Consider the following 144,179-nt stretch of genomic DNA (forward strand, 5'->3'; position numbering starts at 1 on the left):
GCAGGGATGGCCAACCTGAGCCTCTCCAGCTGTTGCAAAACTACACCGCCCAAACTGCCTACAGGTATCAGCCTACAGCAAAGCAAGGTGGGAGTTGTAGTTTTACAACAGCTGGAGAGCCACAGGTTGGCCAGCCCTGGACTAGTGTATTCGATCTGGCCTCCAAATTTAGTGGACTAAGCCTTGATCCCTCACCCTACTGGGCCCTCATGTTCATGGATATGCATCTCATTCCTAAGTCTCACAGGATTCCAATAGCTCACCTATTCATTGCCACTAAGCTTAATATCACGAGATATTGGAAATCAACAGATACCCCGTCCTTGTCAGAGACTATCGCCCGGGTGCAACAAAACTGTATCTGATAAAATGATGGCCTATAAAGGACCATAACCCTGGAAGATTCATCTCCCACTGGACATGCTTGTTACATCCTCAACATGTATTGCACTAAACTAAAACACCCCACGTGACGAGTAGTAATGTTATGACTGTTCAATGTTATGTTTATTATCTTTTATTTGAATATTCAGAATTCTTTATTGACAAAAAATAAGGTACACAGCTGCAATGCTCAGATACATTTCTCTTGCAATTCTAATGCATATGTCGATTAGGACGCCATACACCCTTGTCTTCTTCCATTGCTGGATTATTTGCAACTGTGTTCTGTACTTGTTTCTATGCATGATTTATTTACATAATGTCAAAAATGATTGAAATAAAAAAAATTTAAAAAAAACTTGGCAACGAGGAGGCGTTTTCTTTCTATGTGACAGTTATGACCCCAATCACATGTTCCTCTTGTGGCCGGAACCCGAAAAAGTGCTAAATGACAGCAGTTGTGAGTCACCGGGGTTCTAAGAGAGTGCACAGCCCCTGATATCTCCTCCGCTCATTGTGTGGCTCCTTCCATTAAGAGTTACAACAAATTTAAAGGGATTGTGTAGAATTTGGAAAACATGGCTGTGTTCTTCCATTAACAGAGCCGTACCTGTCTACAGGGTGGATTATGGGGTTGCAGCTCAGCTCCATGGAATTGAATGAGGCTGAGCTGCGGTAGCTCACACAACCCGCAGACAGACAGGTGTGCAGTTTATGTTTTCCTATAGACAACCCCTGAGAGGGGGGCTGGCAGTGGAAGCAGGAGGAGCACGGGTGCACAGATCGTCTTGGGCCCACCCTCAGTGCACTTAATGGCTCATTTGAATATGCATTAAAAGTACTTCTGCACCAGAATGAAGCAACAGACCACTAAGTGAAAGATATTGTTACCTTCGGCTGAGTTAGCTCTACAAGGCATTGGGGATTATTTATTATGGCCCAGTATGCCAGTTTTTCTCATGATAAAAAAGTTGCACAACCCCGTTTTATGTTTGTTTTTTTTAAATGCCGATTCTCCTAAATTTAGCAGCATGCAACAATTTCACGCCATCTCTTCTGCACCACTGCCGAATGGCAGGGCGGAGACTGAAATCCACTCCTGTCAGGGGCTGACTTACATTTCATTTCTGGCACACAGACTGCAGGATGCGCCTTGTAAAAAAGTGCAACTTCATTGTGAGGGATATCAAAGCTCAGATAAACGACCCCCGTTGTGCCTGGTCTAACAGCGAATTTCCGGGTACAGAATCCCTTTAACATCTTCCTGGCTGCACGGGTTGAAACAAACATTTGGATTGGCTCCGGTTTCCTGCTACAGTACTTGCAGGTAGGTTTATAGTCATTAGTATTTTCTACCATATAAACCAGGGACACCTGATCATTATCCACAGTTGCATGGCTGGAAATGAGGTTTGAGAACAGTTGAAAAAAATCTGCAGCACTCTTCCAGTGTAGAAAATTCTGTATTTATTCAACCAGCAACAAATATTGCGACGTTTCGACGAAAAAGTCTTCATCAGGCAGGCTGAATATTTTTCTACTATTCTGCTTCTACAAGAGACCCCCAGCCTGGATCCCTATCTGAAGGCACCACCCTAAACTGGACCTTCTTATCAAGTACCTGGACTACTGGCATGATACTTACCCTACTATGGACTTGTAGTGCTGCTTATCTTCTATAGGAAATTAGGTTTGCACACGTGGACAACATTTTTTGGTACCTTTCCATTAAGCAAAGAAAACCCACAATGGTCACTGAAATAATCGGAAACCGACAAAAGTAATAAATAAAAAATTTACTGTAAATCAAGTAATGAAAATCAGACTTTGCTTTTGAATTGTGGTTCAACAGAATAATTTATAAAACAAACAAATGAAACTGGCCTGGAAACGATGGTTCCCTAAACGTAGAAATAGTTTTCCAAGATTTTTATACCGATCATATCATCTGGAGAGATCATCAGTACCTGATCAGAGGGGGTCTGACACCCAGGACCCCCACCAATCAGCTGTTAGAGACGGTTTTGTCCCACCGAGCACAGACGTACATTGTATAGCTGCCCCCCTGGAGGCTGGTTTTAAAGTCAGTATAAAACTGAGTCTGCTTATACAGCACCTACCAGTAGCCATTAGGCTCCAGGAGAAGTATATAGTGGGCTCAGCATGCATGTTGGTACTTGCATCCCTGGATCCGATGAAAGCTGCAATGGCACCGGACGGGGTTAAAAGCAGAGTGTGCTTGGCGTGCATGCTGTACCTGCGCTCCCTGGACTTTATGTGGCTGTCATGGCCCATAAAAGGTAGGAACTAGTGTTAGGGACCACTCATGAAGGCGACCTTGACGTGGTGAGTGGCTTATTACGCTTTGGCCAAAATGTACACCAATGCCTTATTCAACATCCAGCATAAAGGCAGGGCAGAGTGCTGGTTGCAGTGTGCGATTGCATTTTGTGTTTGTACATTGTATAACGGCTGTGCTTCGTTTCACACTCGGACCCATTCACCTCTATTAGGCTGAGCTGCTCTTAGGCGATGTGAACGATGAACGTGACGTCACTGGTCTAGGAAAAGATGAGAGAAGGCCGCCTTATAAAATGCCGATTGGAGGGGGTCCCGGATGGTGGAGTCCCAACAATCAGATACTGATGGCTTCTCTCAAAGAACCCGTTTAATATTTTGTTGCACAACCTTTCTTTGAGGCAATCACTACAATCAAGCGATTTCTGTAACTCTCAATGCGACTTCTGCACCTGCCCACAGGTATTTTGGCCACTCCTTGTGAGCAAGGGGCTTCAGTTGTCTCAGGTTTGAAGGGTGCCTTCTCCAGGTTGCATGTATCAGGTCCTTCCACTGATGTTCAATAGGATTTAGATCAGGACTCATAGAGGCCACTTCAGAACAGTCCGATGCTTTGCTCTTAGCCATTCTTGGAAGTTTTTAACTGTGTGTTTTGAGTCATTATCCTGTTGGAGGACCTATGACCTGCGACTGAGACCAAGCCTTCTGACATTGGGCAGCACATATCGCTCCAGAATGCCTTGATAGTCTTGAAAATTAATTGTACCCTGCACAGATTCAAGACCCAGCAGCCCCAAAACATAACCGAGCCTCCTCATGATTCACAGGTGGTATAAAGGTTCTTCGCTTTGCACGCTTCATTTTTGCATCTGTGAACATAGAGCTAATGTGACTTGCCAAAAAGCTTTAGTTTTGTCTCATCTGTCCAAAAGACCTTCTTCCCAGAAGCGTTGTCTTGTCAATATGCATTTTGGCAAATTCCGGGCTTGTTTTTTTTAAGGTTTGCTTTCAACAGTGGTTTCCTCCTTAGTTGTCTTCCATTCAGCCAACTCTGTAAGCAACGGATGGTGCAATCTGACACTGATGTACCTTGACCTTTGGAAGTTGTTCTGGGCTCTTAGTTTACTGTTCATATTATCCATCTCTTCAATTTGTCATCAATTTTCCTCTTGCGCCCAAGTCCAGGGACTTTGGCTACAGTCCCATAGACCTTAAACACCTGAATAATATGTGCAGCTGTAGTAACAGGAGCATCAAGCTGTCTGGAGATGGTCTTCTAGCCTTTACCTTTAACAGGTTTGTCAATTTTCTTTCTGATCTTTTGAGACAACTCTCTCCTTAGCTTTCCTTGGTCCATGTTCAGTGTAGTACACACCATGATAAATAGCACAGTGACTACTTTTTACCTTCTAAATAGGCAGACTGACTGATTACAAGTTTGAAGACACCTGTGATGCTATTTACAGGACACACCTTAGTTTAATATGTCCCTGTGGTCAAACTTTCAATCTTTCAAGTTACTTAAGTGACCAATGTGGGTTTTTCTTTCTTTAACGGAAGGGTAAATACAATTTTGTCCACGTGTGTATATCCCTTGCAGTGGTACACTGTAGCAATGAGAGAGTTTATTTTTATTTTTCCAGAAACACATCTAATTCTATCCCAAAATTTTTGTCTTCATAGGCCAGGGATGGCCAACCTGCAGCTCTCCAGCTGTTGTAAAACTACAACTCCCATCATGCCCTGCTGTAGGCTGAAAGCTGTAAGCAGTGTGGGCATGCAGGGAGTTGTAGTTTTGCAACAGCTGGAGAGCCTCAGGTTGGCCATTCCTGCCATAGGCTTTAGCCATTGAAATGAACAAACTCTAAAAAAGAAAGTATTTCCATCACTATCTTTAAAAGGGGTTTTCCATTTTGTATCCACATCCTTTAAAATAATGATTTATGAAGGTCGCTGTAAATTTGTAATGCATTATTTTTACCTTTATTGCTCCTATCTTCCAGTCTCGGCTGCGGTCACATGACCATGTCCATGCAGCTCCTTCCCACTTCCTGTGATGTTATGTCTATAGGCGGGGCATTGATAGGGGCATGTTTATGTAACTAGCTGGGTGGGAATAGCTATATAGTAGCGGGGCGTTCTTAGGGGTGGGGCTGGAACTGTGACAGAGAAAGAAGAAGTGCATCATGGGTTTGGTTGGACACAGGAGCAGGAAGCGCTACATACAGGAAGGAAACAAACCAGAGGGATTTGTTTACATGGTGAAAATGGGTCAGGAAAGTCCAAATTTGAAAAAAAAAAAAAAAAAGGACATGAGGTAAGAAACTACATGAGTGTATCTGTCAAAAACCATAGTAAACCTGGAAAGCTTTATGTTGGCATTCCGCCTTACTTAAAGGGGATGTGTGACTTCAGCAAATAGCATTCATCATGTAGAGAAAGTTAATACAAGGCACTTACTAATGTATTGTGATTCTCCATATTGTCTCCTTTGCTGGCTTGATTCTTTTTTTCTCATCTGAGCCAATACATACTAATACTGTACAGAGCGCTCGCTGCGTACAGTATTCCAACAAAGTTTTACGCAAATCGACTTTGGAGGTTTCATCCGAATTCGATTCGCTCATCCCTAGTTACGACCAACCTGCAATCCAACAGTGGTGGTTGTGTTTGCACACTATAGAAAAAAAGTACCAGCCCATGTGCGCTCCCACATTCCTGGCCACCAGAGAGGAAACAAGCAGAGTATAATATGATGGGAAAATGAATCCAGCCAGCAAAGGAGACAATATGGACAATCACAATACATTAGTAAGTGCCTTGTATTAACTTTCTCTACATGATAAATGTGGGTGAGGTGAGAAGAATGGACTTTTCCTAATGCCTTATGTTACTTTCACACTGGCGTTTCAGGGCTCTCACAAGCGGTCCAAAACGGATCAGTTTTGCCCTAATGGATTCTGAATGGATAAGGATCCATTCAGAATGCATCAGTTTGCCTGCGTTCCGCTCTAGAGGCGGAACACCAAAACGGTGCGGATCTGTCTGTGCAGATCCATGACGGATCCGCACCAAACGCGAGTGTGAAAGTAGCCTTACATGATGGTGTGGATAGGTGATGTGTCTTAATTGGTGGGGGTCTGATCATTGGGACCCTCATCCACAACAAGAGCAGTCCCACACTGGAGTGCTGACCCTGGGAAGGGGGGGGGGGGGCATAAACAAAGAGGGACAAATCCAGAGAATGTATATACTGTAGTTGTAGGCGGGTGACCAAAATAGTTCGCCAAAATGTCTGCCGATGACTGTCCTGCATCCAGTAACCAAAGATCTGAAGACTGACGAATAATCCTCGTTCACATGGTACTCAGGCGATAGTTTGCCCCTCACAATATAACCGGATCCCAAAAAATAGAACCACAATTAAAGAAAAATGACTTTTGTGAGAAACCATTTATTTACAATGAACTTTCACAAAGTCTTAATGTATATAACTTATGAAGGGCACAGTGAAGAGGGTCGGTTGTTTTACCAATATCCCCCCCCCCCCCCCCCCCTTGGAAGACCAGAGGGGAAGGACAAGACTTCTCTTCGAAACAGTAATAGGTCTATTATTATAATATATATCTATGTATATAAGTTTTTCTTTAAGTGCAGCAATAATTTCCCCACCCCCTTCTATTAAAGTGGACGTCAAAGTGCTGGCTTTGGGGAAAAAAATAAAAAAAAAAAGTAGAAAACAGACCTTTAGTTTTTGATTTTCTTCATCTTTTTTTTTTTTTGGGGGCATTCATTATGAACAACATATCTTATTTTTTTTCTGTACAAGAGAACTTTGGGTCCGATACAGAAATATAAATATAAAACAAACAGGCTATAAAAGGGGAGGGTAGAGGAGGGCAGTCCTACTGACGGGTGACTTTCTGCCGGCGCTGTAGGGAGTTCTGCAGCTCCCAGATCGTGGTGGTGATACTCCGACTCTCGGCGTAGACAGAAACCCCTCCAAAGGCCAATCCTTATCAGGTGGTAGAGGCAGGCAATGCAGGACGCCCCCCTCCCCTCCCAGTTTCTTCTACTGTGAGCTCGCTCTTTCAAGGATGTGAAGGTCGTAGGGTTTTCTGCTCGTTCTCAGTCTAAACTTGTTCATTAAATTATTGTGTTCTTTCAGTGCAAACTTAGCAGCTGAGACGGTGGGGAACGTCGCCACGATGGTGTAGGTGGAGGCCAAGTCTGAAGAGGGGCTGGCTTGTTCAGTACTCGTGTGGCTCTCCCCGCTGCCGCAGTAGTGTTGATGGTGTTGATGTGGGGTCTGCTGTGATCGGGGGTCCCGGAGCCACCGAATTTTAGCACCTGCTTTAAAAAGTTCACCAAAAAGCATTTCGGCGTCTTTGCGGCTGATCCCGTCGGGAAGTTCTGTGATTTCTAGGACTTTCCCAACAACTGCAGATAGGGAGACATAAGAGCACTTGGGTTAGACCAGGAATGGGCAAACGGCGGCTCTCCAGATGTCGTAAAACTACAAATCCCATCATGCCCTTCTGTAGGCATACTGGGAGGAGTTGTAGTTTTACAACAGCTGGAGAGCCGCAGTTTGCCCATCCCTGGGTTAGACCATTCATAGCGCGGGTCTTGAGGTACCAGAAGTTTAAGGGTCTGTTCACATTTCCATTGGGAAACTACATCATATTTAATAGGAAGAATAGCGCAACATGCCGCGGTATTCTTCCTGCGGAGATGACAGACACCATGACTAGAACCAGACGGATCCACTCAAGTCAATGGAGTCGGCCGGGTGCGGTTGGCGTCTGTCATAGGACAGATCCAGGACTATGTTATTTTTGTTTTCATGCACCTATGACAGAAAAATGGAAACTTTAACAGTAGTGTTAACTGAGCCTAATCTAGATATATACAGATGTAGCAAACATGAAGTTGACCCTTAAAATGGTATTCCGGTTATATCGAGTTATCTCCTATACAAAGAATAGGGGGCAACTATTAAACTGGTGGGGGTCCAACCACTGGGGCCCCAATGATCATGAGAACAATATTAAAAGAGTTATTCCCAAATGGTTAGGTGTGATATTTTATTTTATTTTATTTCTTAAAGACTAACGATGGGGTTTATTTTTTTCTGGAGGGTGCTGGTGCATTAGATCAATAACAAATGAGACTTGAAAGGAAATTAAAGGGTATGTGCATAAAACATACCAGGTTCACCCGCAGAGAGGTCTGTGGAAGCAGCTTTCTTGGTGTTTTTTTTGCCTCTATTTCCATGTCTGTGTCCAGACTGACCCTGGAACATGCACAAATGAGATTTTTTATTTTTGTTACCTGGCATATTATTAATATTACTGAGTCAGTGACACATTGTCTACATCTGTATCTACAGCTATGTGCCCATGTGATTGCATTTTATCTGGCTTATAAGAAATATGAAAACATTCATTCTTTTACCCCCAGTGACTTGGATCCCTGGAGAAAAGCCTATGTATCTACATTAAAGAGAACGTTATCCCCTGAGACGTCTTCATTATATCCTAGATGTGAAATGTAGGATCAAGAACACGATTATAAACCTGTTGACTTGTTATATGTCCATGTACTAATTGAGGAGCATTGTATTGTAATGGCTGACCAAGTAACGGATATCTTGTATCACCTGCCGGGGAGAAAGGAGAGAAAGAGAGAGAGGAAGAGGAAGAGAAAGAGAGAGAAAGAAATAAGATGGTGATGACCCGTATCCTGAGAATGAGAAATGCTGCCTAAATTACTAAAATTATTAAATACCAAATCCAGAGATATAAACTGGGCCACCCTTGCTCCTTTAAAAATCTACAAACTGTATTTTTCAGACTATAAGGAACCCCCCCCCCCCCCCCCCCAAAAAAAAATAAAAAAAAATAAAAATGGCGGTGCATCTTATAGTGTGAACGCTAATGACCGCTTCTATTATGGAAGCAGTCAGCTAACTGCACTGTGGCCCGACTGCCTACAGCAGTGATGGGCAAACTGCAGCTCTCCAGCTGTTGTAAAACTACAACTCCCAGTATGCCCAGACTGCCTACAGCTATCAGCCTACAGCAGGGCATGATGGGATTTGTAGTTTTACAACAGCTGGAGAGCTGCAGGTTGCCCATCACTGGCCTACAGCATCAGGACACTGTGCACATAGGAGTGCACTATGACCTGACACTGTGCGTCATCAGGTCATAGTGCAGCATAGGGCGCAGAAGATGGACAGGGAGCAGTGAATGCAGGAAGAGCGCATGTTCCAGAGCAGGATCTGGAGCAGGGTCTGATCTGAGGATGAATGGGGGTCTAATACAGTGGGCTGATGGGGGTCTGTAAATACATCACGTTACTTATTCTGTACAGATATAAAGTTCATAATGATCCTGAGTTAAATCCTGTATTATACTCCAGAGCTGCACTCACTATTCTGCTGGTGGAGTCACTGTGTACATACATTACATTATTCCTGTACTAATCCTGAGATACTTCCTGTATTATACTCCAGAGCTGCACTCACCATTATGTTGGGAGGAGTCACTGTGTACACACTTCATATTACTTATTTACTGATCCAGATTCAAAGGGTACTGTATTATACTTCACAGCCGCATTCACAATTCTGCATTCAAATCCTAGTATTTGTCTGGTTCAAATATCTGTATAGAGCTTGATCTAGTGAATTGAATTCTGGGAAGTGTCATCTTTACTGTTCAGTCACGTAATGCATGAAAATCAACTAGCGTTACAGAAGCTCGGAAACGCTGTTAGGGGTGTGTCCGTTGCAGAATAAGTAATGTAACGTATTTACCAAGTTATTTTTTTATTTAGATTCTATTTACATTTAAGTTTTAAAATGGTACTCAAAAAGGTAGACATGCCCTTTAAGGAGGACCTTTCACCTGGAAAAACATTGTGAACTAAGTATCATGACATATACAGCGGCGCCCAGGGATCTCACTGCACTTACCATTATCCCTGGGTGCCACTCCGTTCGGCCGCGATGTCCTAGGCGGAGACTTAGGGGACTTGGTTAAAGAAGGCGGAGTCTGCCCTTGTCCTGCTTGGCGTCTCCTCCTCCTCCTCCTAGGTTGTAGCGCTGGCCAATCGCAGCGCAGAGCTCACAGCCTGGGAGGTTTTTTTCTCCCAGGCTGTGAGCTCTGCGCTGCTATTGGCCAGCGCTACAGCCTAGGAGGAGGAGACGCCCAGCAGAACAAGGGCAGACTCCGCCTACTATAACCAAGTCCCCTAAGTATCCGCCTACTATAACCAAGAGAGCGAAGATACAGGAGGGCACAGCGGCCGAACCGAGCGGCGCCCAGGGAGATCCCTGGGCGCCGCTGTATATGTCAAGATACTTAGTTCACAATGTTTTTCCAGGTGAAAGGTCCTCTTTAAACAGTCTCCAATTGCCAAAAGTTTTTACTTGTCAACTGGCGGCACGATCAGCAGGATTCTTTTTCCTTTTGCCTCTATAAACATAAGATCAGTCAGACCTGACGAAAATCGGTGAGTTCGGTCAATTTTGCTCTTATGTGTATAGTCTCTTGAATCCCCCTAGTGTCTAGGAGGTGCAGTGCAATATTTCCAAAGACAAATATATGACCACTTACCTTGTCCTGGAGCAAACGGTCTAGAAAAATGTGGAACTAGAGGGAGAGGTGATAAACCAGGGCGGATATTTTTCATGTTGGTTAATTGGACAGGAACCGGTGACTGAGTGGGCGATGTGATGGGGCTGCTTAGATGTGAATTATGCTGCAAAAGGGGCCAAAAAACAAAGACAAGATTCTTTTATTTAAAACACATCTATCTGTATGAAAAAGCAGCACATATCTACAGCCGGTCCCTTCACCTATTTTATATTTATGCCAATACTCTGGCAAGGGTAGGAGGGGTAAGCCCTAGTGTTGATCGAGCACCACAGTGCTCGGGTGCTCGAGTAGAACACCTCGGGATGCTTTGGGGCTCTACTGAGCACCCGAGCACAATGGAAGTCAATGGGAGAACCCGAGCATTAAACCAGGCACCCCCTGCTCTGAAGAGGGGAGGGTGTCTGGTTTATAGGAAAAGGTCAGGAATTGATGTAAACACCACCAAAATGGTTCGAGAACAGCATGGGGAGGATGTCTGGATGCATCTTGGACTCCCAGGTCGCTGCTGGGAACGATGTTGTCCGAGTAGTACACCACTTTTACAGACTGACAATAATACGCACCAAACCGAAGATAAAATCGATTTTAGAGGAAAAATTGTTAGGAAACATTCTTTCCTGTATATTTACTTGTATATAAAGTGCAATTGCTGCCAAAAATTACAAAGAAGAGGCACTCCGATACAACCTGTATCTCACATAAAGGAGGGCCTCATTCACATTGTGGTACAATTGTTCAGGTAGTGGGACTCCTACACTCATAAAGCTTATGCACTAAGTGAAAGGGCTGCCAAAAATTACAAGGAACTGGCACTCCAATACACCCTTTATTACACATAAAGGAAGGCATCATACACCCTTAAATTATGATTGATGGCCTGCTGGTGACACTCTAAAAAAAAATTAGGGGCGAGGGCCTGCTGCTGAGGGCAGCCTAATAAGCATGTTGATATGATGGAGGAGGACGAGAAAAGGAAGATTGAACCATATGCCCTTTTTTGTGGTGGAAGGGGTGCATGGGAATACAGTGTACTTAATACACCATAAAAACAACATTTAAAGTGCCTTTATGTTCAGCCACTTTCCTCTGGTGGAGTAGAGAGGTCAGGGGCAATCCAGGCCTTGTTCATTTTTATAAGAGTCAACCTGTCAGCATTTTCAGTTGACAGGCGGATGCGCTTATCAGTTATTATGCCCCCAGCAGCACTAAATACCTGCATAAAACACCGGCGGCAAGGCAGGCCACACCTCCAAGGCGTAGAGGGCCAGTTCGTGCCACGTGTCCAGCTTGGACACCCAGTAGTTGTAAGGCACAGAGGGATCACTGAGACGCTAACACAGTCTGCTACATACTCCTTCACCATCTTCCAAAACTTTGCCCTCCTTGCGACACTAGGACCTTCCGGTATTGCACCATTCTGCTCGTCCCCTCCACCACAGAAATTTGAGATCAGAAGTTCTCTTTGTAGCGGGTCGAGAAGGGTGAATAAACAGTAAATCTGTGTTGGCCAAAATGCGTACAACGCAAGGGTCACGGGAAAGGCAGCATAACAAAGTCAGCCATGTGTGCCAGAGTCCCCACAGACAAGACTTCGCTGTCCTCATCAGACTCAATCTCCTCATCCTCTTTAGCCCATCCACGCTGAAGAGATGGAATAAACCTGCTATGGGTACTACCCTCTGTAGGGGAGGCAACAGTCTCCTGCTTCTTCTCATCATCCAATTCGTGTTGAGAAGACGAACAGATGTTCACCCAGTGTGCTGTCAGGAGAATGTAGCGTCCCTGGCCAAAACACTTTGTCCATGTCTCAGTCGTTAAGTGGACCTTCCCAATACCTGCGTTGGTCAGGGCACGGGAGATGTTACGGGACACATGCTGGTGTAAGGCGGTGATGGCACACCGGGAAAAATAGTGGCAGCTGGGGACTGAGTAGCGAGGGACGGCCACAGCCATCAGGCTGAGGAGAGCCTCAGTGTCCACAAGCCTAAATGGCAACATTTCCAGGGCCAGCAATTTGGAAAGGTGCCCTTTTAGTGCTATGGTCTGTGGGTGGCTGAGTATTTGCGCTCTCGTTCAGAGACCTGGGGTATGGACATCTGTACGCTGCGCTGGGATACAGAAGTGAATGTGCTAGCTGATTGTGCTTGCGAAGGTCCAGGGTGGGAGGCATCCGGGCCTGCGTCTTGAACAGGGGATTGGCCAGCACGTAAAAGAGGGGAAGAGGAGCCAGTGGTGTGACCCGCAGACACAGATTGTGGACCCAGGCGTTTGGCCCACCTAATAGGGCGCTTTGATGTCATGTGGCGGATCATGCTGGTGAGGTTGCTAGTGTTCACAGCCCCCCCCCCCCCCTCCCCGCTCCTTTTGGTATGGCACAGGTGGCAAATGACAATTCTTCCTCAAAAAAGCGCCAGACTGCGGAACACCTTCCCCTTGGCAAGGGAGGTTGCTGCAAGGGGTTGCTCCGGGGAACAGTTGCGGGCCTGTTTGGTGTGGCCCGCCTTCTCCCTTTTGCCACCCCACTGACTCTTCCAGCCTGTTGCGGATCCCTCCCCCTCTGTACTGCTGTCCTCGCTGGGATTACCACCTTCCCAGGTCGGGTCAGCAATTTTATCGTCCACCACCTCCTCTTCCTCCCTCTGGTCATCCTCCTGACTTATTGACCTAACAAGAACCTCAATTATTGACAACTGTCTCATCCTCAACCTCTTGAGACACTAATTGCCGTTGACTTATTGGCAACCGTGTCTCATCATCATCCACCTCATGAAACACTAATTGCCGCTCCCACCGTCATCTTCTTGTGACTGTGGATGCTCAAGAGTTTGGGAATCGGGGCACAAGATTTCCTCATGTCCCTCTTCAAGCGGACTTGTCGAGAGGCCCAAATGAAGGAATGGCGCTGAAAAGAGCTCCTCGGAATATCCGAGTGTGGGATCACTTGTTTGGCAAGACTCTCCATGGTGGGAGGAAGGAGGATCAGGGTGAGGATTCTGTTGACCAGACTCCTGGCTACTGAGACTGGACTTGGTGGAAGACAGGGTAGTGCTTAACCGACTGGAAAAATTATCTGCTGCAATCCAACCGAACACCTGGTCGCACTGGTCTGACGTCGAGAGTCCTGCGCAACCTGCAAACTGGGACATGAAGCTAGGTATCATGGATGAGTGTGTTTCTTGTGCTCTGGCAGCAGGCACAGTTTCACCGCACATAGGGCCGCGGTCTCTGCGTGCAGCAACAGCAGTGCTGCTCGCTTTCAGCATATTAAATGGTATATATGCTTGCAAGTATGTCACACGTATCGTAGCACAGGGTTTGGAAGTGTATGTGCAAATAAAGTACACAGAATGTTACAGATATTTTGGATGGGCAAACGTTATACAGGAGATGTAGTGCAGGTAATGTCGCTGTCACCAGCGGCCAAACAATTGCGCTGAATTTCACAGCACAAATGTAACAGATGTAGCAGAGGTTGTGTCACTGTCAGCAGCGGCTAAACAATTGCTCGCAATTTAGCGCAGATCACGCTAATAATATATATGGCAGCCAGATAAAACAATAGTCCTTAAAAGGACTTTTGGGGGTCTAACACCTTTCACCAGTAAACCCGGCCTAAAAAAATAAAAATAAAAAATAAAATATTCCTGTCCCTACACTATCTGTCCCTTCTGCTGCAGCTCTCCCTGACTAAGGTCTCATGCATACGACCGTTGTTTTGGTTCGCATCCGAGCTGCAGTTTTTGCGTCTTAGATGTGGACCCATTCACTTCAATGGGGCCGCAAAAGATGCTACATGGCTACGGCATTACAGTGAGTGCCAGTACCTCCGCACACGTTTATTGGCTGGAGGAGACTCGAGCATTGAAGTTAATGGGTGTGCACCTCGCATGTGCGGCCACCGCTCCGATTCATTTCTATGGGGCAGACACAAAATAGCCGAGCCAGCGCGCCCTCCTCAACTTCCTCTGCTCCGCTTTCCTTGTAGGTGCAGGTCCCAGAGGTGGGACCCGCACTTATCAGTCAATGGGATAACCCCTTTAAACTACTCATTCATCCTATTGATAGGAGGTTTAACTAAAAGGGGTTTTCCAGGAGTTCAATACTGAATGCTGGTCCCCAGGATAGGTCATCAATATCCGACTCTTGGCGGACCGATGCCTTCTCAAACAGCTGATCAGGGGGGGGTCCCGGGTGTCATACCTCCACCCATCAGATACTCTGGATAGGTCATCAGTAGTAAAGTCTTGGAAAATCCTTGAAGGACTGTAAAGCGACCCATAATACTAGTGAATCAAGATGGACGACTTTAATCATTTGCTGCCAACTGCTACTGCCTCGTCAGGACACAATACAGCAAAACAGACATCAAATGTTGGGATCATGGGGGTCCCAGAGGTGGGCACATCGCTGATCATAAAGTGATGGCACATAAGAGGAGAATAACCCTTTTATATTAATTGTATAGCACATGTATAAAGCTGTTCACTGTATGCTGGTATTATATGAGCACTGTATGGCGGTATATCTGACACTGTATAATAGATTTTGTAGTGTATGGTGGTGGAGACACTTTATAGCATTGCCATTTAGGCAACTGTATGTATGGGTCATATGGCGAATGCATGGTACGGTTATTTGGGCACTGTATGGACGGGTTATTTGTAAACAGTAAGACATCATATGGGTAAAGCACAGTACATCATCTAACGTAAGGTCGGCTCTGGTCAGAAGTGCAAAAAACTGCAATTCACACTTTGCTGGCGGTCAGATGCAACACAAAAACAACAATTTTTATTTATTTTTTAAACATGCATCTGTGAGGAACCAAACCGTAAAAACCCAGGCCAACCAGGAAAGCTTTAAATTATTAAATGATGCAGACTCTATAGAGTCACAATAAATAAAAAGAACCCATTGAAAACCACCAGAACTCTATGGACACAAGAGCGCCCCCTTCATTTACCTGTGCAGACAGATCCAAGCCTCCATACTCCGTTTTATGAGCCCTCTGGTGGTCACAATAATATTTATTTGGCTTCCACTGAGGTGGTGAATGTGTTTGAGGTGGTGGGTTGTGAGGAACATTCAGCTGCATCATTACCATTCCACCAGGAGGGGGCGGCGCTGGTACTGCTAAAAACAGGGAGAAAAATAAATACGGTACTCTACTAAAAGCTCAGCGCATTTATCAAATCTAACAGACTGATTATTACGTTAAAGGGATGGTCCAAGAGCAGAAGAGAGCTGCTTTTTGTTCAGAAACAGCACCGTGTCCGTCCGTGGGCCGTCTCTGGTGTCGCAGCTGAATGCACTCAAGTGAAGTGCAATACCAGAGGCGATACAAGGAAAGACGCGACGCCGTGTGCGTCATCTATTCCACATATATCAATATTTTCTGCATACGTACGCTGTATACCTGCACACTGAGGACCTGGCAGTGGCTGAGAGCTACAAGGAGAGGTTGCCCTTGGAAAATGCATCTGGTCGGATCCTGGATGCTGCATATACCCCACTGAGGAGCTGTGAAGCACAAGGAGTATTTGCTGTCAGTCTATTATAGTACAATACGCCGGGCGGTAGATATTTTACATAGTGTCCCTACCTCAGGTTATTCTGCTGTCCCGGTGAGATGACGCTGTAGAAAACCGGCATCCCCGTGGTTGGTAACTGGCCCTGGTGGGACTGGTTAGGAATGAGCACCTGTTGGTGATATGGCTGTTGTAGCACAGACTGGGAGCCTTGCCGAACAGGAACCTAAGAAAACAAGCCCATCCGTTTTTACTACATATTATAAGGCATCTCTTCAGCTAAAGCGACTACAACACTAGTACGAAATGCTTTATCACAGCCTTACTGGCACTACCTGGTATGAGGGCACTGAGGAGTACTGCACCATAACACCTTGGATGGGATTGGCAATGTTGCCAAGCTGCCCGCTGACCAACGTCTGACTCTGAGGCTGCTGCACATTGACCATGCCTTGGTGGTGGTAGGTCGGCTGCTGGCTGGGCATAACTGCAGGATAAGCTGCAATGTACAAAGAGAAACTATGGAAGAAAATGCATCACCTGTACATGGCCGGGTACAGTCCAGGGGTCAAGGACCAAATCACGAACATGGTTCAAACATTAGGCCCTTGTAAGGGCTTAGAAAACGTGGTTGCTTTCATCTAAAAAACAGCACCACGCCTCTCCACTGGTTGTGGGTGGTATTGCAGATCAGCCTCATTTACTTCTATGAAGCTGAGCTGCAATCCCAGAGAGAAGCCATGGACGGGTGTGAGGCTGTTCTGGGAAGAAAGCAGCCATGTCCTTCTAAACCCCGACAACCCCTTAAGAACTTTTTTCAACATAAATCCACATTTTTTTTCATTATTAGCAGCGCCTCTGTATTGAAAACCCATACAGTAAAAAATAATTAAAGGTACACTATACATCAGGTCACGGGGGTCCTATGCTTGAAGATTTCCCAGAGACAAACTCAAACGTGTTGAAATTCAATGCGACCAGTGCCCGAAATCCTAAAATATGTCCTAACGGCCACAAATACTAAGCACCTTTAAGGCCTGTGTTGGGCTCTAGGCTGCCAGCTGTTGTAATGCCAGGTCTTCCAGGAAGATGGAGGGGTGAGGCCCTCACTCTGTCATCAGTGCAGCTTTCAGCACTTAAATGGTTAAACAGCAAGGATCTTAATTTGCATATTACAGCACTTTAATGGTTAAACTGCCAAGATCTGTAGGACCTCCGTTTGCACATTGCAGCACTTCAATTGTTAAACCGCCAGGATCTGAGTTCATCTGATCCTAGCTGTTAGGGTCCGTTCACACGGATCCGCAAAACACGGACACCGGCAATGTGCGTTGCGCATTTTGCGGACTGCACATCGCCGGCACTGTAATAGAAAATGCCTAATCTTGTCCGCAATCGCGAAAAAGAATAGGGCAAGTTCTATTTTTTTCGGGAACAGAATTGCAGACCCGAAAGTGCGGATCCGGACAGCACATCGTGTGGCCCCATAGAAATGTATGGGTCTGCAAAATGCAGAACAGAATTGCGGATGTGTGAATGGAGCCTTAGTGCGGGACTGTCAATCACAGGCACCAGGGATGGCGGGGTCACAGCTGCTCCCACGTTATACCCTTTAAGCGCCAGTTTGTATAACCTTCCTACAATGGTCTAGATGCACATGAATTTGGGTTAAGGGGTTAATATCGGGAGCGTATGCATCTTAGACTGCACCACCACTACAGTAGCTATACATCTGTGGGGTATTGAGGACACGACACAACGGTTGGCGGTGTAGACCGGTCTGCAGGGGGTCTATAGACTCCATGCACAAGTCTAACCTCCCCCTGTACAATTCTCTGTGTGAGGTGAAATAACAGATCAGCAGAAGTCTCCTGTTAAGTTTTAAGCCCTTTCAAAGGACAAACGGTCCCCCGCCGCGCATCAACAGCGACGCTTGCTTCGAGTAGCACTCCGCGTACAGCGGCACATGACACGAGAGCTGGCCCGCGCTTTCAACTACACAATGCATGAGCTTTTCATTTGCATTTCAATTCCAGCACAAAGGAGATCTGGAATAAAAGGGCCGCTCCGGCCTCCACAATGGGCCATACAGGGACGGCGGACTTCAAGGCTGATCTGGACATGTAGCCAAAAAGGCAGAAATAACACACATTTACATTTGGAGGGGGTGATCGGCGTGTAGGGTGAAGGTGCAATAAAAGCAGGATCAGACTGACACTGTCACGTGACCCTCCCCCCTGTTGGGACTAGTGACGTCACTTTAATAAATATATATATATATATATATAAAAAACACAATCAGTGAATTGGTAAGGGCCCACTGCTCAGAAGCGGGCCGGCCAAAAGTGCAAACCTGTCCAGCTGCACAGGTACTCATTGGGTAATGGGGCCCATGTCACCACTAGATCCAGAATGCATGTAATGAACTCACGATTACTGGTAACAGGATGAGTTACTGGATAACCGGGGCCCATATGCTGTTCCTGCACATGGGCCCCTAGCCATCTGTGTCTGCCTCTGCCACCAGCATGCATCTTTGATTTCAGACGCTTAGTACAGAGGAGATCCAGCAAGTCTGTGTAATCCTAAAATTAGTCTGTACCATACGTCGGAATCAGTCCCTGTTCCCATCTCATCCACTGGGACCAATTTCTAATAAGCCAATCAGCGTTTTTCCAGTGTGGGAGGGATCCAGCATACCCGAAGGAAACTCACACTGACACTGGGAGAAATACAAGCGCTATGCAGGCGGCAGCGCCCCGCATCGGATTCATAATCAGGACCCCATATTGCATTCTTCATGAGCTAACAGCATGGGCTGGAGTGTATTCATATACATCAAAAAATGGAGGGACAGGTTCGGGGGGGGGGGGGATCTATAATCCAGATGAGCCACTTGCTATACAATATGGCTGAAATATTTGAAGATCTGGCTTGTCACCATTTAGTCAACAGACGGCTTTTCTATAACAAAGGTGTAATAAATGCATATCCGACTGTGGCGTTAAAACTAGGGTGAAGCCAACTTGTGTTTTTCAAGTTCGGGTACCTGTGCAATTCCGTCATCACAGAATATAATAGGAATGCTATGGTGGAATGCACCACGGAAGACTTTAAGAGGCATCCTGTCGTAATAGAAGTCAATGGGCAGCATAACGCATCCGTGGTGCATTCCGTGATAACGGAATTGACCATATATCCGAACGCCAAACTTGAAAAACACAAGTTCGCTCATCCCTAGTTAGAACCACTGATCCATTATTTTACTGGTTCAGCCCGTTTTCACTTGTATGCTGTAAATAAGACAACATAACAATGAATGTGGCGGAAAAACAGAAAATGTTGTACGATTTCCTGTAGCACGAACTGTAAAGGAAGCAACAAACACAGCCGTAAAGCAATGATCCCCAACTGTGGCAAAACTACAGCTCCCATCGTGTCCTGACAACCTGTAGGGCATGATGGAGGGGGGGAGTGTAGTTTTGCAACAGGGATCAGCAACCTCCGGCACTCCAGCTGTGGTGAAACTACGACTCCCAGCATGCTCCATTCAATTCTCTGGGAGTTCTGAAAACAGCCAAGGAGGTGTGCATGCTGGGAGTTGTAGTTTGGCCACAGCTGGAGTGCCGAAGGTTGCTGATCCCTGCTGTAGGAGATCACTGCTGTATAGTGTCATCCCACACCACCCAATAAGGACGCCATTGTACAATATTGGGGGGGGGGGGGGGGGGGGGGGGATTTAGGAAATCTCAAAATCTTGTCGCTGCAGCCAGGAGAAGACATTGCTACAGAAGCAGCTAAACCGAAGAAGAGAAAGTGGCTGGAAAAGAGACCGGTTCACTGTGAGAAACTTAAACCCTCTCATACAGCGCCCCGGGCCCGCATCCCGCCGCTCCATGTCTAACCCACAGCGCAGGAATGGGGGGAGGGTTACAGGTAGAGAAACATACAAACCTGTTTGGTGGGGGGCAGCTTGTGGCAGTGTTTGGTTTGGTTGAGAACTAAACTGGACAGATGATACGGGTCGGTATTGTTGGTTCACGTGAGGATACTGGTTTGGAGCACAGTAGCAGGTTGGCATCTAGACATAGTGAGAAAAAGTAAAATAAACAAATAAAAATTGGTTTACCCCACCCCCCAAAAAAAAATTATAATTTTTAATTCTACATTTTTCAGAGCAGCACCTGGATCTGAATACTTTTGTAACTGCATGTAATTAAAAATTTAGAACAGCCACCAATTGTCAAGGTGATTGCACATGATCAGTTCTATCTTTCAATTGCCACCAGCTTACAATCTTTGACAGGTTCAGGGAGAGAAGGACACCCCCTTCTGTCGTGGGAAACCTCCTTAAGCAAAAATATAATAAATATTGACAATATTTAAAAAAATATATATAACATTTTTTTCTCAAAATTGTATATCTTAACGAGTTAATATAAAAATATAACAATGTCAGTAAAGCTGCCGCCAGTGAGACTTCATGGCTGCAAAATGTTAACCTATGCAAAATTAGGCAAAAAAACCCCCCATTAATAATTCTCATCTCCACACAGTATATTCCACCCATAAAGTACAGACATTTGCAAATTAGTCTGTTGTCACCTAATAAACCTTCAAGCCCAAAGCTGGATTCCACTAATGACTACGGCTTCACCATTAGCCGCCGCTAGAAGCTCTCGGTGTCCTTTACTGACATCTTCCTCATTAGCACCTGAGCTGGTCTCGGGGGAGCCGCGTACCTGCTGGAGAGAGGGGGGCTGGATGTATCCCTGCGGCTGCAGCACTGTGGGATTGACAGGCTGGCTGGAGGCAGAATAGTTGGGGGGTGGTAAAGGTTGTCCAAGTGGCGGTGGAGGAGGGGGAGGAGGGAGTGCCATGATGTAGCCAGACTGAGCAGAAGGTTGAAGCACCACGGTGGACTGGAACATGGTCGAATGGTCTGAAGACTCTGCCGAAGGCTGTCTGGCAAGACTCATATGGCTAAACTGGGAGCCCAGGTTGTCTGGCTATATAATAAATAAAAGAAAATATAAAAAACTAAAAATATTTTAAATATATTAAAAATAGCAATACATAAAAAAATTAATACTGTAATCTTTATTAACTCTAATTCCAAAAATTTACATGTACAACCTATTTTCTTATTTCTATATATAAATCTCCCCAAAAATCATAAGCATAGTAAAAATAAAAAAATACATTAATGACATCTCTAGAACAAGGCAGCAGCATAAAAAGTAAAAATCTCTAAACTGTAAAAAAAAAAAAAAAAAAAAAAAAATGTGACTATATAGAAATTCTCAGTCATCATCACAAGCAAAGCATCAGAAAATAACTCAAGAAAAAAAAAAAAGGCAAAAGGAAAAAAAAAGCCTGTTCCTCCTCTTAACTTAATTAACACCTTGACAATTAAAGTAATGTTGATTCATCTTAATTTTTTCTCATCAGCCATCCCTGAGGAGAGCAAAAAAAAATAAAAAATTGCTTAGAGCAGCAATGTTCATACTATATCCTGGAACACTACAGAACACGTCTCCCGAGTAAAAAAAATAATTAAGAAAATAGATAGCGCTGCCAGCGAGGCTTTGGACTGCGTTTGCAAAATCTCGGACAACCTATAAAAATGACAATCCAAAAAACGGTGATTAGGGGAGTCGGGGGGGGGGGGGGGGTCATTATGGTGATATTAGGATAATTGGAGTTACCATGATGTTAAATTAACATCAAGACTATAAAAACAAAAAAATAAAAAAAATTCAACTGGTTATATAAAGGGTATTACGGAACGTGGCGCTTCACCTTCTTCCCAATTTCACCTCATCGGCTTAGGTTACAGCAGACTCTTGAAATTAATTGGGAATTAGAAAGTCACCAGATATTACAATCAATCTGGAAAGTGGATGCCATCGGGAATGAGCAGAGGCTGTGGCTCATGATGCAGGTATCTTATTAAAACTGGCCTTAAAAAAAAAAAAAAAAAAGTGCTATTTGGGAATATTAAAACCCAAAATATTAGGTTTAAAATAATCTATTTGTTGGATGTAAAACTTTCATAAAAAAAAAAATATATATATAATAAAATTACTTCATATGGGAAAAGGGTGATTATTAAGGTGTAATCTATCTGTATTAGTCCACAGCTGAGAACTTAACTTTAATATAATTTTTATATTAGTCGTTATATACATCTATTTTTATATCATTTTTATATTTTCATGACTTTTTATATTTTATATAATTGTATATCTTTATACACATTTTACATTTTATTTAATATTGTGTAATTTTAATATTAAGACTTTCCATTTTTATGTTTATTTTCTTATATAATTTTCTATTTTTTTTATACTGTATTTTATATTGTTTTTTTATCTACCCAGGAATTTCAATAAAAAAAAAAAAAAACATCCCCTTGCCAAATTAATCTACTCAAACTTTTTTTTTTTTCATTAAACATTTGCACTTGAGGTGATGCATCTTCAAACACTAAAGTTGCTTCACCTTTTATTTTGTCCTTCAGGATTTTTTTAATGCATTTTAAAAATGAAGATGCAAAAAGTCTAAACAAAAAGAAATCACAGGAATCCTTAACACATAAAATAAAGAACAATCTCAGTGCAGCTGAACAATTTCACTTAATTAAAAACACTGAAAAGAAGGTTTATCCGTGAAAGGTGGATGCAACCCCCTCCACCCGCCCGAGCTCATGGTTGATGCCCTGGGTAATGAATCAATTATCTTGTATATTATTATACATCATATCTACAATTACATTGTGTACATCCCAACGGCACCGGGTCCAAACAGATAGTTGTATAGCTATTCAGGTTAATATAGCTATTCAGGTTAGGAATCACATGCAGCTGTAAATGGTTTGCACCCCCGAGTGGGGTCCAAAGACCAAGATTTTTTTGTCAACTATCTCTTAAAAAGAAATTGGGGGGATGGGGCAACTATCTGCATGAAAATAAACAAACTTTTTTATTTTATTTTTTTTAAAGATATCTACCAACATAAAACTTCCACTTTAGACACAAACACATTACATGTACAGAGATACAAGCAGCACAGAGACAAGAGAGCAGAAGATAGTACCACAGTGTACTGCTGAGTGGGTGAGACCTGCAGGAGCGGGGGTGGATAAGAGACGGCTGGGTACTGAACAGGTTGCGAGGAGGACGGCAGAGACCGGATAGGCTGAAGGAGTAACAGTTGAACAAACTTTGTTAATAAAAGACAAGAAAAAACAGAGATGAAAACACTCAGAACAAGACTGAACGGTAAGGCCTCTTTCAGACGGGCGTTGCGGGAAAAGGTGCGGGTGCGTTACGGGAACATGCACGATTTTTCCGCGCAAGTGCAAAACATTGTAAATGCGTTTTGCACGCGCGTGAGAAAAATCGGCATGTTTGGTACCCAAACCCGAACGTCTTCACAGAAGTTCGGGCTTGGGATCGGTGTTCTGTAGATTGTATTATTTTCCCTTATAACATGGTTATAAGGGAAAATAATAGCATTCTGAATACAGACTGCATAGTACAATAGGGCTGAAGGGGTAAATATTTTTTTTTTTTAACTCACCTTAATCTACTTGCTCGCGCAGCCCAGCATCTCTTCCGTCTGTCTTCTGTGTTGTGTGCAGGAAAAGGACATGTGGTGACATCACTCCGGTCATCACATGGTCCATCACATGATCTTTTACCATGGTGATGGATCATGTGATGACCGGAGTGATGTCACCACAGGTCCTTTTCCTGCACACAGCACAGAAGACAGACAGAAGAGATGCCGGGCTGCGCGAGCAAGTGAATTAAGGAGAGTTAAATTATTTTTACATTTTGTTTTAACCCTTTCAGCGCTATTGTACTATGCATTCTGTCTTCAGAATGCTATTATTTTCCCTTATAACCATGTTATAAGGGAAAATAATAATGATCGGGTCTCCATCCCGATAGTCTCCTAGCAACCGTGTGTGAAAATCGTACCGCATCCGCACTTGCTTGCGGATGCTTGCGATTTTCACGCAGCCCCATTCACTTCTATGGGGCCTGCATTGCGTGGAAAACAATATAGAGCATGCTGCGATTTTCACGCAACGCACAAGTGATGCGTGAAAATCAGCGCTCATGTGCACAGCCCCATAGAAATGAATGGGTCCTGATTCAGTGAGGGTGCAATGCGTTCAACTCACGCATTGCATCTGCGCGGAATACTCGCCCCTGTGAAAGAGGCCTAAGAGAGAAGACATGTCGCTCACAGCCTCTTTAGCTACATGCTGGCGCGGATTTGCACTACAATTTACACTAATCTCTGGCATAAATTATAGTAACTCTGTTGAGCTCTGCTACCTTTATTGTGACTTTTAAACAAGAAAAAGGTGGGGAAAAAAAAATAAAAAAATTCCCCCCCCCCCCCACACCTGAAAACTGGTGCAAAGCCAAGATCAATTCCCAGAGACCCAGTCACAATGAATGGCACCCAGTAACAAAGAGTTATAAGATAGACATGTCGTGGAGGAGTATTAAATGGGGATCAGTTGAAAGTGGTCAACCTCTATCCACAGAATTGGCGGAGAACTGTTAGACTGGTGGTGGCCGATCACAACACAAAGGTCCTATGCCCCTGTTTGAATGGAGCGGCGCTGATCTGTTCAAACTGTATGGGACTGACTGAGATAGCCGAGCCTTGTAGTCCGCCATCTCCGGCAGACCCGCAGTCACGCACATGCTCTACCATTACTCCATTCAAATGGGAGGGGCATGAAACCCCTAATTTTGTGATCAGTCCCCCACCAACCCAACAGTTATCCCCTCCCCTGAGGACAACTGGAATACTCTTTAATACAAGCAGCAGCCTTTTTGCTACTGGAATTCCCTTTTAATAAAATAATTCATACAGAAAAACACATTTAGCCACGTATCATACAAAAAGAAAAAAAAATATAAAACAGAACTGCTGATATTTTTTATTTTTTTTTTCTGTTCATTTTTGGGTCTTTTCAAGTGTCCCGGGTAATCACCTCACCACCACTGGCCTCGTATAAACAACCCGTACGGCGGTAAAGAAAGACATTCATGGCATCCTCCAGCTTACCCTTGTCCAAGGACAATGTGCTCTTCACAATTCCCCACATGTATTGGGTGACACGTGGAATTAATAAAGCATTCAAATATGGAAGCTGCTGAGTGCGGCGAATTCCTTCCGTCGATGCTACAATATGTCTGTATCCACCCTGATGCTTAATTCATTTTCCATATGCTGTCACTCCGCGGAGACCGCATTCCACGCCTGCCTGAGCCGTCCACATAACATTACACGGATGGTGGTTTCCAGCCAAAGCAGAGTTACGGGGCCTAAAATAAGCTTTTCACTCGCCTCATATTTATATGACACCTGCTTACATGATTTTATGCAAACCGATAGCTGTATCGCATTCGCTATATTGCGACGGCATTTGGCGGGTTGCATAACAAGAACGACGACTGCCCAAACAGTGAAAAATAAGTGGAGCGGTGTAGATGTGGGATTTTTTTTTTTACCCCCAGAGCTATAATATCTAAAATAAATAAAATTTGCGTTTTGACCATAATAAACATTAGCTACAATAGAGTGGTAAGAGGTGAAGTAAAACAACTGCTGCCAACAGTGGCGGAAAGCGGTACTGCAGGTAACCATTCTAACTGAACTACAAGAAGTCAAAAAGTTTTCTAAATTGGAAGCGCTCTGCCATCTATTTACATTACTATTATCACAGTAGCGTTCTTAAGAGTTCACGTTGAAGGAGCACCCAGCAGCAGGATGAACCCTATTCAATCAGCTAGGGATGATCCTGCCGATTAGAACGATAGCTGTCTTGTGAAAAATCGCTTGCGGTGATCCCAAGAAGGAAAAAAACAAAACAAAAAAAAAAAAAAAAAAAAACGCACACAAAAAAATACACACTTGTTCTGTATGCAAATTAGGGGTTAGGAGCAATGAGGGGTGTGGCCAGCACTGAAAATCTGAGGGCCTTTCGGTGCACTGAAGCCCTCATTTGCAGAAAGACTACAAGTCTTATCGTCACAACCGATTTTCACAAGGCAGGTATAGTTTTAATCTGCAGGATCAACCCCATCTGGTTAAATAGCTTCGATCATGCTGCCGGATGCTCTTTAAGGAGGTCCAAAAATATAATCATGTTCTAAAATTTTTTTTAACATTTCCGTTGCAAAAATGAATTCTTTACGAGTGCCAAAAAAGGTAATTTGAAACGTTAAGACACAAAAGTTTGACAGCTGTGTCACACTCCATTCATACTCTGGCCCCGCGTCCGGAATTTATTATTTTTTTTTAATGCCGAGGATGGTCATTTGATACTCGGTGCCTCGCTTGGTCAACGCTCATTCATTTTCGCTTACTCATATCTCTCCGCTACTAATATGACACAAGACAAATCCTGTTCCTCTACGGGGGGAGGAGGGGGTACTGTGCTGTGGAGGTCACCGTCCAAAACACAGAAGAGGATTATCATAGCACCAATGTGTCAAACCAGGGCCAGCGACATCCTCAAGTTTGGGCAAGTTCAACGTAAATTATTTCATTTCTTAAAAAGGGTATTGTCCCAGAAGGACTATCCCCCCCCCCCCCCCAAAATAACTAAAAAATCCTGTGACCAGTGTCTGTTCATACCTGGGTGATTAGGTGGCTGGAAGATTGCTGTGGTGGAGGTGGTGGAGGAGGAGGGGGCGCTGGGGCAGGCACTTGGGTCCTAACTGGTTGCTGAGTCACAGGGGGATTATACACGACTGGAGTGCCGTCTGGGTTTATAAATGGCTGACCTGTGGAAACATAAGAGTCACCCCTGTGATTTCATCTTCATCATAAACAGGAAGTCAATAAGACGTCAACTTAAAAACAAAAAATAATTACCGTAACTCAAACTTGTTCTAAGCTGCTCTAGGCTATGTTCACACTAGGGCACTCTGTTTTAGGACATGCAGAAGTTGCCACCAGTTTAGGCACTTTGCAGCGCTATTCTTACCATTAAAAAAAACTGAAAATATTTTAATAAAATTTTTTAAAAAAAATGTACGGTATGCACTTATATAGCGCTACTATATTTCACAGCGCTTTACAGACATCAGCATCCAACTGTCCCCAATGGGGCTCACAATCTAGCCGGACCCGGTTATAAGCCAACAGGACCCATCAGAATTAGCTGGGATCTGTTATAAAAAAATAAAATAAAAATGGACCCACCATAGCTCCGTTATGGCCATGACCCTAGTGTGAACAGGGCCGTGGATTTTCGATCACCAAGGAAAATTACATTCACAGAAATGTTAAAATAGACAGCAAAAACATGAAATATTAATAAAACTGGTACGTCGCCTAAATCTGTTCATTACAGGGGTATTCCGGTAGGAAAAAGTTATCAGTTCGGTGGGGGTCCTACCATTGGAAGCGATGTACTCAGACATCTCTGAAACTCCCATAGAAATTAATGGAACGGTAGCGCGCATATGTGACTGGTCATTTCAGGGGAGCAGCATGGGGCCTACAGGGGGTACGGGTGTTCTCGCGATCGTTGCTGGTCCCAACGGTAGGACCCCCGCCGATCTGATAACTTTTACCTTCAGGAATACCCCATTATTCATGGGAAACCCAGGTCTAATGGATGAAACAGGCCGCTTAGTGAACTTTTCTAACAACTTTCGAGACTCAAAACTATACGACCACCTCGGGCCAATTCACTTCCATTAGAGAGGGTTTACTGGGCGACTATCCAAAGATGCGCCAAACTTGCAGTCAAATATTGAATGGGCCTAATTTATCTGACAGAAAAATGCCCACAGCAGATTATACCACTACATAAAAATCACCTGAACAATGATGAAGCCAACCAACACTGTACACTACCGCTGGTGTAGTCACAATTTATCAAAAAACAGATTGGCCTAAAGAATCAAATTGGTCCAGATTTTTTTTCTTTTTAATTAATCCGAGAGAAAAAAAAATTCTACGATTAACTATGAGCTGCTCAAATAAGCACGCTTCTCACCCCAAACTTTCCCATGCATTGGAATAGAGAAGGATGACCCAGCAGTTGGGCCAGAACTCTTATTATTATAAGGCCGGTGGAAAGAAGAGCCATCTTTTTACTGGGAAGACTGTTGGGGCCAACATTAAAGGCCATCTGTCACCAGACTTGTACCTATAAAAACTGACTGACCGGTTGCATGTGTGCTTGGCATCTGTGCAGCTAGGAGCAACGGGGGCGTTGTCGTTACTCCTAGAGGCTCTGCTCTCTCTGCAACTGCTGCATGTTCTCCACTTTGACAGGACCAGGCGTGATGATGATGTTTCATTGCCGGATCCTCTGCTCAGCTGCAGAGAGAGCAGAGCCTCTAGGTGTAACGGCAACGCCCCTGTTGCTCCTAGAGTCTCATTTGCAGATACTGTATTAAAAAAATTCTCACCAATGCGGGAACATATGAACATGGGACTAACACAGATGCCTTAAGCTGCCAAGCGCACATGTAACATGTCATAAAACTGCTGACAGATTCCCTTGTGCATCATGAACAAGGAATTTTAACCCTTAATGTACAGAGCATGTTTGCAATACACTTATATAATTGAGTGTTGTACCTAAGGGACACTGTTTGTGCATACTAAATTGTTATGTATAAATGAATGGTATATAGACTGTACGATGCACACTATCGATTTGTTTTATAGATCATGTATAAGGGAATTATTGTTTTGACATTAACATGTTGTATACACAGAATGTCATGTGATGATGTGGTGTTTGATGATCATGTGACCCTATTGTTAACATGTGTTTTCACTGATTGCACTGAGTTTGTAATGAATTGTGGGTATATATACCCAATAGTAAGCACTGTTGTATAGCTTGACAAAGGCCTCATTGAGCAGGCCGAAACGTTGCTGGGAATAAAGTTTTAGGGTCGTCACCCTGTCACCAATAGCTGGAAGTGCTGCCTCGTCATTTGTTGAGTACATATCGTGGAGGAGAGGCCGGCCTCTGTGAGGAATTGCACCCAGTGCACGTGGTCTGACTGTGCTGCTGCAATATATGTGGTAATAAATATAATATATATATACATACACACACAGAGTAATATATTATTACAATATGCACTATTGATTTGAATGGTGCTTAAAATGGGGGTATTTTTTTATTTTATTAAATTACACACACATACACTTATACATACTAAAAGATTTTTAACTGACTTTTGGGGGTCATTTTATTGTGATGATAAATTATCTGGTAAAACATATTAGGTTCTCTCAATATTTAAGTCCTGAAAATCCCCTTTGAGAAAAATTGTATTGGATCCAGTCGGCTGCATCATGGATGTCGGAGACTACTGAGACTTCCTCGTGGTTTATACGATGACATTTATTAGTTTCACAGGTGCAATATGACAGATCTTAGGCTCCTTTCACACTAGCGTTCGCTGGTCCGCTCGTGAGCTCCGTTTGAAGGGGCTCACGAGCGGACCCGAACGCAGCCGTCCAGCCCTGATGCAGTCTGAATGGAGCGGATCCGCTCAGACTGCATCAGTCTGGCGGCGTTCAGCCTCCGCTCCGCTCGCCTCCGCACGGACAGGCGGACAGCTGAACGCTGCTTGCAGCGTTCGGGTGTCCGCCTGGCCGTGCGGAGGCGTGCGGATCCGTCCAGACTTACAATGTAAGTCAATGGGGACGGATCCGTTTGAAGATGCCACAATATGGCTCAATCTTCAAGCGGATCCGTCCCCCATTGACTTTACATTGAAAGTCTGGACGGATCCATCCCAGGCTATTTTCACACTTAGCTTTTTTTAGCTAATATAATGCAGACGGATCCGTACTGAACGGATCCAATCGAACGCTAGTGTGAAAGTAGCCTTACACTGCATCAGGCTTAACATCTAGAAATGTCATACAATCTAAAACCAAAACCATTATATAATCTATAACAAAATAAGAAATAAATTAGAACACTAAAAAAGGCATAATACAAACTAGATGAAACATTATAGACTCTACAACAAACTATACAACCTAGAACAAATATTATATTATATCTAAAACAGGCTGTCAAAAGAAAAGACAGAAGCGCTCGGCACAGTCATGTCCTTGAGATATACAGAGCGGTTTTCGCCAAGTACAAACCTGTTTGTGGGTTGATCAGTATGCTGCCGGGTGGAATGCCAGTGGCTTCCAAGGGAAGCAAAAAGAAGCTAGTACTAGATGGAGCCACTTGCCCACTTAAGCCACCATCAAAGGGAAGAGAATTACTAGTGCTGACAGGTGGATAGACGGCGGCTGAGTCATGGGAAGGCTGGCTTACAGCGGGCACTGGAAGAGGCTGCTGGGAGTGTGACAGAGAACCTCTGGACGACCCTACACTACTAGAAGACTCTGAACCTATGGGAAAGGAGTAATGGAAAAAAAAAAAAAAAAAAAAACTGTATTTTTACCTAAAAGATCAAAATACAACAGGACATTGACATATGCAAAAAGGTTAACCCCCATCCCCTCAGCTGCCAAGACAGCAGAAGCACCAATGGGCGGCTCATGCTCGCAACAACCAAAGGAGGCAAGAAGTAGCTAAAGCACGTCAAGTCAAGCATGCAAGTAGCAAAGGCTTAAAAGGTGGACCCCATACACCCCCCATTCTTTACATGCACAGAGTAACTTGTGGTAGTCTAAAGCTGGCTGGAAGTAAGCAATATCCACTGATTAATGTGCATATTTTTTTCTTCAAGAGATAAGAGGCCGCCAGGCACCACTCATCCCAGGGAAATCAATAGGATCACCTTGTCAATTTATTACTTGCCTTGACAGGTTTACACGATCACCAACCTACAGCTTAAGGACAGCTAAAATGTGTGTTTTCACTGATTAAAACCGGGTTATTTAAAATCGGTCCAACATTCTGTGAGGACTACTATCCAATTTTCTAGTGCTGAACGGCAACATTCCCTGCGAGTTTGTAGGATTGAAATAATAATCTGGATTCCTGCAGTCACCACTAGGGGGAGCTTACTGCATTGTATTTTATTACACAGGTCAATGTATAACACAGTGTTTCCCAACCAGTGTGCCTCCAGCTGTTGCAAAACTACAACTCCCAGCATGCTCGCACAGCCAAAGGCTGTCCAGGCATGCTGGGAGTCGTAGTTTTGCAACAGCTGGAGGCACACTGGTTGGGAAACACTGGTATAACATATACGCAGTGAGCTCCCCCTAGTGGTGGATTCAGGAGCAAGAATTTTACTCATTTATGTAGGGCAGGGATTAGCAACCTGCGGCACTCCAGAGGTTCTGAAACTACAACTCCCAGAATGCTCTAACTTCTATGGGAGTTGTCAGAACAGCCAACCATGTTTGCATGCTGGGAGTTGTAGTTTCACAGCAGCTGGAGTGCTGAAGGATGCTGATCCCTGATGTAGGGGAATTGGAGCTCTCCATCAGGAAAACAGAGCTCCACCCACGATAAAAAGATACATGAAATTAATTAGCAGCAAAGGCTGAATTTATATGAAAACCCAATATAGTTTTTAATGCTAAGCAATGCCTTTAAGGGTCCATTCACACATCCGCAAAATGGATCCGCATCTGTTCCGCAATTTTGCGGAACAGGTGTAGAACCATTCATTTTCAATGGGGCCGTAAGGTGCTGTCCGCATCCGCACTTCCGTTCCTCCAAAAAATTGAACATGTCCTATTCTTGTCCGCAATTGCGGACAAGAAAAGGCATTTTCTATGAGAGTGCCAGCGATGTGCGGTTCGCAAAATGTGGAACGCACATTGCCGGTGTATGTGTTTTGCGCAAAACACCTAGGGACGTGTGAATGGACCCCAAGTCAATACACAACTGGTGACTTTGAAACTGGTATGTAATATCTATGTGGTCAACTATCCCCAAGAAAATCCCTCAATAGGAGGTTCAGAGGTCCCCTTTAACCAAGGACAGAGCAGCAATGCAAGTGGGTACATCATGCAAAGTTAAGCCATTCTGTAAGCGGCATGACCAAGCGTGGCACTTATGCCTAGGGTGCCCCAAGTCTACCTATAGCCTTGCATGAAAAGAAGAGGCTCTATGCAAGGGAGAGTACTCCTTTCTGTACAATAAGACCCTATGCATGTAAAGTCTAATGGGCCCCATATTACATGTGTGGATTCCTGCAGCCATGCACGGTTTACAGTTACCAGTATATTAGTGGTTTGTCTATTGTAAATTGACCTAAAAACAGGCAGTGGAAAAAATGCAAAGGCTTAGAATAAACCAGCGGAGAAGAGGCATAAAGGGAAAAGAAAAAGGGATGTAAGTGGCTGCTTGCCCGACCAGTGCTCCATTCACTTCTAGTACAGTACTCTGCTATCTGCAGTAGTCACATAGGAGTGAAAGGAACAGGGGTCACCAGTGTTGTATGCACACAGGGGACTCAGGCACCCCATTTTCGTCATTGGTGGGACTCCCAGCAATTGTATATTTATTACCTATCCAGTGGATAGGTGACATTGTTGGCAGGGACAAACCCATTAACTTTCCAGGGTCAGGGTGTCATTAGAGGGAGCCTAAGTAATAGATGTTCTAAACGGTGTGAGCTAGTCGGATGCACGCAATGCCATTATAAAGAGGTGGGCCAAGTCTAGCATGTACTGCATGGAAAAAGAGCCTCCAATTATTACATGGATCCTCTGCTTCTGAATGGCCAGAAAGTCACCTGCTACTGACCCCAAGATGCATGGGTCTGCTCAAGCAAAGGACACTCACAGCTATTCCAATTCACAAGGGTTGGTTTATTAAAGGGACTGGTAAAAGAAAACAAAAAACAAAAGGGTCTGCATTTTTCTTTCTAAAAACAGCGCTACTCTTTGCTACGGCCTGTGTTAGGTATTGCAATGTATCCACATTCAAGTGAGTGGGGCTGAGCTGCAATACCAGACAGAGCCTGTGAAGGATGGTGGCACTGCTTCTGGGGAAAAAAAGAAAAACTAAATGAGGTTCACTTATGGCATGAACTAGATTGGAGTGGTGTAATCTTCCCTTTTCCTAAGATTACATGCTAACTGCGCAAAACAAGCTGATGGCAGCAGGATTGGTTGGGCGTCTTACCGACGGGCACTTGGAAAGACATCCTCAAGGGCAAATGGTGACTAGACAATCACTATTGCTTCCCCCGAGATAATCTGATGCCGGCATCTTCAGCCTCTCTCCCCCCGGGTGGCTACATGCATGCTGTGGTCACGAGGTCTGACCACTATTTTTTATGTCCACCTTAGGCTACTTTCACACTTGCGTTTTAAGCGGATCCGTTACGGATCTGCAAAAACGGACCCGTTACAATAATGCAGGGATGGCCAACCTGCGACTCTGCAGCTGTTGCAAAACTACAGCTCCCAACATGCCCAGACTGCCTACAGCTATCAACCTACAGCAAGGCATGGTGGGAGTTGTAGTTCTACAACAGCTGGAGAGGCACAGGTTGGCCATCCCTGCAATAATACAACCGCATGCATCCGTCATGAACGGATCCGTTTGTATTATCTGTAACATAGCCGAGACGGATCCGTCATGAACACCACTGAAAGTCAACGGGAGACGGATCCGTTTTCTATTGTGCCAGAGAAAACGGATCCGTCTCCCATTGACTTACATTGTGTGCCAGGACGGATCCGTTACAATAATGCAGGGATGGCCAACCTGCGAGCTCCCAACTTGCCCAGACTGCCTACAGCCATCAACCTACAGCAAGTCATGGTGGGAGTTGTAGTTCTACAACAGCTGGAGAGCCACAGGTTGGCCATCCCTGCAATAATACAACGTCATGAACGGATACGTTTGTATTATCTGTAACATAGCCGAGGCGGATCCGTCATGAACACCACTGGAAGTCAATGGGAGACTGATCGTTTTTTTTATTGTGCCAGAGAAAACGGATACGTCTCCCATTGACTTACATTGTGTGCCAGGACGGATCTGTTTGGCTCCGTTTCGTCAAGCAGACACAAAAACGCTGCGGGCAGCAGAATGGAGACTGATCGGAGGCAAACTGATGCATTCTGAGCAGATCCTTTTCCATTCAGAATGCATTAGGGCAAAACTGATCCATTTTGGAGCGCTTGTGAGAGCCCATGACGGATCTCACAAACGGTGTGTGAAAGTAGCCTTAAGAAGTTAGAACCTGCAACAAATCCACAAACGTTGGCGTGTCGAACACAAGCACACAGAAAAAACTCAAGCGTGTAAAAAAGATAAAATAAAATGAAGACATGAGAAAACGCCTTGGCAGCCGGCTCTCTGGTGCACACCGCTGATACCTGTTTTGGAAAGCCTGCCTGTGCTTTTGTTGCTTCCAGAGCTATCCCCTCGTGTCAAAACCGAAATCCCACTGAAGCTGCTAGCTTTGGTGACAGCGGGCTTCAGGTTTCGGATGGAGCTGTCGGAGTCCGTACTGCTCCACGGGCGAGGCTCATTATACTTGACATCATTCTCAGTACTGCTGAAGAGGCTGTTTCCTGATCTACCTGAAGCGTCTTTATTGATCCTGAAAATTTATACAACTGGACTGTAAAGATATATGGAAAGAAAGGAAAAAAAAGAAGGAACAAGAAAAGCGGAAGACACATGCAGACGGAACGGGCACGGGGCTAAATACCTAAATATCTGGCGCCTTTGCTGGGTAAGATTACACTCTTCCTCCTGAATTCTGTGGGTATTTGAACAGAACAGTTAATGGGATGGAGGCGATGGTCTTCACACTGGTATGTACAGAGAGGGAGGGGAACCCCGTCTTACCTCTTATCCGTGAGAAAATTCTCCTGAGAACACAGGGACTGATGGAAAGATAAGACAAAGGAGAATGACTTGCAACAGACTGCTTAACGTTAACACATTTTCAGCCAAGTCAAAAATTCTAATAAGAGTAGACGTGATAAAATGAGTGCTTTTCTCAGTTGGCGCTGCTTACCCCCAGGGAACACAAAAGATCAAACTGGTTAAAATCATGGAATGATTCCATAGGGGTAGAAGGCTCATTAAGTGCACTGCCCAATCAAAGACAGGGATGCACAACAGTTTACAGCTGCATCATTCTCTCCTTCTCTGCCTAGTAATGATCTGTATGATCACGGCAGAGAACGCAGGGTAGCGGGAGGCTGGAGGTGTTTCCAGGACACAATACTGGAGCCGGGAGAGGCGAGTAAATCAATAGAGCACCCAAGGTGTTCACCCCAGCTCATCTACTCTAGACCGCCATGGAAGGCGGAATTACCCTAGACCACCAGGGAATCATACAGTAAACCTGCATGCTGTGAAAGAGAATATTAAACCCTCCACTACCTTGTGCCACCAGAGATGACAACATTAAGCTCCTAGACTTTAAGGGAACCAATATTAAACTCCTCCACTAACCTATACCAGCAGAGCAGACAATATTAACCCCTTTAATACCCTAGACCACCAAGGAATCTAGACAATCAGAGCTGACTGATTCTTTTGATGGTTGGTCATGGGTACTGACGGGTTTAATACTTTCTCCTCTGGTGGTCAAGGGTAGTAAAGGGGTTATTATTGTCTCCTATGGTGGTCTGTGGTAGTGGAAGTATATATATATATATATATATATATATATATATATATATATATAAAAAATCCCTGGTCTAGTGTAGAGTAGGCGTTCATGTGCTCTGGTGGTCTAGGGTAACTGAATGGGTTACTTTTAACAGCTGCTCTACACTTGGCCATCAGGAATCAAATATTAAAATCGCCACTACCCTAGACCACTACAGCAGAAGTCAACCGCTCCACTAGCCTAGACCACTAGGGATTTCTAAACTATATGAATTTTTTTTTTTCTTGTCCAACCTGGAATGCATCTTATAGTCCCCCAAAAAAACAAAAAAAACCCCAAAAAACACAACACTCCACCAAATAAACAGCAACGCCTGCAGTGCTACTGACATACCGGACGCACACATGCTTTCTTGGGAGACCAGAGTATGCAAGTTTGGGTTCCTGACATGTGCCAAACCATTCCATCCAACAAAACAAAAGACAAAACATTTCACCAACCTCTTGTGCAAATATCCGCTCTCTAGCCCTCTGGTATTCCTCTTCCCGCTCTTCAATGGACTTGCTTCTCCTGTCATCCTTCAACCTCATCCTCATCTGTGTAGAGAAAGGGATTAGCTGCGGGACTGGAGCATAATCTATAATCTATAATCCAGGGTACCTATCGAGCTAAGAGTCCCCGGCAGCACCCACCTGATTATCGTCCTTGTCTAGGCTGGAGTTATCCCTTTTGAGAATGTACCGCTTTTGGAAGTCCATGCTCTTCTCATCCTTGATATGTTCTTCAAATTTTTGATCAGGGCTGAAATGAAACGCGGGAAATGATTAATATTCATTGTAATATGCGGCTTCTAATGCTTGCTGATGCGGAAGCTGCTGCACAGAGAACTAAAGGAACCAAAAGCAAGGACGTACCTGACACATGAACATCTCAAACCCTTCATTAACAATCTAATTTCTCAGAGCGGGCAGCGAACATGGCAAGCAATAAACACACGTCAACTTTTATTACGCTAATAATTTGACAGCAGTGAAGCCTTTTTTATGCAACAAGGTAGAGGCGCCGAACAATGAAAGACACCATCACCCGGGTAGGTACCGAGATTAAGATTTTGGTATTTCTAAGCTATTCCATCACCTTAAGGGTCCATTCAGACGGAACAGGTGCGGACCCATTCATTTTCAAAGGGGTCGGAATGTGCTGTCCGCATGCTTACTTACGGATCCACACTTTCGTGCCGCAAAAAAATAAAACATGTCCTATTCTTGTCCACAATTGCAGACAAGAAAAAGCATTTTATATGAGTGCCGGCGAATGTAAATACACGCCCCATTTTTATTTATTTATTTATTTCTCCAGTGCATTAAACATAGGAATCAACTTTACAAAAGAGTCTTCATTAAAAAATACCCACTGATTTATGCCTACAGCTCCAAAGCAAACCCATGTGACTCCAGGGTTCCAGCCGACGCAGTCTGATCTTGAAGGAATGCTCCCAATCTGCCTCCTACTTCTTGCTTTCATACATTCAGTATGTTAGAAAGTAGTAAGGGTTGGATAGAAGGGAAATGACTGCAGGATGTGACTACCTGGTGATCACCAGTGGCATCATTACACCAGCACCCCACCTAGAAGCCCAGCTACTAAGCAGCTCAACGGCTTCCAACCTGCGGCTCTCCAGCAGACTTAAAACTACAATCCCCAACGTGCTCGTATATCAAAGTGATATTGTTACAGAGCACGTACATTAATTTGCATAGGAAGTATATTCATATTTTTGTATAAACAAAAAGTAATAGAAATAAAAAGAAGAAAGTTATAAACAAACAAAAAGAAGATACCATAATTGTTACAGCACTATCAACATCTAGTCTTCCGGTTGTTGTAGTTTTAAAATAAGTCGAAAACACAAACTAGTCTCTGCTATTAACCTCGCAGAGGTGTGCTCCGAAGGAGAGACAAATGGACAGAGCACAAAGGCTGCCCCGACCAAAAACTATTGATCCATCAGTACCACGAGACGTCATAGCACGAATGCATTTCTTCAACACAAAAGAGAAAATATTACAAGAAATGAGAAAATCCTCATAACCTACCTAAAAAATTCAAAATCATCACAGTATTTGAGAGAAAACAATGTAACCTACAGATGGGGATTCCCAGTAAAATTACTTATACCAGATGAAGGCAACACGAGAGTTGTAACAGTGGAGCAAGGGATGAGCCTCTTAAAAAAGTGGAACCTACCTATCTCATCTACTCCTGGACCTTTTGACAGAGCCAAGAAGAGAGCTGGTCGGAGAAACACAGTTCATCAACCACCCAGCGTGCTCATAAAGCATGTTGTATCTAGCAGTTGGTTAGTAAGGGGTTGTAGTTGCACTCAGAGGTGTCTGCATGTGGCCATTTTCAGTTACCACGCTACTGGCATCTAAATGGTTAAACTGTTTAGACAGGAGCTACCTAGCGTCGACCCCAACGGTTGCACCAGGGTGCCCGACATGCATGAGAGCTGACAGTTTATTTCCTCATTAATATTCTGTCACTCAGAACCATGCTACAATTTGATTGGACAGTCCCCCCCAATCACACAACTAAAACTCCACCCCTTCATTGATCAGCCATATTGCTACTCTCTTCTAACTTCCTTCTGCTCTTTGTTCCACCCACAGCGGTGGACTGGCCATAGACCATACAGAGAATTTTCCAGGTGGTGCCGATGCCAAGGGGGCTGCCCAATCTCTCCCCATGTCTGCAGGCCGGGTTACATAATTATCTGATGGTTTCAGCATTAATTAATTTAGGAGCTTTGGGTACTTATGCACCTGACTAGTGGTTCTGCTAGGGCGGTATTTTATGCTGCACACTATGGCATTGTAGGCCTTACCTACTTTTGCAATCCTTGCCTATTTTTGTTGGCCTGCCTACAATGATGGGGCCACTTTTAAGCTTTTTTTTTATTTTCACAAGGCACCCTAAAGTTTACAGTCCGCCCCTGGCGGTTGTACCTTTGCAACTCTTGGAAAGACAGGTTGGAAACCACTGTTTTAGGTATTACAACATTACAGGCTAGTCCTCTATAGGTGGCAATAGAGAGACAGCTGTGGAGGGCTACTTTGCATGTTTAGGTTTTTTTTTCCCAGGGAGCATTGCACCAAGGATTCCTGTATTAGCTGGATCTCCACAAGGAGAATCAGTACCTTTCATGTAGGTATCAAAGAAACCTTAGACTATGGGTCACTAGCTATAGGCCCCTGACCACCTCCTCAGCACACACCTCTAACTGCCTAAGCCACTACTGCGAGATGTACAAGGCATAATACCAAGGACTTTTTCAGGGTGCCGTGCAATTATGGGATGGTCCCGCTTGGAAGTCTTAAGGGGGTTTACAGTGTGTGTGGCCATCAGACTGCTCACCAAGCTAGGCCCTAATCTTTCTATGGGAGCAAACCCGCAACCTGAGTGCCAATACCCTGGTGTGGCAGCCAAGGTTGAAGCCAGGCTCCCCCTAAGCTATGATCGTCTGGTGCAGAAGGTTGGGGAAAGTTTGTGGGGACTTCTCCTTTCAGAGTGAACTTCAGGTAGGCAAGATACTTGAACTTTTTTTTGTGTGGAGAAGTGGCACTGGGTTGGAGAAAGCACATATTCGCCCAATTTAAAAAAAATATATATTTTTTTTATAAAATCTGAAATCCAGTGCCTGGTCTTGAATGCATTCATTATACCCTTGGCAGCAGGCACCACCAGTCCTTCTATTCCATGAGTGCCAATGCTGGATCTCCACAAAAGCGTGGAGATCCATAGTGGTCACGCATGAGATGCATCTTCAGTTGCTAAGCAACAGCCCAGATGTATTCCAGATGCTGCTCTCGGAGAGATTTGTACCATAGATTTATATATTTTCGGCATTGTCTTACAATTATCAGTACTGACAGTTGCTTTTAGGAGATCTGGGGACTCAAAGCTGCCCGGCTCTTTACACTTGATACTTTCTTAAACCAACTTTGAAGATTTAAGAGCAAAGCTTGCCTATTGACAAGACCAACCTATTTATAAATCAATAGGTCCAGCCGTAATACCAGACACAACCATTGACAAGATGGGGCACGGTTTTGCTAAACAATTACAGTCCCCTTAAAAGGGTTGTCTGGGTTTAGAGCTGAACCCGGGCATAACCATATTTTCACCCAGGCAGCCCCCCTGACTTGAGCATTGGAGCAGTTCATGCTCCGATGCTCTCCTTTGCCCTGCGCTGGATCGCGCAGGGCAAGGGCTCTTTTGTTTACAATCACACTGCCGGGTGGAAGCTTCCGCCCAGCAGTGTGTTCGGTGACGTCACCGGCTCTGATGGGCGGGCTTTAGCGCTGCCCTAGCCGTTTTACTGGCTAGGGCAGCGCTAAAGCCCGCCCATCACTGGCGGTGACGTCACCGGGCTTCCTGGCAGCCCCATGGAGAGCCCGGTACGTCACCGGATCTCCAAAAAATGCCTTTGCCCTGCGCGATTTAGCACTAAGGATTCCTTAAGAACTGCATGAACTGCTCCGATGCTCAAGTCAGGGGGCTGCCGGGGTGAAAATGGGGGTATGTCCGGGTCAACCCCTTTAAGATGAGAAATTTGCTTGGAAACAAGACTCACATTCTTGTATTGCTCGTTTTGTTCACAATTACAGATTTGCCACTCTGGTCCACATTGTGATCGAGGCCAAAGTATGCAGCGACTCTGTGCAGGAGCATCCTGTGATAGGAGGTCATCGGAGGGAATTTCTTTCGCTGAATTCTACAAATAAGCAGACAAGACAGAGCATCAAAATGTGACAATATACACACAGCCTGAATGCTTCACTTCATAATCTGGTATCTATAAGGTCTGCATTTTACAGTGTAAGGACATGTTCATACTGCAGATTTCCACTGGAAACCTCCACAGCACAAATCTAAGGCTGACTTCTGGATTTCTTCTGTAGACTTTTGAGTTGTACATTGAATGAGGCTGTGTGAACATAACCTAAAGGTGCATATCTCTCAATACTGCTATATCAACACATGACAGGCTATCAGTGATCACTGGGATCCCCGCCATAACTATAGTGTTCCCGTGCCTCCCGCATGAATGGGATGTATCAGCGCCACTCCACTTAAAGATGGCGGAGTTCTGCTTTCTGCTATCCCACAAAGACTGAATGAAGGCACAGGTTGCTCCAGTCCTACGGAGGCATGGGACCAACCCCCCCCACACACACACACACTCCTGCCCCCCCCCCCCCCGCCCCCTCCAATATTTATTGTCTTTGTGGGTCTTAGAAGTAGGACTCCCAGCTATGAGACGCTTATCAGAGATCGAATGTTTGTGGATAAGTTGCAAATATGGCTGCATTCTGGCTGTCTATAGCCGCCACAAGGGGGAGCTAAAGGCATATTAATGTATATAGCTAGTGAGACACTCAATGCACACACTTCAGAGACTGAGTTCTCTCTTTACTTACTCGTTGGTAGAAATAAAATCTAATATATCCTGTTCCAATTTGAGCAGCATCATTCTGTCCCTAAAACACAAATAAAAATATCTGATTAATGGCCAACAGATAAGAAAAGTCCCATTATTTATCCACTTTTTACTAATAGTTTTAAGAGCTTCCCTTTTACTCTGACAACGCAGCCACTGTGAAGCCTCCTAATCCTCAGCTTACTTTCGCCATCACTAATTCAATACTAATCACCATTTAAATTAATATTAATTAGTTTGGTTAATGGCGGAGCAAGAACATCAATTATGAAAACTATTTGAAGGGCCGCTGCCTGTACTGTTCAGACATCCAAGTCCCTGCCCCCTGCTTGTGCTTTATCCACAAGCACACAGACTGATGCGTGGGCATAAATCCGGGATCCATATGGTAAAAGCATGCACCAATCTTTGAATCAAGCCTGATGCTATTATTGTATTTTTGCATTGAGACTGTTCCTGCTACTGGATCTATGCACTTATCTCTCTTTACTATACTTCTGTACTAAGCTTGGATCTGAATATGAATCTGTTACCAGATCTAGGCAGCAAGCTCAGTTCCGTTGCCAGATCTAGGCAGCAAGCTCAGTTCCGTTGCCAGATCTAGGCAGCAAGCTCAGTTCCGTTGCCAGATCTAGGCAGCAAGCTCAGTTCCTGTTACCAGATCTAGGCAGCAAGCTCAGTTCTGTTACCAGATCTAGGCAGCAAGCTCCGTTCTGTTACCAGATCTAGGCAGCAAGCTCCGTTCTGTTACCAGATCTAGGCAGCAAGCTCCGTTCTGTTACCAGATCTAGGCAGCAAGCTCCGTTCTGTTACCAGATCTAGGCAGCAAGCTCCGTTCTGTTACCAGATCTAGGCAGCAAGCTCCGTTCTGTTACCAGATCTAGGCAGCAAGCTCCGTTCTGTTACCAGATCTAGGCAGCAAGCTCCGTTCTGTTACCAGATCTAGGCAGCAAGCTCCGTTCTGTTACCAGATCTAGGCAGCAAGCTCCGTTCTGTTACCAGATCTAGGCAGCAAGCTCCGTTCTGTTACCAGATCTAGGCAGCAAGCTCCGTTCTGTTACCAGATCTAGGCAGCAAGCTCCGTTCTGTTACCAGATCTAGGCAGCAAGCTCCGTTCTGTTACCAGATCTAGGCAGCAAGCTCCGTTCTGTTACCAGATCTAGGCAGCAAGCTCCGTTCTGTTACCAGATCTAGGCAGCAAGTTCCGTTCTGTTACCAGATCTAGGCAGCAAGCTCCGTTCTGTTACCAGATCTAGGCAGCAAGCTCCGTTCTGTTACCAGATCTAGGCAGCAAGCTCCGTTCTGTTACCAGATCTAGGCAGCAAGCTCAGTTTTGTTACCAGATCTAGGCAGCAAGCTCAGTTTTGTTATCAGATCTAGGCAGCAAGCTTAGTCTGTCCCCATATTTTTGGACATATAAAGCCATCTCAGCAGCTGTATTCCAGCAATGCAATTTGTCTCACCCCAGCTGCGTAATGTGTTCCCCAGTCTGACCACCAGATCAGAACTTGCTGACAGTCTCCCCTGTGTGACGTAATCCTGTACTTCACAGGAATTCAATCATTGCCTATCAAGTCCCTCTAGTAGATCTCAGACGCATCCCCTCTAAGCGCCATCCTCCTCGTTCCTCTGCAAGCCCACCAAGCATACAATACTACTTAAGATACCATTTCTGCTCTGCATCATGAACCAGTAGTTCAGGGATACAATAGGCAAGTTCATACAACTATTAGCTACTGAGTTATAGAACTACCCTGACTCATGCTAACGACATGCCTGGACCATCTGTGAGTGCTGTGTGCAGAGTCTCCAGTGTGTTCTATGAGATGCAGCCTCACACTGCTCTCCCCTGCCTCCTACTCACACGCAGTAAGCAATGGAGAGCAGTGTGAAGCTGCATCACAAAGGATACACTGCAGTTTGAGCGATGGGAAAGAAGTTCGATGAGAAGAGTGAAAAGCCAGTCCATGAAAAGCCAGAGGAGTCATGGGAAACCTAGGGGCTATTACAGGAACCAAATCAGAAGGGGAAGGAGGAAGCAAGATGACAACATATACGGTAAATGGTACATCAAAATAAAACCGGTATACACAAGCCTCTACAATATTCCTTAATAAAAGCCTATGCTGCACTAGATGCTAGAGTGCTTCTTTAACCTATGCATCCAGACCACAGCATGCAATTAGTTTTCCTAGAAAAATAAACAAACATTATTGATATGGCAGAGTCTGCATTAAAGGGGTTTTCTGGGATTTTAATATTGAGGGTATATCCTCAATATCAGATCGGCAGGGGTACGACTCAAGGCACCCCCACCAATCAGCTTTATAAAGAGACTGTAGCGCTACATGAACGCTAAGACCTCTTCCTAGGCAATGTGATGTCACGTTCATCAATCACGTGTCCCTGGTGCGGTTCAGCCCCATTCAAGTGAGCAATACCAAGCACAGCCGCTAGCCAATGGACTGCTCCAGTGACCATCGCGGCTTCCTCAAAACAGATTAACGGCGGAGGTTACAGGAGTCGAATCCCCGCCAATCTCATAATCCCAAAGAACCCCCTTAAAGCCGAAAGCATTTGACGCAGCTACTACTTGAATCCCCTTTTTCACAGATCCATCTCCCCCCCCCCCCACCCAGTCCATACCAGTTACTGGATGCTTTTTAGACCGTGGTATTCAGCATTTAATTCTAGAATTTACTTTTACAGCAAGTTGAAAGGTCCGCACACTGCAAAACAGCTTGATCCCCCTCTCCAAATATATAAACCCCCCACTGCACATTTGTCTGCTGCGGTTTCACCAGAAGAGGAGCTCGACTGCTCGCACAGAGCGTAATGTATCAGGGGGCGAGAAAATAGCGACAGCGAGCGGCTGAGCGAGCACAGCAGGTGCCGAATTGTACTTGTAACAAAGGATTAAGACATCGAGCCCCTAAGAGCACTGGAAATAGATCACACAGCATTGATGTCTGGAATTCTGCTGCACGTTGGGGTTTAGACCACTCTTACATGGTGGAGAGACCACAAATGGTCAGCAAGCCCAAATGTCCCGAATGTATGCAGATATTTGGGGAATAAAATCCAATCTCCCATTAACATCTGCTTGCTGGAAAGTTGGGCGACAATCAATATGAACAGGGGTCGTCACCCAGCTTTTCCAAATCCCACAGCCCAGATTATACAATGACAATGCCCTGCACTCCATAGGTCACAAATAAAAGGGCTTGATATTACGGAAACAGCGCCACTCCTGTTCATCAGCTCCAGGACAAGATTCTTTTCATTTCACGAACAATCCCTTTAAGGAAAACTAAATGACAACTCACATGGAAGTTGGAATTGCAACCATGTTGTATGTCACCCAACTTTCACACAGGCAGATATAAATTTGACAGAAGGATGCAATTTAAAGGGGTATTCTAGTTTAATTAGGCTACATGATCACTATCTGTATATTTTTAGGCTGCTCTACAGTCCGGAATATCGTGACTCCTGCAAAGGGCGAACGGGGTCGGGTGCCTGGAGTAGGACCATCACCGATCACTAAGGGTACTTTCACACTAGCGTTATCCTTTTCCGGCATTGAGTTCAGTCACAGGGGCTCAATACCGGGGGAAAAAAAACATCAGTTTTATCCTAATGCATTCTGAATGGAGAGCAATCCGTTCAGGATGTTCAGTCCCTCTTACGTTTTTTGGCCAGAGAAAATACCGCAGCATGCTGCAGTTTTCTCTCCGGCCAAAACACTTGCCGGAATTTCCATTGAACTGTATTAATGCCGGATCCGGTACTAAGTGTTCCAGAAAACCGGATCCAGTTTCCCGATCTGCGCATGCGCAGCCCTTTGAAAATGAGAAAATAAATGAATATCGGATCCGTTTTTCCAGATGACAACCAAAAAGACGGATCCGGTATTGCAATGCATTTGCCAGATGGATCCGTATCAGTCTCACAAATGCATCTGGATTGCCGGAAGGCAGTTCCGGCGACATTAAAGTTCTGGAATAACCCTTTAAAGGGTTACATTATCCCCTAGCTACAGTATAGGGCAGGCATGTCCAAACTGCGGCCCTCCAGCTGTTGCAAAACTACAACTCCCAGCATGCCCTAATAGCTGTAAGCTATCCAGGCATGCTGGGAGTTGGTTTAGCAACAGCTGGAGGGCCGCAGTTTGGACATGCCTGGTATAGGGGATAACTATTAGATTTAAGGTTGTCCTACCGCTGGATCAGAACGTGGACCTGTACCCCGTGGAACCTACAGAAATGAACAGGGTGGCCGATTGGGCATGTGCACAGCCACTGCATTCATTTCTATGGGAGTTCCAGAGATAGGCGAGTACAGTGCTCACCTACTTCCAGAACTCCTGTAGGAATGAATGGAGCGGCAGCACACATGCCTAACCGGCCACTACATTTCAGGGGGCTCCACGTTCTCCAGAGGATCCCCTCTGAGCTAAGTTATTCCCTATCCTGTGGATAGGGGATCATTTTACATAACCGGAATAACCCTTAAAGTATTTTTTCGATTATATCAGCTTGAAAATGTAACATCCCTGCTGCAGTATAGTAAATAGGGGACAGTTTTGCATTCAGCTATGTTCACAATGCATGCTTGGGAATGCATACCTCCATATATGTACACCTCACCCAAGACCTAACTTGGCAAGGGTGTCGGGAGAAAGCTGGATGACAACCCCTGTGGGGGCTATACCGGCAGGGAAGACTCACTGCCACCAAGAATGTGATACAAGTCAAATCGGTGCTCCTTCAAAAAGGACCTTTTTAGAGTGGTCGATGCAAACTGAAAGGGGGAGGAATGATCGTTTGTACGATCATTCATACCCATACAGTTTACATATTGGGAGCAGCGTGTCTCATTTATGAAGGGAAATGTTCTGCTGCCCAGCTTACATAAATGACAGTATCACCCAAAAAGATTGTTGCCCTGTTTCATGTAAAAGGGCCCTAAAGCTCTGTTCACATCACGTTTAGTGGATGCATTTACACCAGGAACATCTACTGGTGTATGCGCCAGACATAAACCCCCAACATACGTCGCTGGAGGGCATGCTTCTTTTGCCATTCGTCATCTCTATAGGGGTTCGTTGGACTGTGGTGGGGGAGGGTTAGTTAATTTGTCTCGTAACCTCAATCTGATTCTAGACAACCTAAGCCCAAGAGGAAAAACTACAAAAAAATTAAATTGTGCGCTCCCGAGTCCATAAATCAGGATGGGATAATAACGTCCCTGAAACTCAGCCGTGTTCCCGAGCACTCGGCAGCTAATCTCTGATAATATAAGCAGCAGACACCACCGCGAGCAGATGGGAGAGGAGAAGACGCAGGGGCTTTATTGACGCTTCTTTAAATACCAAGAGCCAACAGGTTGGTTGCCGAGCAACAATAATTGAGAGATAAATATCTGGAAGAAAACGAGGATTTTAAAGACTTAAAAATATGTTGTTTTGTTAAAAAAAAACTTTTTTTTAAAAAAAACCAGCAGAATGTAAGAAAGCAATCGATGATCGAATAAACTTTAAAAACAGATCATAATTTTTAATTTAGCTGCAGGTCCCAAAGCCGCGGTCGTGGGGGATGCGCTGAACATAAAATTCTTGGGAGGACTACAAACTGCTTACACAAAAATTGGCGATCGTTATAGCTGTGCCCTAAAATGGGTCTGGTCCTAATAGAACGGAATACTCTGGCTCTGAACTGGTAGAATAGTGACAGATAAGCTGATCGGTCACATGTCTGACAGCGGGGTGAAGGTAAGCTTCTGTCTGTTCCCAAGGGCAACTAGAAGAATTGTATTCAAAAATAGCACCACTCCTACCCACGGGTTGCTTGTGGTACTGCAGCTCAGCACCATTGACTTCAATTAAGTTAGGCTGCAATACTGCACACAACCTGTGGACAAAGGTGGCGCTGTGCTTTGGAAGAAAGTAGCCATGTTCTTCTAGTCTTCAAAATCCCTTTTCTGTAATCCTTGAAATGCAATCAGAAGCAAAATGACTAAATCTTGTCAGGAATGGTCTTGCTTCTTCAATAAAGTGTCCATCAAGTGGACATCTTTCTAATAACCTGAATGACCTTGAAATTAGCTTTCCATCTTGGGTAACCCATCTTTGGCACTTAATGTGGGTGGTTCTGAGGCAATCCTTTGCTCCATTTGAATAGTCCCTTTTCGATAAGAAGCGTCCCTTAAAGGGGTTTTACCATCACACACAATGGGGGCATATCGTTAGGATATGCCCCCATTGTCTGATAGGTGCGGCTCCCAGAGGTGGCACCTGCACCTACAATGAGAACGGAGCGGGGAAAATGAACAGAGGGCGTACTGCGCATGCACAGCCGCCCCCAATTCATTTCCGTGGGGTCGCCGAAAATAGCCGAGCGCTGGCTCGGCTATTTCGGTCTACTCCATAGAAATGAATGGGAGCAGGGGCCGTGCGTGCACAGTGCGCTCCCATTCACTTCTATGGGAGCAGCGCTTGGTGGTGGATGGACCCCAGGAAATCTGGGGTCCTCCAGCAACAGCTCTCCCCGCTCCGTTCTGCTTGTAGGTGCGGATTCCAGAGGTGGAACCTGCACCTATCAGACAATGGAGGCATATTGTATGTGATGGGAATACCCCTTTAAGATGATCCCAGTATGTCCTGCTGCTGTGACCTCCAGCAATCAGCTGCAATCTGTGGAAGGACCTGGCAGAAAGTGTGTCACTTCCCAGCAACAGCACAGGTGAAATGAAATATTACACATATTTAATTGAAATCAACATCTGGCTGTAGTATCCGTGGATGAGCTGGGTCCCCCCCCCCCCCCAAAATAAAATATATATTTTTTTTTTCCCTGCCTAACAGATAAGGGCCCTCACTTTCCTCACCTTCGATTACCCTCTTCTCCACCAAACAGAACTCCGTTGGAGACACGTGGCCTTCAAGACCTCATACCAGAGGGAACCAGAAGATATCTCTATGGAAACATCCATTACACAGCTACATAAAAGGTTAATTGGATGCACCATTTTTTAATATTTGTTCTTTAACTGTCCTTCCTACTCCCTCGAGCTCTGTGGAACATCTCAATGACATGCAGGACCAGATTCACCTTGCAAGTACCTTGATCATTACTATGACTCCAGCCAACGATAAAAACCTCAACAGACAGAGACCAGCAACAGAAAAAAAAAAAAAAAGTTATGCATAAAAGAACGAAGCCCTCACAGGAGAGGTCTATCCTCTACGTCCCCATAAGCAGATGTTTCCTGCCGGTTCTTGATGACTAGCGGTAATATCAGTGTCACAGGCTCGAGATCTTTAAATGAGTTTAGATGGCAGAAGTAATAAAGCGCAGTCTGCGAGACACTGAAGGTTATTTAATGTGTCACTTGTAGAAACAATTTATTTCCCTAAAGAGATTTGGCTCAATATTTATTTAATTTACACAAGTGCAGAAGTCACCGGCGTCATAAGACTGTCATATATCCGCCGCAATAACACGGGATCAACTTCACCTACCTGGGGTTACTTTTCAGAGTGTTCACCAAAAATTCGTGGAGGTCTATGCCGGTGGAATCCGTGTATTCTTGACTGGAATCTGTAAGAAGAGGAGAGATACATTATGGAATAGAAATGTTATGGGGGCAAGGGCCCAGCTTTCAATTTCCAACCTAGCTTTCGGATATGAGGAATCTGAGGGTTTGCTATTGGCAATACGACTGCTTTCATCTGTACTCTATTTTTGTGGATTAAAGACGTATTTCCATCAGAAAACGGTGTTATTTAAATGCGACTAATAGAAATCAAGTGTTTTTAGAATTTTGGGCTTTTTTTTTTTTAGTTAGTCAGGACAATATGATAGAATAAATATAAAATATTGTCCTCTCTGTAGAACTAATCTGTGATTGGGGAAACAAGTCATCTCCATTTACAACTCTGCTGCACAGGGAAAGGTTTATCCATGCAAGAGGAGAAATAGTACTCTACTTGAGTCACCACCCCTTACTCCTCTCTGGTCTGACTGATGGTCTGACAAAGTGTGAAGGGAGACTCTCTCTCTGTCTCTCTCAAAAGGAGGTTAAAGACAGGTGGTTAAACAGGAATACATGGGTCGACAAATATCAAGAAAAACAAGTCTACCCACCATACAGATCTCCCAAGAAAACGGCAACCTTGGCAATCCATAATTAGGTCACTCTTGCCAGTTATGACAACTATCAGGCGCCTATTAACCACCATAGTCTGCGGCACATAGGACTATTACCCATGGAAAAAGTGTATGCCCCTTTATAGTTGTCATGGTTAATACAAGTCATGCTTCTTAACAGGTCTATCTTGGACTTGGGCATTCCCATAAACGAAGACCCGTGTCCCGAGCAATTTATCAGCGAGTTTATGCAAATGGTGGCACCACTTTCTAAGGAGAGCATTTTCAAAGTTACTAAGTTTAGGCAATAATTTAATGGTTTTTCTATTTAAAGAGTGACTTTGAATTTGCTACTACTCTCCAATATGACTACCACCTACCATAGGAGGAGCGACCATACAATAAGATTCCACCAGTCATACTTTCAGGTAGAGGTTACCCATCAAGACCATTGTCAGGTCAATTAAACTCAAGACTTTCACAGACTGATTTTAAAGGGAAGAAATTATGAAATGTCAAGAGGTAGAATGCCTCTCCCCTAAGCAGAAATTGTGTGGTGGGGGGAGCTATTCTGTAAGCCACAGACCTCGAGAAAGCATTTTGCGAGTGGATTTTTCATTCCCTTTTTCCTTTTCAGCTTCATCTTTAGAAGGTTTATCCTCTTTTCCAGGGGATGGTGCAAGCTGAATCGATATTGGCTCCTGGAGATCTGGAAGGGGCTCCTTAAAAATAAAACACATTTCCAGATCGAGCTATATATTGGAAGCCTGGGTATAAGTCTTATCAGGATAGCAATCGAAATGCATAAAATAAAAATGGCGCCGAACTGGAGGTGCATTCCAGTGCTGAGGTCCTAGGTTTGAATCCAACAAAGGACATCAGCATGGAGGTCTTAAGTTCTCCCTGTGTTTACATGTTTTTTTTTTTTTCCCTCACTCCAAAGACATACCAATAGGAAACGTATATGGTCTCCATTAGAGACAGCAAGTGATAAGGTTTATAAAACACTGAGGAATATGTCAACGCTATATAAGTGAGTAAAATAATAAAATATGGTTATTCAGTCAATTTTTGCAAAAATTTTGCAGAAACACAAAAACAATCGAAATGGAACCAGCTTTAACCACACTGGTTACTATTTCTGACAACATACACATTTTCCATATGTTGGGGCCCAAGTCTAAATTTGGATAGCCGATTCTTTGCATTCCATTTTAGCATGTAAATTAACTGGGTTGCACAGTATCTGCTGCAAGTTGGTCAACCCAAGAGTCACAGCTTGTGAAGAAAAATACTGAACAAACGCAAAGGATTTCCACTGGTTTGGTGCAGTCAAATGAAAACAGGAGGCTAAAGTTGCCTCGGCCTATCATGGTAGCTGCCTACATGTTTGGGAGATACCTACACTACAGGGCCTACATACACCAATGCTATACAGATAATAATTGGCTGTCTGTTTCAAGTCTTTGAGGTCACAACTTTCGTTGCTCAATGCATGCCTACATTAATAGGTAGAGAAAAGAGTCTATTAAATCTTCCAATGACTCTTGTATCCTAAAAAAAACACAAGATAATCAGATGGGTCAAAGCCCAACTCTTCCAACTCCTACCAAAGGGTAGTTGGGCTATCCTCAAACACATTAGATAAATCCAAGCAAAAAAAGATTGGGATCCACCAAATTTCTATACCTCATAGTCTTCCGATTCGGGAAAGTCTTCAATTTACCACCTGAAAGGACCCACAAAGCTCACAGACATTTGTAAAGCCATAAAAAGAATGTCGACAACAAACCACCTTCAATGGAGAAGATAACGCCGTGGTTTTAGACAATAAAAGAGTCACAATAACACTCAGAAAACCAAGGATAAGTGCAGTTCAGGCTCTTTCTTCATCCAAAAGTAGACATCCATTAACCTGCCCGTAAACCTAGATGACATATTAAAAGCATATCTTGCCTAAAAGCCTGGGCATTACCAGGGGGATGGTTGTGGAAGCAGAAGTTAAAATTTTAACACTGTAAAAAAAACAACTAAAAACTACTGCTTGAAAGAACCGCTGGGCACACAAAATGCCGCAACGTAACAGGACAAGATACTTCCTAAAAAAATTCAATGCACAGGGTGAAATTAGGGCTTAATTCACCCGTTTACAGCCGTTGATTTCTTTAATAAAATTGTCATATATTTATTTTATTTTTTTCACAGCACAGCAAGTGCGGGTCTTTTCCGTCCCCGACGCCCACGATTAATAGCACGGCCTGCTGAGACTAAAGAGCCCTGCAAATGCTGTGCCGATACAGCGCTCCAGATCACAGCAGAAGCTCAACACTGACTGTAGCTGGGCTCCCCCTGTAACAGGCGGCATCGCAGTTAACTCCAATACCGCAGTCTATAGCAACTGCGGCATCTAGGCAGTTACAGAGGCTTCCAATCAGCATCGAACCCCATAAACACAATTGCAGGGTGTCAATGCATTGTCATGGCAATAGGCCTGTCATGACTGTATGGGAATTTGGCTGTGTCACAGACATAGACTAATAGCCTGCCTGACACTGTTGCAGTGATAAGCTTTAATGCAGTGATAGACCAGGTACTGTATACCACTGCATTATAAAAGCCATGTCTGCTATCAAGCGTTAAAAAAAAAAAAGTAAAGTTTATATAATAAAAAATAAATTTAATAAAAAAATCTGCACACATCTATGGTGTTGTGTCGTTGTGTCGTTTTTACCCCTCCCCACGAACAATGTAAAAAAAATGAAAATGCAAATCATAAATGGAATTGTCCCCTCCCTCCCCCCAAAAAAAATTATATATTTTTTTATCAAATCAAGTCCGATGCATCCTAAAATGGTACCAAAGAAACCACGTCTCATCTCGCAAAAAATAAGCCTATATATGGCTATGTTGGTGGAAAAAAATTTATAAGACTACTTTCACACTAGCGTTTTTACTGGATCCGGCAGGGTTCAGCAAAAACGCTTCTGTTACTGATAATACAATCGTCTGCATCCGTTATGAACAGATCCGGTTGGATTATCTTTAACATAGCCATGACTGATCCGTCAGGAACTCCATTGAAAGTCAATGGGGGACGGATCAGTTTTCTATTGTGGCAGAGAAAATGAAACCATCCCCATTGACTTGCATTGGGGTGGTCATGCCGGATCAGTCTTGCTCCGCATCCCAGGACAGAAAGCAAACTACAACATGTTGCGGTTTGCTCTCCGGTCTGGGAACGCAACTAAACGGAACGGAATGCAATGCATTTTGGAGCATTCCGTTCTGTTCAGTTTTGCCCCCATTGACAATGAATAGGGACAAAACGGAAGCGTTTTTCCCCCGGTATTGAGCCCCTATGACGGATCTCAATACCGGAAAATAGAAATGCTAGTGTGAAAGTAGCCTAAGTTCTGACACTTAGAACGCAATGACATAATAAACTATTGTGTTTGCAATAGCAGGCATTCTATTTACGGTGCACCGTGAATGTGGTAAATTTTAAGTGGCAAAAAAACAGCAAAAGAGCTTTTTAGATGTACAGAAAATTGTATCCCTAAAAGCTACAATTTGACAGAAAAAAAATAAATAAAGAGCAGAGCCTCTAGTTGTAAAAATCGGCCACATATGAACATGGGACTACCACAGATGCCTTCAGCTGCAGGTCAGCCAGTTTCACAGGTACAAACCTGCTGACAGATGCCCTTTAAAAAGGAGCTGTCATTTCTAAATAGCAGGGAAGGGATTAAAATAATAAACACAAGTTCAAACCCCCTCCGTTCCAGTGCCGCCGTTCTGGTTAACACAGCTGCAAGGGGGATATCCCCATATACAGCATGTGACTGCTGCAGTCAACCACTGGCCTCAGTGGTCTCTTGCTGTATATCACTGAGGCCAGTGCTTTGGCTGCAGCTGTCACATGCCGTATAGGGGCACATCATCGATATAGCGGATATATCCAAGCCCAGTAAGTACAGGTCGGTTTATTATGTTAACCCTTTCCCTGCCATGTAGCAATTTTTAAGTGGTAGATCTGATCTTGTAAAGATAAAGGAGATTGTACTCCGGAGTCAGAGAAAGCCAACTGACAACCACCTAAGACCTGTAATGGTGCCCACGCAGGGATGTCACATTTATCATCCATGTTATTTTACACCAATTTGAGAGAAGAAAATGAGTTCGCTTTAATTAAGATGGCAAGAAAAAGAAATGTGCCGATACTATTTTAACCACCCAGGCACCAGAAATGATGAAATACTTCATCACTGAAATTTAAAGAAGTTACAGCTCAGAATAAGATCCCGAGGCAGAGAGTCATTGAGTCCTCAACATGTCAATAAAATACATACGCAGTAGGACGACTCAAGCGCTTCTCATTTTGTGTCCCATTTAGTCCCTCTCCCAAGCGCTACCTCCATGTATTGCTCATAGCCACCACAGTCATTTCAGTAGGTCAGCCAACAAGGTCAGCCTTATATTAACTTTAAGTCATGCTGCAATATTGCAAAATACATTAGGAATCCCAATAGCTTGACAGCGTTTAATAGATTTACAAGCCCGAGCCCTGTGGTAGGCGGCTGGATACATTATTACAGTAGGATGGGGTAAAATATAAAACGCAACTAGGATGGCAATGAAAAAATATAATGTAGAGCACACAGGTTAAGAGTCAAAAACTGCATAAATATATACATTCTCTCATTGTTAAGGATTAAAAGGAAAGGTTGCCAAATATAAAAAGAAATAATAATAATTTCCAAAAATAATTCACAAACGTTGAAGATTAATGGAAACCTATACATTACCTGAAACTCCAAGGGGGAATCAGCTGTGGAAGGAGGAGGCGATTCTTCACACACAGCCAGACTCCGCACTAGCTTTAACTTTGAACTTGACTAAAGAAAGTGATTTACAAAATAATCACATATGAAGAGACTTGCTTCAGAAAACTTTAAAAAAAATATTAATATAGATTATTTCTTTTTTATTTTATTTTCCATTCACAATGCATTGGGCAGCACTCAGTAAGTCCACAAGCATGTTCTTAGTACATTTTGCAAAAGGAGCAAACAAAAAGTTCACGCAAAATAAAAATACAAAAAAACAAAACATACACACAAAAAAGCTGCAAGTACAAAGTAAAAAAAAAAAAAAAAACACGTGTAAGAGCACAAATAAAAAACCAAAACAAAAAGCCCACTAAACATGCCCCAAACAGTCCTGTTACTATACCTTAGACCTTTTTCCGGTTTGCCCCAAAGGCTGAACCGCGCGCTAAAAAGATTAGGTACAACATCTAATTAACATAGAGGAAGAACTTCAAGATCTAAAACTACTATTAGGAGATGTAAACGAAGCAGGAATTATTTCTAAGACAACTTATAGAGGAGACCTGATACCATGTTTAGACCACTGGGAAAAGTCAGGATCATCAACCTAAGGCCTATTGCACACGACCGTTTTTTTTCCCCCGTTTACTGGCTGTTTTTTGCGTTCCGTATACGGTCCGTATACGGAACCATTCATTTCAATAGTTCCGCAAAAAAAAACTGAATGTACTCCGTATGCATTCCGTTTCCGTATTTCCGTTCCGTTTTAACATAGAACATGTCCTATTATTGCCCGCAAATCACGGTCCGTGGCTCCATTCAAGTCAATGGATCCGCCAAAAAAACGGAACACATACGGAAATGCATCCGTATGTCTTCCGTTTCCGTTCTGTTTTTTCCTGAACCATCTATCGAAAATGTTATGGCCAGCCCAATTTTATCTATGTAATTACTGTATACTGTATATGCCATACGGAAAAACGGAACAGAAACACAACGGAAACAAAAAACGGAACAGCGGATCCATGAAAAACGGACCGCAAAACACTGAAAAAGCCATACGGTCGTGTGCAATAGGCCTAATTATGAAGACTGGCAAAATGAAATCGGGTTTCTTTTTGGGAAATGCGCTATAACTACATTTAAAAAAATATATATAAATAAAAAAAATAAAAAAAAAATCTGCCTAGCCTTGATGGGCCGTAAAACAATTTCACCTTGACTCATCAATTTATAAAACAGGCACGCCCACGACACATGAGCTAATGTTGACACCCCCCCCCCCCCCAACTTTTTAATAAGTCATGATGTGAGTCTGTAATCGCATTTTCTAGTAGTAATTAATAAGACAAAAGCCTAATAACATTCTAATGCTTTTATTATTTTGTCCTACACTCATTTTTGCTAAACACAAATTATGATCCCAATTATGTTTTGCAATTAAAAATATATATCATAAAAATTTAGCCACAAAAAAAAAAAAAGTCTGATTTGCGGCTTACTGCTTATGTGTATTCCACTGATCGAGTTAATGCGAAAATAAACCCAACCGATTTCGAATGACATTTTAATAAAAAATACATCAACTTAGATGAATTCTTGGATATTGACTCCGTTCCCCCTCCAATCCCCCGAGATCCGGCTGGCAGACAAATAATTCACTTAGTTTCCGTATTCGTTTCCCTACATTATACTGATCACGCTACATGTAAATACAAAAACAAATTATATCAGCCTCTAGTTGGCGCCTTGTTTTATTTTTCATTTTTATTTTTTTTACATTTATTTGGTTTGTCTCTCTATCAACATCATGCATCAAGATTGAAGGTTAGTGTGATAAATCTCCCTGATCATCCGATGCACGCTCTCCAACTTAAACCAATTCCAGAAGCTTGATGTGTCAATTCTGAAGCCGGTGTTGAAGAACTGTATAGCCTAGCCTCTATTACACTGAAAAATGGAAAGCCGGAAAAAAAAGATGTCTTCAGACACGTTACTTGAGGCCGAGCAACGCAAACTGCTTATAGTAGTAATCTACTCTGTAGGATTCAAGTGACTTTACCGTAAATTATTTTTGGGGCTAAAAATATATACTTTAACATTAGGTTCTAAAATACAATTTAAATAAAATAAGACAAAAAAGTAATAACATACAGGAATTAAAAAACAAAACAAATGCAAACCTACTGAGCAAGGGTAAAGTGAAAAATTTTGAAAAAAATTTAAGAGACCCATATATGACAGATCAGACGGACAGTCTGCGCACAGAAGAGCGGGAGTCCAAGGATTCCGCTTAAATCCTCTCTTGATTGAATCTGTCCCTGTGAAGCTAAGTGGATACTAAAAGTCTGTAACTTGTTTCAGGTGTGGGTATGAAGTCAATCTGGGGCAAAATGTTCAAAGCAGAACCATAGTAAGGGTTGCATATGATCCTCAGGCTTAACCTCTTTACTATTATTAGGTACATTTAGATGGAAGACTATAGATTTATTGTATGGAGCTGGTAAGGATAATATGTGGTGCCGGATACATCAGACACCAAGGGAAACAATATGATAGCACAAATAGGTTGGATTTTATCAGTTTAATGATACTGTTTCCCTTGGTCTAAGGTGGTGCCTGATACCTCTGGTAAGGACAAGGCGGTGCAGATACCTGTGACACCAAGGGAAACAATACGATAGAAGAAATAGCTTGGATCTCATCAGTTCAAACATATTGTTTCCCTTAGGCTACATGCACACGAACTTAATGGCTCTGTGCCCGTGCTGTGGACCGCAAGTTGCCATGGGACAGCCGCATGTGGATCGCGGACCCATTCACTTGAATGGGGTCCACGATCCGCATGGCAAAATAGTAGTGCATGCGCTACTTTTTAGCGGTGCGGAGGCACGGCCACAAACACCACAGAAGTACTCCATAGTGCTTCCGTAGGGTTCCGATCAGTGCCTCTGTTCCGCATCTCTGTGTTTGCAATCTGGAATGCAGACGGCCGATAGCCGCTGTATGCGGGCCGCAATACGACCACGGGGGGGGGGGGCACACAGTCGTGTGCATGTAGCCTCAGTGTCACAGGTATCTGGCACCACCGATTGTCCTTACCAGCTGCATACAGCATATCTAAACATTTTTTCTGATTGCTCACAATAATGGTACAATTAATTTGGATTTTGTGAGTTCAATTGTATTGCTTCCCTTGGTGTCACAGGTATCCGGCACCACCTGACACTAAGGGAAACAGTAGGATTGAATGGTTAAAATCTATTCTGTTTGTGCTATAATATTGCTTCCCTTGGTGTCGGATGTATCTGGACAAGCCCATTCCCAATTACCGGCTCTATACAATAAAACCTCACATGATAATTGCACAATTAGATTGGATATTATCAGTTTAATCACCCAAAACGGTTTGGAACAAAAAACAAACTACTAAACGTACACAAGTAATGTAAACTGGCCATGCACACAGACAATATCACCTGAATCCTTTGACCATGTTTTTGGTCATCTGGGTTCTACAACCAATGGCTCAGGAGTGGAGTTCTACATTTCACTGCCTAGCTGTTGAAAGCTGCAGATACGCAGTATGTACTTGGCACCAGTTATGTTATTGTACGCAGCTGTAATCAAACAACTATATTTTATATTACCATCAAATTTTAAAGTATAATACAAGTCTTATGGAAACTTCATACCAGGGCAGGGCTTCAACCAACCATATCACTGGGAGTTGAAATCAGATAGGGACCATATCATTGGCATTTGGCTCAGGATCATATAACTGGTATGTGACGCTACAGAAATGTTCGAGAATCTAAGTGGATTGTTTTATTCATTTGCTTTTTAGCCCATCACTTCCTATTTGGTTGTTTTCACTTGCTCCCAGGTTTAAAGGGAACCTGTCACCAGGATTTTGTGTATAGAGCTGAGGACATGGGTTGCTAGATGGCCGCTAGCACATCCGCAATACGCAGTCCCCATAGCTCTGTGTGCTTTTATTGTGTAAAAAAAACCGATTTGATACATATGCAAATTAACCTGAGATGAGTCCTGTCCCTGACTCATCTCACATACAGGACTCATCTCAGGTTAATTTGCATATGTATCAAATCGGTTTTTTGACAAAATAAAAGCACACAGAGCTATGGGGACTGCGTATTGCGGATGTGCTAGCGGCCATCTAGCAACCCATGTCCTCAGCTCTATACTCAAAATCCCGGTGACAGGTTCCCTTTAAAGCAAAGAGGAGATTCTGAGGATGCGGGGCGGTGCTGGACTCCTCTCCGGGACAGGACTCATCTCAGGTTAATTTGCATATGTATCAAATCGTTTTTTTTACACAATAAAAGCACACAGAGCTATGGGGACTGGGTATTGCGGATGTGCTATCGGCCATCTAGCAACCCATGTCCTCAGCTCTATACACAAAATCCCAGTGACCGGTTCCCTTTAAGGCTGGGTTCACACGTGACTGAACAGCTGCAGTACGTCTGCGCCCATAAATACTCCGTGGACAGAGCCTTCCATCCACTGTACAGCTTCCGGCACCCGCACGACAGAGCTGATAGGTGGAGGTGCTGGCCGTCGGACCGCCAGCCATCGGATATAGATGACCTTGTCGCAGAGTATAGGTCATCAATAACTAATCCCCTTTAAGGCTAAATGCACACGATCAGGATTGCGTGCGGAAAATCCGCACTGTAGGTCATGTACAATGTTCTATGAGAATTTCAAATTCTCAATACACACGATGCAGATTTTTTTCCGCGCAGATTTTGACCTACGTTGCAGACTTTAAAATCCGCAGCATGTCAATTTATTTTATTTTTACTGACCGGATTTTCTTCATTCACTTAGTAAAACCCGCGTGCGGAAAATCCACACCAATTGATGCAGATTGACCGCACAGATTTGCCTGCGAACACCTGCGGGTTTCAGTGCAGATTCTCTGCACATGAATCCTGAATGTGTGCATGTACCCTCAAAAGTGCCAAAACCAGTGCAGGCCAATGTATCAGCACCTATCTACACTATAAAGACAATCAAGGCAAGGCCCAGTTTATCGGCCTGACCCAATATCTCTGGACAGCGTTACTGTTCGGAAGGGCGGCCAATCAGGAACTAAAACTAAATTCTGTGTCTCACTGCTGAAACCCTCAGTGCTCAAATATAATCCATGAGGGAACCCTACAGCGCCACCACAGGGGAAATGAAGCATTACACAATTCCCATTCAAATCAATGAGCTGCCCATGTGATGTATGAATGTGCTGGGACCTCTAGAGCAAGAGATCCTCTTTGTGAACATTCGGGCAAATAGATGAAGACCCCGAATGACCTAATAGGGTACTTAAAGAGTTTTTCTAACCTTCACAACTAGTTGGGCTCAATGTCACAAGTGACCTTGTCAAGGTCACGGAAATTTCCCTCGTCTATAGAGAAAGTTGCATTCACCATACTACTACTATATTCAGCGTGGATGGTCAAATTTAATTTCTGCAAATTTTTTTAAAAAATTTGCAAGTTAACAAAAAGGTGTCAAAATTAAAATCGGGGAACCAATCACAAGTGTCAAATCTGCTCAGGGTCGTGATAGAAGTAGTCAATTCTTAAAGGAGCCAGCAACCCCAGTAAGAACGTTACTAAGCTTATCCTTAAAATTCCATGCTCCACTAAAGCCAACCCCCTAACGCCCGCCGGTGGAAACGGGGGAACTAGTTTCGGGCTGCGAGTTCTCATGGAGTAATGAAGTGGAAAGGGTTCTGTGTCAATCAAACCCAGCTCTGCAGTGCAGTTGAACGCTTTTGTAATTACGCGGAAAATTGTAGCGACGAAGTGAGGGTTTGAGTGTGTCACTGTCACCATTCATGGCACATTGCTTGGGAACATTCCTAGCGAAATTGAAAAACAGCAAAATTTTTCTCTACTCTCTTCTCCATATTCGATAGGAAGAAGGGTAAATGAATCAAATGCGATTAAAAGGGATCACCAGGATTACATGAAGGGAGTTCCAACAACTAATTTTCTCACTTGCAAAAAGGTTTTCTTCAAGGTTTGGTCCTGAAATGCAGATCCTCTGAAGCACAGAAACAGAATTTTTTTTTTTTATCTCCCATGTTCCGGATTGATTAGTTACGTCTGTCTGCACAGGACATATGAAAACAGACACAGCTAAGTACTGCACTGAACAGACCTGTCTAATCAATCCTGCCCACCCGCAGCCATGATCGACAAGGTACTCAGGAGGAATATATTTACACTTACATAATCCCAGAGATCCCCTTTAAGTGAAGTTATCATTGACTAGGCCAGTGATAGGCAAACTGCGGCTCTCCAGCTGTTGAAGAACTACAACTCCCAGCATGCAAAGACTGCCTACAGCTTTCAGCCTACAGCAGGGCATGGTAGGAGTTGTAGTTTTGCAACGGCTGGAGAGCCGCAGTTTGCCTATCACTGGACTAGGCTACTTACAGGGTGTCTTTATCAGGGTTTCTACACAAACAAATCAGTTTAAAAATACGCTATAGAAACCATTTACATATTTATCTTTTTTTTTTTTTTTGTCCTAAGCAGATATTTTGGGTTTCTAGCATTTTTCCCCCCTACAGAGGAGATGTCAAAATGCCAGAAAAACACCAAAAGATGCCACCTAAATAACAAAAATGGTTGTAGAAAAAAAAAAAAAAAAATTTTGTGTCCTAGGTTTTATATTTCCCATAGACTTTCAACTAACATCTGGAGAATGTGCGCACCCATCCTAATTCCAGCAGGGGTGCTGTGTGCTCTAACCTACACCTGCATCAGGAGTGTCCTCAATGGGAGGTAACCCCAACTGGTAACCTTTAGACTGTAAGCTCATACGGCCATACTAGTCAAGCTATTTGTATTAGAATTTACATAATCGGTTGCCAGTGTCCTGTATGTGGTTCAGAGTCTGCGGGAAATATTGATTTAATACAGATCATTAATATTAAGTTTTAGTCTTATTAGCATAGAAATATAAAAAATATATATATATATATATTTTTTTTTTTTTTTTTTTTTTTATTAAATCTAAGCAACTAAAAATGCTAATCCACTGTTAATGGAACAACCAGGCCTTCTGATGAAATTGGCCAAAGTATAGACTTATTTTCACACATTGCATTAATTATGGATAAGACTATCCGCTCCCCTCGCTTAGAAGCTTGGGGGGCAATATAAGATCACAAAAGTAAAATAAATAGTTGTGGGTTGGCAAAGATTTTAAAGCAAGGGTGGCATCTCAAATGCTGTGCCTTCCATCCTCACTTCGGCATACACGGTTATGTAACGCACCCAAAAAAATTCTATATACAGAAAAAAATAAGAAATATCTGAGTACGCACTACGCACGCTTGTAGAGGTTAAAATATATATGTAAAGCTCCATGATATTCATACATACAAAACTTCTCATTGTGAAAGGGGGTGGTGAATGTAGAGGAATCTGCCAAAAACGGTACAAAAGTATCACAAAACAAAAAACTGCAACATTCAATAATTTAAAAACATTTTTGACCGCCTGGCCTAAAACAATACTGGCGGTGTAACGGAACAGCAACCAATGTTTTTGACTCCGTTATACTTTTACTACTTCTTTGTGTCTGTTTTTTTACTGCTATTTTATATGACATACAGGTTACAGAAGCAATCCTTTAAGACCATGACTTCGCTGTGACCTGAGGAATCCGAGTCGATGCCAAGATTTAGATGGCAGAAGGAAAATGGGACCTGGCGATATTTGCAACTTCTCATGCAATTATATCTTGTGAGAAGCTATAATTTTATTCCTTTTTTTAAGCATTCATCACAGGGAAAGGCGAGAACAATATTGGTAAAATATATTCACAAGCAATGAAGCGATCTATGCTGCATGTGTACATATAGATTTTATGTTAAGCGTAATTTTTTTCCCCACACAATGACAAACTCATGCAGTGCACGCATTTTTAAGAATCCTAACGCTGTAAGGGATGATCATTGATAATACAGGTTACATTGGCCCTTGGTGACTCGGCCTTACCGTAGGATCCTGCTGGTTATCGCAACCACCGTCATCCCTTTCTGCCGGCGACTTCTCAAGCCCTGCGGTCTGGAGGAGGTTCTCGATGGAGCTGGAGTGGCTCAGGTCGTTCTCGGATCCCTTCATTGCATCGGGGTCGTCTTTTACAGCAACAATACCAGACATCCTCATTGGAAAAGGTCACTTTAAAACTTTAAAGGATATACAAAACCTGAAGATGCCGGGGAAAAAAAAAAAATTTTTTTTTTTTTAAAATTCATATCTAGCTGGTGCTGGTCTTTTATGGACAGATGTAGCAGAGCCGAGTTCACCATTTCACTCTCGGGACTGCGTTATAATAAAATATACCCCATAACCAATGGCTTTACCAGCTGCATAGCCTCCAAAAAGGTGAACTTGGCTCTGCTACATGATATTATGCAGATTACGACTCCATACATGAGACACGGCAGGTGTGTAGACGTTCACCATGAATATTTCATGGCGACAAATAGTGGCAATTCATAGTTAATAACCAGAAAACTGTGGCTGCCATAACTAATTGTCTCTACTGCTGGAGGATGTGTATCGAGTCATGAGCACAATACACACCCGCAAGGTATCCCATAGCGCGTTACCCTGGACATACAGCAGTCTTATTAACTATCAAGTCAACCATGTATAGCACAGAAGGGGTTAAAACAATCTGGTAAAATAGGCACAATTTGCCGATCCTCAAATTCTTAGCCCAGTGCCCTTTCTCAGACTGCAACAGCTTAACCAGTGAGGTCTATTGACTGTGCGGTTCCAATTTAACCCCTGAGGTGTCACATTCCACCACAATTAAATCCATTAACTGTACCCATGGTGATTATAACTCCCCTTCCCTTTCCCTTCTACCCATGAATAGTCAGGAAATAGTCAAGCCCCATGATCCAATCCTCAGGCTCTTCATCTATTTCCAGATATGGCCAATTCTATGCATTCCCAGTGGTCTACAGAGTGTGGCTTTCCCATTTAAACCTTGCACACCGGCACAATCGCTTGCAAAGCGGACACGTGCCTCAAGGGCAGGTTATTAGACAGACCTCAATAAGCCCCGTTAAAAATGAAAAATTGCAAGACAATCAATTTGAGACTTTTTTTAGAACTGAGAACTGACACAGATTTTTATATTGCTCGGCAACTTATGGGAATTTTATTTAAAAAAATTAAATTATATATATATATATATATATATATATATATATATATATATATATATATATATATATATATATATATATATATTTTTTTTTTTTATTTTATTAATATTATGAATTTTTTTGCATTTTTATAAAACCATTTTTTATTTTTCTTGCGCTTCATGTCCATACAATTATGTACCCCATCCATGCCATACATTATGTAGAGTTTCACCCACCAACCTATGACAATAATGGCTTTCACTGCAGTCATTTGATTGTTTGCTTACTGTAAACCAGTCTAGGGTACCAATACTTCTGCAATGACACCAAATGAGTTCTCCAACCACCACCACCACCACCACCCCCCCCCTCCATCCCAATTTTTAGGGGCTATAATTCTGTAAAATAGGGGGTTGGCTTTAATTGTTTTCCTGAAGTGTCAGCCAGGATTCTAAACATAGACTTTAACAATAGAGCGGTTCCTGTTACCATGGGAACAAGAGAGGAGAAGTATTAGCTGCAGCTTCAAAAAAAAAAAAATAGTGCCGTACAGGTAGCAAGAACAAAAGAGCAGATTCCGGGCATAGATATAAATACATTATCACAGCAATGTGCCCCTAAAAAATCCAGACAAAGGGAAGGGCAGATTTATCATCGTTTGTTTAGTTCTATGCTAAATAATCCAAGCGCCGCGCAGAGCGAAACGTTGTAACCAGCAGGGACCTTTCTGAGTTTCCAAAGGTTCCCAGATGCTGGGTCACCTAACATACATCACTATTACCCCCAGCATGTGAATTCATACTCCCATATGTATGGGAGGGAGGCGACAGATTCCATGTACATAGGTTTAGCGCTATGTAAAGTAAAAGAACATTGGGTTTTAAGCTGCACGCTACGGCGCAATACATGTACAGATGGGCAGGAAGGCAAGGTCTCGGCGTGTGGGCTCATTATCAGTGTGTTGGTTGAGGACCTCATCTATGTGGGTGTTAATGGTTTACATTTTCTTCCATTATTATGGTTTCATGAGCATTGTAAAAAATATATATATATATATATATATATATATATATATATATATATATATATATATATGTAAAAATACTGATCTGCAAAGAAATATTTTACCCCAATAATATAACCGGAATAAAACAATAATTGGAAGCCAATTTTGGAAGTTTCCGTTGCGATTCACTACCGACAGGAGCCTAATGCCTTGCCCTTATCAAATCTGCTCTCCAATTAGTAAGCCCTTCTGAGGTGACCTCATCGAGAGGTGGGCAATTATTGGCCACTTCTCCCCTCTCCATCCAGAATGATCCATAGGAGGACTGGAAGGTCAAGACACCAGCGGGGGCACTCGGCCATTGTTCTTCCAGTTTTTGAAACCTAGCATGGCAATTACTGTCAAGTTCCAAGAGATATTTCCAAGGCAGTTAACTACCATCTGGTGCAGATGTGAAACTCTCAGTATGCCCCATAGGCCTCGGGCTGTAGGGACATGCTGAGACTTTTAGTCCTACACCACCAAAAAAAGATTGTTGCAGCATATTGTAGACAAAAGGCAAGACAACATACATCCAACCCCCATCCAAGAACTAAGATCTGGAGGAACAGGAAGATCGAGACGTCACAAGACCAGTTGTTTTTTAATCAAATTCCTAACCTTGTTTCACATTTTTTCTTCTAGATTTTAATGTACATACCTGGGGGACGGGGGAGTTTGATGGGAAATTTACCTGATGAATCCTACTGCTATGAGTATGTGATGTCCCAGAGTAACAAAGAGAAATATTTTCAGGCTCCTTCCCACCGAGATTAAGCAGGATGTCAGTTGTAATGAACCATCTGGAAGGTGACAGAAGCCGTCCCATGTCCCTGTCACCAGTGGAAGGTCCTGGGCTGGGTGATGTGGCTGGAGGTCAAGTGCAGCATCTCTCGCACCAACCTAAAGACAACACACAAAAATATAGAGGGGTACAGATACAGATGCAAAAAATTTTACAATCACTTGCCCCAAAAATATCTGCACGGACAAGACTCCGGAAAGGAACCTTCCTCTCATCTGCAACCATGAATAATGCAAATAAAAAATGTATGCAATAAAAAAAAAAAAAACTTCACTGCAAAGAGATTTGGAAACCTAAATGGGAAAACAAGCCTAGGATTTGGCAATTTGCACAGATTTATCATTCAAAACATCGGGACACTGGACTGGAATATAAAAGAAGCAAAAAAACAAAAACAAAAGAAGATTTAAAAAAAAAAAAGAATTGGTTTTTCTTCTCAAAATACATAAAAAGCATAAAGAAAGACAGCCTTTGTTAATAGGATTCTGGCTTTGCAGATCTGAAATACCTCTACATATAACGCAGCCCGCATCATCATCTGCTCTCATTATCACTGGTGGGAACGTTGTGCTTAGAAGGACACGGTAATAAGCGCCTCCTTAAATATTATGCAGAATGTTACACTTCAAAAAAAAAAAAAAAAAAAAAAGTGGAAAGACGATGAGAGATTCACAGCACATCAACGGGGCCGGCCGTGTCATTTTATCCTATTAAAATGAAATCAATCGCAGTCACCTGGTTACACGCCAAGGTGATCTCTAGAGGAGGAAGAAAAAAAAGCCTGCAGCGCTGGGGAAGAAAAGTGCAATAACGTGCAGTACGGTCCATCAGGGGACCACGCGAGGCGAGGGGTGGGGGCTTCAAAGTTCACACCACTGAGCATGCAATATATTTACAGCTCTGACAGCACAACAGACCAGGAACATTACATGATAATTATGTGTTACTGGACCCTCCATCTCTCGCCAACACAGTTTTAACTCCTCCAGTAACTGTTACTAAATCACCAGCGAACAGCGACGACCAATTGTAATGTCCTGCAAACAGTAACACTCGGCTAGATAAGGTCATTTTACCGACAGGCAGACTTTACACACGAGAAAAACTGCATATGACAAAAAATGGCCAAAAATAATCAAAAACTAAAATAACTGCAGGAGACGGTGGCACCTAAGGATTGACGTTGGAGAACAGACATATAGAGAGCAATGGCAGTTTTTCACAAAACACATGGGAGGGCTCTGGACTTGGGTCCAGTCCGGCTCTCCAGAAGTATTAAAACTCTCACCAAGTGACCTATGACATATATGCCTGGCACGCTCCGATAATGAACAAAGCGAACTCATCACATACAACTATATATGTATATATTATATAGAATAATAAAAATAATGAATGAATTGTTTTTACTAAGATGTCACAAATCTAAAAAATAAAAAGTGATATATATATATATATATATATATATACACACACACACACACACCTATATATCACAAGAAATGAGAATATATATTACAGATAAATATAACAAATCATTTCTTGTTATAGATAAATATAAAACACTACACAAGTTTTTGGGTTTTCTGGAAGATTCGGAGATATTCTCTCACAAGGAACAATACACATCAATATCTACTAGATTCTAGAGACATAACTCTGATCCCATATCATTTAAAACTTACACAAAAATATCGCAGCCAATTCATACAGTGCACCTTCCAAAAAAAAATTTGATAAAATATTGCACTAGTAACAAGAGCAGAAAAACTGCACAATATATAAAAAAAAAAAAAAAAAAAAAAATAGAAAAAAAAAAAAAAAAAGCACAGTAGCTAACAAGTCGAGGACTTGCTCTGCAGTCACATACCTGAACCATCCCGGCTTCTAGTTTCATTGCAACAAATTACAGAAGATATGCTTTCCATAGCATCTACACAATTACTCTGAATTGCTCTTTGAGAGAGCGATTACTGCCACCCTGCACTCAGACGATGCTTCGTGCACCTGGCAAACAGTCTGTTAAGGCAAATACAGGAGGCTGAGAGTAAGCACACAGCCAACAGCTGCCCATGATGTGATGTCAGTGGCAGCCCAGCCAGTAACAGAGCAGAACAACTCCAACACGTCCCAGGCTAAATTCAGATCTTCATTAGCAATTCAGTAGCAGATGATGTAAAAAAAAAATTATATATGTATAATAAAATGTGTGAACGTGTGAAAATGCCAAGTGAGGGGGATGGTAGGATTGATCATTAAAGCTATATTTTACACAGCAGTAAAAAATAAAATAATAAATAAGCACGTTAAAGTAAAATATATAAAATGTGAAAAAATAAAATACGCGTTTTAAACCGTAAAAAGAAATACCATAAATAATACAATAAAAATTCGCTCTCTAACCAACGTTTTAGGGGCGCTGCATTGTATTCGTATTATAATGGTTGGGTATAAAAAAAAAAATATATATATATTATTTTTTGTTCTATCAATATTCACGAGTAAAATTACAGAAATCATTTTCATATCAGACATAGCAATTAATAGAAACGCCCCAAGAGAGGGGCAAAAAATGTAATAAATATATTTTTGGAGGTTCTAGGTAGAAGTTCTTACCATAATACTAATGTAATAGGTTTTTGTTTAATTTACAATGATTTTTTTTTTGTATTTTTATATGGTAAAATAAAATGATTCTAATATTTTTAAATATCTGTAGAGGAATGCCGAGTGTTACGAACTGCAGCATATTGCAGCCACGACAATGTGTGTGCAAGGAGCGGTGTGAATGGGAGAATCTGGAGCGATTTTATTCTGCAAAGCAAATGATACTGTATATAAAAAATAAAATATCATATGTGCTGAGCACTGACATCACCTCTAGCTCACTGGTAATTGGCTGATATTGGTGCACATCACACAGCAGAGAGGAGCGCCTGTCACTTTGAGCATCAATGTGTCCTCACTACACAGAAAAGCCAGCTCCTAGGATGCTCCACCTGCATCATGTAGCAGGTCTCCTCTCCAGTCTACAAATAACCAGGACTACCTTTACTTATCTTGGAATGGATCTCGAGTTACACAGAAGTCTTCTCCCATCCAGAGCTGCATTCACAATTCTGTTGGTTGCTTGTTAGCCCTCAGGTTGCTAGAGATCTCACTGCAAACCCTTGCTGGTTCACGGGTCTGTACAGAGCATGCTCTGTTATGGAGCATTGTGGGAGGTGTAGTTCTTAGACCAGGCAGTGTCCTATAGTCTGACGTGGATATGAACTACGTCTCCCACAATGTACTGCACTGGAGTGTGGTGCATTGTGGGAGCCGAGAAGACAATTCTGTATCTCGGCTAAGCTGTCAGGGGTGTGCCTGTCTGCACAGCGTCCTCAATGTGAATGAAGGAAATGATACAATGTAACCAGATCAGTCAGGAGACCCCTCAATGTGATCAGGATGTATCCATGTGTATCGCTTGTAGGACCTCCTCCTGCTGATGAGCCGATTGTGGGGGAACGGAGATAACAGGAGACCCTACAATTACCCCTTAGTGTGTACAGGTCAATATATAACTAAACGGTCAACGTTGTGAGCTCCTCCAGTGATGAATTTGAGAATCTCTGCTTTGCCAAATACAATGGGGGAGGGCAAACACCCCAGATAGACATGGCTACTAAATACCAAAGATCAGGATTCAGTCTCCATATCCAATGAGACCAAAGAAGAGCAATCCGGTTTTAATTAAATACGGCATCAAAATGACTCCCTAAGGTAATCTATTAACATGGTAGACGCTCATCCCTCCGCACAGAACAATCTGGAAGTTGTGAGGGTTCATGCGGTATATGCAAAGCCATTCGTGTTGAGACAAGAACATTTCAGAATTTGCAGTTATGGTTTTCCAAACGATATAGGAAATCATGACTGATCGATAGTATTAAAATCGCTGATGAATTGAGTGACTGCAAACAAAAATGTAACCATCTAAAGGTGCAGCAGAGTGATCCGGCAGTCAGTTCTGCCGCCGGAAGGCCTGGAACTGCCCGCCGTATCCGTCAAAACATATGCCAACTGATGGCATTTGTAAGAGTGATCAGGATCCTGATCCGTCTTACAAATGCATTGAAATGCGGGATCCGTCTTTCCGGTATCATCCAGAAAAATGGATCCGGCATTTATTTTTTTCAAATTTTTTCCAGTCTGCGGATGCGCAGATGGGAAGGACTGATTCAGCATTTTGAATGCCGGATCCAGCACTAATACATTCCTATGGAAAAAAACTAATTCAGGCAAGTGTTCAGTTTTTGGGGCCAGATATAAACCGTAGCATGCCACGGTTTTATCTTTTGCCTGATCAGTCAAAAAGACTGAACTGAAGACATCCTGATGCAACCTGAACGGATTGCTCTCCATTCAGAATGCATGGGGATAATCCTGATCAGTTATTTTCCGGTATTGAGCCCCCTAGGACGGAACTCAATGCTGGAAAAGAAAAACGCTAGTGTGAAAGTACCTTAAGTATTATGTTACTGTAAGGTTAGATAGATAAAAATGGTTAAAGGGCATCTGTCAGCAGTTTTGTACCCATGACACTAACTGACCTGTTACATGTGCACTTGGTAGCTGAAGGCATCTGTGTTGGTCCCATGTTCATATGTGCCCACATTGCTGGGAAAAATTATGTTTTAGTATATGCAATGAGCCTCTAGGAGCAACGGGGGCGTTACAATTACACCTAGAGGCTCTGCTCTTTCTGCACTTTGATTGATAGGACCTGGTGTGATCATGTTTATACAGCCTGGCCCTAGGATAGCTCATCAGTATCTGATCGGTGGAGGTCTGACTGCTGGCACCCCCTATGATCAGCTGGTGCTGCGGTGAGTGCTGCAGCTTTCTCACAGCGCCGTACGCTGTATAGTGGCCGTTTTTGGTACTGCATCCCAGGCCCATTCACTTGAATAAGACTAAGCTGCAAACAGGGCATGTGACCGATGAAGTTAAGTCACTGGCCAAGGATGAGGCTGTGGCGCTCCTCTTCAAACAGCTGCTCGGTGGGGGTCGAATATACATCAATATTGCACTTCAGGGAAAGCCCTCGACTCCCAATTAGCACAGATAAAGGAATATATTGGGTCAATATAAAATACAATACAGGGGGGGGGGGGGGCTTCCCCATTCACACCCTTCCTCTGCCAACTACAGCAGAGACCAGCTAACAAGTGCATATTTTCCTCTGGAGGACCCAGCATCACATGAACAGCCCAATGATTTCAATGAGAAGCATGTAGTGCTTCATTTTACCCGTGGTGGCGCTGCAGGGAAACTGAACACTCACTCCAATGTTCTTTCAGATTTCAGTTTAGCAGGAGGTGCAATAGGCACACCACCACATGGTTGGTTTAAAGTCAGTGTACCCCTCTAAGAAAAAATATATATATCAAAAGCGGTAAGCCCCTTTAAATAAGTAAGGCTGTAAACAGCCTTTAAATACTTTTGTTGAACTAAAGACCCTTGAAAAATGAAGACTGTCATGTTTCTGCGCCAAGTCATTGGTGACCGACCTACTATCCTGTAGGAGAGGAGTCCCTATGACAACAGTTCCTGCTCTGCTCCATTAACCTTGCGTTTTCATAGCAACTAGTATTCACCTTTCAATTTTCTAGCACAGGTAAGCAAATTAACTGCAAAAAACTAATTAGATGCAATGTGACCCAGTGTTCCCATGAGAAAACATTGAGCTGCCTGCCAGTGTTGTCATGGGTACACGCGCCAGTGTTAAACACTTGTGTGCCAACCTCACCGCTATCATGGGGCTACTCTCTGCGCCACCCAGAGGGTCCCCCTTCCTCATTCTTAAACCTTGGCATCACATTCATCATGGAATCCTTAAAGGGCATCTGTCAGCAGTTTTGTACTTATGACACTGGCTGACCTGTTACATGTGCGCTTGGTAGCTAAAGGAATCGGTGTTGGTCCCATGTTCATATGTGCCTGCATTACTGAGAAAAATTAGGTGTTATCATATGGAAACGAGCCTCTAGGAGCAACGGGGGCGTTACCATTACACCTAGAGGATCTGTTCTCTCTAACTGCAGCGCCCCCTGCATTTTAACAGGACCAGACAGTGAAAACGTGATAGCGCCTGGCCTTATCGATCAAAGTGCAGAGAGAGCAGAGCCTCTAGGTGTAAAGGTAACGCCCCTGCTGCTCCTAGAGGCTCATTTGCATATACTAAAACATCACTTTTCTCAGCAATGCGGGCACATATGAACATGGGACCAACACGGATGCCTTCAGCTGCCAAGTGCACATGTAACAGGTCAGCCAGTGTCATAGGTGCAAATCTGCTGATGCCCTTTAATTCCAAAATGTCGCATGCAGCATTTTTTTGTCTGGCTGAATACTAGCCTATTTGACGGTGTGCGGCCGGATCCAATTATAGTCAATAGGGACCAGTGGGCAGAACTGGAGAACTCTGGCAGACTATTCTCTGCTGGAACAGCCTGTCGGAAAGCTGTGCTGCAAATGTGAAACTAGCGAAACAGGGTCAGAAAAATATGACCGCTTTCTTCCAAAAACAGCACACTTGTCCACAGGTTGGGTGTGGTATTGCAGCTTAGGCCTCTTTCACACTTGCGTTGTCCGGATCCGGCGTGTACTCCACTTGCCGGAATTACGCGCCGGATCCGGAAAAACGCAAGTGTACTGAAAGCATTTGAAGACGGATCCATCTTCAAAATGCTTTCAGTGTTACTATGGCACCCAGGACGCTATTAAAGTCCTGGTTGCCATAATAGTAGTGGGGAGCGGGGGAGCAGTATACTTACCGTCCGTGCGGCTCCCGGGGCGCTCCAGAGTGACGTCAGAGCGCCCCAGGCCCATGGATCATGTGATCCATGCGATCACGTCATCCATGCGCTTGGGGCGCCCTGACGTCACTCTGGAGCGCCCCGGGAGCCGCACGGACGGTAAGTATACTGCTCCCCCGCTCCCCACTACACTTTACCATGGCTGCCAGGACTTTAGCGTCCCGGCAGCCATGGTAACCATTGAGAAAAAGCTAAACATCGCATCCGGCAATGCGCCGAAACGACGTTTAGCTTAAGGTCGGATCCGGATCAATGCCTTTCAATGGGCATTCATTCCGGATCCGGCCTTGCGGCAAGTGTTCCGGATTTTTGGCCGGAGCAAAAAGCGCAGCATGCTGCGCTATTTGCTGCGGCCAAAAAACGTTCCATTCCGGAACAGAAGACATCCTGATGCATCCTGAAGGACGGACTGTCCATTCAGAATGCATTAGGATAATCCTGATCAGTATTCTTCCGGCATAGAGCCCCGACGACGGAACTCTATGCCGGAAGAAAAGAAGGCAGGTGTGAAAGAGCCCTAAGCCCTTCAATGTAGTAGAGTCTGCAATACCAGACGCAACCTATGGGCAGCTGTGGTGCTGTTTCCTGTAGAAAGCAGCCATGTTTTTCTATTCCGATGCAACCCTTTTAAAGGTGTTGCCCAACCCACAAAACAATTTTTCTTATGCCGGCTAAGGTGTGCACCATAAAAAAAGAAAAGAAAAAAAAAAAAAAAAAAAAAAGGCATTTGTCTATTAATCGGACCTCCATTCCAGAGCAGAGGGACCAGTCTCCACTGTTTCTGGTCAACTGTAGCCCAGAAATGGAAGGACCCTCAATTGCTCCCCTTCAATTCCTGTTCTGACACTCACACAGGAAATAGATCACCAATGAGAAAGGATTTCCTGTTCATCGAGAGGCACCAGGAAGTAGAGACGAGAAGAGACGAGACCTGGGCGATCGGTGCCGGGTATCTTCCTATACACTCATTGTTGTACATTGCTTATTGTAACTGGGAATATTTAGGTTGTGCCCTGCCATGACCTTTCTTCTCTGCGACATCAGGTTTTAGCTACAATTACCTGTCCTTCCGGCATAGTGCAGGCACTCTCATCTCCCTCTGGGTGTGTATACAAATTGCACTTGTCTCACTGCACCCAGGAGGGGCACACTGAATATGAAGAAGTACTTAAATGGAATTAATGCAGTCTGAGGAGGAGTCAGGGAGACCAGACATACTAGTTCCGAATAAACATTCGTAACGCTGGACCTTAAAAGAGAATCTGTCAGCAGTTTTGACCATGCTGAACTGCTGACAGCACTAGGTAGGGGCTGTCAAGAGCAGTGCGAATATGATCTTTTATTCTTCCAGGTTTGGTCCTGACATTGCCCAAGAGGCGGATCTTTTCTCACTGAACTACTTCATAGCCCCATCCCTCTTTTTTGAGTGACAGTTGTAGCATCCAATCAGGAGCAGAATCCAGCATAATAAAAATTCATATTCGCACTACTCCTGATAATAAAAAGTTCCATAAAAGGCGAGTTTGTACTGCCCTTCCCAGCTCCTACCTACAGCTGTCCTCTGTTTAGCATGGTCAAAACTGATGATAGACACCCTTTAAGTGCACTGGAGGCGGAAATTCAGTTGTGTGTTCAAGGCCTCTCCCCTCTGGTCTGTGACAGCTGTACTGCTATTCTGGATGGATGATACAGCTGTCACTCAGAGCAGAGAGGGGGGGCTGTAAAGCAGCTCAATCCAAAGAGCACTTTACTGTGAAGCTCCGCCTCCAGTGCACTTGTAAGAGCAGGACCTGGCAGAATAAAAGTTCAAATTCATACTACTCCTGATAAAGGTTTACAGCACCAAACTAACAAAACCCCACATATAGCTGCCCATGTGCATCACTACCCCATTAATGTATGTAAGGGGATTCAGTTTTTGGGCTTGCACAGACCTAGCGTCTGGTTGGGGCACCACTTTACATAGCGCTCATCTGCACTGCAATTTGTAATTGATTTTATCTAATCACTGTATGTCTAACTTTGATATAATACAATAAAGTATACATTTCAACTATATGTGTGGTTTTGTTAGTTTGGTGCGGTATACATTGTTACCACACATTATTATTTGTACTACTGTTTGGTGGTCTAATCTACTGTTAAAAGTTCCACAAAAGACATGTGTGTCACACTCTCCCCCGGCCCCTAGCTATTGCTGTCATTAGTCTCGCCCCATAGGTTTCATTTAGCATGGTCAAAACTGCTGACAGATTCCTTTAAAGACCTAATTTTTTTTCTACATGTCTGGATTCGGCAACAAAAACGAATTAAAGCAAATATTTTGTATGATTTTCAGCTATTTAGTCTTCCATTAGACCATATTTTAATCATTTTACGCAGAAAAAAATAAAAGGGTCTAAATTTGTCCAAACAGACATGGACCAAACCATAGTGGGACACTAACTAAATACAGTTATACAGCATACTATGCTAAAATAATAGTGCCACACAGTGCTCATATTATACCACCATACAATGGCAAAATGTTCTCACAACGACTTCTTTGAACCATATTGCAGTATCACATATTGTCTAATTCTAGTAAAATCAAAAAAAAAAAAAAAAAAAAAAAAATTATATATATATATATATATATATATATATATATATATATATATATATATATATATATATATATAATTATGAACGAAACTCAAAACCACATTATAACAACTGATCCTACCTATATGACAATATACTATATTTATACAATGTGCAAAAAAAAAAAAAAAGCAGACACTATGCTAAGAATCCGCACTTACAGGGGTCGCTGTCTTCCTTCTTTGGTCACCTTTTACACTACAGGGAAGAACTCAAGGCTGACGTAAAATGTTCTTCAGCGTCCAAGACGGTGTCATTCACCTATGTAACGAAGGAAGAGAACAGTTAACTACAGGTTGTTGCAAAATTTAAGCAACAGATGAATTCATGAGTTTTATGAAACACAGAAAATGTTACAATATACAACAAAGTCCAATACACTGACAGATTTTCTGTAATGTACAGGTTAATTGCTCCGACATGCAGTTCTGACAGCACAGCACAGACAGACACAGGTCACTGCCCCAGTAAAATAAGCACACCCCTAAAGTGCTGCATACTGTACTATTTACCCTACTATAGGGCGCTTTCACTTGGCTCCATACACCTCCGCACATCATAAAACTGCCCCAGGGTGGCAGGACGGGTCACTGCCCCCACAAGATCAGAACGCTCATCCTCTGCTGCTGTCCTCATTCTCATTCCATATGACCTGATGGACCCGTTTCTATTTAACCTTGTCAACTATAACCATGAAGTAAAGAAAAATATACCACATTTAATCCTGTTCACAAACAGTCCAAACACGGACATCTTCACAGAGGCATCACTGACCACCTTTTCACAGGTCTGAGCACGGACATGATAGTGTGAATGACACTTTACGCATAATAACTAGAGCTCCTGCCCTTCACGATGCAGCGTCCGGCGCTAGATATTGGGTGGCGCAGAAAAAGAAGGGGCGCAGCACTGGTTTTTCACACCACAAGAGTCTCCTACAGTCAGGTCCATAAATATTGGGACATCGACAAAGTTCTAACATTTTTAGCTCTATACACCACCACAATGGATTTGAAATGAAACGGACAAGATGTGCTTTACCTGCAGACTGTCAGCTTTAATTTGAGGGGATTTACATCCAAATCAGGTGAACGGTGCAGGAATTACAATAGTCTGCATATGTGCCTCCCACTTGTTAAGGGACCAAAAGTAATGGGACAGAATAATCATAAATCAAACTTTCACTTTTTAATACTTAGTTGCAAATCCTTTGCAGTCAATTACAGCCTGAAGTCTGGAACGCATAGACATCACCAGACGCTGGTCTCATCCCTGGTGACGCTCTGCCAGGCCTCTACTGCCACTGTCTGCAGTTCCTGCTTGTTCTTGGGGAATTTTCCCTTCAGTTTTGTCTTCAGCAAGTGAAATGCTCAATCGGATTCAGGTCCGGTGATTGACTTGGCCATTGCATAACATTCCACTTCGTTCCCTTAAAAAACTCTTTGGTTGCTTTTGCAGTATGCTTTGGGTCATTGTCCATCTGCACTGTGAAGCGCCGTCTAATGAGTTCTGAAGCATTTGGCTGAATATGAGCAGATAATATTGCCCGAAAACACTTCAGAATTCATCCTGCTGCTTCTGTCAGCAGTCACATCATCAATAGATACAAGAGAACCAGTTCCATTGGCAGCCATACATGCCCACGCCATGACACTACCACCACCATGCTTCACTGATGAGGTGGTATGCTTAGGATCATGAGCAGTTCCTTTCCTTCTCCATACTCTTCTCTTTCCATCACTCTGGTACAAGTTGATCTTGGTCTCATCTGTCCATAGGATGTTGTTCCAGAACTGTGAAGGCTTTTTTAGATGTCGTTTGGCAAACTCTGACCTGGCCTTCCTGTTTTTGAGGCTCACCAATGGTTTACATCTTGTGGTGAACCCTCTGTATTCACTCTGGTGAAGTCTTCTCTTGACTGTTGACACACATACACCTACCTCCTGGAGAGTGTTCTTGACCTGGCCAACTGTTGTGAAGGGTGTTTTCTTCACCAGGGAAAGAATTCTTCGGTCATCCACCACAGTTGTTTTCCGTGGTCTCCCAAGTATTTTGGTGTTGCTGAGCTCACCGGTGCGTTCCTTCTTTTTAAGAATGTTCCAAACAGTTGTTTTGGTCACACCTAATGTTTTTGCTATCTCTCTGATGGGTTTGTTGTGTTTTTTCAGCCTAATGATGGCTTGCTTCACTGATAGTGACAGCTCTTTGGATCTCATCTTGAGAGTTGACAGCAACAGATTCCAGATGCAAATAGCAGACGTGAAATGACCTCTGGACCTTTTATCTGCTCATTGTAATTGGGATAATGAGGGAATAACACACACCGGCCATGGAACCCCTGAGAAGCCAATTGTCCCATTACTTCTGGTCCCTTAACAAGGTGGGAGGCACATATGCAAACTGTTGTAATTCCTGCACCGTTCACCTGATTTGGATGTAAATACCCTCTAAATAAATCTGACAGTCTGCAGGTAAAGCACATCTTGTTTGTTTCATTTCAAATCCATTGTGGTGGTGCATAGAGCCAGAAATGTTTGAATTGTGTCAATGTCCCAATATTTATGGACCCGATTGTATGTGAAGTCAAAGCAACTTAAATTTTACCCTACAGAGAAAAAGCAGCAGGACTTGAAAACTGTAGAAAAACATCAACCTATTTCCATGTCGAAAGAAAAACACAACTTTAAAAATAAAAAAGCAGCAAGACCACGTGAAATCCGGCACATTGACAGCCTCACTCCGCAGTCTACTGCTTTATTGCCAATCCTTGTATGATGATGTCAGATTAGGATATAATCTGACATCAGACAAGGATTTATAGAGAGCTGTCCTTGCGTATACACTGCCCGATTACCCGGAGGACGGCATTTTTACCGGCTAAGGCTACTTTCACACTAGCGTTCGAGCGGATCCGTTCTGAACGGATCCGCTCCTATAATGCAGACGGTGGCTCTGTTCAGAACGGATCCGTCTGCATTATAACTTAGAAAAATTTCTAAGTGTGAAAGTAGCCTGAGCGGATCCGTTCCGACTTCACATTGAAAGTCAGTGGGGGACGGATCCGCTTGAAGATTGAGCCATATGGTGTCATCTTCAAGCGGATCCGTCCCCATTGACTTCCATTATAAGTCGGAACGGATCCGCTCGCCTCCGCACGGCCAGGCGGACACCCGAACGCTGCTTGCAGCGTTCAGGTGTCCGCTCACTGAGCGGAGCGGAGGCTGAGCGCTGGCAGACGGATGCATTCTGAGCGGATCCGCCTCCACTGAGAATGCATTAGGGCCAGACGACTGCGTTCAGGGCCGCTTGTGAGCCCCTTCAAACGGAGCTCACGAGCGGACACCTGAACGCAGGTGTGAAAGTAGCCTAAACATGTCGTTAGTTAGGTTTTTATTTTAACAGTGAGAGCATAGTTAGGTAGAAAAGAGGTATTTATTTATCTACAGGGGAAATAAACTTGAGACAAGCAGTGCTGGTGTGTGCGCGTAAACACCAGCACAACTAATAAAGAGCGATCTCGTATTGCTACTGAGACACTAAGTAGCAGATACAAGTATTTATGTATAAGCCGTATTACGATGCTTCTTACTGAGCGTTTTAAGAATTACCTCTACAAGTAATGGATGATTTTAAGAAATAAAGCAGAACAAAGGTTGAGGGTCCATTCACACGTCCGTTAGTGTTTTGCGGATCCGCAAAAAAACGGACACCTGCAATGTTTGATCCGCAATTTGCGGACCGCACATCACAGATGCTATAATAGAAAATGCCTTTTCTGGTCCGCAAGAATAGGACATGTTCTATTTTTTTCAGGAACGGAATTGTGGACCCTGAAATAACGGATTCGCATCCGTTCCAGCCCCATTGAAAGTGAATGGGTCCGCAAATTGTGGAACGAATGCCGACCCAAATTACAGACGTGTGAATGGACCCTTAGTCTTATACGTAGTAGAGAGTAAAAAAAATTAAGAAATAGGGCTAAATCTAGTCTGCTATAGCGCTAACATCAGCACCATCCGTACTGCTCTAATTCACTGCACTTATTTTGTACCAACATATCAAATATTACGGGATCAAAAAAAAAAAAAAAAAAAAAAAAAAAAAAAAAACACACTAGGGGTGCCGGGTTCCAACTCTAGGATTCACATCTGAGAAAATGGGATCCTCAAACCTAGCCACCTGAACGAGGATGGGAATGAAGAGGTGGCAGTGCATCATGGAGCAACCTATTCTCTCAATAGGTGGGGGTACAGAGGCAGGAGACCCCACCTCTCAAACATAAAATTGTTGGCCATTTTTCCTTTTCACACAAGTTTCCTAATTTGATTTTCAGAAAGTGTAAAACAATATTAGTAAAAATAAAAAAACAAATTCATGAAGTCATCTCCTCCAAAAAAAGTAGTGGAGATTGTGGTATCGGCAAACCATCAGCAATCCCAGCGATCACCACTTGCACACATCCAGGACATCGACGTTCTTCCAGTTTAATTTCAGATTAAGCAGTACAGCGGACCTGACGGCATAGAGCCAGCCTCCAGAAAGAAAACACAACCGTCTTCCATCTTCAAGGGTTGGAAGTCTGTCACATGCCGGATACACAACAGGTCCCAGGTGGGTTCGGAGTGGCCTCATTCACTTATAATAGATTACCTAGAGCTTTGCTGCAGATGATGAGGACGAAAACAGCGGCTAATGACTGAACTAAGTCAGAATAAAAAGACGAATTCTCAGAGGAAAGATGCTGCTGGCGGGAATAAAATCCCCCCATAGCCTGCACCCAGACCCTGCTTACATGATAGTGTATACAGAGAGGCCTAGGCCCAAAATCAATGGGTGTGCATATGCACTACTCTGCGGCCAAAAATATTTTATTAAAGGGGTTCTCTGGGCTTTTAATATTGATGACCTATCCTCAGGTAATCAATATCAGATCGGCGGGGTTCCGACAGCCGGCACCCCCGCTGGTCAGCTATATGAAGGGAAGGCATGCGAAGGCTGTCTCCCTTCTCTCTTCCTGCTGCTATGTCTATGACGAGCAGCAAGAGAGAATGGAGACGACACGCGCACCTTCCTTTCATACAATTGATCAGCAGGAGTGCCAGGAGTCAGACCTTCATCGATCTGAGGATATAGGTCATCAATATTAAAAGTCCGGAGAACCCCTTTTATTTGAGATAACCCCCATTAAACATGGTTTCTAAAAGAACTAATGTGAAAAGGTGGAGTCCAACAGACTGGAGTGGAGGCAGCTGCTAGTTGCTACAATGTGGAAACCATACTATGACTACAAAAGAACAAAAAGACTTTACAATGAGCAGATAGAAAAATATATATATATATATATATATATATATATATATATATATATATATATATATATATATATATATATATATATATATATATATTTTTTTTTTTTAAAGAACTCTGTAGGGCACAGACACACTATGCCATGCACAGTGCAGGCACCGTGGGGGAGGTCCATGGATTCAAAGAGCACCAATTAGAAAATTCCTGTATCATGCTCCACCCCTTGGGTCTTACACTAAGTATAAGGCCTCTTGCAGGTGCCCATATTGCGGGCCGCATACGGCAGTTCCGCAATACGCAGGGCACTGACCGTGTGCATTCCTCATCACGGATGCGGACCCATTCAAGTGGGTCCGCAAATCCGGAGACACGGTGCGGAACGGAAGCACGGAACGGAACCCTACAGAAGCACTACGGAGTGCTTCCGTGGGGTTCCAATCTGCAAATAAAAAATAGAACTTGTTCTATCTTTTTGTGAAACAGATGGATCACAGACCCATTCAAGTTGAACGGGTCTGAGAACCGTCCCGGCCGCGGTCAAATTGCGGTCCCCAATGCACGGAACTGAACGAATAAAACGCAGGATGTGACAAAAGTCTGAGATGGGAATACCCCATTCAAAGCGGGTTTCCGATTACCAACATGGTGGATGATAAATTTATGATTGACCCGGTGATAGAGAACCCAGCAATCATGAAAACGCAAGTTCCAGGGGACCCCTGCCCCCCAGGACCTCCAGTGGATGGAGAGGTGCAGCGGTGCAGAGTGTCAGACCCCTGCCAATAAGATATTGATGGTTGGGATTCTCTACTTGCCCTTGAAGGCAAATTTTGTGGGTGCATTAGGCAGTAGGATATCAACATGCCTGATCCTTTTCTTCATAAATTAGATGAGCTACCAGCGGTTGTGTCTACTGAGGGGTCGGAAGGAAAAGTTATCGGGCAAAAGAGCCGCACGGCAGATTATCTACACGAATACAAGTGACCTTGGCAGATTTGAAATCAATCACTGGATGTGGCGGCACCAGGTGCGGTGTGCACTACGGGGTGTGATCACACTCGTTTCTGCAGTCGAAGAGAAAGGTGTCAAAGCAAGTGTAAAATGATTAACCCCTTCACAGTCACAATGCAAAGTCAATTTAAAGGGGTCATATAGTTTTTATGTATAAAATCAAACATGTTTAACACTCCAACAAAAATGTATGCAGTGGAACATATATAAAAAGGGTATGAAAGCTGGTGTCAAAATGTATACCAACTATCACACCATTTTCCACCTCCTGCGCCTGACGTCTCCTACGTCAGTCCCGTTTCCCTGTGCGCTGGAGTGAGATGTGCACATCTATAGCCCAATGTGCTCCGGAAAGTCACATCTACACTAGACAGGAGCTGGAATAGACTTCAGCTATAGGAATCGGGCTTTGTGTCATGTTATTTTATTTTTTAATAGATTGTCTAATAAATAATGATTTTTATTAGTTCAGCTTGGGTGGCAGAATTTTTTTTTGCCTTATTTTGAGAAGTGTTGGACCTGTTGCCAAATCAGTGTTTCCTGGACACCAAGAATGGACACGGTTTATGGAGATGCTATTACAACATAATGCGGTGAGCAGAGTTTTTTATCTTCGGTACGCTATAATAGTTAAACCAGTTTCATAAACTATACTAAATTTGCCAGGCCATGAGAGGTCACGCCACCTCCCGCTAAGCTGCACCCGTGCACCATCCCTTTATCAGTCACAATTGGTGGGAGAACGACTAAAGGCGGGTTTACATAGGCCGAGGAGCAACGTTCCTTCCCAACAGTCAACTGCTCCTTCAGTGAAGGAGACATTTACATGCAGGCTGCAGCGATCTCCTTCACAGTATGAGGACGGGGTATCGCAATTGCGAACACTCGTCCTCATACATTTGCATTTTTCTGGGCAGCAGATCGCCATTTAGACCACATGATCTGCTGCCCAGAAACCATCGGTGGTGCCTGCATGAACAACAGGATCACCTGATGAATGAGCAATTCCACCCTCTTATCTCTTTTCTTGGGTCCACCGCATTTCCTTCCCTGTCTCCACCTTATCTCTCTTCACTCCCTCTACCCCCACCCCTTCCTAGTCTTCACCCTCTCTCACCACCCGCTCTCTATCCTTGGCTCTACCCTCTATCTCTCCACACCTTCTCCTTCCATGCCTTAACCTCCCCCTTTTGCTAGCCATGCCCTCTCTCCCCAATCCTCCTTCCCAGGCTCCACCCTCTCCTACTTGGCCTCCATCCACTGTCCCTCCTCACTCACTCTTTCTCCAAGCCGTCCCTCCCTGGCCCTCTCTCCACTTCCTTCTACTTCTCTACCTCCACCCACCTCCTTTCCTGACCATGCTCTCTCCCTATTCTCCCTCCCTAGCTCCACCCTCTCACACACTCCACCCTCTGCTCCTACCCTTGCTCCATCCTCTCTCCCTCTGCTCCTACCCTTGCTCCACCCTCTCTCCCTCTGCTCCTACTCTGGCTCCACCCTCTCATCTCCTTTCTTGGCTCCACCACGCTCCCTCTTAACTCTCTCCACCCCATCGACCTCCCTGGCTTCACACTCCCTCTCTTCACAGCACCTCCTTGCCTGGCTCCACCTCTCCCTTTCCTGGCCATATCCTCTCTCCCATTCTCCCTCCCTGGCTCCACCCTTTCCCTCTGTCCCTGGCTCCACCCTCTCCCTCCCTGGCTCTCAGTAGTGATTTTTCAGCTCTGAGGCTCAACGATCGGCAATGATCAGGAGAGAACGGTGCTGTCCCAATCACTGCCTTGTGCATCGGTCTGTGATAAAGGGTCTTAACTCACTGTGTACCACCTTCTCTTTTAACCTCCCTCCAACACAATTTCATACAAAACACCTACTCACACAATTTCTTAGTTCCACTGTGGTACCCCAACTCCTTAAAGGAGCGGGAAATGTTTTTAATAAAAATAAATAAATAAAAAAGGCCAAACCATCCACCCCTATGTATGTAGACATCTCTGGAGGTTCTTAAATCCTAGGACTTGTGACAGTTGTTGTGGGGGGAGTCAATATCTCACCCACTGAAATACACTGCCTGAAACAGCTCATACCACAATAGCTGACAATCCTATGCGGATTCCATTGTAGCGTGCGTGTAGTCTCCCCTTTATATGCCTATGGCATGAGGACACAGGAGGAAGAAGAACGGATCTGCACCAGGTGTGCAGCATCAAGCAGGACAATTCCATTATACTTTGCGGATTACTTTTCTGCCTTGAAACTGATTCTATTATTACAAGGCAGTGCCTCGAACCAGCCCAGCTGTGGCACCACACCAGGGGGTCTCATCACCGTCTCCTTAACATCGGTTTTAGGCACTCCGCTCGGTGCCGCATTAATTTCATCACTCAAGAGCTTGCAGGAAAACTAATCGTGTTAACCTTTTCCAGTCTAGGATTTGTTGTAGTCTCCCCCCCCCCCCCTTCATTTCACGGTAATGTGCCCCCCCCCCCCATCCCGCCCAAAAAAAAGAAAACCCCACCCGGATTAATGCGGAATGTCGCTGCAACATTTTAATTGAATTAATTATAGCATTATCCTTTACAAGAACCATTAGGAGATATTGATTTGCATGCATCACAACAACAGCTCCATTACATATCACTTACACCTCATTATTTCACATAACCTGCAAGCAAATGAAGTGCCCACAATAGAGCGAGAGACCGAAATAAAAAATAAAATAAATCAGCGCAAAATCCAAGGCAAAAATAGAAGTTTGAGCTCCACACGGCAAGAACTTAAAAATTGGAATGATACTCGAGAGGTGTTACTGAGCAAGCTCGCCCATAACTACTTCTTTCATGACTCCAGCAGCAATTATCTATTATTAAAGCTTGGTAATTTTAAAGGGGTAGCTGCGGTACCCTCTGCAGCCACCAGGGGGTGAGGAGAGTCACCGGGGAAAAAAGCCCTTTGTTTCAAAATAAAAAAATAAATATTTCCTTTAATAATTGCCAGCAGCTTCCTGCTTGGTAATATGCTCGTCCAAGAGGCAGTAATTAATTTTCATTAAAACGTGCTCATTAGCAGCGGTACATCAGAAACCTCGCTCTTTCAGATGTATACAATTGTAGCAGATATTCAGATACAGCACAAGACTGAGTGATACAGTGTAACCGAGATGTATTCTTTGTAACTGTTTGGAGTAAACTGCAGCGTTGGCACATTGCAGGTCTCCAGGGTCCGCTGCACAATGACAGATCTAGATTGCAAGCTCTTCTAGGCAGCAAATTCTTGTACTCTGCATATTTAAAGGGCAAGTCAGGGAAAGGTATAGATTCACACATGAAAAAATAAAAATAAAAAATCTGCAATTTTGGGGGATGTAGAATGTTAGCGACAATGGTTAACCCATCCGCCTCCACTGTCATTCAACCCTAAACTCTACTTCCCAGTTATAGCACCACCCTCTTTCGAACTCTGGATAATTCACTGCATTTCCACAATTGGCCACTTCTCATCCCGATCGGGGCTGGAGCTGTGGGTTTCTGCAAAGGGGCGAAGTCTGCACAAAATTTGCAGCATTTTCACTATGAATTCTGAATCGAAATTTGCAACACCTGAGGAAGGCTTTGCTGCAGAAAACCGGTACTTACCATGTGGATTCTCCACTGCAAGATTCCACATTGAACTCATAAAAAGGAGGACAACACACGGAAGACAAAAAAAAACAAAAAACGAACAAGCGTGACAGAGAAGGCCATTGAGAGCAAGCACACACTCAAGACACCACAGAAGCAGATGGTCAGAGGAGGCAAGAGTAAACATGTGACACACCAAAAAGGTTGAGTGCAAGTCAGAGGGAGCTCCCAAGAAACCAAAAAGGTTGTGAGAGTGCAAGTCAGAGGGAGCTCGTGAGAAACCAAAAAGGTTGTGAGTGCAAGTCAGAGGGAGCTCACAAGACACCAAAAAATAGACAGAGTGAGTGTCAGAGGGAGCTTGCAAGACAACAAATAAAAGATTGAGAGAGTGCAAGTCTGAGAACTCACAAACAAAAAAAAAACTAAAAAAAACACCTTGTGATGGCATGAGTTAGAGAACTCTCAGGAAAAAAAATATTGTAAGTGAAAGAACTTGCAAAACACCAAAGAAGTTGACTGCAAAAGAGTTCTCAAAAGACAAAAGAGAAAAAGTGTTAACAAGAATGCTCGCAAGTATCAAAAAGACGGTGCTTGCAAGTAACCAAAAGAGAAAAAGTGGGAGAGAGTGTGACAACAAATGAGAGGGAGGGCAAAAACAAGCGCTCGGCAAGATATCGAAGAAAATAGACACTAACAGACGGTCAAAGATAGAAAGAGTAAGCAAGGGAGATACAGCGAATACAAGAGAGGAAACTAAAGCGAGCAAAATTCTCATAAGAGACCGAAATAAGAGAGTACTTGCAAGACACCAAAAAGGCACAGAGCGAACGCTCACAAGATAGAAAGGACTACAAATACACAGTCAGACATGCCACCATACACACACACAGGACAGGCCCCAGGAAGATGTGCTCTGCTATTCTAAGGCTGCAGTAGTTATCAGACTTTCTTTTTGGCAAATTAAACCCGTAATATTGCTATAATGTGGCAAATTCAATTTGGCTGAGCTCCCAGCCTGTTACTATAGAAACCGCAGTCATTATGTGACTTACTGCATTAATTCAGCAGCGAACACACAGGCAGCACAGAGGAGAACAGGGTGTGGTACAGAGAGGGCAGTATTAAACTAGTTATATTCTTGTACATAGAAGGCAGCATTATAGTAGCTATATTCTTGTACATAGGAGGCGGTATTATAGTAGTTATATTCTTGTACATAGGAGCAGTATTATAGTAGTTATATTCTTGTACATAGGAGCAGTATTATAGTAGGTATATTCTTGTACATAGGAGGCAGTATTATAGTAATTATATTCTTGTACATAGGAGGCAGTATTATAGTAGTTATATTCTTGTACATAGGAGGCAGTATTATAGTAATTATATTCTTGTACATAGGAGGCAGTATTATAGTAGTTATATTCTTGTACATAGGAGGCAGTATTATAGTAGTTATATTCTTGTACATAGGAGGCAGTATTATAGTAGTTATATTCTTGTACATAGGAGCAGTATTATAGTAGTTATATTCTTGTACATTGGAGCAGTATTATAGTAGTTGTTCTTATATACTAGTGCAGTAGTACAGTAGTTGTTCTGTATGTAGGTGGCAGTATTATAGTAGCTATGGTTATTATAGTATTTTCTTATGTAAGTGCAGTAAATAGTAAGTGCTGGTGAATATTTTTTCATTATCTGTTAGGACAATGGCTAAATGGGCTTGGAATGTGACAACTTCTGCTGGTCACAAATTCAGAGCAGTTGTGACATCTATTGGCAGCTCATACCATGTACTGTAGCCATAATTGCTGCATCATCGGTGTGAATATTACTAGTGACTCCAATTACTCTTTCAACTCCACAAGGCCGGGTTCTCATGTTGCAGCCATGTGGTGGCTGAACCACACCGACATTCAGATCTGCATGATTTCCAAATTTACAGCAGCTAAAATCTGAACTATTAGGCTACATTCACATGTCCTTATGTATTTTGCGGTCCGTAAAAAATAAAAAAATTAATAAATGATGTCCATATGGTATCTGTTTTTTCCTTTTTCCGGATCCTTTGTAACAATGCCTATCCTTGTCCGCAAAACTGACAAGGATAGAACATGTTTTAGCTTTTTTGCGGGGCTACGGAACAGAGACACAGATGCAGATAGCACATGGTGTGCTGTAGCCATTTTTTTGCGGACCCGTTTAAATAAATAAGTCTGCATCCTATCTGCAAAAAAAATGCAACGGACACAGAAACAAAATGCGTTCGTGTGAATGTCGCCTTAATCGTCACTCTGTTTTGCAGCCAAATAGCAACTCCTGCAAGGTGAGAAGCCAGTCTAAAGCCACGTTCACGTGGTCAGTATTCTTCACCAGTATTTGTAAGGCAAAACCAAGAGAAACAGTTTTCAAAGAAATTATCAGTGAATTCTGAGTAAATAGAAAGATGGTCTTCCATTCAGTGGGATTGGTATATCTTTGCATTAGTCACCGTGTAATGCTTAATTCCTCCTGTGGTGGCGCTGCTGGGATATTGTACATTTACTGCAGAGTTCCCCTAATATAGCTCTAATTTTTTTTCCCCTGGGACTAAAGATGGTAGGAAGTACATCATTCAGTTATTTAAGGCTCTCATGCGAGTATGTACACCATGCAGCATGCATTATGGTTTTTGTTTTTGGTTGAAAGATGTCGCTCAATGGCATTCGTTTTAGGAGTCTGTTTAAAGGGTTGTCCAAGATTTTAATATTGATGGCCCATTCTCAGGAAAGGTCATCGATATCTGCTCAGTGGGGCCGTTCTAAGAGGCCGCGGCAGCCTCCTTACGGATCATCAAGCACAACACCGTACACTGTATAGTGGCTGTGCTTGGTACTGCAGCCCAGGCCTATTCACTTGGATGGGACTGAGCTGCACATAGGCCATGTGACCGAAAAAATGTGACACCACTGGCCTAAGAAGAGGCCGCGGCACTCACAGGAGCAATGCAGCCTCTTCAAACAGACGATCGTCTGGGGTGCTGGAAGTCAGACCCGCTGCAATCAGCTATTGATGACCTATTCTGAAAATAGGCCATCAATATCAAAATCTCAGACAACCCCTGTAACGCACGTGCCAGACGACAGCTTCACCAACGCATACGGTAAACAGACGCTGCATACACAGCGCAAAATGGCACACAAAGCCCCAACCCCTAAAGCCTTGAACCCCAAATTCCATCTACTCACAGCCAGCACTAGGGGGAGCTCACGGCACATGAATATATTCTTACAGGCACACGGACAGCTCACATAGCTTTCCAGCAAAAAAGGTGCAACAAGAGCAAAACTTACTGGATTCCTTTGAGAAGGACTTGAAATTGAAAAAGTCTGCACTCAAGCCTTAGGGCTCATTCAGACGACCATATGTGTTTCGCGGTCCAGCAAAACACTGATACAGGCCACGTGCTTCACGCATTTTGTGGAACGCACACGGCCAGCCTTATGACTGCAAAGCCTATTCTTGTCTGCAATTGCAGACAAGAATAGGACATGCTCTACCTTTTTTGCCCATTGAAATGAATGGGTCCGCATCCGTTCTGCAAATTTAAATATGGTCGTCTGAACGAGCCCTTAAAGGGAACACCATTCAGTTTATTTATAAATGCAGTAGACGTTCTATGTCTATTAAATTAATAATATTCGTTTTTAAAGTTGGACGGCAAAACCCACATAGACAGAAGATAAAATTCTAGCTACCTGCAGCCACCACCAGGGGGAGCGTACTGCATACTGTATCGACTGAACTAAACAGTACCACCGTATGCTGTAAGCACCCTCTAGTGCTCACTGTAGGCAGTCTATAAGCAGCTTAAAGGGGTTTTCCATGACTTTTAAACTGCTGATCTATCCTCTGGATAAGTCTTCAGGAGGGAGGTTACAATACCTGGTACCCCCGCTGAAGCAACTATATGAGAGGGCACCGGCGCTTGCAGTAGCGCCACAGACTTCTCTCAGCTCTTTACATCACTGACCAATGAAAGTGACGTCACAAGGCCTAGGAAAAGCTGAGCGAAGGCTGCTGTGCTACTGCCTTATCAAGCAACTGAGGGTCGGACTGATCAGATACCAGTGACCTATCCAGAAGATAGGTCATCAGTATAAGTAACTCTGAAAACCCCTTTAAAGGGTGCTTGCCGTTTTATACACATTTTGTGACAACTATGATTGGTGGACGTCTAAATGTTGGGGCCCCAAAGATCTCCTGAACTAAGGGGCCAAAGCAAGCACATACGGTATGTTGTCAAGAAAGAGCCCAACAACCCAGATCTGTGATAAGCTCCTTCAACCTGCGAGTCAAGGCACCAAGGTCACAGCATCAGCTTCAGGCAATCAATGGGGATCCTGGTTACGAGTCCAGGATACGCCATAAATGTCTAATCCTAGAGGTGGGGCTCCCAGACCCCCCATTCAGGTGAAGGAAGAGGTGGCTGTCCAAATTCATTTATATAGTAGTCAGGTCTCGGGGGCACTTGTCTCCATCTCTCCATTCACTTTCTTTTGGATGCAAGGACCAGTGAAGGTCTTAACAGATAGGGGCCCTGTTCTGGAGACAGGTGGGCAGTGTCAGACTGGGGTGTCTAGGGCCCACCAGTAAAATCTGGGGGCCCACCGTACAGATATACTTAAATATTACCCGCTCACACAGAAGTAAGATGCTACCAGATGAGTGAATATGGGGGTCCCCGCAGTGACTTTGAGAAGGTAGGTCCTGGGTAGAAGAGGACACTGGTGGCTTTCCTCTACACCTAGAAGTCACCTCAGCTCTGATCGTGTCTAGAATAATAAACTGGGGAGTTTCTTTAAGAGTTTTCTATATAAACACAGGCTGGTTGAGGTGCTGTAAATGGAATATATGTATGTAGTGCAGGAAGTCTACTGTGTTCTGTGCCACTTGTGCAGGGGGTAGGAGACTAGGGGCCCACCGTGCTCAGGGGCCCACCAGGGGAATCACCTATACCCCTGTGGGCCAGTCCGAGCCTGCAGGTGGGTATAACATAGCTGAGACCCCCATCTATCAGAAATGTATGGCCCATCCTGTAGATGTTGAAGGCTAGTTCCACACCTGCTGGAGTTCACCCTATCTGGTCTAGTCAGATGCTGCCGTTCACCGGCAGACCCTTTTGACTATAATGGGAACCAAAAAGCTTTCCGGCATGAGCCCCAAAAAATGGTGCACGCACTGTTTTTTTGTCCGGCCAAAACCTGGAGATCATGCCGGAAACGGTCTGAACCCCCAACGGATCCCCTTATAGTCTCCAGGGGTGCACGGCCCTATCTGGCTAGACCGGACATTGCAAATTCCGGCAGTCTGTAGATTAACCAGCCCAAGATGGGAATGCCCCTTTAAACTGAGCCCACGGAAGATGCCAGATTATCCTTCCGAGTATAGGTCATTCAAACTCTACGACAGACATAGTGGGTTAATTTATTATGCATCTTGCGACAGTTTTCTGCCACAAAAAGGTGGAAATTTGGCACACACCAGTTTTACAAACAAACAAAAAGTTGACGATTTTTATTTTTTCAATTTTGCGCCACTGTTGCCCATTTTCAAGAAATTGGGCGGGGCCTCCCAGGGCCACACAGATTTACTATATACTTTTTTTTACCAGAAAAGGCATAAAATATAGCCCAAAAGTACCCTCTGTGAAATGCATAATAAAATTTTAAAAAATTATCCTTTAAATCTTCCGCACCGCCGCTCAGGTCACATTGATCACGTTACCGCTGCAGCCAATCACTGTCCTCGGTGGTCATGAACGGAATTGGACCACTGAGGAGAGCGACTGGTTGCAGGGCTTATGTGACGGATGAACGGCAGTAATACAAGATCGGCAGGACGTTTAAAAAGTAAAATTTTTATTTTCTTCATATTCCTTTCATACTGTGCCCACTGTTTAAAAATCTCGGAAAACCCTTTACTAACCCCCCACCCCAATATCCGACAGCTATTATTCCGCATGTATATGCCTACTCGAATAGTCTGAGTGGACACTGTATTTCAATGGAAGTGATGTCCCCGATGCCGCTTATCTCTGGAAGAACAATAGAGTTGGATGGTTTTTGCAGAGATAAGCGGCCCCAGTGACATTCCATCCATCGAGATGCAATGACTTCTTATCAATACAGAGAGTGCCCGACTGTGCCCATGAGACAGGTGGCGTGAGGACAAGCGGGCACAAGGGATAAAGTTATAATATAGAATTATAAGACAAAATTTAGTATTACCCCTTTAAAATTTCCTGGCATTTCGGGAGCCGGGACGGATCCTGACAACTACACGCAGCTTAGTGCCGATTACCATGAGTCATTTAAGGTCACACGGTAGAACTCGTCGGGTTACACCGGCCTCATCCCGGCCGTGTAGGACCAGGCACACACACGGTGGTACAGCGTGTGCCCAAGGAAAACCACCCAAACAATACCAACCGCCACAAAAAAAAACAGCCCCTCATCCAGCACATTGTACCTGAGTGTGAAGACCGCGCCGGGCTCAGGCATTAACCCCTTCAGGAGGCAGGGAGGAATTCGGATTTTACTAGGAAACGCGTCCAGCTGTTCCTTTGTTGGCTCCGATACAGAACGGCGAGAATGAATTAAACTGACCGAGCAGAAGACAAAAAACAACGGGCATCTCCTCACGCAGCGGTCGCCACCCGTCTCATAATAGGCCGGCAGGGCTTATATATTACAATTTCCAGATTTAGAACACAGCTGCTCCATTTTCACCCCACCCCCCCTCCTCCCCAAATCATCTCGGACAGAAAATATTGCGTATAAGCGACGGATAAAATCGCCCGGAGAAGTCATTGAATATCTAAAAAGCGTAAACTGCTAAAATGATTAATGAGGACAGAGCCCAAACAATAAGACGTGTCTATAGGCAACCAGCGGCCCCGGAACGAAGGAAAGGGGGGGGGGGGGCGCACAAAAACGATCCGGTCCATCGAAATGTTTAATTGGATCCTTTAGCTAGAATTAAACATCCTTACCTAACCCCCGCCATCGCGTTCACAGCGGTAAGATATACGGTACCGTGCACGTGTCCTATAGGTATTGTATAGACCCCTATACACACCGTGCAGTTTATTAGCACTCGGCAAACCCTACGGTGGCTAACCGATCGTTCCGGCCACAGGGGGCACCATTCCGTTTCAGCACAGCATGCCCCCCCCTCCCCCTCCCATAGGTTTCAATGGATTCACACTTACATTTGCAAGCTATACATCTAAATGCACACACACACACACAAAAGGAAGAAAAACGCAGAGGTGACTCACAGAAGGTTCTAGATAACGCCGGGTCCGTCCAATACCACGGGATTTAACCCCTTACAGGCTGCAGGGACATTTAACAGCCATACCCAGCAGGAGAACAAATCGCATGTCAGTCAGTAGTACACCCCCATAATCAGAAGCAATGGAACATTCTTGCCGTTCATGATAACAGACGGGGGACCAGCGCAAGCAGGTTTGTAGGGGGGTACTATAGGTATGTCTCTATAGGCGACAAGGCAGACAGACAGACAGACGAGACGAGCATGCAGGCAGGCAGGGAACACAGCCACTCATAGGTCCTATCAACACCTACAAACACAGAGGGGGAGGGGAGGTCGCTGCTAGAGCTCCACTGGTGCTCCTCATTTTGCAGTATGGGTCACTTGGGCAAACACTTTGCTTTACTTATCTTGTTACTAATCTTGAGTTACATTATGTCCTCTTCCCCCAGTCACATCCAAGGCTGCAAATTCTGCTGTTCGGCACTTGGAACCTGTGTACACTGTGCAGACAAGGCACGCCCCTAGCCGCTCTAAGCCCCAGCTACATAATGGGTTCCTCGGCTCCCACAATGCAGCGCGCCGCGGCGCAGGGCACGGCGGGGATGGTAGTTTCGTTTTACCTCAGAGCGGAGGACAGCGGCGGGTGTAAAAAACTACATTTCCCACAAGGCAGCGCGGGCAGGGCATGCTCTATGCGGACGATGAGCCAGCAGGGGGCTGCAGTGAGAGAGAGATGTCAGATCTTGGTGGCTGACAGATAAGATGATAGTGAATGCACAATGTGAATGGGGGGCAAGTGGGAGCGCCCCCTGCCAGAGGTGGTTTACTGCTTCTGTTCACAATACAGGTTGTTTTCAATGGGAAAATCGGTGCATAAGGTGCGTTTATTTTTTCTCATCATCTGCGCAAATCGCAAAACTGTAGGAGAAATCTGAGGGTTAGGCTACTTTCACACTGGCGTTTTGGTTTCCGTTTGTGAGGTCCGTTCAGGGCTCTCACAAGCGCTCCAAAACTGGATCAGTTTTGCCCTAATGCACTCTGAATAGATAAGGATCCGCTCGGAATGCCTCAGTTTGCCTCCGTTCAGCCTCCATTCCGCTCTGGAGGCTGCCTGCTGCGTTTTGGTGTCCGCCTGACGATGCAGAGGCAAACGGATCCGTCCTGGCACACAATGTAAGTCAATGGGGACGGATCCATTTTCACTGACACAATATGGCACAATAGAAAACGGATCCGCCCGCCATTGACTTTCAACTGTGTTTAAGATGGATCCGTTTTGGCTATGTTAAAGATAATACAAACGGATCCGTTTTGAACGGATGCATGCGGTTGTATTATCGGTGCGGATCTGTCTGTGCAGATCCATGACGGATCCGCACCAGACACGAGTGTGAACGTAGCCTTAGCCGTTACACTTAGATTTTTTTTTATGTATTTCAGCTGTGTGAACACGGTCTAAAGCTGTGTCAATTGAGTTTTAAAAAAAATCCATGATTTACCGGTATATTGACGCAGCGCAGATTTTCTTTCCAGCAGTGCGTGAATCAGAATCATGTTCTCTGCATGTGAACATACCCGAAGCGTCTCTGACATACAATTCTCCGCGTTTCCGGGACCAACCGCAACTTGACTGACCTGAACTCATAGCATCAGGACAGTACGCCACGGCCAGGCTGGAAACCACAGCATCATGATCCGTGAGTCAGACGAGCCGGTCACATGGACCGCACTACGCCATCTGGAACCGGTCTGTGGTGACATTTGACCACAGTCTGCTCCACCAGTAGATGTAACACAGTCTGCTCCACCAGTAGATGTAACACAGTCTGCTCCACCAGTAGATGTAACACAGTCTGCTCCACCAGTAGATGTAACACAGTCTCCTCCACCAGTAGATGTAACACAGTCTGCTCCACCAGTAGATGTAACACAGTCTCCTCCACCAGTAGATGTAACACAGTCTCCTCCACCAGTAGATGTAACACAGTCTGCTCCACCAGTAGATGTAACACAGTCTGCTCCACCAGTAGATATAACACAGTCTGCTCCACCAGTAGATGCAACACAGTCTGCTCCACCAGTAGATGCAACACAGTCTGCTCCACCAGTAGATGTAACACAATCTGCTCCACCAGTAGATGTAACACAGTCTGCTCCACCAGTAGATATAACACAGTCTGCTCCACCAGTAGATGCAACACAGTCTGCTCCACCAGTAGATGTAACACAATCTGCTCCACCAGTAGATGTAACACAGTCTGCTCCACCAGTAGATGTAACACAGTCTGCTCCACCAGTAGATATAACACAGTCTGCTCCACCAGTAGATGTAACACAGTCTGCTCCACCAGTAGATGTAACACAGTCTGCTCCACCAGTAGATGTAACACAGTCTGCTCCACCAGTAGATGCAACACAGTCTGCTCCACCAGTAGATGCAACACAGTCTGCTCCACCAGTAGATGTAACACAATCTGCTCCACCAGTAGATGTAACACAGTCTGCTCCACCAGTAGATGTAACACAGTCTGCTCCACCAGTAGATATAACACAGTCTGCTCCACCAGTAGATGCAACACAGTCTGCTCCACCAGTAGATATAACACAGTCTGCTCCACCAGTAGATGTAACACAGTCTGCTCCACCAGTAGATGTAACACAGTCTGCTCCACCAGTAGATGTAACACAGTCTGCTCCACCAGTAGTTATAACACAGTCTCCTCCACCAGTAGATGTAACACAGTCTGCTCCACCAGTAGATGTAACACAATCTGCTCCACCAGTAGATGTAACACAGTCTGCTCCACCAGTAGATGTAACACAGTCTGCTCCACCAGTAGATGTAACACAGTCTGCTCCACCAGTAGATATAACACAGTCTGCTTCACCAGTAGATATAACACAGTCTGCTCCACCAGTAGATGTAACACAGTCTGCTCCACCAGTAGATGTAACACAATCTGCTCCACCAGTAGATGTAACACAATCTGCTCCACCAGTAGATGTAACACAGTCTGCTCCACCAGTAGATATAACACAGTCTGCTCCACCAGTAGATGTAACACAGTCTGCTTCACCAGTACATACACCTCATGCTGTACTAAAGTCCTCTCATGATGTATACAAGGTGTAACACTGTGTGTGGTAAAGTACTAGAGGGGCTGTATATCTCACCCAAATTGCTCAGAGGGGTGAGGTTAAAATAATCCTGGAGTGCTGGGTGGTTTCAGAAAAGTGTAGTTTGCTGAGAAACTTTTCATTAAAGTGTATTATGGGACTGGACTTTATGGAATGATGGGTCGGTTGGTAGAGGGACCTGCCATTCCTTCCCACTCCAGTACAATTGTTTCCCCTAGTCTGAGGCAAACCAAGGTGCAGCCACTGGGATCATTATTGGGAGACTACACACAGGGCTGAGAGGCTCCTTCAGTGTCAGAGCTTGGAGCTGCACTGACCTGCTGGTTGAGGAGAGTCTGATCGTGTGTTTACCAAGTACTTAGGTGAGGTGACAATTCTGTCTAGTTAGGGTACTTTCACACTAGCGTTAGTGTGATCCGGCAGGCAGTTCCGTCGTCAGAGCTGCCTGCCGGATCCGCCGATCTGTGTGACAACTGACAGCATTTGTAGTCGGATCCGGGTGCGGCTGTATTTGAATATCCCACACGATGATGGATTAACTGCTTGCCGAGTATACCTGGAGGCTAATGGGATTGTCTCAAAGACTGTACTCCAACTCACCAACTCCTTACCCATAACTATTTCTCTTTTGGCAAGGAGATATATTTATAATGCACCAGGACCACCATGGGCAGTAAAATGACACCACAATATGCACATTTTTTCATGGCAAAAGTGAAAAGTGACTTCTTGGTATCAAACCCCAATAAACGCTTGACCTACTTCCGTTTTATTGATGACATCCCAATAATCTGGACTGACAGAACATGAACGATTTAATAAATTCCATCCTACCATAAACCTGACCCTCAACTATTCACATACAGAAATCAGCTTTCCGGACACCACCATAAGACTTCAAAACAGCTCAATACAGACATCCCTGTATTGAAAACCTATTGATCGGCCTACATACCTCAAATGGGACAGCTTACACCCCAAACATATTAAAAAGTCTATCATCTATAGTCAGGCCATCAGATATAACTGAATCTGCTCCAGCCCATCAGACAAGGATGAGCATTTACAACATCTGAAAATACATTTTTACACCAGGGCTATCTACTTGCTTCAATTGAAGATCAAATCACAAAAGCCCCAGAATCCCCAGAAGTCAACTTCTCCAATACAAGGAAAAGAAAGAGAACCAGTGTGTATCTCTGGTCGTGACCTACAACCCACAACTAGAGGTACTGAGGAAAACTGCCAAATAATTACACCATGTCCTACATAAGGACGTCCGGCTAAAAACAATTTTCCCAGATCCCCGCTTACTAGCTTACCGACAACCTTCAAATCTGAGGAACATTCTGATCAGAAGTTCATGGCCATGTACCACACAAAAAGGAACCCATTCCTGTAATATAAGATACAAAACCTGTTCCTATACAATGACAACAGATAAGATCCCCAACACACAGCAGGACTATAAGATCCCTGGGGCATTCACATGTTCTATATCTAATGTTGTGTATCTAAATATCCTGTTGGGGGCCTCTATGTTGGGGAAACAGGACAGAAACTTAAAACAAGGTTGAGGTCCCACCGCCACACAATTTAAGAGAAGAAGCATTACTTTCCCGTGGCTAAGCATTTCTGTAGACACAATGAAGAACACATGAAAGTTGTCATATTAAAAGGTAATCTCAAAGAGCCAGAAGAATTTGGGAGTACAAATTTATAACACTGCTTGACACTTAGAATACTGGACTGAATTTGTTCATGGGATTTATGACACACTATAAGATCAAAAGAGTCCTCTATAGACATAGTGGGGTCACCAGGTTTCTGAGGTAACATCAATATAGAGACCATAAAACTTTCACACCCCTTATCTGTAAGATAATTAAGGACTCAAGATCTTTTATAGTCTGTTGTTTTTCAAATGTCCATTCATTACACCATGCCTCTGTTCTTATTGTATATATAATGCTGTTTCTTCATATATTCTTGTAGTACGCCTGATGAAGGGACTGGTGATGTCTCAAGCTCATTATGTAACATCATTGCTTCTATTTTTGTTACCATTAAAAGGAATCAAACCGGCAATGCTCTTATTTTGTTTCTCTTAATGAGAGGACTAAACCAGTCCATAAATGCAATGAACCCAAGAGATCTGAGGGGTAAATTCCTTAAGAGATGTAGAAGAACATAAATCCATGAGACACATTCATTGAAATTTGTCATGAACTTGTATTCCCAGACTCTCCTGTCCTTCTAAAGTTTGAAATTCCCTTTTGATATTACAAAGGATTTTCAAATCTCAGAAGGACAGGAGAGTCTGGAAATACAAGTTCATGACAAATACCGTTTTCGTCCGGCCAGTCCTTGGCATATTTGCGAGGTTGTGGCTGGATCTCAGCCGGACCCCATTATAGTCAATTGGGCCGGACAGATTGCTGGCAGCGCATGGCTATGCACAGCAAGGACCGATCCAAGAGGCTGTTCCTGACTGGAACAGCCTGCCAGATCTGTTTTACCAATAGTGGGAAACAGGCCTTAAAGGGGTTCTGCAGTTTGTTTAAACTGATGAGCTATCCTCTGGATAGATCATCAGCATACGATCGGCGGGGGTCCGACACCTGGGACCCCCGCCATTCAGCTGTTCGAGAAGGCAGCGGTGCTCCAGCAGCGCCGGTGGCCTTCTCACTGTTTACCACTGGTCAAGTGACGTCATAACTAGTATCAACTTGCCTGGCCGGGGCTAAGCTCCATTCAAGTGAACAGAGCTTAGCGCGTAACATAAAATCAAGACACATTCATTCCTGATCTGAGATTGTCAAAGGTTGTCATGAACAGAGTCTCCTGTCCTTTTAAGATTTAAAATTCCCTTTTGATATTAAAGAGAAATTTCAAATCTCAGAAGGACAGGAGAGTCTGGGAATACAAGTTCATGACAACCTTTAACACACTCAGATCAGGAATGAATGTGTCTCATGGATATATGTCCTTCTGCATCTCTTTAGGAATATGCCCCTCAGACCCCTTGGGTTCATCACATTCATGGACTGGATATCAATTAGGGGACAATAAAACTTTCACACTTCTTATCTATAATCCTCATTAGAGATGAGCAAATTTTTCAAAAATTCGATTTGCCAGTTCTAATTTTTGGGGAAAAATTTGGTTCAATCCGAATTTATTTGCGGCGAATTACGTAAAAAAAACCCTGCTATTTCCTGGCTGCAGAGAGCATTTATAGTGGTGTAGAACACTGTGGCTTGCAGTAACACGCATAGGGCGTGTGCTTTGTTAGTGAAATAATACTATGAGTCTGTATGACATGTAGATGACAGGCGTCACTCTTAGAATCACTGCACACTTCACTTATTTGGGCAGTCACGGGGCCAAAACTGACCAAATAACTCAAGTATGAACTCAGCCTTACAGGTCTATGTTAGCGCCAAGAAGAAGCGCACTCCTTTTACAGCGTCGTCAGCTGATTCCACATAGATGTCTACAGAACCTGTTTTGTTAAACGCTTATACAAGTAGAGCCCCCCCGACAGAGTGGAGAGGGTGTCAGCAGTACGTTTGTGTTGACATCACTGATTATTTTGCCCTTCCTCTGATCCGTCAGAACAATAGCCCCCAAAAAACGGATCCTGTCTGTTGAGCATCCGCCTTCACTTGGTCAGCATTTGGTCAGTAATCCATCAGTATTGCTAATGCAAAAAAAAACAGGAGTGGATCCAAAACAGAGATGACACGTGAATGGAATATTTGCATGTCTTCTGTGTTTTGTACCCACTTCTGCTTTTGGCTACCAAATCACAAGTCAATGCTGATGGGACCATACAGGCCTTACAGCTGCTACACAGACAGGATCCGTTGTGCATCTCATTTTTCCTTCCTTCCGACAGATCAGAGGAAGGGTCAAATAAATCATGTCAGCCAGGCCTAAAGGCAAAATAGTGGCCCAGTCATGAAGTGGGGAGGGTGGGAACAGCATGAGAAGTCCACAGAGTGGCCCTATGACATAGTGGTGAGGTGGAAGCAGCATGAGGAGACCACAGAGTGGCCCAATGACAGAGTCTGGAGGTGGCAGCAGCATCAGGAGGAGGCTGTAGAGTGGCACAATGACAGTGTGGAGGTGGCGGCAGCATCAGGAGACCACAGAGTGACCTGGTGACATAGTATGGAGGTGGCAGCAGCATCAGAAGACCACAGAGTGGTAAGATGACATAGTGTGGAGGTGTCAGCAGCATGAGGAGACCACAGAGTGGCAAGGTGACATAGTGTAGAGGTGGTAGCAATACCAGTATCAGCTGAAGATGGTGGGTGAAAGAAGGAGCACTTGGCATAAGATGTGTGGCATCAGGCGGGTGGCAGCATCAGAATAGTAGCTGAGGCAGGTAGCCAGAAGAAACCAGTCTCTTTTGTCAAAGTGTTGGTGTGGCACCATGGATGATCTAGTCTGCTGCATCAGGCATTAGTGGGTGGAAATCCTGGCTGATCCACGCCTAATTTATCTTGACAAGACAAAGGTCAGCCTCTCCACATTTTGGGTGGACAGGCGAGTTCTTCTTTTTGGAGTAACTATGGCCCCCGCCGCACTAAACACCCGCCAGTTTGGCTGCCCAGTAGTCCAGAGGATATTCAATGACGGCTGGCAGGGTGCACTCCAAGTATGCCATCACCTGCTGATTCAGGTTCTGCTCTATGTCTAGCTGCTGGTGAGTAGTTTCTTCACTATACGACTCAAGACTCAGGCTGCGGCTGATGGAGCTGGTACTGCTTCTGCCACCCCACCCCTCCCCAGCAGCCATGGCAGTGGAACGTGAGCGCAGACCTGCGAGAGGATGGACGATGGCGCAGATAGGCAGCGGCCAACTGACTACATAGGGTGTCTCTATAGTAGTTCAGTTTGTTCTCCCTCTCAGCGGGTGTAAAAAAGGCCCCCATTTTGGACCAGTAGCGAGGGTCCAACAAGGTGGAGAGCCAGAAGTCATCCCTCTGCCGAATGGTGACAATATGGCTGTCACTACGCAATCAAGTGAGCATGTATCGGGCCATTTGTGCAAGTGCCTCGGAGGGACTCTCTGCCTCCATCTCAACTGCATACTGCCACGGTGTGACTGGGTCCTCTGCCTCGTCTTCCTCATCACCCTGTAGCTCCTCTGGCTGGTCCTGCTCCTCCTCTCCTGTCACCTGTGTAGAAAAACCACCCATTTCGCTACACATTGCTTGTGCTCCAATGTTCTCCTCCTCCTTTTCCTCCTCCTCCAGTTCAGCCCCCACAGGGCTAGGCGCCACATCTGCAGTCCCCTGACCAGCCAGATTTACCAGCTGTTCTCGGACATGAAGCAGTGGAATGACATCGTTCATCCCGTAGTCCTGGCGACTGACAAATAACGTGGCCTCCTCAAAGGGCCTGAGCAAATGGCAGGTGTCACGCATGAGCTGCCACTAGCTGATATCGAAGTCACACAGGGGAGTACTACTGTCCGCTTGGATCACCAAGAAATCGTGTATGGCCTTTCTCTGTTCGTATAGTCGGTGCAACATATGGAGGGTGGAATTCCAATGGGTGAAAACATCGCATATCAGCCTATGCTGGGGGATGCCGTTCTGCCGCTGCAGCTCAAGGAGGGTGTGCTTTGCGGTGTACGAGTGGTTGAAGTGCATGCAAAGTTTCCTGGCCATTTTAAGGATGTCTTGCAGATGGGTGGAAGACTTCAGGAACCGCTTGACAACCAGATTGAACACGTGTGCCATGCAGGGCACATGGCTCAGCACTCCTTGACGCAGTGCCGACAACATGTTCTTCCCGTTGTCGGGGTTCCGATTTTTAGTTGTCGCCGAGAAAGCCAGGATTCGATTTCTCGGTGAAGGACACGGAGCAGTTTCTCCCCTGTGTGACTCCATTCGCCCAGGCAAACGAGGTGCAGAACAGTGTGACACCGCCGTGCTCTGCTCATGTGGTATGCTGGAGGGACACTGTGAATTGTCCCTGCAGTGGAGGCTGAGGACACGGGGGAGGATGAGGAGGCAGAGAGTGGACATTGTCGCAGGACCAACGGCGTGACAACGTGGAGGCGGAAGCGGCGTCACCTGGCCAAGTTGCTGGTGTGACTGTGCAGGAACCACATTTACCCAGTGGGCCGTAAAGGACATGTATTGTCCCTGACCGTAGTTAGAGCTCCACACGTCGGCGCTGCTGTGCACACCGACAGACTCAAGGACTGGCCCACCTTCTGTTCTACATGTGTGTGCAGGGCTGGTACTGCCATTTTGGCAAAGAAATGACGGCTTGAGACTCTCCACCTCGGCTCGGCACAAGCCATCAGTTCTCTGAAAGGTGCAGAGTAGTGTTGATCGAGCAAGCTCGGCCGAACACCAGTTCGGCTCGAGCATCTTGATACTCAGCACATGGCGGTATTCGGCTGAATACCGCATGTGCTAGAGCGCAATGCTCGAGTCTCCTCCCCGCACGTTTGTTGGCTGCTATGCAGCCAATAAACGTGCAGGTAAGTACTGCCCTTCACTGTAATGCCATAGCCATGTTGGTTACTGGCATTTCAGTGATTGGCTGGCTGAAACGCATCATCGGGTGCTATATATGTTAGTCAGGTAGAGCTATTCTGAAGAAGGGAAAGATAGTGTAGGGAGTGAAATTTTCTTTTTTTCAGTTGGAAAACTTGTCAGAGACCCAAAAGTCCTTTTAAGGACTATTGTTGTGTTGTGCGACGTGAGCACGCGCTGGAACTCGACGTTCCACATGTTGGCCAGGCTTTGTGAGCAGCAGAGGGCAGTAGTGGAATACCAGCTGCAACATGGTCGTCGCCTTTCCAGTCAGCTTCCGCTCTTCACATGCGAGGAGTGGGCATGGTTGTTTGACCTCTGTGAGTCTTACCTGTTGGGACTCTGGCACACATGGCTGACTTTATGTTAGGCTGGTGACCCACGCGTTTTACACATTTTGGACAACACAGATTACTGGTTGTTCACCCTACTCGATCCCCGCTACAAAGAGAACGTCTCATCTCTCATTCCTGTGGTGGAGCGGACAAGCAAAATGGTGCAATACCAGAAGGTGCTTGTGGAAAAATTGCTCCAAAAATTTCCAGCTGACAACACTGGCGGCAGAGTACATAGTTCCTTGGGCAACCGAGGAGGGGAGACAAGGGGAACACACAGCAGTTCCAACAGAGGCAGGGCAACATTCTCCAAAGCCTGGGATAGTTCATGACACCCCGCCAGCACTCTTACCCTGATGTGCGGCCTGGTGTCACAAGGAGGGAAATATTTTGGAAGATGGTGAAGGAGTACGTAGCAGACCATGTCAGCATCCTCAATGATCCCTCTGTGCCTTACAACTACTGGGTGTCCAAGCTGGACACGTGGCACAAACTGGCGCTCTACGCGGGTATTTAGTGCTTGTGGGGGCATAATAACTGATAAGCGCATCCTCCTGTCAACTGAAAATGCTGACAGGTTGACTCTTATTAAAGGCCTGGATTGCCCACTTCTCTACTCCACCAGAGGAAAGTGGCTGAACATAAAGGCACTTTAAACGTTTTTTTTTTTATAATGTACTGAATACACTGTATTCCCATGCACCCCTTTCACCACAAAAAGGGTATATGGTTCAATCTTCCTTTTCTCATCCTCCTCCTCCTCTTTTTCCATCATATCAACATGCTTATTAGTCTGCCATCGCTCCTAATGTTGTAGAGGGTCAGCTCACCTACAAGCCCTCGCATTTAATGTTTTACAGGGTCAGCTCACCAGCAGGCCCTCACCTACAATCTTTTAGAGGGCAAGCTCACCTGCAGGCCCTCGCATGTAATGTTTTAGAGGGTCAGCTCACCAGCAGGCTCTCACCTACAATCTTTTAGAGGGTCAGCTCACCTAAAGGCCCTTGCATATAATGTTTTACAGGGTCAGCTCACCAGCAGGCCCTCAAACCATAATGTTTTACAGGGTCAGCTCACCAGCAGGCCCTCGCCCATAATTTTTTCAATGGCTAGCTAAGCAGCAGGCACTCGCCCATAATTTTTTCGATGCTCAGATCAGCAGCAGGCACTCGCCCCTAATGTTTTAGAGAGTCAGCTCTGCAGCAGACTCTCACCCCTAATGTTTTAGATGGTCAGCTCAGCAGCAGGCCCTTGCCCATAATGTTTAAGAGGGTCACCAGCAGGCCCTTGCTCCTAATGTTTTTGAGGGGCACCAGCAGGCCATTAATCATAATTTTTCAAGTATGTATGATGCTTTATGTGTAATAAAGGGTATATTGGAGTGCTGGTTCCTTGTAATTTTTGGAAGCCCTTTCACTTAGTGTATAGGCTTTATGAGTGAAGGGGTCCCACTACCTGAACAATTGTACCACAGTGTGAATGAGGCCCTCCTTTATGTGATATACAGGTTGTATCCGAGTGCCTCTTCCTTGTAATTTTTCATCTAAAATCGATTATATCGTTGGTTTTGTGCGTATTAGTGTCAGTCTGTAAAAGTGGCGTACTACTCGGACAACATCGTTCCCAGCAGCGACCTGGGAGTCCAAGATGCATTCAGACATCCACCCCATGCTGTTCCTGAACCATTTCTGTGGCGTTTCCATCAATTTATGACCTTTTCCTATAAACCAGACACCCTCCCCTCTTCAGAGCAGGGGGTGCCTGGTTTAATGCTCGGGTTCTCCCATTGACTTTCTTTTGTGCTCGGGTGCTTGGTAGAGCACCCGAGCATCCCGAGGTGTTCGACCCGAGCGCCTGAACACCTGAGCACTTTGGTGCTCAATCAACACTAGTGCAGAGTCCACCACTTGGAAAGGGACGGACTGCAGCACCAGCAACTTGGAAAGGAGCACATTCAGCTTCTGTGCAATTGGATGAGTGCACCATACTACTGTCTCTTGGCAATCGCTTCGGTGATCCATTACTGACGGAATGACTGATGAGAAGTAGGAAGGCGAGGATCAGGAGCATCAGGACTAGCAGCCTTCGGCTGAGGAGGCGGAGCCTTGACTGCCTGAAACTAGGTGCGGGCCACTGGGTGATGCAGCTGGACCACCACTTGGGAGCCACAGTTCTCCCAGGCCACTTTATGGTGACGCTACATATATTGACGCAGGACCTTGGTGCCAACATTGGCAGCCTGGCCACGCTTTACCTTCTGCCCACAGATTCTATATATGACCATGTTCACCTCCTCCGGCGGCTTAACAAAAAACTGCCACACTCCCAAGTAGGGGATTTTACCCCCAACACTATGCACTGACTGACTGCTACCGCCGATGCTTCCATGAACCCGTGCACCGCTACTTCCCGGGCAGGTAGGCTCATACGAAGCGGGTGGTCTACCCCAGGCAAGTTTGGCTCCCGACCTCCCACTTCTGCCACCCTGCTGACTCCCGGCCATGCTAGCGACTTGCTGGCTCCACCTCTTGCTCACGGGCAAGCTGCCACCCTCTTCTCCCGATGATGATGAAGCCCTCTTGTCACCTGGATCCCAAGTGCGATCAGCTACATCATCATCATCGAGTACTGTCTACACGTCACTGATGTCCTCCTCAACGGTCTCTAGATCAAGAGCCTGACCGCTCGCAATACCAGCTCCCACGCCGCACTCCTCATCACTACTTGCCCGCCTACCGGAGGAAGCGACGGCTGTCTCCTCCAGATCTTGGCTGGGCAGTAGCTGCTGACTGTCCTCTAGTAGCTTGTCCTCGCTGAAAAGTGGAGCTTAGCCTACGGCATATAATGCTTCTTGCGGTAAAGGAACTGGAAATGAAAGAGGAAGGTTTAGGACAGGTAGGGGCACAGGGCCTGCTTCCAGGCTTGCTTCCAGGCAATGCCAACTAAGCATAGTGTCAGAGGAACCCACCAACTCTTGGCTGGGGTGTCTGATGTCACTTGGGACGAAGTGGAGAACCGAGTCAACCATTCCAGAACCGCTGGGTTGCTGGTCAAGACACGACCTCTAGATGACACCAGGAGCTCAGGCCTCTCGCTGCGACCACTGCTGCCACGCCTCCTTACTCTGCTGCGACCTCTGCCTGCGCCAGAAACATTTAGGCCTTTGCCACTCCCCTGTGCAGGGCCTGGCTCTTCTCTGTCTGACATACTGTTAGATAAAATAAATAAATAAAAAGGAAAATCAAATCACCCCAAAAAAGTCTGCAATTTTCTCACTTCAGCACACAACGGCTAATAAGCCCTTTTTTTACCACTAATACCAAAAATGGCTGTAATTTTCTCACTTCACCACACAACGGCAAATACATTTTTGTGCCACTAATACATGCCAAAAAGGGCTTTAGAATATATAACTGCACCGCTGAACGGCAAATAGGCTCTTATTTTTTCCCATTTATGCACGACACAAAAGGCTTTAGAACATATAACTGCACCTTTGACTGGCAAATATATTTTTCTATTGCCACTAATACATGCCACAGAAGGCTTTAGAACAGATAACTGCACTGCTGAATGGCAAATATATTTTTATTTGGCCACTAATACACGCCACAAAAGGCTTTAGGACATATAACTGCACTGCTAAACAGCAAATATTTTTTTTCTTTTTCCACCAATACACACCACAAAAGGCTTTAGAACAGATAACTGCACCACTGAACGGCAAATATATTTTTTCTTTTTCCACCAATACACGCCACAAAAGGCTTTAGAACATATAGCTGCACCGCTGAACGGCAAATATATTTTTTCTTTTTCTATTAATACACGCCACAAAAGGCTTTAGAACATATAGCTGCATGCTGAACGGCAAATATATTTTTTCTTTTTCCACTAATACATGCCACAAAAGGATTTAGAACAGATAACTGCACCGCTGAACGTCAAATATATTTTTTCTATTTTCACTAATACATGCCACAAAAGGCTTTATAACATATAACTGCACCGCTGACCAGCAAATATATTTTTTCTTTTTCCACTAATACACCCCACAAAAGGCTTTAGAACAGATAACTGCACCGCTAAACGGCAAAAATATTTTTTCTTTTTCCACTAATACATGCCACAAAAGGCTTTAGAACAGATAACTGCACCGCTGATCGGCAAATATATTTTTTCTTTTTCCATTCATGCACGACACAAAAGGCTTTAAAACATATAACTTCACCGCTGAATGGCAAATATATTTTTATTTTGCCACTAATACACTCCGTGTGCTGTCCGCATCCGTTGCTTCGTTCAGTGGCCCCTGCAAAAAAAATAGAACATGTCCTATTCTTGACCGTTTTGCGGACAAGAATAGACATTTCTACAATGGGCCGCTCGTTCCGTTCCGCAAATTGCAGAAGTCACACCGGCGGCTTCCGTTTTTTGCAGATCCGCCATTTGTGGACTGCAAAAAACGGAACGGTCGTGTGCATGAGGCCGAACTGTGAGTAATTCTACTAAGTGGCGCCTTTCCTAAATCACAGGAACCGTGAGTAACTACATCAAGTGGCCAATACTATTTGTATATGGTATTGTCTATATATAATTTGCCTTGGTTATGTCAATGTATCTGTTTAATATATCCAGTTACACTATTTTTCTTGTGGGCATTTGGTTGATTAATATTTTTGTCGGAGTCACTTATTTTATATATTTTCTTTATTAAAAGCTTTATTTCATTTTTTTTTTTTCTATGTGAGCTAAATTTCTATAACTCCTATAATAACGTCTCTTTTATTTATAGGGCTGTGACATCACAGGGCTGGCTGGCTGCTGATTGGCTGCATGCATGGCATTATGGGTGATCCCGTCTTCCCAGAGTTCCTTTCTCTATGTCCTCACACGTGCAGCAGCCATTTTAGGAAAAAATGCGACTCGTTACCACGAAGCGTGAGGAAATTCGGATTCGGTGCAAATCGAATTTTTCCTAATATTCGGATCAAATTCCACTTTGTCAACTTCGATTCGCTCATCTCTAATCCTCATGTATAGAGTTGAGCGAACACCTGGATGTTCGGGTTCGAGAAGTTCGGCCGAACTTCCCGAAAATGTTCGGGTTCGGGATCCGAACCCGATCCGAACTTCGTCCCGAACCCGAACCCCATTGAAGTCAATGGGGACCCGAACTTTTCGGCACTAAAACGGCTGTAAAACAGCCCAGGAAAGGGCTAGAGGGCTGCAAAAGGCAGCAACATGTAGGTAAATCCCCTGCAAACAAATGTGGATAGGGAAATGAATTAAAATAAAAATTAAATAAATAAAAATTAACCAAAATCAATTGGAGAGAGGTCCCATAGCAGAGAATCTGGCTTCCCGTCACCCACCACTGCAACAGTCCATTTTCATAAATTTAGGCCCAGCACCCAGGCAGAGGAGAGAGGTCCCGTAACAGACAATCTGGCTTCATGTCAGCAGAGAATCAGTCTTCATGTCATAGCAGAGAATCAGGCTTCACGTCACCCACCACTGTAAGAGTCCATTTTCATAAATTTAGGCCCAGCACCCAGGCAGAGGAGAGAGGTCCCGTAACAGACAATCTGGCTTCATGTCAGCAGAGAATCAGTCTTCATGTCATAGCAGAGAATTTCATGATTTTCCTATTACATGACGTAAAGTCATGATTTTATTAAAGACACGGAGGCGAGTATTGCATATAACTCTCTTTACTGTTACCATAGCAGCAAAGAAGAACATGTCAATCAAAAGAAAAAACCATAACAACTGACTCCTCCCCTCCATCCCAGTATATATTGTCTCTCCCCTCTGGGATCATCCTCTTTCTTTGAACAGCAAAAAACCGCAGACATCGACGGAACTTGGACCATCCGTAACCCGATAGACATTCCTGACCCCGAATCGACCAGGAAACTCGGATCCACCGAAAAACCTAAACGGCAACAGCGCCAACCGAACTGGAACCATGAATGAAGAAATCAATCAACCTGCAGAATAAAATAAAATAAACACGAGGTAAAATCACATGAAAATGGCACGAAACCAAGCAAGAGGTAGTGCACACATGAACACATCAAAATGGGCAGTCTTATGAACAATAGGACAAGTACAACAATACAGTTGAACATAACCAAAAACTGGGTGGGAGGGTGGGCAATACTCGCCTCCGTGTCTTTAATAAAATCATGACTTTACGTCATGTAATAGGAAAATCATGAAATTTTATCACAAGACACGGAGGCTCCTATTGCAAGTTTAAAGCTGAGAGACGATAGAATGAAAAGCATGTGACTCGGGACGAAAGTAAAATTCCCGAAAGGTAGAGACCCTGGACCAATCCGCCACGCGCAAAACGTCCTCCAGACGGGCTCCCGAGACCCACATGGACGTAGCAGAAGCACTGCGAACCGAATGCGCCGTAAAAATAGAGGTGTCAATACCCGCCAGACCCAGAATCTCCTTAACCCAACGAGAGAGGGTGACACTAGAAACGGGAGCATAAGGCCTCCGAAAAGAAATAAACAAATTAGGGAAAGAAGGATCCCGTAGGGAAACCGTCCTAGCCTCATACTCCTGAAGGCATGCCACCGGGCACAAAAGAGGGGACTGCCGGAATGCTGGGTAAGACACAGAGCGGATGCTCGTTTTTGTGCGCCTAGAAATGTTAAATAAGACCCCATCCGGAGTGAAGGACCGAGCATCGTAATCCAGAGCCCGGACGTCCGACACCCGCTTACAAGAAATGAGGCACAAAAGTGTAACCAACTTGGCAGATAAATGTCGTAGTGACAACTGGTCATTAGGAGACCATGAAAGGAGAAAGGACAAAACCAACCCCACATCCCAAGTGGTAGAAAAGCGAGGTCTGGGAGGACGAGACAAACGAGAACCCTTCAACAAACGGCATACAAGAGGATGTTGTCCAGCCGGACAACCCTCAAAACCCTCGTGTCGTGACGAGATGGCCGACCTGTACAGATTAATTGTACGGTAGGCTTTGCCCGCATCGAATAAAGAGGACAAGAAAGACAGGATCGACATTACAGGTGCTCGAAGGGGATCCAGATCCCGTTCTCCGTACCAGCGAGCCCAAGAGTCCCAGGCGGCTCGGTAAGCACGTCTGGTCCCTGGAGCCCAAGCGTTTTCCAAAAGGAAAACAGTCGTGTTCGAAACTCCCGACAACGTGTCGGGGCACCCGAGATCCTGCAAGCGAGAAGACGAAGAAGGCGTGACTGAATGAGGGGGTGGGAGTCCCCCGAGGGGGCCCGCAAAAGATGCGGAAGGTCTGGAAGGAGGAGCGGAGAGTCCACCAGCATATCCAGGACCATCGGGAACCAGGGCTGAGACCGCCACAGAGGTATGATCAAGATCAATTCCGCTCGCTGGCGCTGAACCTGAAGGAGGACCCGAGAAATCAGGGCAAAGGGGGGAAATGCGTACATCAGTGAACCCCCCCACAGCTGGAGGAAGGCGTCTACTGCCTCCGCCAACGGGTCCGGCCGCCAGCTGAAGAACCGGGAGGTCTGGGCGTTCAAGCGGCTCGCGAATAAATCCACCGATGGAGGACCCCAGCGAGACGACAAAGCTAGGAACACCTCCTCGTCTAGCTTCCAGTCGCTGGAATCCGAAAAGTAACGTGAATTCCAATCCGCCACTACATTGCGGAGGCCGGGAAGGTGTTCCGCAACCACCACGATACCCCTGGTGAGGCAGAACTCCCAAAAGTCCTGTGCCAGGTACGTCAGAACCGACGAGCGCGTTCCGCCCATCCCGTTGACATATCTGACTGCGGATACATTGTCCATCCGCAGTCTGATACAAGTCGTGACAGTGCCATTCGCAAAACTGCGAATCGCCAGCGACCCTGCCAGCAACTCTAGGCCATTGATATGAAGACGAGACTCCTCCGGGGACCAAGGCCCCCCGGTGGAAATCCCGTTGCAGTGAGCTCCCCAGCCGTGTAAGCTGGCGTCGGATTCGATGATCAGGTCCGGCGAAGGACCCAGCAAAGCCTTGCCATTCCAAACCGATAGATTCTGGATCCACCACCTCAACTCGTCCCTCGTCTCCGTGTCCAGCGTGACCAGGTCCGAGTATGTGGATCCTGCCCGAAGATGGGCAATTTTGAGCCTCTGGAGAGCCCGATAGTGCAAGGGTGCAGGGAAAATGGCCTGGATAGAGGATGCCAACAGGCCAATTAGACGCGCCAGGTGTCGCAACGACAACTGCGGTCGAAGAAGAGCGTGGCGCAGCTCTTTGCGAATGGACCGTACCTTGGACAGAGGGAGATGAAGAGATAGGGACACGGAATCCACTCTGAATCCCAGGAACTCCATGGATGTAGCCGGAGTGAGGCAAGACTTCTCGTGGTTTATGATAAAACCCAAGCGGGAAAGGAGGTCGGTGGTCAAGGTGAGGTGAGATCGGAGAAGGGATGGATTGTGCGCCATGATAAGGATATCGTCGAGATAAATTATCATGCGCACCCCTCTGCTGCGGAGCCAAGATACCACCGGTTTCATCACCTTGGTGAAACACCACGGGGCGGACGAAAGACCGAACGGCAGGCAAGTGAACCGCCAAATCTGGTCTCCCCAAAGGAAACAAAGCAGGTCTCTGGAAGACGGGGCTACCGGAACCGTAAGGTATGCATCTTTGAGGTCCAGTTTGACCATCCAATCGCCGGGTAGTAGCATATCCCTTAAAAGATGGATGCCTTCCATCTTGAAATGCCGGTACTGAACCAGTGAGTTGAGGGCCTTCAGGTTGATAACTGGGCGCATTTGACCGCCCTTTTTCTGGACCAAAAACATGCCACTGACCACCCTGTCGGGGTGAGGTGAGGTGCGCTCGATCGCCCTCTTGTGGACCAACCCCACCAGCTCCCTGTGTAAAAGACGCAGAAGCGAACCGGTTAAGTGGATGGGGCGAGGGGTGGGTAGTTGGCTCGGTGAGGTCACCAAGTCTATCGTGAATCCCCTGATGGTTTGGAGTACCCACTGGTCTGAGGTGATCTCGGACCAGGCATTGAAACAGAAACGGAGTCTGCCCCCGACACAACCTGTTGAAGAAAGCAAAGGAATCACTGGTTGGGGACTCACCAACTGGACGGCGATAGGACGGGGTCCCGCGGTAATTCCTGGACCGACCCGAAGAGCCCCTGGACGGGAAAAAGGACGGCTGGTGCCTTGGGTCCTGGAGGGAGGATCGATAACTGAAGGAGCCTCGTCCCGTTCCGCGGGAGTGGAAATCCGACCGGCCGGACAGACGGCCCCTAGAACTGCCGGCCCTGCTGGAAAAACGGTTGTTGAAAACACGTTTCATTGACGTTTGGGCCTTGTCTAACGCCGTAAAGGCCCCGACGTATCTGCCCAGCTCCTTAATGAATGAGTCTCCAAATAAGAGACCCTGGGCATTCTTGCCTGCCTCAGACAAGGCTAAATTGGACAGCTTCGGTTCCACCTTCATCAGAATGGCCTTTCGCCGTTCGATGGCCAGAGAGGTGTTCACGTTGCCCGTGATGCAGATGGCCCGCTGGACCCATCCGCCCAATTCAACCGGGTCGACCGGCCTGCCCTCCGACTTAGCGGACTCCGCCATCTCAAAGATCTTGGCGAGGGGCCCCGTGATGTCAAGGAGTTTGTCCTGAACGGCCCGCAGAGCGGAATCCAACCCCTTTTTTGGGTTGAATTTCGTTTTGGTGAGGAATTGGACCATCTTCGGGTCCACCGTAGGCGTCTCACACACTTTATTCAAAATTAAAGGCCGAGGGCATTCTGCCCGCAATTTGTTCCGGGACTCCTTACTCAGAGGAGTACGGATTTTTGCCTCTAAATATTGGGCCACCGGAGTGGTGGGGAGCCATTCTGCAGAGCGGGGATGATGGAGCTCGTCCGGGTTGAACAGAGGAGTACCCAGGGAGTCAACCATGAGGTCGTCTGGGAGAGGCTGGTTTCCCTGTACGGAAACCGCTGGTATGGACGGCCCGGGGGTGGGCGATATATCCAGAGGATCAACCTCAACATCCTGAATTTCATCTAAAGAGTCATATAAAGACTCATTACGCGCCTCCTCGTTCGATTCTCTTTCAGAATCAGACTGTGGCTCAGGTATAGTCCTGGCCGACTTCCATGCACGAGAGCGTTCTGCCTGTCGTGCGCAGGCTCTTTTCCGCGGGACAACCGCGTGGTCACGTGATGGATTACCATCGGTTCTGAGAGTTCTGGAGGCAGATGGTCTGGCGATATCCAAAGCCTGGTCCTGCATGGACTCAGCGGATTGTGCACTTAGGGCCTGAGAGATCGACTGGGACAGTGCTGAGGACATAGAGCCCATCGCCGCCATGATTGCGTCAGAAATAGATTGCTGTAGCGCAGTCTGTTCTAACCCTTGTGGACCTGCATCGCGGAAGGGGGCATTAGCGGGAACAAGGGGTGTACTAGGGGCATCCTGCCTGGATGAGGAGCTACGGCGAGACATGATAAGTGGTAGGAGTTAGTCACCCCAGACCACCAGAAAGACAGACCTGTAAAAGAAGGGAAAAAACGCTAATGAGGGCACTGCACCCAAGGAATACCAACTAAAGCGCCTATAAGGAAGCCCAAACTTACCGAAATAACGCAGGCGAATGATCCTGTAGACCGGTGTGGGACTGCTGAGGCGACAGGAAGAAGCGCTGAGAAAAAGGCGCGCGTCGCAACCGGAAGGTAGAGGGCGGGAGGTGGGGCCTAGGCCCGCAGTGTAGGGAAAGCCTGAGAGCGGCAGGCGTCCGAAATCTCGCTGGGGAAAATCAAGATGGCGGCCGAAATCTCGCGGATCGCGAGACTTCGGCCGGAACGGAGCACTGATGAAAAACACAGGTACTGGGGACCGGAGACCGGACAGGAAGGGGGAAAAAGGGAGGGCAAGACAACCGAGAAGCAAGTGAGGCACAATAAAGCGAATATATCTATATAAGAAAAAATATAAATGAAATCAGTATATTCCCGCAGAAACGAGGTATCTGGGGAATAAGGTGGCCAGGGGACACCTGGACTAGCAAGCCATGAGGCGACAAACCTAAAAGGAAACTCCAAAACACAGAAAGATATACAGCTAAAATGAAGACTACTTTTCTGCCATGGCAGCAGCAAAGAAAGAGGATGATCCCAGAGGGGAGAGACAATATATACTGGGATGGAGGGGAGGAGTCAGTTGTTATGGTTTTTTCTTTTGATTGACATGTTCTTCTTTGCTGCTATGGTAACAGTAAAGAGAGTTATATGCAATAGGAGCCTCCGTGTCTTGTGATAAAATCAGGCTTCACGTCACCCACCACTGTAAGAGTCCATTTTCATAAATTTAGGCCCAGCACCCAGGCAGAGGAGAGAGGTCCCGTAACAGACAATCTGGCTTCATGTCAGCAGAGAATCAGTCTTCATGTCATAGCAGAGAATCAGGCTTCACGTCACCCACCACTGTAAGAGTCCATTTTCATAAATTTAGGCCCAGCACCCAGGCAGAGGAGAGAGGTCCCGTAACAGACAATCTGGCTTCATGTCAGCAGAGAATCAGTCTTCATGTCATAGCAGAGAATCAGGCTTCACGTCAGCCACCACTGCAACAGTCCATTTTCATAAATTTAGGCCCAGCACCCAGGCAGAGGAGAGAGGTCCCGTAACAGACAATCTGGCTTCATGTCAGCAGAGAATTAGTCTGCATGTCATAGCAGAGAATCAGGCTTCACGTCAGCCACCAATGCAACAGTCCATTGTCAGATATTTAGGCCCAGCACCCAGGCAGAGGAGAGAGGTCCCGTAACAGAGGATCTGGCTTCATGTCAGCAGAGAATCAGTCTTCATATCATAGCAGAGAATCAGGCTTCACGTCACCCACCACTGCAACAGTCCATTTTCATAAATTTAGGCCCAGCACCCAGGCAGAGGAGAGAGGTCCCGTAACAGACAATCTGGCTTCATGTCAGCAGAGAATCAGTCTTCATGTCATAGCAGAGAATCAGGCTTCACGTCAGCCACCACTGCTATAGTCCATTGTCATAAATTTAGGCCCAGCACCCAGGCAGAGGAGAGAGGTCCCGTAACAGACAATCTGGCTTCATGTCAGCAGAGAATTAGTCTGCATGTCATAGCAGAGAATGAGGCTTCACGTCAGCCACCAATGCAACAGTCCATTGGCATAAATTTAGGCCCAGCACCCAGGCAGAGGAGAGAGGTCCCGTAACAGAGGATCTGGCTTCATGTCAGCAGAGAATCAGTCTGCATGTCATAGCAGAAAATCAGGCTTCACGTCAGCCACCACTGGAACAGTCCATTCTCAGATATTTAGGCCCAGCACCCAGGCAGAGGAGAGAGGTCCCGTAACAGAGGATCTGGCTTCATGTCAGCAGAGAATTAGTCTGCATGTCATAGCAGAGAATCAGGCTTCACGTCACCCACCACTGGAACAGTCCATTGTCATATATTTAGGCCCCGGCACCCAGACAGAGGAGAGGTTCATTCAACTTTGGGTAGCCTCGCAATATAATGGTAAAATGAAAATAAAAATAGGATTGAATGAGGAAGTGCCCTGGAGTCCAATAATATATGGTTAAGGGGAGGTAGTTAATGTCTAATCTGGACAAGGGACGGACAGGTCCTGTGGGATCCATGCCTGGTTCATTTTTATGAACGTCAGCTTGTCCACATTGGCTGTAGACAGGCGGCTGCGTTTGTCTGTAATGACGCCCCCTGCCGTGCTGAATACACGTTCAGACAAAACGCTGGCCGCCGGGCAGGCCAGCACCTCCAAGGCATAAAAGGCTAGCTCTGGCCACGTGGACAATTTAGAGACCCAGAAGTTGAATGGGGCCGAACCATCAGTCAGTACGTGGAGGGGTGTGCACATGTACTGTTCCACCATGTTAGTGAAATGTTGCCTCCTGCTAACACGTTGCGTATCAGGTGGTGGTGCAGTTAGCTGTGGCGTGTTGACAAAAGTTTTCCACATCTCTGCCATGCTAACCCTGCCCTCAGAGGAGCTGGCCGTGACACAGCTGCCTTGGCGACCTCTTGCTCCTCCTCTGCCTTGGCCTTGGGCTTCCACTTGTTCCCCTGTGACATTTGGGAATGCTCTCAGTAGCGTGTCTACCAACGTGCGCTTGTACTCGCGCATCTTCCTATCACGCTCCAGTGCAGGAAGTAAGGTGGGCACATTGTCTTTGTAGCGTGGATCCAGCAGGGTGGCAACCCAGTAGTCCGCACAGGTTAAAATGTGGGCAACTCTGCTGTCGTTGCGCAGGCACTGCAGCATGTAGTCGCTCATGTGTGCCAGGCTGCCCAGGGGTAAGGACAAGCTGTCCTCTGTGGGAGGCGTATCGTCATCGTCCTGCCTTTCCCCCCAGCCACGCACCAGTGATGGACCCGAGCTGCGTTGGGTGCCACCCCGCTGTGACCATGCTTCATCCTCATCCTCCTCCACCTCCTCCTCATCCTCGTCCTCCAGTAGTGGGCCCTGGCTGGCCACATTTGTACCTGGCCTCTGCTGTTGCCAAAAACCTCCCTCTGAGTCACTTCGAAGAGACTGGCCTGAAAGTGCTAAAAATGACCCCTCTTCCTCCTCCTCCTCCTCCTCCTCCTGGGCCACCTCCTCTTCCATCATCGCCCTAAGTGTTTTCTCAAGGAGACATAGAAGTGGTATTGTAACGCTGATAACGGCGTCATCGCCACTGGCCATGTTGGTGGAGTACTCGAAACAGCGCAACAGGGCACACAGGTCTCGCATGGAGGCCCAGTCATTGGTGGTGAAGTGGTGCTGTTCTGTAGTGCGACTGACCCGTGCGTGCTGCAGCTGAAACTCCACTATGGCCTGCTGCTGCTCGCACAGTCTGTCCAGCATGTGCAAGGTGGAGTTCCACCTGGTGGGCACGTCGCATATGAGGAGGTGAGCGGGAAGGCCGAAGTTACGCTGTAGCGCAGACAGGCGAGCAGCAGCAGGATGTGAACGCCGGAAGCGCGAACAGACGGCCCGCACTTTATGCAGCAGCTCTGACATGTCGGGGTAGTTGTGAATGAACTTCTGCACCACCAAATTCAGCACATGCGCCAAGCAAGGGATGTGCGTCAAATTGGCTAGTCCCAGAGCTGCAACGAGATTTCGCCCATTATCACACACCACCAGGCCGGGCTTGAGGCTCACCGGCAGCAACCACTCGTCGGTCTGTTGTTTTATACCCCGCCACAACTCCTGTGCGGTGTGGGGCCTGTCCCCCAAACATATGAGTTTCAGAATGGCCTGCTGACGTTTACCCCGGGCTGTGCTGAAGTTGGTGGTGAATGTGTGTGGCTGACTGGATGAGCAGGTGGAAGAAGAGGAGGAGGAAGCCGAGAAGGAGGAGGTGGCAACAGGAGGCAAAGAATGTTGCCCTGCGATCCTTGGCGGCGGAAGGACGTGCGCCAAACAGCTCTCCGCCTGGGGCCCAGCTGCCACTACATTCACCCAGTGTGCAGTTAGGGAGATATAGCGTCCCTGGCCGTGCTTACTGGTCCACGTATCTGTGGTTAGGTGGACCTTGCCACAGATGGCGTTGCGCAGTGCACACTTGATTTTATCGGATACTTGGTTGTGCAGGGAAGGCACGGCTCTCTTGGAGAAGTAGTGGCGGCTGGGAACAACATACTGTGGGACAGCAAGCGACATGAGCTGTTTGAAGCTGTCTGTGTCCACCAGCCTAAATGACAGCATTTCATAGGCCAGTAGTTTAGAAATGCTGGCATTCAGGGCCAGGGATCGAGGGTGGCTAGGTGGGAATTTACGCTTTCTCTCAAATGTTTGTGAGATGGAGAGCTGAACGCTGCCGTGTGACATGGTTGAGACTCTTGGTGGCGGAGGTGGTGGTGGTGTTGGTGGTACATCCCCTGTTTGCTGGGCGGCAGGTGCCAACGTTCCTCCAGAGGCGGAGGAAGAGGCCGAGGCGGCAGCAGCAGAAGAGGCCGAGGCGGCAGCAGCAGAAGAGGTAGCAGGGGGAGCCTGAGTGACTTCCTTGGTTTTAAGGTGTTTACTCCACTGCAGTTCATGCTTTGCATGCAGGTGCCTGGTCATGCAGGTTGTGCTCAGGTTCAGAACGTTAATGCCTCGCTTCAGGCTCTGATGGCACAGCGTGCAAACCACTCGGGTCTTGTCGTCAGCACATTGTTTGAAGAAGTGCCATGCCAGGGAACTCCTTGAAGCTGCCTTTGGGGTGCTCGGTCCCAGATGGCGGCGGTCAGTAGCAGGCGGAGTCTCTTGGCGTCGGGTGTTCTGCTTTTGCCCACTGCTCCCTCTTTTGCTACGCTGTTGGCTCGGTCTCACCACTGCCTCTTCCTCCGAACTGTGAAAGTCAGTGGCACGACCTTCATTCCATGTGGGGTCTAGGACCTCATCGTCCCCTGCATCGTCTTCCACCCAGTCTTGATCCCTGACCTCCTGTTCAGTCTGCACACTGCAGAAAGACGCAGCAGTTGGCACCTGTGTTTCGTCATCATCAGAGACATGCTGAGGTGGTATTCCCATGTCCTCATCATCAGGAAACATAAGTGGTTGTGCGTCAGTGCAGTCTATGTCTTCCACCGCTGGGGAAGGGCTAGGTGGATGCCCTTGGGAAACCCTGCCAGCGGAGTCTTCAAACAGCATAAGAGACTGCTGCATAACTTGAGGCTCAGACAGTTTCCCTGATATGCATGGGGGTGATGTGACAGACTGATGGGGTTGGTTTTCAGGCGCCATCTGTGCGCTTTCTGCAGAAGACTGGGTGGGAGATAATGTGAACGTGCTGGATCCACTGTCGGCCACCCAATTGACTAATGCCTGTACCTGCTCAGGCCTTACCATCCTTAGAACGGCATTGGGCCCCACCATATATCGCTGTAAATTCTGGCGGCTACTGGGACCTGAGGTAGTTGGTACACTAGGACGTGTGGATGTGGCAGAACGGCCACGTCCTCTCCCAGCACCAGAGGGTCCACTAACACCACCACGACCATGTCCATGTCCGCGTCCCTTACTAGATGTTTTCCTCATTGTTATGGTTCACCACAACAATAAAAATATTATTTGGCCCAATGTATTGTATTCAAATTCAGCGGGATATAAATTTGAGGCCTAGTATTTAGGCGCTGGGTGACCGGTATGGATTTAGTGACAGAATTAGACTTGGAAATGCACAGTAGCGTGTGTGTGAAGTTATTCTGAATGACCCTATGTGCACCTTGAATATTATATACCCTTTTAGGGATAGATTTCAAATAGCTCTGATATAGCAGAAACCACTAAATTATGAAATTGCTAAATTGGGAATTGTATTTCAACCCTGAACAAAAAATGTGCTTTAACGGACACTAAATAACTTGCCCAGCCACAACAGTACAGCGGTAACGAGAGATTTAGCGGGATATAAATTTGAGGCCTAGTATTTAGGCGCTGGGTGATCGGTATGGATTTAGTGACAGAATTAGACTGGGATATGGCCAAAAAATAACCACACTATTGCTGGTTAAATGCACTTGGTGTGACAGCTTGACCAACCACACTACTGAGGGTTAAATGCACTTGGTGACGGGCGCAGCTTGTGCTGGCGCACCACAAGACACAAAATGGCCGCCGATCACCCCAGAAAAATGTGACTGACAAACGGTCTGGGCAGCCTAAAAACAGTGAGCAATTGAGTATCAGCAGCTCAATGATCCACAGCTGCAGATCGATCAATAATCAAGTCCTTTGGAGGAGTTAATCTGCCTAATCTCGCCCTTACTGTCGCAGCCGCAACCTCTCCCTACGCTAATCAGAGCAGAGTGACGGGCGGCGCTATGTGACTCCAGCTTAAATAGAGGCTGGGTCACATAGTGCTCTGGCCAATCACAGCCATGCCAATAGTAGGCATGGCTGTGATGGCCTCTTGGGGCAAGTAGTATGACGCTTGTTGATTGGCTGCTTTGCAGCCTTTCAAAAAGCGCCAAGAAAGCGTCAAAAAGCGCCAAGAAAGCGGCGAACACCGAACCCAAACCCGGACTTTTACGAAAATGTCCGGGTTCGGGTCCGTGTCACTGACACCCCAAAATTCGGTACGAACCCGAACTATACAGTTCGAGTTCGCTCATCCCTACTCATGTATAAGTGCTCCAACAATTTACTGCTACAACTATTCACTCTTCCACTCATATTGATCTGCTTTACCTTATTCCTATGTACTTTGGTATATAAATATGTGAATCTTAAGATACTGTCTTAAGAGACGTCTGACAAAGAGTCTCAAGTAGCCTCGAAAGCTTGCAATTTTGTCATCAACTTTCCAGTTAGCCATTAACAGGTACCAACCACTGAGGAATCTCATTCCTCTTAATTTTTTTTATTTTTTATCTTCTATTCATTGGCTATCATGGTACAAATATACGGTATATTTTTTACTGTAGATGACTTTCCTCCAATAATATTACCAAGAATATTAAGTACTTCAATATTCTATTATGCCTGCAAAGGCATTGGGAAGATTTTAGCTAGTCCTCGGATGTTTCCTACCATACGCATGCACTGATAAACTTACTTAGAAATTTTTCCCAGTTGACAGACTTTGAGAGGGATGCATCACTGGGCTGAGTGAAGCAGGATGATTGTTTCAAGGAATTGCCCTGCAGCTGGGACGTTGTGACCTAGCTGTTAGGAGAAGAAGTGGTTACATGACGGCATGCACACATGGCGAACAGGCTCCGGACAGCCCAGACAGACCACCATTACAGAGGATCAATTGATCCCGTGACAAGCACGAACAGCTCCCACAGTTTCGTTGTCCACCACCCAGACACAGATGGCCCCTTCATTACACACCCCTGTCTCTGTCTGGACTATATCCAGGTGCTTAGCAGAAGAAACTTTGGTGTCACAGTGCCCGCTACGTGTCCCGCCATTAAAGGGGTATTCTCATCTTAATGATCACTGTTAAATCTGTTAATGATTTGACAGTGATCATTTTTCTAAATACATGTTATTACCCAATTCCCACCCTTTTTTAGAAAATAAGTCCCCTCTTACCTGATGTTGTCTTTGGTCTCCCCTGGATACGGCCACCTCTCCTGTCAAATCCCGCCGGGCCGCATTTGCTCAGAAGACTGAAGATTCTCTCCCGGCCAGGCCGCGCAATGTCCTGAACGCGCACGTCGCCGCGCATGCGCCATGATAACTTCTTCCTGGCCAGTATAATACAGAGCCGCGAACGCGCAAGCCAGCTCTGTACTATACGGGCCAGGAATAAGTCACCATGGCGCATGCGCGGCGGCGTGCGAGTTCAGGACATCGCGCTGCCCAGCCGGGAGAAAATCTTTAGTCTTCTGCGCAAGCGCGGCCCGGCCAGGAGAAGAATCCACGAAGTGAACATCGCGCTTAAGAAAGGTAAGTATGAAAAGGGAAGATGAGAATACCCCTTTAACAGACAGTCGCCATTTTATTTGTCTGCACAAGTGTCGTTAATGAGAAACCTGGACTGTTATGGACTGGAACTGCATCGTCTTCAGTGATGAATCCAGGTTCTGTTTGGGATCCGACGATGCTTAGGTTCCTGTAAGCGTGGTGAACCCAGGGGCGTAGCTATAAGGGGTGCAGAGGTAGCAGTCGCTACCGGGCCAAGGAGCCCAAAGACATAAGAAGAAAGTGGTATTATAGAAAGTGCATGCTGGTCATGTTACACCTCTGGCTGGAGGGAAGGGGTTAGGTCAGAAATTTGGCATGGGGGGGCTGTTTAAATTTTTGCTTCAGGCAGCACGAAGGCTATGTGCTTCCCTGCCCCTGGCCACAATGTACTGAGGGAAGGTGGCCCAAGCTGAACTCTTGCACCAGGGCCCATGAGCCTTTAGCTACGACCCTGGTGAACGCTTCAATCCTGCCAGCCACACACTGCCCCAACTGCTGGTGTGATGATCTCGGGAACCATCGCATATGACGCGCCGGTCAACCCTAGTAGTGATACGAGGGACACTAACAGCTCAGCGATATGTGCAGGACATCCTGTGGACACATGTTCCTCTCATGGCAGGACTTCCAGCTGGTATTTTTTTAGCAGGATAATGCTCACCTGCACACATCAAGGGTTTCCCAGGAATGTCTCCGCCAGATTACAACACTTCCTTCACTGCCCGGTCCCCAATCAGGCATTTATGGGACCAGCTGGGACATCAGCTTCAGCAACCTATGAGTGTGCAGGATCTACAGTTTCTGCTGTAACATCTGTGGGCAAATGTCCCGCAGGCTACTATACGGAACCTCTATGCCTCCATGCCCAACCGTATCTCATCTTGTATCCAGGCTAGAGACCGTATCTCATCTTGTATCCAAGCAAGAGGCTGTATCTTGTCTTGTATCTAGGGTGGAGGCCGTATCTCATCCGGTATCCAGGTTAGAGACTGTATCTTATCTTGTGTCCAGGCTAGAGGCTGTATCTTGTCTTGTATCCAGGCTAGAGGCCATATCTCATCTTGCATCCAGGCTAGAAGCAGTATCTCATTTTGTATCCAGGCTAGAGGCCGTATCTCATCTTGTATCCAGGATAGAGGCCGTACCTCATCTTGTATCCAGGCTAGAGGCCGTACCTCATATTGTATCCAGGCTAGAGGCTGTATCTTATCTTTTATCCAGGCTAGAGGCCGTATCTCATCTTGCATCCAGGCTAGAAACCGTATCTCATTTTGTATCCAGGCTAGAGGCAGTATCTCAACTTGTATCCAGGCTAGAGGCCGTATCTCATCTTGTATCCAGGGTAGAGGCCGTACCTCATCTTGTATCCAGGCTAGAGGCCGTTTCTCCTCTTGTATCCAGGGTAGAGGCCATATCTCATCTTGTATCCAGGCTAGAGGCCGTATCTCATCTTGTATCCAGGGTAGAGGCCATATCTCATCTTGTATCAAGGCTAGAGGCCATATCTCATCTTGTACCCACTTTTCCCCAATAAATTTTCCATTCCTACAATTTTGTAATCACTTCCATTTATCATCATTACAGTCACACAGAGAAAATTTCAGATTTACTATTGTCAAAGTGCAATTGTTTTGTGCCCAAAAACCTGGCGCTCATGCTTTTGATTACATTTACTGTTTTACACTCTTTTCTAAGCATTTTACACCTTGTCTAACAAGGGTCGTGGCTATACCCAGTCCCCATAGCTCTGTGTGCTTTTATTGTGTAAAAAAACCCGATTTGATACATATGCAAATTAACCTGAGATGTGTCCTGTCTCTGACTCCTCTCACATACAGGACTCATCTCAGGTTAATTTGCATATGTATCAAATCGGGTTTTTTACACAATAAAAGCACACAGAGCTATGGGGACTGGGTATTGCAGATGTGCTAGCGGCCATCTAGCAGCCCATGTCCTCAGCTCTATACCCAAAATGCCAGTGACAGGTTCCCTTTAATGAGAAAGGGGCCATGGCCTAACTGCAGCTCTGTACACAAAAGACTGCGCCAAAATTTTGGTGCATATTTGGATTGAAACTACACAAGTTGTATAAGTGGCAAATCGTTGGTGCACAAATGGAATTCTATTGTTAATCTGGCACAAGATTTACGATACTGCCTGGAAAAAATACTAAACCCTGGAAAAAATACTAAAAGTGGTTTTGCAGTCGGGTCCAAATTAATGGAAGTCAGGGCCAACAATTCCTTATATAGTGGCACATTATACCACCCCAACAGAGCCAAATATCACAGTCCATCACAAATACTGCATCAGCACAAAATACATCCCCAAAAACTTCCACTGGACGGTCGTGCGGAGGGCTCAGGCGGCCCCCTGGGCATCAGCTCACCGGGAACTTTCCCTGTAAGGTCTATGTCCAATCCGCCCATGCAAAGTAGGACACTATTAGTAAATCTAGGCCCACTATTTTGTGGACATTATTAGGATTTTCAACCTTTATATTTATTTTGCTCCACACTGATCTGACATCTATTGTTTGTGGATTATATTGGGTTCTTTACTCTCCATCATAATCCACAGTTATTGGGGCCAGCAGCATTTAGGGAAGGACTACACGGCGATATATGTCAGGCAACAAAAAAGTGTAAAGTTACACAACGACATTTGTTGAGCAACATTTCATGTAATCTATTAATGGTGTCGCAATGAGACATGCAGCTGCTGCAACGCGACTTGGATGGAGGATAGCCCTAACCTAAGTGTATCCATCAATTGTATTATTGTTGCACAAGCAGCATTTGTTTTATATGGGGATCCATTAAACCTTTTTATATACTTCTCGGAGTGTCAGTCTATGTATGTGCCTTGAGAGCCGACCTGATTTCCTTATATTTGGACACATGGCTAGGTAGTAAACTCAAGTAAAGGAAAGCCTAGCTCACCGCTTAGCCTTAAAAGATGTCTGACAATGTTCATGACCCCAATTACAGCTCTGGAGTGAGAACTGCTGCTCTAAACAGTGCGGCACTGAGTAGGTTCAGGGAATATTCATGAGCACAGGAAACATCACAACTAATGTAAGAAATGTGACAACATGGAAAGCTATAAATCAGCGGGGACAACTTTGGCGCTTGCACGGCTGAGGTGCCGGCGCTCAGGACCGCCTCTGGCCATGCTATACCGGAGCCTTGAAAACATTTTCTCTTAATATCTCAGCTATTGCTTGCACAGCCTGTTCTCCAAGTGAGGAAATCTTACAGCTGAACATAGTGGAGGTTCTCAAACATCTCCCCAGGGCCAGAGACCGACCAGGTTTCTGAGGCAACCAGCGAACGTTCTGCTTGAAGGCAATCTGAGCACATTAATCTTCTTGCACTGACACTGGGTATTCCTAAAATCTGGAGGCCTGTGGCAAAGAGAAATTGGTAACAGTTCCAACCTTAAAGACGCTTATGTGGATATTATAACCTGAAACGGCAACATGCGACGTTTAGGGCGGTGTAGCCACATTGGTGTTGCACAGTTACGTGACAAAGGTGGTGTCTTGCCATTGTCCTACCATGCATCCTTTCATTGGAAGACGCCAGCAGGTCTCACACCAATTTCAGAGGCTTGGATTTCAATGCCCCTGTGTCAGATAATAGCAGCAGTTGTGTCTAACAAGGTATTATATCCTGTGACCATTTCCATTATGGAAAGTGAAGACCCAAAAAGAATTACATGTGTGTTGGTAGACAGTGTTAAGATAGCAGTTGCCCAGTTTTTCTTGTAATTTCAAGATCAACGGTGGTCAAGGGTAGTGAAAGCGTTAATTTTACATACCCTAGTGGTCAAGAGCAATTAAAGGGGTTAAACCCATCTAGAAATTTAAAGGGGTTGTCCGGGTTCAGAGCTGAACCCGGACATGTGCCCTTCTTCTTCCCCCACTCAGCCCCTCTGGCAAGGCAAGGGCTTTTTCTGGAGATCCGGTGATGTACCACGCTCTCCATGGGTAAGCTAGGCGGAGGCTTCTGCCTAGCAGTGAGCCCAGGGACATCACCAGCACTTATGGGCGGGCTTTAGCTCTGCCCTAGCCTGTAAAACGCCTAGGGTAGGGCTACAGCCCGCCCATGAATGGGGTGACGTCACCAGGAACACTGCTAGGTGGAAGCCTCCACCTAGCAATGTAAAAGTATAAACAAAACAGCATCGAAGCATGTCAGAGGGGCTGAGTTGGGGAAGAAGGGGATATGTCCGGGTTCACCCCTTTAAGGTATAACCAAATGATATGCTATAAATGTTCAAGTGGTGCAAGTGTATCCCATAGAAATGAATGGAGAGAGCCGCGCATGCACATCCACCTGATGGCAAAGCGAAATGGGGGGTCCTGTTCTCAAAACAGGTGTCGGTCCCACATCTATTGGACATTTATGATACGTCCTGTGGCTATGCCATTAATGTCCAAATGGCTAAAAACTTTGTGGGCAATGGTAAATTCGGGTAACTCATGGGGGTTTGATTCTCAAGGGGCCACTTAGGAGATAAGGGTCTGGATAAACTCCTCAATTTAGCAACTCCTAAAAACTAACCCTGTCCCTGGCGACCTCCAGGCAAAAACAGCTTTAGGTAATGGAAAGCAGTTAACAATAGGTCTGGTCATTTACCCTTCTTTTGTCATAAATTATTTATGATTTTTTTTCTAATGTGTTGGATATGTCGGCACTTGTGCCCATTTTTTTTTTACCCTAAAAAGATTGATAGCCCCCCATCAGTTTTAGGCTTTTATTATGTATCATTTATTATTATTCCAGAACCATAAACTCATTTAGGCCTGCTAGGACTGAAATACTAAACACTCCATCATCTGCACTGACAATCTCGTGGGACGCCCAAGTATGTATCTTCATTTTACCATTATCTGATATTATCTCGGTAAACCTGTTTAATCTACAATTTCTCTTGATATTTGAAGCCTCGGAGACATTTCTGCTGGGTTTATGCTGCTGCAGCAGAATGTGTGGAACAGTAAGGAAAGGTTTCCACTGTCAGGATATTCTGCTGTATCGATAGAATTTTCCGGAGACTCAGAGTTATTCTCTAGAAGCAGGCGGCACAAAAGATTAATGGGATGAGGCAACTATGTCACTTGTGTTGTGAACAATTGTCGCCTGTGATATATGAGTGTGCGGTGGATGCAGGTGCACCGGCTGCTCGCTTGTGCTCCAAATTAAGATGTGCGTTCAGTAGAGGAGCACTCAGACACCTACACTGGTAGCCAAGTCTGACTGCACTCATTTACTAATAGAAATACCAGTAATATTGAGAGTCAAAGAACAATAATGATCAGGCTGACAGAGGGTGCACATAGAAAAATAATCATAATGATAAGGTTAACAGAGGGTGTTCATAGAAGAGGAATAATGATAGCAGTGATAGTGCGTGGTCCCAAAAATTAATGATACCTGCGACAGGGGGTGGTCAAAGAACAATAATAATTTAACGTTAAGGATGACAGAGGGACCTCATAGAAAAATAAAAATGATAAGCTTGACAGAGGGCGGTCAGAAAAATAATAATAAGGATGGTAAGGGTAATAGTGGGTGCTCTAAAAAAATAATGATAAGGGTGACGGGGTGGTCAGAATAACAATAATGATAAAAGTGACAGAGGGTGCTCAAAAATATATTATAAAAATAATGTAAAGCTTGACAGAGGGCAAAAAAGATAAATAATAATAAAAAATGATAAGGTTGACAGAAGGCGGTCAAAGAACAATAATGATAAGGGTGATAGAGAGCAGATATAGATGTATAATCATAATGATAAAGGTGATAGGGGGGAAGATATAGATGTACCGTATAATCATAATGATAAAGGTGATAGGGGGGGAAGATATAGATGTACCGTATAATCATAATGATAAAGGTGATAGGGGGGGAAGATATAGATGTACCGTATAATCATAATGATAAAGGTGATAGGGGGGGAAGATATAGATGTATTATAATAAAAATAATAAGAGTAACAGAGGGTGTTCACAGTTGTATAATAAAAATGATAAAGGAGACAGGTGGGGGTTATACAGGTAGATGTATGATCATGATGAAAAAGATGACAGAGGGTGGTATATAGATATATAATAATGATAAGGGTGACAAAGGGCATTCATCAGGGGCATAGCTATAGGGGAAGCGGCTGGTAGGATGGACTTAAATCTACGTGCTCTTGTGACATATGGAAGTCACAGTGTTCAGATCCCCACTGATCAATGCTATATAGAGTGGATAAAAAAATTAAAATTTCTGTAATGTCAAAAAAATTTGACAAATATAAATCATTTCAGAACTTTTTCCACCTCTAATGTGACCTATAAACTGTACAACTCAATTGAAAAACAAACTGAAATCTTTTAGGTGGAGGGAAGAAAAAAATATGAAAATAAAATAATATGGTTGCATAAGTGTGCACACCCTTAAACTAATACTTTGTTGAAGCACCTTTTGATTTTATTACAGCGCTCAGTCTTTTTAGGTATGAGTCTATCAGCATGGCACATTTTGACTTGCCAAGATTTGCCCACTCTTCTTTGCTAAAACACTCCAAATCTGTCAGATTGCGAGGGCATCTCCTGGGCACAGCCCTCTTCAGATCACCCCACAGATTTCAATCGGATTCAGGTCTGGGCTCTGGCTGGGACATTCCAAAACTTTAATCTTCTTCTGGTGAAGCCATTCCTTTGTTTATTTGGATGTATGCTTTGGGTCGTTGTCATGCTGAAAGATGAAGTTCCTCTTCATGTTCAGCTTTCTAGCAGAAGCCTGAAGGTTTTGTGCCAATATTGACTGGTATTTGGAACTGTTCATAATTCCCTCTAGCTTAACTAAGGCCCCAGTTCCAGCTGAAGAAGAACAGCCCCTTGGCATGATGCTGCCACCACCATGCTTCACTGTGGGGATGGGGTTCTTTTGGTGATGTGCAGTGTTGTTTTTGCGCCAAACATATCTTTTGGAATTATGGCCAAAAAGTTCAACCTTGGTTTCATCAGGCTAGAACACCTTTTCCCACATGCTTTTGGGAGACTTCAGATGTGTTTTTGCAAAATGTAGCCTGGCTTGGATGTTTTTCTTCGTAAGAAAAGGCTTTCGTCTTGCCACTCTACCCCATAGCCCAGACATATGAAGAATACGGGAGATTGCTGTCACATGTACCACACAGCCAGGACTTGCAAGATATTCCTGCAGCTCCTTCAATGTTGCTGTAGGCCTCTGGGTCGCCTCCCAGACCAGGTTTCTTCTCGTTTTTTCATCAATTTTGGAGGGATGTCCAGTTCTTGGTAATATCACTGTTGTGCCATATTTTCTCCACTTGATGATGACGGTCTTCACTGTGTTCCAGGGTTTATCTAATGCCTTGGAAATTCCTTTGTACCCTTCTCCTGACTGATACCTTGTAACAATGAGATCCCTCTGAAGCTTTGGAAGCTCTCTGTGGACCATGGCTTCTGCTGTGAGATGTGACTAAGAAAATTTCAGGAAAGACCAACTAGAGCAGCTGAGCTTTATTTGGGGTTAATCAGAGGCACTTTACATGATGGCCGGTGTACGCTGACTGCTATCTAACAGGATTGTGAATGTGATTGCTTAATTCTGAACACAGCTACATCCCCCGTTATAAGAGGGTGTGCACACTTACGCAACCACATTATTTTAGTTTTTTTTTTTCACTCTACCTAAAAGATTATAGTTTGTTTTTCAATTGAGTTGTACAGTTTATAGGTCACATTAAAGGTGGAAAAAGTTCTGAAATGATTTATCTTTTTCTAATTTTTTTTTACAGCACAGAAACCTGACATTTTAACAGGGGTGTGTAGACTTTTTATATCCACTGTAGCTAGACCTTTCAGTCAATCTTATTACATTAAGGGGGTTGTCTCATCATGGACAATGGGGGCATATTTCTATGATATGCCCCCGTTGTCTTATAGGTGCAGGTCCCATGGCTGGGACCCTCACCTATATCAAGAACGGAGCCTTGCAAGTGAAGGAGGGCACACTACGCATGCTTAGCTGCCCTCTATTCATTTTCTATAGGGCAGGCTAAAATATCCGAATGCTGGCTCGGCTATTTCCGTCGGCCCCATAGAAATGAATAGGAGCGGGGGCTGCGAATGTGCGGTACGGTCCCATTTACTTCTATGGGGAGCCGGCTTGGCGGTGGCCGGACGGCAATCCTCCAGCCACCACCTTGCGGGGCTCCGTTCTTGATATAGGTGTGGGTCCCAGCGGTGAGACACGCACCTATAAGACAATGGGGGCATATAATAGCGATATGCCCCCATTGTCCATGATGAGACAACCCCTTTAAGGACCGCTCGGCCACAGAATAAGACACAAGTTTCATAAATGACATATAGTTAGTGGGGGCCCTGTTATGATTTTTGCATTGGGGCCCAAAACCTTTCAGTGACACTTCTGGGTGCAATAAACTGCAGCAGTTACTTTATGAATGAATGCGGATGTATAAATTCCCATCCACTAATAATATCTATAATAAATCGCTAAAAAACTCTTAGACTTGAGCACTTTTGGCGGCGTCACTGCCTTTCGCAAGAGATGAAGACTTAAATAGAGACGAGGGCACACGCAGCAGGGTTTTCAGGCTGCATCCTATGAGGGGAGAGCAGTCCTCGTGCACTGCGGCAAGCTGTCAGTAGATCTGCAGCCCACCCAGAGACACATGTTCTTGCTATTTTTGGAGTTGTCTCACAGAATGTCCTTAACTCTTTCGCTGACAGACTACAGCGATCACACACACAACATGGGGATTGCTGGACCAGCTATGTTTGGCATCAGAAATAACAAGGGGGGGGGGGGTTATAATGGTCACATACAGGGTGCAACTGGCTGATATGGAATGCCCAGGCTCATAGGACAATGCACCCATGTCATGTCTTTAGGGAAAACCAGTTACTACTCTATAACGTTACTGGTTATCTTGAGATTGGACCCCTACCAATTTAAAGAACAAAGGGACCAATCTGCGGTATAAAAACCAAACTCCCTCTACATCACCCCTTTGGCCCCACACAGAGATTACTCTTGCATCTATAGAGACACATTCATACATTTAAGCTGCCCTTATACATTAGCTGTTGGCCGATCGATCGTTATGTTGAGAGCTCTCTCTTTTTTGACTCCCTCCTGGCTTCCCCATACATGTTCAGTACAGCCGAACGTGTATGTGTATTCTATAGTGAAAGGGGAGAAAGACGCTGCCACTGCTATGTCTGTAGCTTATCTCCCAGGCAAAAATATTCATCGTCTCCCCCAACATCATCTGTCGGGGAAGATTCTGGAGCTCCCCACACACTTTAATGTGTCGTCTGAACCCTATGTTCTCACCGACAAAAGACTAATATGTATAGCCAGCTTCAGAAATGAATCTAATCCAACATCTAATATTCATCCAAATGGAAATATTCCAATGGAATAAGAGAAATCAACAAATGTTGTGTACAATGCATCAATGTCAGAGAAGAGGATGAAACCTTTAATAAGCCTGAACACACAAGCTGACAAGCCAAGGTTCACTCTTCAATTCAGGATTCACTGGCTTCAAGGAGCAAATGACATGACGAGTACCGTAACTGAATTAATGCAGCACCAGCCATGAATGCGCAGAATATAACTACTATAATACTGCCTCCTATGTACAAGAATATAACTACTATAATACTGCCTCCTATGTACAAGAATATAACTACTATAATACTGCTCCTATGTACAAGAATATAACTACTATAATACTGCTCCTATGTACAAGAATATAACTACTATAATACTGCTCCTATGTACAAGAATATAACTACTATAATACTGCTCCTATGTACAAGGATATAACTACTATAATACTGCCTCCTGAGTACAAGAATATAACTACTATAATACTGCTCCTATGTACAAGAATATAACTACTATAATACTGCTCCTATGTACAAGAATATAACTACTATAATACTGCTCCTATGTACAAGAATATAACTACTATAATACTGCTCCTATGTACAAGAATATAACTACTATAATACTGCTCATATTACAAGAATATAACTACTATAATACTGCTCCTATGTACAAGAATATAAACACTATAATACTGCTCCTATGTACAAGAATATAACTACTATAATACTGATCCTATGTACAATAATATAACTACTATAATACTGCTCATATTACAAGAATATAACTACTATAATACTGCTCCTATGTACAAGAATATAACTACTATAATACTGCCCCCTATGTATAAGAATATAACTACTATAATATTGCTCCTATGTACAAGAATATAACTACTATAATACTGCTCCTATGTACAAGAATATAACTACTATAATACTGCTCCTATGTACAAGAATATAACTACTATAATACTGCTCCTATGTACAGGAATATAACTACTATAATACTGCCTCCTATGTACAAGAATATAACTACTATAATACTGCTCCTATGTACAAGAATATAATCTACTATAATACTGCTCCTATGTACAAGAATATAACTACTATAATACTGCTCCTATGTACAAGAATATAACTACTATAATACTGCCTCCTATGTACAAGAATATAACTACTATAATACTGCCTCCTATGTACAAGAATATAACTACTATAATACTTGCTCCTATGTACAAGAATATAACTACTATAATACTGCTCCTATGTACAAGAATATAACTACTATAATACTGCCTCCTATGTACAAGAATATAACTACTATAATACTGCCTCCTATGTACAAGAATATAACTACTATAATACTGCCTCCTGTGTACAAGAATTTAACTACTATAATACTGCCTCCTATGTACAAGACTATAACTACTATAATACTGCCTCCTATGTACAAGAATATAACTACTATAATACTGCTTCCTATGTACAGGAATATAACTACTATAATACTGCCTCCTATGTACAAGAATATAACTACTATAATACTGCTCCTATGTACAAGAATATAACTACTATAATCCTGCCTCCTATGTACAAGAATATAACTACTATAATGTTGCTCCTATGTACAATAATATAACTACTGTAATACTGTTCCTATGTACAAGAATACAACTACTATAATACTGTCTACCTTGTACATCCAGTGACGTCTTCTTAGATCTTCCCTTTCCTCATCTTCTCCTTTCAGACCAGACCACCATGATGATTCCTTTCAGCCTCATCTTCTCCTTTCAGACCAGACCACCATGATGATTCCTTTCAGCCGTCTCTTCTCTCTGCAGATTTTGACAGACAGACATCTTAGTTTCCTACTTTTCCAAAATCCTCCAACCTTCTAAACACCCCATCCTGCGCCTACTATGCTCCCCAATACTATACTGCAGAAACAGATAAACCCCCTGAAAATACTAGTACCAGATAGTCCCCCTTCAATAATTGGCACACACTGCCCTAAAAAATAACTGCGGCCAGCAAATAGTGTCCCTGACACTTATAAATATGATGTCCCCCAAAAATAATAATAATAATAAAAAAAAAATGCCCTGTTGTGTGGCAGTAAAAATAATACCTCCTCTTTGTGCCCCTAGTAGAGCCAATGTCCCTATAGTGCCCTCATAATGTGTGCCAATGCCCCCTACTGTGTGCCCCCCAAAAAAACTCTTGAGCTAATGTCCCCATAGTGCCCCATAATTTTGCACCAGTATAAAATACTCCTATATAGTGCCCCCAGTAGATACCCCATAGTGCTCCTCCCCCCCTCCCCCCCTTCTATGGCCTCACTTCTCCATAGTGCCCCCCATGTGTGACAGTATATAATGCCAATATATAGGGCCCCCAGAGTAGATGCCCTCATATTGGCTCCTCCCCGCATAGTGCCAGTATAATTCTAATATATAGGGCTCCCAGCAGATGCCCCCATAGTGCTCCTCCCTCCCATGTGTGCCAGTAAATAATGCCTCCTTGTAGATGCCCCCATAGTGCACCCTCCGATCTGTGCCAGTAAATAATGCCCCCTAGTAGAAGAATCCATATAATGCTCCTCTGCCCCTATATGTGCAAGTAAATAATGCCCCCTAGTAGATGCCTCCATAGTGCTCCTTTCCCCACATGTGTGCCAGTATAAAGCCCCCTAGTAGATTCCCCCATAGTGCTCCTCTCCCCCCATGTGTGCCAGTACAATGACCCCTAGTAGATACCCCATAGTGCACCTCTCCCCCATGTGTGCCAGTATAATGCCCCGTAGGAGATGCCCCCATAGTGCTCCTCTCCCATGTGTGCCAGTATAAAGCCCCCTAGGAGATGCCCCCATAGTGCTCCTCTCCCCCCATGTGTGCCAGTATAATGACCACTAGTAGATACCCCATAGTGCTCCTCTCCCCCCATGTGTGCCAGTATAATGCCCCCTAGGAGATGCCTCCATAGTGCTCCTCTCCCCCAATGTATGCTAGTATAATGTCCCCTAGTATATGTCCCCATAGTGCTCCTCTCCCCTCATGTGTGCCAGTATAATGCCCCCTAGTAGATGTCCCTATACTGCTTCTCTCCCCCCATGTGTGCCCCATAGTAGATGCCCCAATAGTGCTCCTCTCCCGGCCCTTCCCCATTTTGGGCAACAGTATAGTGTTAAAAAAATATAAAAAATTAACTCACATACTTACCTCCATGACACTCTCAGTGAAACGGTGAAGGCCTCTTCCGGCCTGTGTCCTGCGCTGTACGGCTCAGGTGGCGCGATGGCGCCATCGTGCCGCCTGCACCAGCCTCTGATAGGCTGCAGGCTCTAGGCCTGCAGCCTATCAGAGGAATCGGTAAGGGAAACACCTCTCCCCTGCCCTGCTGCAGTATCCATCTGTATCTCTGTACTGAGGACGGCGATACAGATGAATATAGAGATGAGCGCTTCCACAATGGAAGCGCTCATCTCTCCCTGCCCTGCCACGGAACCTCTCATGGGCCCCCCCTACCGACCCTGCTCCTATGTATAATATAACTACTATAATACCGCCTATGTACAAGACTATAACTACTATAATACTGCTCCTATGTACAAGAATATAACTACTATAATACTGCTCCTATGTACAAGACTATAACTACTATAATACTGCTCCTATGTATAATATAACTACTATAATACTGCTCCTATGTACAAGACTATAACTACTATAATACTGCTCCTATGTACAAGACTATAACTACTATAATACTGTCTCCTATATATAACAATATAACTACTATAATACTGCTTCCTATGTACAAGAATATTACTACTATAATACTGCTCCTATGTACAAGAATATAACTACTATAATACTGCTCCTATGTACAAAAATATAACTACTATAATACTGTCTCCTATATATAACAATATAACTACTATAATACTGCCTCCTATGTACAGGAATATAACTACTATAATACTGCTCCTATGTACAAGAATATAACTACTATAATACTGCTCCTTTGTATCAGTATAACTATTATAATACTGCAGTAAAGGCAGGTTTACACTTTATAGCCTCATCTCAAGCCAAGATTTTAAGGAACAATGAATGAATAATGTGCTCTTCCTTTAGCTGCCAAACGCTTTAAAACAAACCTTCTCACAGCATTGTGCCTTTATACTGATGCAATAAATATGTAGCCTCAATATACAATATTTTATTATAATGTTTATATCCCCCAGCACCCCACAGACACCCCAATGTGAAAAGTGTAGTGTCAGCAGTCAGGCTGTTTGGAGAATGTCCTGCATCTCATCCTAATTGAAAACATTTTTCTTCTTTTCTGTCCTTCCGACCATAAAACTTTTACGACTAATGAAATAATTTTGTATGCGGTTGTCATTTATTATTACACTACATTAGAACATTTAATTGATGGTCAACAAGAAAAATACAAAAGCCGGTAGAGTAAAATGCATCGCATGTGGTCTAGTCCTGCAAATGGATTCTGGGCCGGAAGATGTTTTTTGCATTGGATTAGATATTTATAACCCTAAAATAATATATTATGCATCATACGTTTAGGACGTAAAATATTCCACAATGTTCCTTTATATGTGAGGTTATTTGGCTGCATGCTCACTAGTGTTACTGGAAGGGGTGCACTGCAAAAGGAGGGCTGATGGTCCTGGTGTACTAGGGCAGAGTAGAGGCCAATGATAATATCACTGGTGGTCTAAAACAGTGAGGTGGTTAACAGTAACATCCCTGCTGGGCTATGGATATGAAAAAAACAATAATAATAATAACAATAATAATAATAATACACTTTATGTATATAGCTCCTGTCAGCGCCACGGCCTTCTTGCAGCTTACCAAGCACAGTGCCATATTTGGAGAGCAGCTGTGCTTGGTATTGGACTGAGCTGTGCCCAGGCCACGTGATGAATGTGATGTCACCTGCCTAGGGTAAGCTACGAGAAGGCCGCAGCGCTCAAACAGCTTATTGTTGGGGTGTGTAGATCAGTGAAGGGGTTAATGACCACATTCCAAGTGGGCTAGGGCAGTGAAGAGGCTAATGATGACATCCCTGGTGAGCTAGGGCAGTGAAGAGGCTAATGATAACATCCCTGGTGAGCTAGGGCAGTGAAGAGGCTAATTATAACATCCCTGGTGAGCTAGGGCAGTGAAGAGGCTAATGATAACATCCCTGGTGAGCTAGGGCAGTGAAGAGGCTAATGATAACATCCCTGGTGAGCTAGGGCAGTGAAGATTCTAACTATAACATCCCTGGTGAGCTAGGGCAGTGAAACTTTAATAATTACATCCCTGGTGAGCTAGTGCAGTGAAGAGGCTAATGATAACACCCCTGGTGAGCTAGGGCAGTGAAGAGGCGAATGATAACATCCCTGGTGAGCTAGGGAAGTGAAGAGGCTAATGATAACACCCCTGGTGAGCTAGGGCAGTGAAGAGGCAAATGATAACATCCCTGGTGAGCTAGGGAAGTGAAGAGGCTAATGATAACACCCCTGGTGAGCTAGGGCAGTGAAGAGGCTAATGATAACATCCCTGGTGAGCTAAGGCAGTGAAGAGGTTAATGATAACATTCCTGGTGAGCTAGGGCAGTGAAGAAGTTAATGATAACATTCCTGGTGAGCTAGGGCAGTGAAACTTTATTAATTACACCCCTGGTGAGCTAGTGCAGTGAAGAGGCTAATGATAACATCCCTGGTGAGCTAGGGAAGTGAAGAGGCTAATGATAACACCCCTGGTGAGCTAGGGCAGTGAAGGGTGTTAATGATAACAATTCTGATGGTCTAAGGTGGTGCTGCAAGACTCCTTCTTTTCCTTTTGCTACTCCATCTTGAAGGCAGACTGCTCAGAGACACAAATGCAGCTCCATAAGATGATAGAGACACTGTGACCGGCTCACTCGACAAGCCTCCAATGACGTCACACCATGGACATGGTATGAGATATTCACCGGGCCTAATCCTTTGCCGTCTGAGAATGTTTCCGTATATAAGCAGTGGCATCCTACCATTTCCTCTGAGGAACATACATAGATTCTTCTGGAGTCTAGTGATAATCTGTAATCACCCATGTCTTATATCGGGTGCCTTGCTTGTTTCTTGTAAGCGCACGCACAGTAGGTATCCCCATTAGACCGCAGCAATTTCAAAGCCTTAACACCCTTACCGTGATTTTCTCAATCCATCATGTGGTCTCCAGATCTGTCAAAAGAGACAGAAATCTTCCAGCCTTAGAGATTACAAATGATGTGGCAGCAGAATAATACAATATAGCGGGTCACATCCCTACGTTTATTAGATAAAGAATAAATTACAAAAGCTTAACCTCTTTAGAGAAGCCGGGATGTGAGAAGCGGTGCGGGCGGATGGCCAAACCTGTGCTACACACTTGACATCCATTTACGCTACAGAGAAGAAGGGACGGCGCAGGCGTTAGTGCTAGACAGCAGGAGCTCAGAGAGGGTACACCCCGGAAAAAGAAGTGTCCCTGGTCTGCATCATACACTTATATCCACCTAATATAATCCTCTGATAGGTCATCCATACATGTGAGATTAAAACAAAAGAGATTACACCCCTTTGGTATTTTTCAGAGATTTCTGTTAAAGGGATTGTTCCTTTCAACAAACCCTGTTTGTTACAAGGGTCCACCAACCATTAGCAGGTTTTTCCCACAGCTGTAATCTGTTGGCGAGCCTGACAGCAACTGCACAATTTCCCTACAGCACCCCCACAGGAGAATTAAAGCACTACAAGGTTCTTATTAAAATCATTTGGGTGTCAGTGTAATGCACAGATATGAGGGATCCTCCCGGGAAAGAGATGCATAAAGTGTCGTAACTAGAAATGACTGGGCCCCACAGCACATTTTTTATTTGGGCCCCCCAGCAACTTCTTCTTCCTCCCATGCAACCCCTACTCCTGCGACTAGTCATGAGAGATCTCTCAGACAAGGCCCGGTAGGCGCTCCGTCTGTTTCCTACATGTATATTCTGCATGTCATATCACTGTATATACTATCACTATATATAATGTTATTTTATAATAGCGTTGAAGGGGCCCTGACAATAAAATCTTTTAGTCCTGCTCCTCCTGGGTGGGCCCCTTCTGAGTCCGGCCCCCAAAGCAGCCGCTTCCTCTGCTTCCTCTATGGCTACACCCCTGGGTGCTCACTGTTCATTTGTGTGGTGTGTTCAGTGTTAAGGGTGCACTTTGCATGTGTCCAGCGTGTAAGTGATGCATGCAGCATGTGTCCAGTGTGTTAATGCCACGTGTGGCACGTGTCCAGTATTTTAGTGCCGTGCACGGCATGTGTCCAGTGTCTTCCTGATGTGTGTGTGTGGGATATGTCCAGAGTGTTAGGGGTGCATGTTGCATGTGTCCAGCGTGTAAGTGATGTGTGTGTGTCTTGTTTCCAGTGTGTTGGTGATATGTGCAGTATGTGTCTAATGTGTGCATGGCGTGTGTGATGTGTGCGGCATGCCTGCAGTGTGATTGACGTGTGCACCATATGCATGGCATGTGTCCAGTGTCTCATGCTTTGTGTATTGTTTTATTACATTCAATAGCAAGGGGCCCAGACACTTCTTGCACAGGGGCCCTTTACTGCCAGCGTGGTTAAAGGGGTTGTCGAAATAAGACCTATTAGGGATATCATAGCAGTGATCCTCTGCTCAGGACTCCCACTCTGGAAGACTATGCCATGTAGTACTACATTTTTCCTGCAGGGGTGATAATAGCCGATTGTCTGGGGCTTGAAAAGATAAACCAACAGCGATCACCCGCTCGGCAGTGACTCCTGAGTTAAACAAGGCTTCGTCAGGAGGATGAAATGCGCGTCGAGGTGTCTGTGCGTGGGGCGGCATTCCAGGCTACAGTGAACCATGTCACAGGGCATGTTCCACTAGGATATTTATGTTCTATCCTTTTACCTTAGGGTATATTACATGTACCGTATATTCTTTTGTATGTTGTATGCATTTGCAGTGTTGCGGCATACACTATAGATTTTGAATATCAGTGCAGTTATGCATATTGGTATCACTCATTTTTGAAAATACCCTTTATACATTTTTCCATCTATTGAGATGTGTCCATGAACACTGCTAATGCAATATAGCGAATAGGTAGTTTTGGATTGGACATAACTGTGCGCCGGTGGCGCTATTCTATAACCTAATAACTGTATATACTGATGCCCCTTTGTGATTTTTTTTTTTAGGGATTATCAGAGATTTTATATTTCATTATTTTTATTGTGATATGTTTAGTAGCACCATTAATTTCCATCTTATACTTTAAAGGCACGGATCACTATACTTGGTATAATGCCCTTTGCAATGCTCTCGGTATCATCTTGCCATTTTCTTTCCTCTGAATAATCATTTATCTTTTATATTTATTATCTAATAAAGATTATTATATTTTTGTATATTTGGAGAACCATTGCTTTTTTGGGAGTTGTCTAAGCAACAACCCAACTCCAACAGTAAGATAAAAAAAGTCCACCTGACACCTTGATCCCACCAAAACATCTGCGTCTCTCAGCCAGGGGCGTAGCTATAGTGGGTTCAGAGGTAGCAGTCGCTACTGGGCCCAGGAGCCTGAGGGGGTCCAAAGACCCTTGTGCATTCTGGTCATGTTACACCTCTGGCTGTAGGGAAGGGGTTAGGTCAAGAATTTGGCATGCACCCCTGCCCCTAGCCATAAAGCACTGAAGTAATGGGGCCCAAGCTGAACTCTTGCACCAGGTCCCATGAGCCTTTAGCTAAGCCCCTGCCCACAACATATAATTAATATCATTACAGAGTCATATAACACCGGCCGTGCAGGACTAGTGGAGTTACTCGGTGCCACAGTATAAAAGACCTACTGGTAATCAGGATCACTGTGTAGATACAATTATAAATTCGCTGTACGTTAGACAGTTTCCTCTAAATCATGGCGGTCTCGTATGTTGCTGAGGCCAGTGATTGGCTTTAGCGGTCATGTGTTGTCAATGTGCTGTCACCCCTGCATTTCCCTGCATTATCAACCCCTTTAAGACTCTGTTCCCACCTAAGCGTTCCATTTGTTGAAATATACTTCTGACGGAAGGCTCTGACATATGTAGTTTTATAGACATCAGGTAGAATATTTTGCAGTGGCAGGGTTTGGGGTGGCTGGGTTCACCCCAAATCGTTACGCCGGGTCCGCCGGACACCGTTGAGGTTTCACCACATGTTTCTGATCTCTGGACGGGATGGTAAGGCGTGGTGAACCCATATGGGAAATAAGTCCAAAGAGTCAGAGTTTGCAGTAAACCAATGTGCTTCTTTACTTGAGGAACTCAAATACAAAACAATACAAGAACTGCACTGAGCTGTCTTCTCCAGTCTCCTTCTTGGCAGAAGAAGGTTTGGTGCTGAGGAAAGGCCTTAGCTAGCTGTACCTCTCTCTCTCTCAAAAGGCTGGTTCCCTGGCCAAAGGCTGGTTGTGGCTTAGTCATCCATCTGGCTCCCTGGTCAACAGGCCGGTAACCTGGGGTCTGTGGCTCAGCATCCCCATCTCAGCGTCTTCTTCTGGTCACTGGTGCAGTCTGGCAGAGTCTCTCCTACTAAACACTGGTACCAATCTGCAGACAACTGGGGGCTCAGACTGCTCTCCTTAAATACAGTTTCTAACTGAACTAGAACCTTCTAGTGGAAAGGGTGGAGTGGAGAAGCACAGCCTAAACAGAAACAATGTTGCAATTTCTACCATAGTTTCCATGCAAGTCTATAAGAAGGGCTACCTACAGACTAAACCAGACAGTCAGAAGGTTGGTGTGTCTAGTTATTTCCCTCCAAAACTTTGCATAAGTAGAAAGTCATAAAGTCTCTCAATATTAGCTAGCTGTGCATTAACCCTTTCTGCAGTGCAGCTACAGTGTAATAACAGTGCAAATTAACAGAATATATTACAATAAAAATGTAAGTGCAGTTCAACAATATAAAACAGCATAAGTGCACACAACAGCATAAATTACAATGCAAGTTCACCCTTCAATGTGCGATAAAGGAAGAAGATGATGACTTTGCATAGAGCCAATAAGGGCAAATGTCCCAAAATGTCCATAGTCTAAACTACCCTTGCTCCGGGGCAGTACATTGTCACCCATAAGCTGACATGGATCCAAACCCGTTTTTTTGGAATCTGTTGGGTTAATGGGGCCGGTGGATAAATATCGTCTATACGTCTATATCCCAGCGTAAGTGCAAAAAGTACGGCTTTTATGATCATTTTAATGCGACAAATTCATACCGATGCAGCATTTGATCTCAGCTGCACTCCGTGACCCCATGTGAACCTGGATTAGAGATCTGCTCACTTGAAAGTATCTTCCACTGGCTACATATCGTCTGTGTGCCCTTGGGTGAAGGCAGGGCGACAACCCAGGTGGGTATTACCATACTGTGTATTCGGATGTGAACTGGCAAGATGTTGTCCCAAGTTATAGTGCAGGGCAGCAATGTACAAAATAAGTAACTGGATGCAGGGGTGGAAGCTGACAGCAGAGGGGCCCCTGTGCAAGAACAGAATATGGGCCCATGTTCTCCAGTGGGGTAGTGGCTGTAGACAACCTCATCCATCACTATGTCTCATTGTTGTGCCAGTTCATCAGTAACCAACTGCACATTATGTATAATAGATAGATAGATAGATAATGTGCAAGAACAGAATATGGGCCCCTTGTTTTCCAGTGGGGTAGTAGCTGTCCACAACCTCATTCATTACTTTTCAGAAAATATCTTATTGATGTACCATTTCACCAGTAACCAACTGCATATCACTTGTAATAGATAGATAGATTTGATATACAGTCAGGTCCATAAATATTGGGACATGGACATAATTCTAACATTTTTGGCTCTATACACCACCATAATGGATTTGAAATGAAAGGAACAAGATGTGCTTTAACTGCAGACTGTCATATTTAATTTGAGGGTATTTACATCCAGATCAGGTGAACGGTGCAGGAATTACAACAGTTTGCATCTGTGCCTCCCACTTGTTAAGGGACCAAAAGTAATGGGACAATTGGCTTCTCAGCTGCTCCATGGCCGGTGTGTGTTATTCCCTCATTATCCCAATTACAATGAGCAGATAAAAGGTCCAGAGGTCATTTCACGTCTGCTATTTGCATTTGGAATCTGTTGCTGTCAACTCTCAAGGTGAGATCCAAAGAGCTGTCACTATCAGTGAAGCCATCATTAGGCTGAAAAAACAAACCCATCAGAGAGATAGCAAAAACATTAGGCCTGGCCAAAACAACTGTTTGGAACATTCTTAAAAAGAAGGAACGCACCGGTGAGCTCAGAAACACCAAAAGACCCAGAAGACCACGGAAAACAACTGTGGTGGATGACCGAAGAATTCTCCCTGGTGAAGAAAACACCGTTCACAACAGTTGGCCAGATCAAGAACACCCTCCAGGAGGTAGGTGTATGTGTGTCAAAGTCAACAATCAAGAGAAGACTTCACCAGAGTGAATACAGAGGGTTCACCACAAGATGTAAACCATTGGTGAGCCTCAAAAACAGGAAGGCCAGATTAGAGTTTGCCAAACGACATCTAAAAAAGCCTTCACAGTTCTGGAACAACATCCTATGGACAGATGAGTCCAAGATCAACTTGTACCAGAGTGATGTGAAGAGACGAGTATGGAGAAGGAAAGGAACTGCTCATGATCCTAAGCATACCACCTCATCAGTGAAGCATGGTGGTGGTAGTGTCATGGCGTGGGCATGTATGGCTGCCAATGGAACTGCTTCTCTTGTATTTATTGATGATGTGACTGATGACAAAAGCAGCAGGATGAATTCTGAAGTGTTTCAGGCAATATTATCTGCTCATATTCAGCCAAATGTTTCAGAACTCATTGGACGGCGCTTCACAGTGCAGATGGACAATGACCCAAAGCAGACTGCAAAAGCAACCAAAGAGTTTTTTAAGGGAAAGAAGTGGCATGTTCTGCAATGGCCGAGTCAATCACCGGACCTGAATCCGATGGAGCTGCATTTCACTTGCTGAAGACAAAACTGAAGGGAAAATGCCCCAAGAACAAGCAGGAACTGAAGACAGTTGCAGTAGAGGCCTGGCAGAGCATCACCAGGGATGAAACCCAGCGTCTGGTGATGTCTATGCGTTCCAGACTTCAGGCTGTAATTGACTGCAAAGGATTTGCAACCAAGTATTAAAAAGTGAAAGTTTGATTAATGGTTTTATTCTGTCTAATTACTTTTGGCCCCTTAACAAGTGGGAGGCACAGATGCAAACTGCTGTAATTCCTGCACCGTTCACCTGATTTGGATGTAAATACCCTCAAAATCAATAAAGCTGGCAGTCTGCAGGTAAAGCACATCTTGTCCGTTTCATTTTGAATCCATTGTGGTGGTGTATAGAGCCAGAAATGTTAGAATTGTGTCGATGTCCCAATATTTATGGACCTGACTGTATATGGAAGTTTCTAGTTTCTTTTCTAGCTCTCCATCCTCATTCTTCCTCGGTGTCTAACATTGCCAGTTTAATTAGACACCGCACTAGCCCCCAAAATAAGTCCTGCTTCATTCCACAGTAATACTTTACAATGGAGAACAGGTGCCCGGCATGTTTATTGTAGCAGCTGTTGATAATGTAGTCCTATGTGGGAAAAGATCATTGAAATAGTCTTAACACTCGAAGCAGCACAAGTGCTTGTCATATTTTACGGTCTACTCAGCTAAAAATTTGCATGTTGTATAACTGCATGTGTATGTGGGACTATGTATATATAGCTGACTAGAAATGCAGGCATTGTGTCCATTAGGCAGATTGATCAAATCTAGAACCTGCCCAGGTCCATTATAATCATCCACATACAGGTGAAACTCGAAAAATTAGAATATCGTGCAAAGTTCATTCATTTCAGTAATGCAGCTGAAAAGGTGAAGCTAATATATGAGACTCATTACAGGCAAAGTGAGATATTTCACGCCTTTATTTATTATAATTTGGATGATTATGGCTTACAGCTTATGAAACCCCAAAGTCTAAATTTTGAGGTACTCTTTGCTCAGGGGGTATGGATTAATTAGCTGACTAGAGTGTGACACTTTGAGCCTAGAATATTGAACCTTTTTACAAAATTCGAATTTTAAGCTGCATTAATGCAATTCCTTTTAATTTGTATTACTGAAATAAATGGACTTTTGTATGATATTCTAATTTTTCGAGTTTCACCTGTATTTCAGCATTATAGTAGTTTTATTCTTGTACACATGATGCAGTATTTTAGTAGTTATATTCTTGTACATAGGAGCAGTATTATAGTAGTCATATTCTTGTACATAGGAGCAGTATTATAGTAGTTATATTCTTGTACATAGGAGGCAGTATTATAGTAGTTATATTCTTGTACATAGGAGCAGTATTATAGTAGTTATATTCTTGCACATAGGAGGCAGTATTATAGTAGTTATATTCTTGTACATAGGAGCAGTATTATAGTAGTTATATTCTTGCACATAGGAGGCAGTATTATAGTAGTTATATTCTTGTACATAGGAGGCAGTATTATAGTAGTTATGTTCTTGTACATAGGAGGCAGTATCATAGTAGTTATATTCTTGTACATAGGAGGCAGTATTATAGTAGTTATATTCTTGTACATAGGAGCAGTATTATAGTAGTTATATTCTTGTACATAGGAGGCAGTATTATAGTAGTTATATTCTTGTACATAGGAGGCAGTATTATAGTAGATATATTCTTGTACATAGGAGCAGTATTATAGTAGATATATTCTTGTACATAGGAGCAGTATTATAGCAGTTATATTCTTGTACATAGGAGCAGTATTATAGTAGTTATATTCTTGTACATAGGAGGCAGTATTATAGTAGTTATATTCTTGTACATAGGAGCAGTATTATAGTAGTTATATTCTTGTACATAGGAGCAGTATTATAGTAGTTATTGTCTTGTACATAGGAGGCAGTATTATAGTAGTTATATTCTTGTACATAGGAGACAGTATTATAGTAGTTATATTCTTGTACATAGGAGGCAGTATTATAGTAGTTATATTATTGTACATAGGAGGCAGTATTATAGTAGTTATATTCTTGTACAGAGGAGCAGTATTATAGTAGTTATTGTCTTGTACATAGGAGGCAGTATTATAGTAGTTATATTCTTGTACATAGGAGCAGTATTTTAGTAGTTATATTCTTGTACATAGGAGAAGTATTATAGTAGTTATATTTTTGTACATAGGAGCAGTATTATAGTAGTTATATTTTTGTACATAGAAGGCAATTTTTATTTGTATAAAACAAACATAAATACAGAAATAATTTTTCAGCATAATAAATCAAAGATCATTCAGTATAAATCATAAATGTTCATAAGAAAGTAAAAGGTATATTAACTGTAACATTTTCTTTTAATTAATTAATTTTTATTTTCCATCGGAA

At 44.5% G+C, this 144,179-nt stretch overlaps 2 protein-coding genes across 18 annotated transcripts; one reads left to right on the forward strand and one right to left on the reverse strand.

The window, feature by feature from the left end:
- Window positions 1-6,217: 6,217 nt before the first annotated feature.
- On the reverse strand, window positions 6,218-91,889 carry R3HDM1 (R3H domain containing 1). Of its 17 annotated transcripts, none has more exons than XM_044302511.1 (28): window positions 91,766-91,889; window positions 74,668-74,767; window positions 64,890-65,098; window positions 61,985-62,195; window positions 54,346-54,387; window positions 53,919-54,008; window positions 49,700-49,835; window positions 48,486-48,564; window positions 40,944-41,003; window positions 40,097-40,237; window positions 36,153-36,261; window positions 35,961-36,056; window positions 34,686-34,723; window positions 34,546-34,596; window positions 34,208-34,434; window positions 30,050-30,304; window positions 26,549-26,697; window positions 22,976-23,077; window positions 20,620-20,886; window positions 19,832-19,958; window positions 16,213-16,376; window positions 15,952-16,103; window positions 15,757-15,869; window positions 15,313-15,482; window positions 10,308-10,452; window positions 8,262-8,344; window positions 7,894-7,978; window positions 6,219-7,122 (listed from the first exon to the last, which is right to left on the reverse strand). In XM_044302511.1, exons 4-28 carry the CDS (start codon window positions 62,153-62,155, stop codon window positions 6,755-6,757), a joined length of 3,420 nt encoding a protein of 1,139 aa, XP_044158446.1. In that variant the 5' UTR covers window positions 62,156-62,195; window positions 64,890-65,098; window positions 74,668-74,767; window positions 91,766-91,889; the 3' UTR covers window positions 6,219-6,754. The 17 variants fall into 17 exon arrangements, 16 of the variants coding, with proteins under 16 accessions (XP_044158457.1, XP_044158446.1, XP_044158451.1 ...); XM_044302516.1 differs by lacking the exon at window positions 91,766-91,889 and adding an exon at window positions 90,955-91,115 and having other exon boundaries at window positions 15,313-15,479; window positions 15,766-15,869; XM_044302515.1 differs by lacking the exon at window positions 91,766-91,889 and adding an exon at window positions 90,955-91,115 and having other exon boundaries at window positions 15,766-15,869.
- A 1,565-nt stretch (window positions 91,890-93,454) lies between these two features.
- LOC122944693 (SH3 domain-containing protein C23A1.17-like) lies at window positions 93,455-94,897 on the forward strand. The gene is made up of 2 exons (XM_044303239.1): window positions 93,455-93,461; window positions 93,552-94,897. The coding sequence occupies exons 1-2, from the start codon at window positions 93,455-93,457 to the stop codon at window positions 94,895-94,897; spliced, it is 1,353 nt and encodes a 450-aa protein (XP_044159174.1).
- Window positions 94,898-144,179: the final 49,282 nt, after the last annotated feature.

This window comes from Bufo gargarizans, chromosome 8 (assembly GCF_014858855.1).
Source record: "Bufo gargarizans isolate SCDJY-AF-19 chromosome 8, ASM1485885v1, whole genome shotgun sequence".
Taxonomy (NCBI): Eukaryota; Metazoa; Chordata; class Amphibia; order Anura; family Bufonidae; genus Bufo; species Bufo gargarizans.

What these genes read in the sequence shown, in the direction of transcription:
- R3HDM1 (XM_044302511.1), bottom strand. Translation starts at nt 62,155, where the DNA reads ATGAGGATGTCTGGTATTGTTGCTGTAAAAGACGACCCCGATGCAATG. An exon ending in ACTCTGAAAAGTAACCCCAG is followed by an intron (nt 41,004 to 48,485) that starts GTAGGTGAAGTT and finishes TTTGTGTTTTAG; the next exon opens with GGACAGAATGATGCTGCTCA. An exon ending in TAGACAAGGACGATAATCAG is followed by an intron (nt 36,057 to 36,152) that starts GTGGGTGCTGCC and finishes TTCTCTACACAG; the next exon opens with ATGAGGATGAGGTTGAAGGA.